At 34.9% G+C, this 112,500-nt stretch overlaps 1 protein-coding gene across 2 annotated transcripts; it reads right to left on the bottom strand.

Annotated features, from left to right (window-relative positions):
- Positions 1-10,435: 10,435 nt before the first annotated feature.
- On the bottom strand, positions 10,436-71,319 carry LOC109056806 (fidgetin). Of its 2 annotated transcripts, XM_042764323.1 has the most exons (3): positions 71,136-71,319; positions 70,326-70,476; positions 10,436-14,044 (listed from the first exon to the last, which is right to left on the bottom strand). In XM_042764323.1, the coding sequence occupies exons 2-3, from the start codon at positions 70,348-70,350 to the stop codon at positions 11,823-11,825; spliced, it is 2,247 nt and encodes a 748-aa protein (XP_042620257.1). In that variant the 5' UTR covers positions 70,351-70,476; positions 71,136-71,319; the 3' UTR covers positions 10,436-11,822. The 2 variants fall into 2 exon arrangements, with proteins under 2 accessions (XP_042620257.1, XP_042620258.1); XM_042764324.1 differs by lacking the exon at positions 70,326-70,476.
- Between the last annotated feature and the right edge of the window lie 41,181 nt (positions 71,320-112,500).

Raw genomic sequence — 112,500 nt, 5'->3', positions numbered from 1 at the left:
ACCAGAAGCAACAATATCTGCAGAGAAGGGTTGGCCATTCTCCAAAAAAAAAAAAAATCAATTTTATTCCAATTTTCGTTTTTGTGTTTCAGAGGAAAAATCAGTGTTAAGGCATCTCTCCATTACAGACCGTTCTGAAAGAAGAATTTATGCAAACGCGTATAAAATGCTTTAAAAACTTTAACAGAGATGTCTAGGGGCTATTTAATAGGTCTGCCTCCCATGTAAGATTTTTCTAGTTACTAGTCGTTCATTTGTCATTATTATATTACATTTACATATATAATCCATAATGAGCCTTAATATATTTCTCGCTCAAGAACATGCATTAAGTTTGCCCCAAAGCACAGGCAGAAGTAGCCCAATAATTGTAAAAAAAGGAAACATTTTAATTATTTATTAATAAACAAATGTTTTTTTGTCATCTGCAAGATGAAATTCACAGTGCTGCCTCTCTCCACATGAACGCGCCTTTAAAGAGACATACAACCTTCACAGATTACACAATGCTTTCGTTCTGAATTGATTCGTTTAAAAGACATTTCAAGCTTTCTGTAGATATATTTCTCATGTATGTGAGACACCACAATTTTAAGTTAATTCATTATCAGGAAAAAATTCAAGTGATCTAGAGGGCGCCTCCCTGTCCTGCATGTGCATTAATAATTTTCGCACAAACACTTAAATATGAATAGTTATTCACATTTTGCATATGCATTACAACGTAAATTATTTTTTACATGCAATTATCCAAAATAAAACCAAACAAGATTTGTAGTGAAGATAAAACAAATAAGAATAAATGCTGCGCATGCACTCAGCATCACTTGCGCCGCGCAAATCTTGCATGCAGACATTTTACACACCTGCATTTAAATGCGGCTGCATTTTTTTTTTTTTTTTACTTAAATTCTATGTAAGCAAGTAACGGCGGCTCCCTTTAAAATCACTGAAGTTGTCTATTAATGAAGCTCTTTTTTTTTTTTACATCATTTGCAGTTTGGTGATTATAATGAGAGAACTTGAGTTTAATCGTGAGGACGTTTTATTAATTCAGTCCATTCTTTAGAATTTCAATGATTTAGCTAAATCCGTGCAGGTTTAATTTATTCGTTTCTTGTTTTAATCAGGCCTAAATAATGGGAACGAAATTATACAGTGCCTCACGTTTTACTAAAAGAAAATAATTTATAAAACAAGCAACAATTTCTTACAGACAAATATATTTTCCCAAGAAGTTAAGGACAGTTAATGAATAACAAAAATGCATGTTGTTTTATTAAAGGAATTTTAAAATATAAATTAAAATATAGGCCTAATATATGAGAATGTTGACATTTTGCATATAAATCCATGTAGCCTAGCTCACTAAAATAGGCTACCACTTTTAATGCTCTGATGCAAAGTAAACCACAGTTTCTTTTGAATAATATAACACATAATTCATATTATATAAATAATACTGCACACCTATTAAATGTGTCAAATCTAAAATATGGTGTAATACTGTGTAGCTTAAAGAAAATATAAGCACAGGCTCAGGCACAGGCTTGACATTTATCCTGCTTGAATTCGTTCTAAGAAATGCACATAACTTCATAATTACCAACTTTCATCTGTGAATATTAAATATTTTTAACTATAGTGTTTTTCTTTCATTTTTCCCTGACTGCAGCCGTCAAATATAACACATCAGAGAGGCAAAACTGACGTCTATTTGCGAAAATGTGCTTTGATGCGCTTGTTTGAAAACTTGTGATTAAAGCGCCACTCAGCGGTCAAAAGCTGCAAATGCACTTTGCAGACGCCGCGGCGGCGGTACGAGCGGCGGTAGAAGTGACGTTTTGGATGTCTACCTACTGTACATGTTAGTATAAGTTAATCTTTGATATTTACAAAATAGGTCCTAATTACTTGGTCTAATTTAACAAAACTTTATTTTTCCTTTTTTTATTCATTCATTCATTAATTATTATTATTATTATTATTAATTAATTAATTAATTAATTAATTAATTAATCAAACAATCAAACAATCAATCAATCAATCAATCAATCAATCAATCATTTGGTTGTGTCCAGAAATAAAGCCTACAGACTTTCTGCTTCATTTTCATTCGAATGCTAATGAAGACATTAATATTAGTAGTGGATGTTTGATATTTACAAATAAATAAATAAATAAATAAATAAAAAGGTCTTAATAACTGGAGTGTAATCTTTTTTACACAACTTTATTTTTATTTTTATAATCACCTTTTTAATTGATTTATTTATTTTTCAAATGTGTGTGTGTTTGGTCACTTTTTGTCCAAAATATATAGAGACTTTTTCCGTTTCACTTTCATCAAAATTAAGATGTTAGTATAAGTGGATTTCCAATAATTTACAGAAAATACTCTAGTAACTGGAGTAGAATTTGTTTTACATAACTTTGTTCTTCCTATTTTCTTATCACCACTTATTTTTTATGATGTTTTTATGTGTGTTTGGTCATTTGTTTTTGCACAGAAATAACGTCTTCACACTTATTTTCATCAGAATGCTAATGAAAAATGTTTTCTTACCACTCTTTGTGCATATGTGTGTGTATACTTTATTCTAATCAGGAAGCTGATATTGATATTCACAAAACAGGCCCTAATAATTGTGTAATTTTACACAACTTCAGAATTCTAGCGGACCTTTACAAACTAGACCCTAATAACTGAAGGGAAATTATGCACAAAAACTTACTGTTTTCTTGTTGTTGATTATTTTATTTATTTATTTATTTTAAATAAGGCAGAATATTAAGTGCACACATACATATATGCACATGATATTCTACAGGCTCACTTACCAACAACACACCAGACGATCAATATGAGGAAGGAAGAGTTTCATATCCGGCTCTGTTTGTTTGAAACTGAGAAACAAAGGAAAGTGAATATCTCATTCATCATACTAAAACTGATGACAGCAAACCAAGGACTGCCAGTGCTTCATGGATTTAAAGCATGCTGTATTGTACAAAAACCATTGTGTTCTAATAATGCTGCAAAATTTAAATTATCTTATTACTTACTAAATATTGTGCAGTGTGTATGTATCTATCTATCTGTCAACAATATTCACTGCACAATATTCGGCTTATTAATAGTTTTTTTTATAAATAGGCAAACACATGACCTTTTGAGTGCATTTGAGTGATGCTGTGTATGGATGTATGTTTGTGTGTGTGTGTGTGTGTGTGTGTGTATATATATATTATTTTTTTTTTTTTTTTAAATTTGATGTTGCTTCTTATCTAACTTTGGATCAAGGACGGTTGTGTTAAAGTTGTGCTCTATAAATAAAGTTTGACTTTCCTTGACCTCCTCATGTTTTATTAAGCAAGTGTAACTTCTAAGCCAATTTCGTGAATGATATAATTTCAAGCAAATATGTACTTTTTCACCTTGAAATATTAGTTTAAAGTGAGCAGGTAGGAAATTCTGCGAAAAATGTGCAAGACTTCTGGTTCATTAGCCGCTGAAGGGAAATAAGGAGAAGAATAACAAGTGCAGTAAACGGCAAAACTGTTTGCAGTACAAACCAGTGTGTTCATAATTAAGATAATACATTAAAATAATATAAGACACAACAGTTTTCAGTATCAAAGAAATAATTAAATGGCTAAAAATAGCTTAAAGCAAATGACACCGGAAGCACTACAAATGGCCGCGCAGGCTCTTACAGGAAAAATAAGGTGGAGAGAAATTAATGATAATGTGCCATGAAACTGAATCCTACCTGCTGCAAAATTATCCGTGACTCTTTTTATTAAACAGGATTTTTTTTTTTCAGTGTAAAGTCTAAAAATAGATTCATTCAAAACAAATATTTAATGGCAAACGTGCAAAAGATTGTCAATTCATTAAATGCCGTTTTCCCATAAAAGCAGTTTATTCAGTGTAGTGAAGCCTGTCTTCTATTGATATCCATTCAAAAATAGCTTCTGGTTTCCTTACCTGTACAGGAGACTTGCCTTAATAAAGAGGTGTGTGTGTGTATCGAACTTATATATGTATATAAGTTGGTCCCCTGCAATGTTCAAGACATGGTTACTGCCTTGGTGTACAGTACATCTGTTACTAATAGTAGTAGTAGTATGACAATATGCTATTTAAAACAACAACAACAAAAACAAACAGTATTAATTTCAAAAGACAAAAAGTAATCGATAAAATCCTGTAGTGTTACAGGCTACTTACCAAAAAAATTTAGATGCAAAGCTTTAAAAAATAAGTAATAAAAAAGAAGGTCATTACCTTGAAGTCTGTTTAATATTTTAAAGCAAGACTCTATGCTATACTGTACCATTGTTTTTTTCTTGCACTGTTAAATTTTTAGACTATGAATTATTTGTCTTTTCATAACATGTTGTTTCAGACCAGTGGACAGAAAACATCTAAGTGTTTATTTTAATGCATTTGATCTATTTGCCTGTAGATTTAAATTGACACATTTCTTTCTCAAAATTAGTTTCTCTCATTTTAATTAGCTCATACTGAACATACAGCAAAGTTTTCAGTTTTATTCCAATATTCTGAATATTTTTATAGCAGTGTTTGTTTATGCAAAATTGGACTGATTTTATTCTTTCTTTTTTTTTCTTCCTGACATTTGAGAGTATTTTCTGATTTATGGAGCAAATCCAGATCTACTTAAAAAAAATAAATACAAATTAGTATGCTTACAAAGAGAAGCAAGAATTTTGAACTTCGCTTTAAATTTCTGCTCTGGAAAATCATGCATATTTATTTTAAGAAAACTTGTAATACAAAAAAAAAAAAAAAAAAAAAAAAAAAATTAGTAGTTTTAACCTGTTCACCTGTGGTGTCTTGCCTTGTATGTATGAATTCATTTCTATTGGACATGTTCATTAGCCTAATCATATGAATAAATAAAATATAAAGCACTAAAAGTAATGCAGTGCTGAGCAAAACAAATGTGTGATACCTGAGGTGTGACATTAAGGACGAGTTTAAGGAAATAAAAAGTGACCAGAGACTTTTGATGATGCTAAAGCCTCCTGATTAGAAGCCAACATCAGTCGATGCATGACTCAGCAATACTAGCCGGCATTGGCTGCCACGCTGTGACCTATATCGAAGTAAAGGAGACTTGCAGACACCATGCTCTCAACAGCAGAGTTGCAGAATTAATTGCATTTTAATGAACACTGAGGCAACCTTCCAGGTATTTGAAATAAAATGGAAATGTACAGTCAGAAGAGAAAGAAATTACAATGTTTCTCCCATTAGTGTCCGATTCTGAAGGCGTTTGCGTTCATTTATCTTCCCACGAAGAGGCCATAAGCACAAACTGCATGTGACGTTCACCTTCTTTCTGTATTTAAGACATAAATTACAAATTTGATCACCTCAATAAAAAATACTTCTCATCCCCTCGTTGCGAGCGTTTGTGTGGAGGACCCTGTTGAATTGCATCCATTAGGAGAGAGTATTTTACATGTACAGCCATGGAAATGACACACAGCTCTTTACAAATGAAACATCCATGGGCACCAAATGCACCAACTTCCCAATGTTAATTGTACTGCAGCTTCCCACGCATAGACCATCCAACTACATAATTATGCCATCAAAAAAAAAAATGGGGGGGGGGGGGGGGGGGGATCCAGGGCATTAATGGAATGTCTTATTCGAAATGAAGAATAATGAAATATCACAAACAATGGAAACTGTATTTAAGAAATGCAGCAAATGGTTTTGGAAACAGATGCTAATGGTCATCTTTCAGAAGCGTAATTACTGGGTAGCATCAGGACGACTCATTTTTTTGAGTGGTTGATTATTATACTGGTGGTGTTGTTTTTTAAAAGCTTCAGTTTTTGTTTAATGCAAAAGTGTGCAGCCTTGGCTGAGTTGTAAAAACTGCTTATGGTATTTAGCAACATTGCACAGTTAAAGGTTGGGATGATTTTTAAGTTTCAGTGTCGTAAAAATCATTTCCATGAATCAGTTCAAACTGTCTTTTACAATAAATTAATTCAAAATAAATTTTTCAAAGGCTCCATCCCAAATAGTGCACTAACAGACTTCTAAGAGATCTTAAGATACGACGCAAACTGTTGTTATTTTATCATACCACATATAACAATTCAGAGCACATATATAAATATCAAAATTTGTATTGAACGTTACAAACAGGATGGAAAAAAAAGAATAATAAAACATATAGTGCTTTTCACAATACATAGTTTCAAAGCAGCTTTACAGAAAAACATCCTAAATTAATCATTAATAATTCAAGCTGTATTTGCAGCTGCTTGAGAAATATTACGGTATTCTAACATTTGAGGGAGTTAATAGTTTTGTACAGACATTAGATTTGATTTTATTGGCTGGCTCCTGAAAAAAATCCATTAGCTTTTTAAATTTGTACATTCATGCATGATAATTACTGTGCATTTCCAAACAAAATGAAAGACAAACATAAATGAATGTAAAAATTGTCATTACTGGATGTCTATGCTGGTGCCCAGTTATGATTTGATTTTTATTTTATTTTTTTACAAAGTTCACACACACACACACACACACACACACACACACACACACACACACACACACACACACACACACACACACACACACACACACACACACACACACACACACACACACACACACACACACACAAGTTTGATATATTGTGCAGTGTATAGGTCTCTCTCAAATACATCTTTCAAATTTACCATGTAATTTAATTTCAATACAGAAAAGCAAAAACACTGATATCCATAGTGATTTTAACTTAAATTGTGATGCATCTGGAATGCAACAGAAAGAAAAATAAAACACGACGTTTCAAAAGCATTTGAATGATCTTTTATTGTCCTTTGTCCCTATGCATACATGAAAATACATTTACGTTGAATTATGGCAATATTGTAAATACACACACGCATGTGGTGCGTTTCAAAATGTTATTAGTATAACAAATGTACATTAAGTACACAAATGTGCAAGTGTATCTAATGTACAAATATGGTATATGAAATGTACCTACATTTCATAGAATTTTCATATATAAAAATGCACACTTACACACTTCATAATAAGTGCACACACATCCACATCCACATGCACACTACAGTTCACAAGGTGTGGGGAGTGATTTACTTGAATTGAAAAATGAAAGGAAAAAATTGCATGTAGAGACCTTGGAGAAGACCTATACAGTCCACAATATCCCAGATCGCGGCGGCATAACGAATCGTCGAGTTCACATGGTCAGTGTGCATCGTCTCTGCCTAATGTGTCTTTTCTGTATGTGCAGCTACTCCACTGCTCAGTGTATGGACACACAGTCTTTCTGAGGTAGACTGCTCAAATTAAAGAACAAGCCTTTTTTGATTTTTTTTGTTCTTTTAAATTGTTTTTATACGTTTTTCTTCTTTTTTATTTTCTTTCATACAAATGTGTGACATTCAAAAAAGACAGAACATAGGTACTACATGTCAATATGTAGCAATGAGGTAGAAATGGTCATAAAGAATAATGGTTGATAAACAAACACTGGTGACACTTGAAAGAAACAACCATCAACCATAGCGCTGAAGCAAATTAATACAGAAAAAACTAAATCAAGTGATCTTTTTGTATTTATATCTATACAGGCAATGTGCTTTAAAATGTTGTACTTTTTGGATGTTCCTACATTTCCTTTGCCATCAATTAAAGGAATGTTCCAGTTCAATACAAATTAAGCTCTACTGACAGCATAATATTGATTAGATTTGGACTAATCCCTCAGTTTTTTAAAAAACAAATCAAAATTCATAGTTACAGTAACACTTACAATGGAAGTAAACAGATCAAGAGTGCTGGAGGGTTTAAAAGCATTTTTGTTAAAGCACTTACATTATGCAGCACAAAGCTGTAAATTTGTTTAAATTGACCTTTCTGAAGTGGGAATACTTTTCTAGTGGATGAATGCCTGAATATTATGATAATTCCTGTGAGTTATCGGCTTTACTGTGCATTGTCATGACACTGAGGTTGAAAGATTGCATACAGCTTTAACAAAGTAAATTAGTCAAACTAGTCTTATGTCAACAAGTAAATGCTATAACATTGGCTATAATTTTGAAACAAAAATAACTGGCCTTGTGTTCTTGTAAATGACTGTAAATATTACAGTGACCATGGTTTGTGTTAAGTGACATGCCCAAAAATATTTTCTGTCCTAATTGATATTATGCTGCCAAGAACATTCCTTTAACCAATTACAAAGAGCTTTCAAAAATACAATTTTGTAATCCATTTTGTTCAAGGGCATTTAGGCTACAAATATTAGCATATAGATCACCAGCCCTAAAAAAACAACACCAGCGGTAACACTTAAAGATCATTTTTCTTTCCTGGGTCACTGTGGGATTTGCTCATCAGTGCTATTTGGCTTTAAAATCCAAAGTGTGATCATTGTCAACAAAACTGAGAGCTTTACTTTGTGGATATCACAGGGTTAATCAATGTGAAGTCCCATATAAATTTCCCTAAAAGTGTGGATGCATTCAAATCTTCAGAGATACGGATAAGCTTTTGATCTTAAATAGCTTTGGTTTTGAGGGAGGACAATTAAGTGGGATAGGCTTAAACACAAAACATAAAAAGTGCATTTGACAAATTGCACAATAGTAAATTTTCTTCAAAACAACAAAACAAAAACAAGAAAGCAGAATGAAAATACCATTTCAGAAAAAAAAAGTTTCCACTTTAGACGACAAAACAAGGCTAGAAATCATAGTCCTTTGGGTGTACATATCACTTTACGAACATTGTGAAGTAAGTGGTGTCTCACAGCTACTGAAAAGACTATCTGGATGTCTGCCAAAAAAGCAGATATTTCTTCAAGGATGTCATATATATATACACATGTATTGGATGAATGATGCCTCCAACTGCTAAATAAGCACCTTAAAATTGAGTCAAATTACACTACAGTGGACCAAAAAAAATTTAGAAGTTGAAAACAGAGTGTGCATCCTCTTCAACATTTGAGACACATGATATAAAGGCAGAGAAAAAGAGTGAGACTGACTGAGGGACACGTCGCTTCACCAACTCTCTAGTGCTAGACAAAAAAAAGCTGACTCAAATGATCAGAGAAATTAAACATAGCAAGAAACAAACAAAAAATACATTCAAACATAAGGTTTCCTCTTACGCTTACCAACATCCTGTGCTACCTTGGGCTAGAAACATACTGTATGCAAGTACACAAATTCAAAAGCTTAGTTAAAATACTACAAGAGCATGTCGTACGTACTTGCAATATTGTGGAAGTAACATACCTCCATACTCAAAGGCCATAGAGTTTCCTTCAAATGTCTTCACCAGGAAACTGGGTGTACAAACAAAAAAATATAAAGTTTCACTAACTTGCTCAGCAAGATTCTCTAAATAAACTGCCATTATAGTAGTTGTCTTGATGCTGCATCTTAATTTGCCACCTTATACTAAGCCCTAAAAGTATGTTCTCTTTGGGACACACAACATCATAATTGCGTCTTTAACAGACCACTCTGTTGCTTGGTTATGTGTGTCCCATCACCGTTTAAACTGCCCTGTCAATCATCTTATCACAGTTAACATCCTCCACATTGCAATTAAATTAATTCCCTACCATAGTGAAGAGAAATGAAGCAGCATGTTGATCTGCCAATCTGTTTGCATGATGATGCATTTAAAAGTTAATGACCAAACACTTTACAAAAGTTTACAATGTTATGTAATAATGTGGATAACACTATATATATATATTAGTATATATATATATATATATATATATATATATATATATATATATATATATATATATATAGTATATATATATTTATATATATATATATATATCTCAGATTAGATACTGATTAACAATCACTCAAACCGTCGGTCTCGCATACACACTTTTTATTTGTGTTTGTAGTTCTAATTGATGGGTTGAATTGTGGGCAATATTAACCGTTAAAGTGTGCATGGAATCAAACGGGTACCTTTGGAATACTAATTTCAACGATTTGGGACACAGTAATTCTAATTTCGAACACTATTTAGGACAGATAGTATGCAAACTGGGATGCAGCATGAATGTAGAAAGAGTTTATAGCCTTACGTTCTGAATTGCAGTCTGATGCATTTTGGAAAGCAACAACACTAGCAATCTTCTAACCTGCGTTGCTTTAAGCACTTGCATACTTGCGTAGAGTACATTTCTGGCTTTCGGCAACATTGCCCCAGTAAGTAGCCCCAAAGAGACCCCATCAATAATATGTGTGTGTGTTTAAACAAAGGGGTGTTTAGAGTCATCTGGGTACTCAAAGCAAAATAATTGCACAGGTAGTGTGAGACAAACGTTTGTTGTTTCTTTCTTTCTTTTTTTTGGAAAAAAGGCAGCTTGTTCTTTATGGAGGCTTCAGAGCAGAGCAAACCTAAAGAGGTTGAAGACACCAAGCTCTCATCTTTCTGTTCTAGTTGCAGAGAAAATAGTGCGAAACTGAGGTAGAACAGAATGCAGGGTACATGTGATCCTTCAGATATCTTTACACCAACACCACACAGCAGCAGGACAGAGTTCAAAAACAAAAACGAACCATACGTAAATGTGTTATGAAGAATGTGAAAATATTTCCACTTCAAGAATCTGGTAGCCTCTTTGTAAAGTTGTGGTTCACCTCAACTCTATTCTGCAGAGAGGAGACAAACACGCAAAAATCCACTGCATACTCTGGCACAGTCCTGGTTTCAGACGAACCTAATCTACACAACAGATAGTGCCCATCTCTGACTCGAGCGTTCGTTGTAGAGTCTGAACTGTGCTATGCAGGGAGGAACAGGAGCTGTAGTCACTACTGGCACACAATTCTGCTTTTGAAACTTAAAAGCAATGTCCACAATGGAATTTAAACATAATTTAGAAAGAACAATTAGAATAAAAAGAAACTCCCCAAATCTTTCTTCCAAACAACCCAGAAATGTTCTGGTTACATTCATAGTCATATCCTTTTCATTTTTTAATTGGTTGAGGTAAACCTAGAGTTTTATAAGAAGCAAATTAGAAACCAAACCCAATGTAGTCAGCAGTATGTAGTGCTATCGCATAATCTTTTTTGAGGTACTGTACAAATCACAATCACTTTCCTGAGTTTTTGAAGAAAATTAAACACAAATGAATTTCATAAATTAGGATCCGGATTCAAAGTACATCATGGACCTTCTCCTGCCCTTCCTGGGGTCTACAGGTCAGATGTGGTTGAGGAACACTGTTGTTCTTTTGAGAGAAGTGTCAAAAACAAGGAAAGGAATGAAAAGCAGAACATGTCTGGTTTAGTTTCATGTTAAAGCTCTCTATATTAGCACATGCCACCAATGTAGATGGTGAGGCAAACAAATCCAAATCCAAATCAATAAAGCACCACTTCAGGCACTTCATAGCAACAAAATCTCAAAACCAGCACAATGATATTTACACACAAAGAAGTTTGTCCTCACTTACAGAGTTCCTCGGTAAGTGGAGCTCTGCGTCTGCAGTACTGAGCCCAGAAAACAGTATTTCTCTGTCTGGATTATGTGCAAAGGGCCAGACCTTGACTTAAGTACAGCCATGCATCATTCAACTGTATGTGACTGTCCTTCAGGTTCTTCTTTAGGGGTCATCTACATTTGTAATAACCACACTATTTAACTGCATGTGTCACACAAAGAATTCTGAATTGTATCCCCTCTTAGAGTAAAGGAGGTCAACCCTCAGATTTCATTACGCCCTCGCTCTTTACTGACTACAACCAAACATCTTATTCCATTCAGTGTATGTATCGAGTTCTTTCTGTGATATGCTGGGCTGGATTTTGCAAAACACACTTTCAAAGTCTTGGTATGACACCGGTCTCATCTGACCTGGCATCATTCCGGAAAGGTCTGCGCTGGACATGCCATGGAGAGGACCAACCATGGCCTCCTGGCAAAGTCGGACCACATCCAACCCAGAGAATCCGTCTGTCCGCTGAACAAGCAGCGCAACCTCTTTGTCGCTGAGGCAGTAGTTGTGCTGTGAGAGCAGCTGGCTGAATATCTGGTGTCGTGCGGCGGCATCCGGCAAGGGGACGAGTAACCGCTTTACAAAGTACCTTCGTAGAGACTCATCAATCTCTTCAGGTTTGCTGGTGGAACATACTACTAGAACATGTTCCTCTGGTGAGCTCAGAACTCCATCGAGCTGGAGGAGGAGTTCACTCTTGATTCGGTTCACTGGACTTTCTTCACTCAACTGGGCAGACAACAGCAGATCTACATCGCTGATGAAAACCACTGCAGGCTGCCGGCAACGAGCAACAAGGAATGAGGCCTGGACGATCTTCTCGCCCTCTCCAAGCCATTTTGTGACCAGAGCAGAGCCACTAAGGAGTAGGAAAGCTGAGCCAAGCTGACTGGCCATACACCGGCCGAGCAGAGTCCGGCCCGTGCCCTGAGGTCCAAAGAGAAGGATGCTGCGAGGTAATGTGGCCATACCGCTGAACATGTCTGGCCTCAGAATAGGCCACAGGACCTCATCCTTGATGGTGGCTTTTGCCATCTCCAGTCCAGCAATGTCACTCCAGTCAACAGGGGGCATCTGCTGCAGAATCTCAGTGGTGACTATCTCTACCAAACTAGCATCGCTATTTTTTAACTGCTCCTCAGCGGGGTGGCTGGATGAAGTGGCCGTGCCAATGGAATGGGGGTGATGCTGTCTGCTGTCGTCACCATGGTCACTCAAAACAGGGGAGCCAAACTTTCCAAATGACTGGCCTGAGCGCAGGGATCCCAAGGAACCTTTGGAGGATCCATAAGAAGGAGGGGTTAGTGCCCTGCCAGACTGGCTGGCGAATTTCCGCTGCTGATCCGGTGGCATTGACTGCTTTGTGGGCTTAAATGCCAAAGATGATGTGTCAGCATTCCTGTCAAATCCATTCCCTCTGGTTGAGTCAACAAGATTGTTGTCTGGCATTCTGTACATGGGGCTTTGAGCAGAACGCTGCTGGCTGTAGTTAAAATTTCCATAACTGGAGTCCATATCTCCCTGGCCCGTCATGTAAAATGCTTTTCTTTTCAGTGTGTTGGCCGAGCTGCCATTCAAAGGTGTTGGTGCAATTGGTGCGTGGTTGTGGGACTGGTAGGAGTAACCGGGAAGGGTGGAAGGGGGTAGAGGAGTGGGGGCAGCAATGCCTGAGGGCAAGTAAGCTGAGGGAGGGGGTGCTCCTCCTGGGCTGTAGCCTGGGGCAACAGCAGTCTGTGGGGGATAACCTGCTGGAGGGTAATTGTAACTGGAGAGATTGGGGGAACTTGCATTATAGCTGGGCACTAGGGTAGGAGGTGGCGGGGGTGGAGGCTGAAGGAGCCCAGCGCTGTGCAAAGGTGAGGGATGTGGGGACGGGAGAGCTGGTGTGCCTTGCCCACCGCTGTAAGTGGAATGCAAATACGAACCATTGTAACTGCTAGCAAATTCCTGAGAGGGGATCCCCGAGTGCAGTGCAGTAGATGCATGATTCCCGCAATTACTACTGGAATAGCTGGGCTCACTCAAGCTACCTGCCACCCCCGAGGAGCTGCCAACACTTGCCGTCACATCTGGAGGAGGCAGGGCGGGTGCCATGCCAGTCTTACTTACAGAAACCACATCTGCAGCACAGCTCATTGGGTAGATCCCCTCCTGCCATGCTTCGCTCTCTGACTTGCGTCCATTTAAGAGTCCTGGGACGCTTTCAGAGTACGAGCACAGGAGCGCCCGCTCACTGGGACCCTCCAGGATACCAGAATACTTCTCTGCATATTTCTTCAGAAGGTTGGAGGCCGTCAGTGCTGATATATCGTCATTTGCCCAGGCATACTGGTAGGTCCTCTGCAGGTGACTACGGTATGCCTCTGCTTTATGTGCAGGGGAACGTGTTGTGGATGAGATGTCGAAATGTTGCTCAGCCCACTGCACATGCTCTGGGGTCCACTGCATCTTTAAGCCTAAACAATCAACAAACAAAAACAAGCAGGTGTGAGAAACTTGGACTCATGAATAGAGACTGACATGCTGATTCATCTGAAACGGCTGAAATTAAGCTAATAACTGTGACTCTAACCGAAGTGGTCATGTGGCTTAGTGTTGATTTGTAGTACAATTTTTTTTGTACATTTTGAGCCAGTGCTTTTTTTTTTAAGTTTAAAATTTTAAAAGTTATGGCTTGCAAATGTTAATTACATAATGTCTAAAGATATTTTTAATGCATATAATTTTATAAAAAATTATTTTAAAATAATTTTAGAGAACTGTGATTAAATATTGTGAAAAATCTGTGTTATACAGAAATCAGTGCTTGTCATTAAAAACACATTGGTCGTCCACTGGGGTTTTCAGGGTTTTCTTTTTTTGACACGTCGGAATCAATGATCCAATAAGCAACTGCTTTTAAAAAGAAACAACAGTAAAATATTGTTTCCATTTTCCCCCATTAAACTCTCATAGAGCCCTGGCTTCATATCGCAGGCACTGCTTACAGTTGGTATCGCAGGAACAGTGCAGATTTGGGCCTCCAACACCTGGTTAGCACAGTATAATGCACCCTGCACACAGCCGAGTGACACAGACATCGCAGGTCACTCTATAATCCAACTCTCATCTAAAGCAGTCCCAGACAGTTTCAAATCTGCTTGGAGGAGTGCAGCAAAGCAATCTCCCAGGCAGCGCTCTACTGCTTTCATCACACAAACTCACAGCACGGCATGAATTACAACAGCTTTCTGTCTGCCGCCCGCGTCCCGGAGCACAGGGAACTGGAAAGGAAAAAAAAAACATCCCTGCCTCCCTCTCGTTCGCTCTAATGCTCCCCTTTCTCTCTCTTCCTTTTACTCTGACGCTCTGGGTTCTGCCTCTCTCTTTCTCGCTGTCTTTTCTCTCCGCAGGCTCTGTCTTTTATTGGCTCCGGGGCTCAAAAGCCACCATCAAGTTTAATCCCAAACTCCATCTGCAAACACAAGCAGTTACATACGCTGTCATCTTAGACACAGCATGGGATTATCAAAGGGACATTTACTCAAGAGCCGACGGGATGACGGGGGTGGTCGCACGCACACTCTAGCCGTCTGTAGATGGACTTCTGATGACAACAGCAGTGTCCAGCAGGCGTGTTATTGTGCTCACGCCTCCCGCTTATCTGAGCTTACTGGGCCTAAGCACTCACAAACTCAATCCACGGCACAAAGAAGAAAGAAGATGTCACAGAAAAAGACATTGTTCATAAGCTTTTAGCCATGTGCCCATTTACAAAGCCTGTCAAATTACCTAAAGACTGCAACTGTTCCTGTATTCAATGGCAATTGGGTATTTAAAACTTAACATACCTCTCAAAACATGATATAAACAGATGATTACTCCTTGTAGCATGTGATCATAAACAATATATATGACGATATACATTCAGCTAATTAATAATATTTGTAAATGCAAGAAGCAAAATATGCATATATTTTTAATAGAACATTTTAATATATGAAAAGCGCAGCGCAGGACACAAAGGATTGTGAAACTAGTCTAATTACACAGTCTTTCAGTCACTTAATGAGCAAATTAAAAGTGCACTGAAATCACTGCATTGCAATATTACTTAATTTTGCATCGGCAGCAAAATATAACAAATATATAACATTATATCACCTAGCCCTACTTGTATTTGCAGAGTCTGTGATGTCTACTCACTACGTCTCTATAAATAAATCCCCTTTGTTACCCCATCAGTGTATTGTTGCAGTATCAGTGCACTTTCTCTACAATAGAAGATGGGCATGTGGTTTTCCTTCGCCTGAATCCCCCAGCAGCCTGGCCAGACACCACACACACACACACACCACACCACACACACACACACACACACACACACACACACACACACACACACACACACACACACACACACACACACACACACACAGAGAGCTAATTAGCAGGATGATGCTGAGCTAATTGTGTTAATTTACAAGGTTTTAGTCAAAGGGATCGCTGCTTTGGCTGGCAAGGCTGTCAGGCCCACAAGTTAATGACTAAGAAAAGCTGAAGACAAAGAAAGCTGGCAAGAACATGGCAGACATGCCAGCAAGCCCATTAATAAAGCCCAAATCTAGACAGATGTCACTTCTAGTACGATTATCAACTGATAAGCAATGCAATGCCTATGTAAGACTTGCTAGCAATAAATACATTTCATTATCAGAGCCAGACTTTCCCTTAATCATTTTAAAAAAGCAGGTCTCCAGAGTGAGCATTTGTAAGTGCAAAATTGCTGCATGCAAATGTGGAAAATAAAATTATTTGATGCAATTATGTCGGTGCAAGTGACATCTGACCTCCAAATAATTTTTTTTTTTTTTTTTCAACAGATCCTCATGCATTTAACTGTGCAGACAAATTATACTTCACACACTGCGGTTAGCTGTTTTTATTTTTGTTGCTTTGCATTTAAGAAAACAAAGGGGAAAAAAAGTGCACTGTAAAACGTGATTTTTCTGGATTACTTTTTACAAGAAAATACTACTTCAGTTTTTCTACTTCAAAATTTGACGTCTAATTCAATGCGTTGCAGTGTTATTTGCAGTATCATTGAGACTATAATAGTTTTTAGTAATATTTTGAATTTTTATTTTTTCTATTTTCATTTCAATTTTAGTAACTTGGGGTGTTTTTTTTATATATATACACATCTATGAATTGTTATTAATTTATTTTGGTTTTAGTTGTATTAGTACATAAATTTAAACTGAATTAAAATGACAAATTTTGCCCTGGCAACTTGCTAATGCTGATTTTTTTTTTTCTTCAGTTAATGTTTTTTATTATTTCAACTCACAAAAAGTTTTTTTTTTTTTTTTAATGGTTTTGGTTTTAGTTAATTATAATAGTTTAGTTTTAGAATAACCCTGGCCACTTGTCATTTCTTTGTAATTATTTGTAAAATTTACTAGCAACCTCTGAGTAAAAATTGTAAAATCCTACATCCTTTTTTTTTCAAGTGTGTTAACTCCTGTATAGGACAAATGTCAGGTTAAATTAAAAATATGAAACAGTCACTGAGATGAATTTTGACTGTGTACAAATAAAATATAACTGCAATAAGGATTTTGATATCAGATTATAGTATTTTTAATACAAATATCTGCTTGCAAATATTGATTGTTCTCCTTTAATAACCTATTAAACATTGGATGCTTATTTGCCATCATCCAAGGACAAGCTTTTCATTTTTTTATCGTGAAAAAAGCGTGCGGCTGCTGTGCCGGTGAATATTACCTTGGGAATTCAGCGGTTCGACTATCTCCCTGCCTCTGTACATCCACTTGTTAATGCATTTATTACTCTGCTTTCATGTTCCACTTTGGAATATATATATTTATATATGGCTCCTCTCACAGGCAGGTCTTTGTGAGGAATGTGGGTGTTAACTTGCTCTACAACAAAGTAAGACATTTCAAGAGGTTGAAATCCTCTGCTGCGCACACAGACACATTTCAAACAATGAACTCGTCTTGTAGTATGATGGGTTTTATGAAACGTACTATGCTCAAACAAAAGAACAAATTCATTTCCCGTCACTATTACAGAGCAATTACAAAAAAAAAAAAAAAACCTTTCTCAACAAGATTAAAGCAGTTGGAAATGAGGCATCAATGATGTATTTTTCAGGGGAACAGCGAGTTGCTCTGGACACTTTGAATTCGAGTACTCACCTCATGTATGTGTCAGTGTTTGTAAATTGCTTCTTTTCTATTTTTATTCAATATGCGTACTTTGACCCTTCAGACAGCTTGTATAAACCTAAACCGGGAGCTTTGTGCAATGGCACCATTTGGGAAAGATTTAAGGATTATAACTGAATGATAGAGGAGGAAAACGAGAGGCAGAGAGAGAGAAGCAGAAAATGAATCATGTCTGAATTTATACTTCACTAAATCATCAGCTTCTTTCCAGTCCACACTGTGCTCAAGTTTCAGTTAGCGCTGTGACACAAACATAAATAACACAAAAAGCACATCCTTATCGCTACTAGAGGTATAAAAGTGTCACTCAGACCTTTCTAATCTGTCATCAGTGAGCTTGCTAACTTCTTAGGGAACATGCCGACTAGCAATCTGATCAACAGTGTGCTTCCTATGAGCAAAGCATACAGTAGTATACCATATAGTTTATAAGGCCTTAATGATCAACTGATTTATTGGCCAGACATAAATCAAATAAAATTAACACCTTACAACAAGGTGCTATTAGTTAACAATAATTAATGCAACAAACAGCAAGACATTTTCTACAGTATTTATTCATCTTTGTTAATAAAAAGAACAGATCACTGATAGTTCAAATCAGCTCGGGTCAGTTGAATAATATTAACAGATACAACTTTTGATCTTAATAATCTATTAGTAAATGTTCAAATGAACATTAACTAAGATTAATAAATGCTTTAGAAGTATTTTTTTTAAGTCTTCTTTTAAGTAGTTTACTCATGTTAACAAAAGCAACCACCAAATTATAAAGTGCTACCAAAATATAATATTAAATTAATTAATTAATTAATTAATTAATAAATAAATACAAACAGATATTTAAATAAGGTTTTATTTGTTAACATAACTACATTAGATAACATGAACTAAAAATTTATTCTACTTTACTGCATTTATTAAACAATGTTGATTTCATCATTTACGAACTATTTTTATTTAGATTAATTTATGAGTGTTATTTTAGTATTATTTATATACTGTTAAAGTTTTTATTAATATTTTGAATTAGCCTTTTTATATTTTCAGTTTTAGTTTTAGTTTATTTTTTACTTTTTATTTTAATTTTTATTAGAGTTTGTTATTTTACAAATTTACTATTTAATTATTTATTTATTTATTTTAGTTTTTATTCATTTCCTGTTAGTAATTCTGGTGCTTCAACTTAAAATTATTTGAGGTAGTTGCTAAGGCAACATTTCTTTTAATTTAACTTTTATATCTTATATTTTGCTCTATTTAAGCTTTATTTCAATTAACAAAAATAATTTTCATAATCTTAGTAAAGAATAATAACATTGGTAAGCTTTAATGCACTGTAAATTCGCATGAACAAACGATAAAGAGCTAACAAATAATGCATTTACTAATGATAATAAATGAATATGTATATACACAAGTAATGATTTTTATTTTTGTATAAAAAAAATTGATAACACTTTACGATAAGGTCTCATTTTAAAAAAAAAAGCTTAAAAATTGTATTAATGCATAGAGTTGCCTATGTAGGGTACACCAAATCATTGACTTGTGAGGTTCCAGTTAGTTGCTATCTTAGAAGACAGCATGGCAGCTCAGCAGATTTAGGAACAGAGCAAACATCAGTCCTATGAAGCAGTAATTCTTCTCTATGTAATCTGAAGAGTCATATAATTACTTGTATTTGTATTAAAGGGATGTTTGGAGCCAGCCTCAGGCGCCAAAGCTCAATGTCCACTGATTGACTTCTCACAAAACCCCCTTTTGTTTAATTCACCACTGTCTGCTGGTCTACTTTACGCCTGGAAAATCTTAGATTACGCTGACCATTGTCACTCATTTGGGTGAGATGCCAAACAAAAGCCGGCAAGACTGATTGATCGCAAACTGGACTTCATTAGACGAGATATTCTTAAGGTGCGTTGAGTGTTTTGCTCATGGTCTAGTGCTGGTGGGTCGCAGGTCTTTTCTGAATGTCACAGATAGCAAGGAAAACCAATGTTAAATGCATAGAATAAAATACAAAATGCACAGTTATGAGAAGAAAATGAAATCAAATGTAGTAGTGTGGAGAAAACACTTCACATAACATTTGTTAATGCCAACAGACCACATCTAACTTTTGTGGAAATTAATTTGGAACTCAGCCTGATTATAACAGTAAACTAAAACTGAAAACTAAAATTTAAACTTAAAAAAAATAAAAATAACTAAAAAAAATAAAAAATCTCGAAAAGATTTTTTTGACAAAATAAATGCTAAAATAATTTAAAAAAAAAAAAAATTAAACTTTTTTGTTTTTTGTTTTATTTGTTTTGTTTTAAGTTGAGGTTTCATTTTTTATTTTAGTTTGAAATTGACAATAACTAAAACTGAAATAAAAACTATACAGACGTTTAAAGAAAAAAATAGTAAAAATGACAAAAACAGCAAAATTACTAACATTTTAACGACAATGAAAATGGAAAAAAATAAAAATAAAATCTGATTTCTGATTTGAATTATGTATATAATATTTTATTTTATTTTGTAGTTTATAAATTGGCACTCAGTAGAAGCTTGTCAAACATAGACATCCTCAAAATGATGAACAAAATTACACCAAGTCAAAGAAAATATGACCCAAAATACAATAAATATGGGTTCATTTAAAATAAAATGAAATAAGGTTTGTGTTGACAACAATGTGGAGTGCAATCAATTATTGTCCATTCAGACATAATATTATGGCCATTAAATTCAAAACTAGAAAGCATAATTTGACTTTTATTCTACTCCGTCTGTGTTATGTTTTTTTGTCCATGTTTGATTTGAAAGAAATCTTGGTTTAATTTTTTAGGATAAAAATATGACTTTTTGGCTCAGTTTTGTACAAATTCCACTGTCACACAAACCCAACGACAAAAACGAGGTAAGTTTCAAAAAGATAATAGTCAACTTTCTCTTCTGAACATCTAACCATTAGTTGATCTGAATGATTAAAGATCCGCATACTTCCTCACCTATTACAAGCTGAAACCTGACAGTAATTACTGATCATCTGTGCTCGTCTAATGGCTCTGTTAGTTCTGCCACTGATCAACACACTGAGTTTGGATGGCGAGGGGAAGCGAACGCACAGCGATACACTGCAGTGTGTAATTTCAGACACTGTGATCATGGCCAATGAGACAGAGAAGCTGACCTTTTTCGGATCTATTAATCTGGCTAGCCTCGGCCGATTTTAAGCAAACAGCGGCGAGCTCGTGCTCTGTCTGTCCAATTTCCCAGCGTGTAAATTGGACAGCCGCTCGCACCATTCTCAATTCATTACTGTGCTGCTGAAAGGAAGCTATGAGGTGGTGGAGAGATGTGTGTCCCGGTGTGTGTGTGTGTGTGTGTGTATTGACTAGAGATTTGCAGTTTGGTCATTTTGACTGCTCGAACACTCGTAGATAAATCAGACGAGCACCTCAGTTCCATCTGAACTGCATTTAAATTGTTAATTCATGTACATATCCATTAAACTGACGATATCTGTCAGTTGTTTTTGTCTTGTTTTCATGTTAAAAATATCTGAACATCCATAAAACACCACAAAATCAATTGCACACAATATTATTTTAATAAATATATCTTTGAGCGATTTTGTTTTTCTGGTATTAGATTGGCAAATAGATTTATAGTAGGCTTAATACAAAAATAAAGACAACTGGACAATGGGCTAGTGAAAATAAACATTGTTTGATACAACTCTGTAAGATAAAGTTCTAGAAGCAAATAAATCTTGTTTTAAGGATGTTTAGATATTTGGACTGCATGGAAAACAAGGGGGGAAAACACTACAGAGGACCAGAAAAATAAAATCAAAATTGAGAGAATTTAAATGGTATTATTATTTTGAAATTAATTATGATGCAACAGTGATGAAAAAGTTTTTTGCATCAGCTTTGATGTACTTGTTGGTAAAGAAATAAATAAATAAAAAATAAGTACTCTCAGGGAGTTATGCACTAAGGACCATTTCGCCTACAAATTTGTGAGATTTCCTAACGATACAGTTGCACTGACTGTCTTCAGAAAAATGTTGACAGTATTTTCCTACATCTTGCATCTGTAAATGCATATTAAAGTAGAGTTCTTGTTTGTTTACAGCGGTAACCAAGGAAATGCTGTATTTCTGCTGTTCCGTAAGCGCCACCTGCTGTCAGAGAGGGAATCTGCGTCTCATTCAGTCCATCTGCTGATTGTTTTGTCCAGATGTTTTATGTTGTATAGTTTCACAAAACCAGTCAGACCATTCTGTTTTGCTTCAAATTTCGAAATTACACTGTAATTAGTTTAATTTAGATTATACTTTAGATAAAAAATAATAATATTAATGTTAATATTGTTATCAGATTTTTAATATGCATCAGATTGCATGATGCCTTGTTGTTGTTTTTTTCCAGCATCTAACACCACTGAGATGCTGTGTCAAGTTAAAAATACTGTTAATTCATCCTTAATTAAATACTGTTTATTCATAAATGCTGTCCCAATTTTAGCCAGTCAGACTCCAAGGTACTGCCCAAAATGTCACTATAACCAACCACAATTTTCATAAAACTTTTGAAAATAAACCAATAATGAATAAATAAACCATTATAGTGTCATTACAAAGTCACTAAATGGATATTTTCTAGCGTTTTCATTGCGTTCGTTTTGTGATGGTTTCTTTGGGAGTTATGTGCTGTTTTCGCCGGTTCTCACTCTGGTGTTTGGTGCAGGTGGATGGATGCGGTTGCCTTAGGAGGAAGCTGTCATAATTGAAACGTGGCCTAATCAGACTCATTACCATTTTGGGCAATTTGCACCACCAAAGATGCTTATTAGGTAACTGTGTTTAATAAAGCGCACTTTAGAAAGCTAACAGTAATGAGCTCTTTAAAGTCAGCTCGGAGTGTGATTATGCCAGTGGAAGTGTTTAGCCTGCCGCGCGCAGACTGCTACATTTAGTCTTGTGCAATGTCATAATTAAGCAATGCAACCTGCTTTCACTGCCTCACAATGGATGCGGATGCGGCCTGTAAAACCCGGGAAAATATTTATAATTACTGATCATTACAGCCCAGGGATTTTTATCTGCGGATGTAAACACAATTATGAGAGCCTCTTGCTTTCATGTGCCTCGAACAGAGGACTCCATATGACAAGCGTGCAAATAGTGTGGACACACATTAATTACATTTCTAAATAAAAACAAGCTCGTGTTTTTGTTTCAGCGCTCCACTGATCTCTCTCGCGCGCACACCTTTTCCCTTTCTCCTCTTTAGGAGCGAGTCTGAGATGTGCTTCTAATTCAATCGCTACTAGAAATCATTATGGCAATTCATCTTACATATCAACTTAAAAGGTAATTTGAAAATCCATGTCGTCCTCGTTCAAACACTGCCGGAGACTAGAGGTCATCGTTTAGCCCCTAATTTACTCAAGAAATTTAGTCAAGGCCCTCTAACTGCCGTGGAGCGCATGATTTTCCTGACCACGGTGGAGGACGACACTGATGGAAGTTGAAGAATTTTTTTTTAATGGTTGCATTTCCAGTTGGGCTGGACGACATAATGAGCATTTCTTTATGATATTAGCAAAGATTCTGACAAAACTAAATTAAGCAAAATTGTGTGTAAGAATACTTTCATAAAACAAACTGTCCAAATATAGATTGATAGACAGATGTTCTATATATAATGATTGATAGAATAATTAAAATGAAGGATAAACAGAATGATAGACAGACAAAAAGATAAACAGATAAAAAGTGACACGACATACAGCCAAGTATGGTGCCCATACTCAGAATTCGTGCTCTGCATTTAACCCATCCAAAGTGCACACACACACTGTGAAGACACACACACCGTGAACACACACTCGGAGCAGTGGGCAGCCATTTATGCTGCGGCACCCGGAGAGCAGTTTGGGGTTCGGTGCCTTGCTCAAGTGCACCTCAGTCATGGTATTGCTGCCCCGAGACTCAAACCCACAGCCTCAGGGTTAGGAGTCACACTCTCTAACCACTAGGCCATGACTTCCCTAAAATAAATAAATAGATAGATAGATAGATAGATAGATAGATAGATAGATAGATAGACAGGTAGGTAGAGATAGATAGATAGATAGATAGATAGATAGATAGATAGATAGATAGATAGATAGATAGATAGATAGATCTCTAACACATTTTAGTTTCCACACACAGTCTTTGCTAATCAGTTAATGAGGAACATCATCAAATGAAGTAACACCTGCAGACTCACACTACCTTCTGGGTGCTCTAATTTAATCAAGCCGTCTAAACACAATTAATCAATTAATTATTCCTAAATGCATGTCAGACACTGAAGTCCATCATTTAGTGATTTGGTTAATTGTAGGAGTGAGAGCAGAGACATGACAGGGAAATAACTGGGTCAATGACAAACAGCCATGTCTGAGACAATGACAACCACAGAAAAAAAATAAATAAATAAAAACATAAATAAAAATAAAAATATATAATCATAATAATTAAAAAAATAAAACATTCTAAAAGCATTTGTGCAAAGTTCTTGGAAATAAAATTTTTGCATTCATGTCAATTAAAAGCATTTATACCAAATATTTGACTTAACAACTCTAAAAATGTCAGGTGGCAAATCCATCATTTTTTTACAAATATCCCCAAGCTTTCTTGAGTTATATCCTTAGAAAACATTACATTTACCTTGCCTTGAAATAAATCAAATATAAAAAGGCTTCCCACATTTTGGTTATACCATATAAAATCTAAATAAATAAATAAATATTTCTTTCTTTCTTTATTACAACATCCAGAATTACAGACAAACAAATAGGTTCACTTGAGTTATTTGCTTTGAAAACATGACATTTACCTTGCTTTGTCACAAAAGTAGGTTTTTTAAATAAATGTTTTTTAAATAAATAAATGTCTTGAGACTTCCTGCATTTTGGTTATATTATATAAACTAACATAACGTGACATAAAATATCTCTCTCTCTCTCTTTTTTTTTTTTTTTACTACAATTAACATTTTTAAGTCCACAAAAATATATATATTAAAAAATATTATATATTACAAATAAAAAATAATAAATAAATGTTATTTAATAAATAATCTGCATTGTTGATGAATTTTTGAAGGAATTAATTAATGGACTTAAGAGGGTAATATCACGTCACACTGACTGCTGTATTGTAGTGTTCACTGTGCAGGCGTCTCTTCTATGAGAACCAGACTGCTGACGACTAAGTGTGTGTTAATGCTGAAAGCATTTCGCCTCAATCAAGCTGCTTTAGAGAGGACACTGTCACGCTGATCTGGTGCTGGGACTGAATAGCTAAAGCACAAAACTCTTTTTTTGTCTTTCAGCAGTGCGGCTGAATTCTCATTCCCAATGACACTCAGGCCTTCAGGCTTTTTCCAGCATGTCTGTTTAAATTTTCAGACTGACCTCTCTTCTGCAGATCTCCGTAGATCTGTGTATCTGACTCCAAACTCCTAGAGCTGAAAACAGCAATAGTCCTCTTACTCAACGATACGAGAAAAATGAGAACAATGTCAGTACGATCACCTGTAAACATTCAACATCAACAGCATCTGAAATCAGAAAATAGATATAGATATATTCGATGAGCATTCATGTGACGCGCTCACTTCAAAAGATGCACAATTTCAGACTGAAATATCCACTAAACATCAAAATCTCTAAAAGATGTCATTACTATCACCAGCATCACTAAATGGAAATGCAAAATTGGTCTGCCATTCACAACAATTCGTCGGCCAAACACAAAGTCCTGCCCCCCAAATCAGGCTATTGGTTTGAGCAAGGGTCGTCAAGTTGCCACTGGTCGGGATGCTCAAAAAAAAAAAAGAAAGAAAAAATAAATAAAAAAAAAATTTTAAAAAATAATAGGAAATGATAAATAAATACTTAATTTATGGGAAAATAAACCCATAAAAAAAAACATTAATTTATTTAGAATGTATACACACAGAATGTATTTTAAAGGATTATATATTTTAAAGGATGGAAATAAAAAATTAACAGAAATTAGAAAGTGGACTATTGAATTAATATTTGTAGGTTTGAAATTATAAGAAATCATTTTATATAAGTAAAATATACTCAAACACAAATTATATAATTGTTATTATTAGTTTTTTTAATTTTAAATATATATTATATATATATATATATACAAAAATACTTATTACAAATAAATAATATATATATATATATATACAAATGGACATAATGACTGTCATAATATAATATATGATATACAATATATATTTTAGATAGAATCAATAATATATATTCTAAATATATAATATATATATATATATATATATATATATATATATATATATATTATATATATATATATATATATATATATATATATATATATATATATATATATAATACCTATATTCTATATATACATACATACATATATATATATATTTAATAAAAACTACTATTATTGATATTTAAATAAAATATTCTCAGACAAAAAATACAACATTACTATAATTATTCATTATTATTATTATTATTTAGATAAATAAAATATATACTCTTATTTATACAATAATAATAATAACAATAATAAATAATTATAGTAATGTTGTATTTTTTGTTGAAGCATATTTTATTTAAATAACAATAATAGCAGTTTTACTATACTTACTATTGTTATTATTATTATTAATATAAATAAAATATATACTCATACAATAAATTTTAAATGATAGCAAAGGAGATTTACAAATGAATATTTTGAATAAATTGAATAAAGAAATTATGTTTCGGGAACACATGGCAAAGTGGACATGAATACTGGTTAATATATTAATATGTGTGGAATATAATGTATTTTTAACATTAATAAAACAATTTCTTTATATATAAATAATGTACTATATATCACACATATACTCATATATACTCAGATACACAAAATACATTTCAAATGACAGCAAATGAGATGTAAAAATTGAAATCACTCGACTACAGAAACTGTTTAGGTAACGAATCTGCCAAATGAACAGTTACTGAACGATGCGATAACCTAAAACTGCCCGAAAATCAGCCGATATATCGCTGACAACACAACTCTGCCTTCCTGTAACCTTCTCCGAAGGAGTCTTTCACACAGGAACAGTTGGTGCGGTTGACCACACTAACACACCAACAACCTGAAGTGGTCAATCCGTCAATATGTTTGCGAGTCTTGCATATGCACGGCGGCGAAAAGAAGCCGTACTGAAGAAACTGGAGGCGGATAATGTGATAATTTCTGTCTAATGTACCATCTGCTATTGTATCAATGTCAGCGTTAGCATGAAGCAGCTTTACTTTCCGTCTGTAGCCTGATGCTCTCAGAGGCTTTCAGAGGCGACTGCCAAACACTTAGAAAAGCCACCAGACAACACCGCCTGCCGCCTGTTTCCTTACAGACAAACTGCTGGGAAACCAAAGGCCCAATCCAAGCCTACCTGCCAGAGCTGCGGAGAAATGTACACTGTGTACTTATCTTTAATGTACTTGGCCTGTCAGTCAAGCAGTCAATTTCCACAGACAAGGCCACTCTTTGTAAATCAGCGTAATATTCACGCTTCTATTCTGAGAGAAGGCGAAGCGCCGACGGCGTGGACTGTGACAGAGCTGTAATCATTTCAATCTGGTAAACAGCGATTATGCCTCTCAAAGCGTCTGGCTGTTCAACTGATACGGTAGACTCGTCTCTTCTCTCGCACGCTCCAGGAAACGAGACACGCGGCCTGGGTTTCAGCGCAGATGCCAATCAATCGGGGAAGTTCCACGTCGTTCATCATGTGGGAAATTCATCCTGCATGGTTTCTGATACAATTTATAGGTGAGAATTAGTGAATGAATTCACAAAGATGAAGTCAAAACAATCATTTTATCATCCGAGGGCTCCAGGCTGTGACTAAAACTATAGTTTAATGCTTAACTTCCATGAAAATTGTCAAACAAAGCAATGAAATTCATGCATAAAATGCAATAAAACTGCTTTTAGAGTTATACTGTAAATAAAAATAAATAAATAAATCAAACAAAGATAGTCAGTCTTTTTTTAAGGACTTCAGAATGCAATTGAAATGCCAGTTTAATGCTTAATTTTCAGGCAAATCATCAAATAATGCAATGCAATATCAAAATGCATCAATAAATCTGAACTTTTAGAGCGATACTGTAAATAAAATCCAAATAATAAAAAGATCATATAAAATCAAAAAGAAAAAAAAATAAATGAATCCAAAAAGATAGTCAGATCAATCACTTTATCATTCAAAGGCTCTAGACTGCAACAAAAACAAGTTTAATGCTTACTTTCCAAGCAAAATTCAACCATAAAACTGTGCTTCTGTTAGTGATACTGTAAATAAAACAAAACAAGCTCCACTATAGTCATTTTTTTCTTACACAGCCACACATCCTTCTCTAAAACCCTTAATGCCAACCAACCTGATGTTAGTGATGCTTAACACTGAAAATGATTGACAGTCAGAGAGTGCTCAAGCGATTACTAGAGACTAGAAAGTACAAACACATTCATATAAACTTCAAAAAGAGTTCCAAAAATTAAGATGGGACTAGATGTTATCCTTAAGGAATTGATTGGATGGTAAACAAAGGCAGAGTTTTTGCTACAAATTCCCCATAAAAAAGCTCGGCACATTGAACGTCAACTTCTCACCAGCTGTAGTGTATGATATAAACATTTTCAGCTCGGTTTGCCTGTTCTTACACTGACGTCAAAGGGGAGCAGATTCATCTCATCTGCTTGGGTCTCATCCAGTGAGCTAATTATTTAGCCCATAACCCAGACGCGATGCACATTACATCGGCTGAAAGATAAATCATTACACACGCTAGGCTTTCTGATATTAAGTGGCTTGTAAGTACAGTGGATGCAACATATTTCAAGAGCAGACAATATACACAGACGTGACGGCAGCCAGAGTAATGGCCAGCCATTATCTTATATTGCTTGCAATAATAATTTTCAAGAGACTCGTTTGGTGAAGGGTGGTCCATCAGATGTTTGGGACGAAGACTTTCCTACGTAATCCAAAAATCGCTTTTTAAAGGTCGTTAAATGAAGACATGGATAAAACCCTAGGGAGGTTATTTTTACATCTAAATCACCAATGATCACAGCACATCATGTGCAGTTTATAAATATAACACCATCTTCAATAAGATTACAAAACAAAGGATAACTGCTGTATCTGTTGCAGTAATAGACCAAAAAGACAATATTTTTATATAATTATTTTTTTGGTAATACATTAAGGGGGGGAAAAATGGAAAAGATGCACTGATTACATTTAAATAAAATGTAAAAATAATAATAATAATAATAATATTTACTAAAGCAAACAATAATCTTTTATACATTGCTTTAGTATTATCTTTTATACACTTCTGAAAATATTATTCAAAAACTAATAACTAGTATTTGTTGCAGAAATAGATGAAAAGGACAAAATCAAATATTCATAGTAAATATGGAAAACATGCAATGACTATTTTTAGCTAAAAATAAGATATTTGATAAAACCAAACAAAATAATCTTTTGCTTTGACAATATTATTAAAAATAACTGCTGTCTGACTAAAAGAACAATAAAATATTTGACATTCTATATATAGAATTCTATACATTCTATATTATTATACATTCCATTACACTTATATATATACACACACACACACACACACACACACACACACACTATGATATGTATTAAAAGAATCTTAGAAATTTTTTGATAATATTATTAAAACAAATGATAAATGCTATGTCTGAAGCAGGAATAGACTACAAATATTTGTCAAATATCTTTTCTTTCGGGCAAAACATTAAGTGTAAAAAAAATGGAAATTGATTATTTATAGGCTAACTAAAATACACGTACTAAAAACAAAAACTATTTAATAAATAAATATGTATATTAAATATGATAAAAAGGGTTAGAAATATTTGTTATTATTATTGTAGCTATATAGCTCTAATAAAATATATGCATAATTCTGACATGTGCCAAGATCATAAACACATATGCACTGATAACAGCATTCATTTGTTCATCACTATATTAACTAAACTAGAACAGACACTTGTCGAGACAGCAAGCTAATGCTTTGAAGGTTGTCATCTTAAACACTCCAGACAATCATTTTTTTTAAATTATTATTAAGAATAATATATAAGATGTTGTATTATAGAAGGGGAATATATATACAATTCATACCAAAGTGAAAACTTGCACATAAAAAAAAAAAAACTTAAACCCACAAAAGAGATTTGCTGAATGGTTCAGGTCAGATGAAGAGACTTGTGAAGAGTGTCATGCCCTTGCAAAAGCTTCATCACAAAGCGTCTTTTTGTAACTTCAGAAAAACAAAATTAAATGGCTATAGAAAAATGTTTCTTTTTCAGTACTATGAAACGTTTGAAAATTCTGGATGAGTTTAGCACTTTTATAACATAACTCCCTCAAACTTTGTTCATTTAATTTAGCATCGAGATGTCAAATGGAAGAATGCAGCCCAAGGACGGTGGATGGGGCAACGCTGCTCAGAAGAAGAGGATGTTAATACTTGGACTTTTATGGAGTGGTGGGATAATTTTGATAGAATCAAATTCAATTAAAATATTTCAATAAAATTGACATATGAATAACAACATTCTACAATAACATAATGACTGATTAATCAAGAATTCTTTCATTTAGTTCAGAAATCCAAATGTAATTAGTGTGAAGAGGTTTTAGATGTTGATTTATCCTTCATAAATCTCTAAACCATTTAAACAATCCACTTCAGCTTTGCATGATTAACAGGAAAACTAAAATGTCAAGAACAAAATCAATAACTAACTCATTTACTGGTCATGATTGCCTTAAAGCAGCAACTAAAAATACACTTGTGGCATTATGTATTACTTGTGGCATTATTACTGACTCCAACGTCATTCCAAACATGCATGCTATATTATAAGCTATATATTAAGGAATCTTTTCTGAGATATAGCAACATAAATGTAGCTGATACAACATACACTATATTTCATTTGTCCTCAAGTTATAGAACAGGGTGAAATAAAACTGACATTTAATTTTTTAAGCACTATTCTTTTAAATATTGTTTAATTTACTTTCTTATTAACTATAAAGTATAAACTAAAAAAAAAACACTTATAAGAGAGCAAGTGTTGTAGGAAGTAACATTTGAAAATTAATTAAAAATTAAATTAAATTAGAGAGATGTTTTACTACACTAAACTGTGGTCAAATTGCATCTCTCTTTTTTTTTCTTCAACATTGGAACATAAATAGGCATTAGCTTCAGGCCAAACACAGAGAAATACTGGAAACTGCAAAAATAAATTCATAAAAATAAATTTAAAATGACATAAAATGACATAAAATAAAATAAATTACAATTTGAATTTTCAAACATTAATAGATGTCAGCTTCAGGCTAAACACTGAGAGAAATATTGGACACTGCAAAAATAAAATAAAATAAACTAAAGTAAAATAAAATAAGATCAAGCAAGACATTTCAAACATTCAAAAATTAATATAGCTTCAGGCCAAACACATAGAGAAATATTAGATACTGCAAAAATAAAATAAAATAATAAAATAAAATCGATCAGAATAAAATAAAATAAGCAAGACAAATCAGAGAGATGTTTAATTATACTACTGTGTAGTTAAACTATTCGCTATTTGCAGCAAGTCTGTATAGGTCCAGAGAGTAGGTGTCTGCATTAGTCTTTAGTTCTGAACGCTACGTTAGAGTTTGACAGCCATGAATAACCTCTGTAGAAACACCTCTGCTGAACCACTGATGCATTACAGAAATCATCCACATTATGCAGATAACCATCGCATTACGCCACTCATGCTTCAGCACCACACTACAGAAGAGCTGCTCTCATTTAGTCGAAAACTTGCTTCCATGAGACTGTTTCACTTAACAACTTTAACTCAAATGGTGCTTTGGAGATATGCATTAACATTTTTGCTAAATGCATAAATCTGAAACAGTATTAGTTATCTATAAAAAGTTTGTTTCTTCATGGGAACATATTTGGAGAAATGTAGCATTACATCACTTGCTCACCAATGGATCCTCTGCAGTGAATGGGTGCCGTCAGAATGAGAGTCCAAACAGCTGATACAAACATCACAATAATCCACAATAATCCACACCACTCCCGTCCATCAGTTTATGTCTTGAGAAGCCAAAAGCTTCATGTTTGTAAGAAACAAATCCATCATCAAGACTTTTTAACTTCAAACCATCACGTCTGACTAAAATATGAGTCCTCTATCCATAATAAAGCTTCCTCCGGTGAAAAATTAGTCTCGTCTGAATCAGGAGAGAAATCTGCACAGATCAAGCACGGTTTACAAGTGAAAAGACTAAAACAGTTCTAATATGTTGGTGGATTTTGATGTGAGATTTTGATGTGGGGATGGAATTTTTATGGACTTTTTCACTGGAGGAAGTGTTATTACGAATTATGGACTGGCGTGGTGTGGATTACTTGTGGATTATTGCAAAGACTACAGAATACTCAAGACGTGTTACTTATATAGATTTGAATGGGGAAAAGTGCCATTTTCAATATGGCTGCTCTATCAAAGGAAGTCCCGCCTTCTGAATAAAAGAGCCAATCGCTAATCGGTAAAGTCATTGCATCAATGCAGTTCCGGTTGCTATAGAAACAGTCAGCGTTCAGAGACATGCGGTTAGGACTGCGTGTGCGCACTGGCTGCTCGGGCCTGAAAAATAAGCATTTTAAAAGCTATTTGAGCAAAAGAAACAATATTTATGAGACCGTTTTTGTCAAGATTTTATTGGTTATGAATTTATGAAAATATTAAATTTAATCGTAAAAAAACTGGGTGATGCAGTTTTTTTTGTTTTGTTTGTTTTTTGATTATTAGAGGAGGGAGGTGCTGTTGTTTCATTGATGGGAGTTTTATTGATGGCCGCAGAGTGACATGACTTGTCTTAAAGGGGCTTTGATTATTGTGATGTTTTTATCAGCTGTTTGGACTCTCATTCTGACGGCACCCATTCACTGCAGAGGATCCACTGGTGAGCAAGTGATGGAATAATTTCGCCAATTCTTTTCTGATGAAGAAACAAACTCAACTACATCTCGGATGACCTGAGTGAGTAAAATTTCAGCCAATTTTCATTTTTGAGTGAACTATACCTTTAACTGAGAACTACAAACCCGATTCCAAAAGGGTTGGGACACTGTACAAATTGTGAGTAAAAAAAGGAATGGAATAATTTACAAATCTCATAAACTTTTATTTTATTCACAATAGAATATAGATAACATATCAAATGTTGAAAGTGAGACATTTTGAAAGGTCATGCCAAATATTGGCTAATTTTGGATTTCATGAGAGCTACACATTCCAAAAAAGTTGGGACAGGTAGCAATAAGAGGCCGGGAAAGTGAAATGTACAATAAGGAACAGCTGGAGGACCAATTTGCAACTTATTAGGTCAACTGGCAACAATGATTGGGTTATAAAAACAGCCTCTCAGAGTGGCAGTGTATCTCAGAAGTCAAGATGGGCAGAGGATCACCAATTCCCCCAATGCTGCGGTGTTTTGAAAAAATAGTGGAGCAATATCAGAAAGGAGTTTCTCAGAGAAAAATTGCAAAGAGTTTGAAGTTATCATCATCTACAGTGCATAATATCATCCAAAGATTCAGAGAGGGTCAAGGCCGGAAAACCATACTGGATGCCCGTGATCTTCGGCACTTAGACGGCAATGCTAAAATCACATACAGGAATGCTACTGTAATGGAATCACAAAATGGGCTCAGGTATACTTCCAGGAAAACATTGTCGGTGAACACAATCCACCGTGCCATTCTCCGTTGCCAGCTAAAACTCTGTAGGTCAAAAAGAAGCCATATCTTAAAACATGGATCCAGAAGCACCAGGCGTTTTCTCTGGGCCAAGGCTCATTTAAAATGTAGACTGTGGGCAAAGTGGGAAAACTGTTCTGTGGTCATACGAATCAAAATTTGAAGTCCTTTTTGGAACGTGGGACCAAAACTGAGTTCTTTTTGGAAAACTGGGACACCATGTCATCCGGACTAAAGAGGACAAGGACAACCCAAGTTTATCAGCGCTCAGTAGTGGTGGGAGAAAAGCTCGATGCATCGATGCATCGCGATTCGTTATCTAACGATCCAGAATCGATTCTCAAAAATTTGAATCGATTCTGTGTTCAATTTTCAAATGCGAGCGCTGTCAAGACTCACGTGACCAAACAAAAAAGACGTTGATGGCACGACCGTTCATATGCTGGGTGAATTAGCTTCGTTTTAAAATAAAATGGACAAACTACGACCTGCACCATCTCATTTAAAATCGGATGTGTGGCAACATTTGGATTTTCTGAAGACACCGAACAGGTGTCGTTGATAAAAGCCCATACTGTGTGCAAAGTCTGTAGCGCCAAATTCAAATATTTCGGCAACACGACTAACATGAAGAAACATATTACGCGGTTCCACTCAGAGCTGGAGTGAGAAACAGCATTCTCTTTCCAATCACGAACACTCCCGGTTACATTCAAAGGACCCTGGATCAAGTAGCAAAGCTTCCACCGAATTCTGAAAAGGCAAAACGAGATACCCGATCAGTGGCGGGTTTTTATTGCCAAAGATCTGCGCCCGTACTCCGTTGTGGAAAAAAAAGGATTTCGCACGATGTTACAGGTACTTGAGCCACGATACACTTTGCCCTCGCGTCGTTATTTTAGTGAGACGGCTGTCCCCGCACTCTACAGTGAGTGTAAAGATCACATCTTAGAATCCTAAGTAATACGGACAGAGTGGCAAATAACATGCGATGCATGGACATCAATTACAACAGAATCGTATGTCACTATTACGGCACACTACATTACAGATGAGTGGAAGCTTGCAGCTTGTGTTCTGCAAAACGCGTGCTATGAGCGAAAGTCACACAGGTAATAATTAATTAAGAATCGTTTTGGGAATCGGATCGTTCCTCCCAGAATCGGAATCGGATCGAATCGTTAAGTGCCTTAAGATTCCCACCTCTAGCGCTCAGTTCAGAAGCCTGCATCTCTGATGGTATGGGGTTGCATGAGTGTGTGTGGCATGGGCAGCTTACAACATCTGGAAAGACACCATCAATGCTGAAAGGTATATCCAAGTTCTAGAACAACATATGCTCCCATCCAGACGTCGTCTCTTTCAGGGAAGACCTTGCATTTTCCAACATTACAATGCCAGACCACATCAGTGTTAATTTTCGTTAACGAAGACGACGACGAAAAATATTCGTTAACGAACATTTTTTCTGTGACGAAGACGAGACGTTGACGAGCTAAAAATAATATCTGATGACGAAATTATGACGAAATTTATGCCGCGTTTTCGTTAACTAGACGACACTGGACTATAATGTTATTTGAGGACTACCAGACATTCAAAATGCATCCTATAGGCTTTTGTCTTACAAAATGTGCGTCCCTGTCATTGGATTGCGATCGGATAAGGGGCGTTTGCATATCTAGTCAGTATAGCAGCCGCAGTGGATGGATAGACTACGATATTATAAAAACGCGAACTAGCGATCTGAAACAATGGCCTCAGCACCCGAAGGGGTATGGATAAGGTAACCAGACGACCCGTTTTTCCCCGGGAGTCACAATTCGTTGTCGATTAACTTAAAGTTAGTGAAGGCGGGATAGGCGAAATCACGCTGATAGAAGTGTTCTCTCTGTCGCGAGCGCGCACGCTCCACTTCCTCAGTTCTCATATACAGCGCGCGATCAGTTCTCTGCGCTCAAATACACACACAGCAGTCTAAATGTTTATCGTGTAGAGTATCTCACGTAAATACAGTAGGTTATGGATTAAGTGAACGTGAACAGGTGGGTGAAAACTGAACGTGTGTCAGTATTTCATGCATGCCTTCCGTCTTAAAAAGGACAGCATTCCAAATTAAATACCTATCTGTCATTAATGTTAACCAACAAAAGATGTTAAATAAATGTATACATCATGTTAAGTAAAACCTACAGTATCTGAAAAATGAGTTTAATTTGTATCTCTATTGTATTTGTCTTATTGTGCTTCTTTAAAATATAATATATATATATATATATAATATATATATATATACATACACTATTTTTATAAGTTGCTCCTTTTTCACTTAAAGAGAAAGTTCACCCAAAAATGAAAATTGTCATAATTTATTCAAGATTTTCCAAATTCAGTCCTTGATTCAAATTTCTCATAAGCTTAATTGATTTGGTCTAAAGAGAGAAGAATTAATGATTATTTTAATTTTAAAACTACATATAAAATCGCTACCAAAATAAATTCTGGTAACTACAGTTTGGCTAAAATTATTGACTAAAAGTAGTAACTAAAAGTTGACTAAAATGCAATGACTTTTCGTCGACTAAAACTAGACTAAAACTATGAAAGACTCAAATGACTAAAATGTGACTAAGACTATTAAGCATTTTCGTCTCAAGACTAAGACTAAGACTAAATCAAAAACGCCTGCCAAAAGTAACACTGGACCACATACTGCATCAATTACAACATCATGGCTGCGTAGAAGAAGGATCCGGGTACTGAAATGGCCAGCCTGCAGTCCAGATCTTTCACCCATAGAAAACAATTGGCGCATCATAAAGAGGAAGATGCGACAAAGAAGACCTAAGACAGTTGAGCAACTAGAAGCCTGTATTAGACAAGAATGGGACAACATTCCTATTCCTAAACTTGAGCAACTTGTCTCCTCAGTCCCCCAGACGTTTGCAGACTGTTATAAAAGAAGAGGGGATTCCACACTGTGGTAAACATGGCCTGTCCCAACTTTTTTGAGATGTGTTGATGCCATGAAATTTAAAATCAACTTATTTTTCCCTTAAAATGATACATTTTATCAGTTTAAACATTCGATATGTCATCTATGTTGTATTCTGAATAAAATATTGGAATTTGAAACTTCCACATCATTGCATTCTGTTTTTATTCACAATTTGTACAGTGTCCCAACTTTTTTGGAATCAGGTTTGTACTTGAAAGCTACATGCCAGTTTGTTAACTTTTAAATACTGTGCACTGTTTAGCTGGATCACTGACAATCAGCAGCTTCAACTGGTTCAGTGAATTTAACACAAGAGTCTAGCTCATAGCCAATATTCACAACCCATGTTTTCTGTAGATCACTTTCCGATGGGAATTCAGTGCGTTACTTGTAGTTCCTTTTGAAATTTGCAAGCAATTTCTGAGTGAAAATCATCTCAAAGTAGACCCTACACTATGTTATTCAGTGCGTACTGGCTGTGTGTGTTTGTAAGTCTTGCTGGAGCTGAACCTGTCGTGGCTAGCAAGGCGTTTCAGTAGCCACCTGGATTTCTGTCCTCAGCTCAGAGCAGTCAGATCGTGTTCAGCTGGTGAATGTGGAAGTAAGATGGCCCTGACTCAAACTCTGAGCAGTCCATGCGTTGAATAATGCATCCCGCATGTCACAGGAGGCCCTCTGCGGCAATTTCTAAGCCAGATTTAAATGTTCACACTCAATTGAGTCCAGCTAAGATACATAGACTTGCTTCAACACACACATCATCATCTACGACCCACCTGAACATGGTTTTATGATACTCTCACTGGGATTGAATATAGATCAGAAACAAACACAGATGTAAGACAAGTTAAACAAAGAACACTTAAAACACCCGAGGGCTGTTTTTCACAAGATGTCTGAGTTTGGGCTGTGATTACTGATGTCTACAGCCAAAAAACAAAATGCCATGTGCTGGACTAAAATTACATTTATGATTATAGTCTTCGCAGATGCTTTCTTGCCAAAGATTACAACATTTACAAGTCTTGAGACAATAAAACTAAAAACACACTCTACACGCAATTTCACACCTCTTCAACTAGTGAAAAACAAACGTTGGCACCTTAACAATGCTTTCCTGACAGAAGAAGAAGAAAAATGACTCGTGCAGAATGATACTACTTTTTAATTGCATGTATGACTGCTTTGCTCTGCAGCAAACACTAGTGCTGCACGAGTAATCGTGATATGGCTGGATTTTGATATGGCTTGATATTGTGTGTTTATCAAATTTAAATATAGGTGCTGCGTGTATCTGTCTCAGAGCAGCTTTTTTTCCACCAAAATACAAGAGTGATGGGTTAACATTTGAAAATTAAGAAATGAAGACTTAAGTAATAGTAATCTTAAAGTTGTTTTTTTTAGTTGTCTTTTTATTTTTACAGTCATATATTATAATAGCAATATTTCTTAATTTTATTTAGTCATTTTTATATTTAATAATAATAATAATAATTATAATAATAAAAATAAATAATATTTTATAACCGTATTGATATATAAATCTCAAAATGCAGAATTCTAAAAAAAAATATTATTATTATTATCTTATTTTTTTTATTTTACAGTCAGATATTATATTATTATTTAGTGATAATAATAATTATTATTATTTTCTTAAATATTGCATTTTATTTTACAGTGAAATATTACATATAATATTTATTTTGTTGTTTATTAAGTGATATTTAGTGATAATTATAACAACAATAATAGCATTATTATTATTATCATTATTATTATTTAATAACCATTTAATTTATAAATCTATCTAAAATGACATTATATATATATATATATATACCATCATTTTGGCCAAACTGTATTTTGTTTTTAAAATAGCATTTCAGATTACATTTTTCCCCAAATTCTGCAGCTCTATGTTCAAGTCGAAATCAAAATTTGTCCTCTCCTCTGGCTTGCAACCTAATCTAGATGTCTAGAAAAACCTGGAAATGATATACTATGAATATTGTTGAATGCTCTTTGACAAATTACTTTTGTTTCTCTTTTGTAAGTCACTTTGGATAAAATCCTGTTAAATGCATGAATGTAAATATAAAATGCATTAATATTTCAATAACCAGGCAGTGTTTAGGCCTTGCAGTCATACAGAAGTGCTATTCATCTTTAATTAAACCAACACACATGTACCATTTTATCTAAAATCTGAGCTAAACAATTAGTTCACATCGGGTAAAACATTCAAATGGTTCACTAAACACGAACAGCAAACAGATCCGCGGGAGAAAACCCCTCAGGCGAGGTGTTAAGTGAGCAAGCGAAACAATCCATAACACATCTCTGGTGAAATTCATCATGGCATGCTTAAAACGTACTCACACGTCATCTTTCAAATGCAAATTTAAATGCTCCAACCTTTCCACATAATCACAGATGATTTTATAGCTGACGAGTTGTGTGCTGTTGACGGCGCATATGCGCGGCCTAATAGCTCATGATGGCGTTCTGCCTGACTAGCGCTTCGCCGTGAAAAGAGACAACTGTTTCACATTTGGCATTTTCTTATGCAAAGCAATAATTGACGGGGTCCTGCACATACGTGGGGCGTCACTATTCTGTCCAAGCGACGCTCATTAAGACACGCCACCGGAGGTCAAAAGAGCCGAGCCCATCACTTTACTCGAAAGAACACGCGAGCAGCGGGCCAGAGATGCTTCAACAGCCAAATACTGTCATCTGCAAAACACATCAATGCATCACATCAGTGCAGCCTACGGGGAAGTTGCAGAACTCACCGAGAGAAATTATGCATCAACTATGACTGCGTGCTATGACAATATGTACTGTGCAAAGATATAAAGTCAGTATTTTGCTCTGCAGTTTTTACCAAAAAAAAAAAGGAAAAAGCATTGCATTATGGGCCCCAAACTATGCAAGATGAGGAAGAACTGAAATTAATTCACCCAAAAATTAACATTTTGTCATTTACTCACCCTCAAGTTGTTCCAAACCTGTAGGAATTTCTTGCTTATGTTCAACACAATGCTGCATTCCTTTACGGTCCACACAAGAAAGAAATTCACACTACTTCAGGATTGAGTAAATGAGGACAGAATTTTAATTTTTGGGTGAACTATCCCTTTAAGAAGTTTCAGAGTTTAGTTGTGTACAACTGCAGAATGTTGCAAAGTTGTTGAATTAAAACAAAACTAATATTGGAATAAAAAATAAATAAAAAAATAAAACTTTTAAAATGCGTTCCAACATATGACATTCATTCATGCATTGATTCATTCTCGGTATTTTATTATTACTATAGTTATTAAAACTGCATTTCAATTAAAAATATGAAAAATATTAAACGCATAACAATTCTATGATTTCCAACAATTTTTAAAATAAACATTTAAATTATATATTGAATATTTTTATTTTATAATTACCTTTACTAAAAAGGCTTTTTAATAAAAACATCAATTAAAAAACAATATTTAAATTTATACACACATATGCAACTCTTTAAAATAATACAACTAATTATTTTTATATAAAATTATAAAAAATATTTAAATTATTTTTATTATTTTAAACACTTAACATGTTTAAATATATATATTTATTTAAAATATGTGTTTTTTATGTGTTGTAATGTTTTGATTGTTTAATTATATCTTTTTTTATGTTGAAAATAAAATTGTTTTTAATCTTAATATACCAAACTATATATAAAAATTACTTCAGTGAGAATATACATGTCCAATCATACAGTAGCCTACATTTAGGCTTTATGCATTTTTTATTTTTATTCAAATGTGATATATGTTCACATGTATTATCGATGAATGCTTTTCTTCAAATCTGACGTATTTTAATGGATTTACTTGAATTTCTTGATGTACATGGAATGAAATATACCATATACCATATATATATATATATATATCAACTTTTTTTAACATTTAAAAAACTTTTTTTTTGTAAATATATTACAAATATTTTATATTATATATTTTAAGTTCAGTTTTGTTTTTGGGAATACAAAATATTTTTTACTTTATGCTTTGGTTTGAAAATAAGAAGAAAAAAAGTTCTTAACTCTCAGTGAACTCAAATCCAGGACCAATAGATCAATTTAAATTTGACTGTACATTGTGCTACAAACACAACTGATATTGATATAGCTATTAACAGCAATGCAACAAAACTAAAATCCATATTTCCTCCTGAAACCACTGCGTGAAAACACTAGCGTATTCGCAGAGATGCAGCTGTGAAGATATAAAGCAGACAGACTGTCTTAGAGGTCTGGATCATTTGTCTCTCTTCTGAGATTACTTACACACTTCAAAGACGAGCTTCCCAAGCCTGGGACCTTGCTACATGAAGCCTCATTGACCAAAATCCACTTCCCCTAAACACGCACATCCTCAGAGCTCGCCGTAATCTCCATGAGGATGTTCACACGCAGCTGCCAGCGCAAGAAGCAGGAAGTCGGGCAGGAAGGAAGAGCAGATCTCGTATTCTAGCTGCTGTTTGGATGCTTAGCGCTTCTCTTCAGCAAATTTAATAGCAGCAGTGGGCCGTTATTGGAATTAGAAGCCAATAGGCCCGGCCCGCCGCAAATGAACAGATTACCTTGTTCAGTGGTCCGACACAAGATTGTGATTACCTCACACTCTCCCCTCATTACACACACAGGAATAAAAAGCCACAGCGAACGGAAAAAAGCCTGATCAGAATAATCGGATTGCTGTTAACACGCCGCTGATGGAATTAATAAACATCTGTGTCTGCTGATGTTCACTCAGCTTCTGTTTACAGCAGCGCAACTAAACCTTTTAGACGGCGTGGGAAAATATCTGTTATGATAAATGCTACAGTTTCCCCTAAAAACACCAGTTACTTCAGTTATTGTTAAAGCTTTGGGTAATGTCATATGATTTTCAAGTAATATAGGACTGAAAAGTATAAAATGCTTTCAGGATTGGTCTTTTTAAAGTGTCTGATGACGGTTGTGGCTAATACCAAATTCTCAAGTTTTACTGTAATAGTAACTGTTGAAACTTTGATTTTGGTGTAAACTATTAATTGGGAAAGGGTAAAATAAAACATTAGAATTAATTAAATATATTAAATATATATATATATATATATATTATATATATATATATATATATATATATATATATATATATATAATATATATATATTATATATATAAATAAATTTTAAATATATATTAAAAAAATCTGGAATATGAGTGTGATTGGCCTACTGTATTTTATCTATCAAAAAATATATTTTTTTATTTTATTATTGTTAAGTACAGTAGTTATGATTATGATTATTATTGAATAATGATAGCAATTATAATATTCATCAATAACTGCCTTTTCACTTTCATAAAATATTTGTATTTATGTTTTTATAATAACATTAAAAAAAATTAATTAAATAGGTCTTCAATATTTTTATTAACATTATTATTATTAGTAGTAGTAGTAGTAGTATTATAACACCAAACCATTTAAAATATTATTTATACGTTATGTTAAATATAAGTTATGTTTAATGTTAAAATATTATTAATAGTGCTAAACATTTATTTTTAAGTATTGTATTATTAATAATAACATTTAACAATGTTTTCATGCGAGTGAGAAAGTACAGTCATTAATCTTTAAATATAAACATAAAAGAAATTCCTATAAGCTAAAAATAAAGTACGGAGTAAGGAGAAGATTATGCTTTGCTACATGACTGTTGGGTTGGAATGATGGTTCCTTTTGTCAAAACACTGATCCATGTCTGAGCAAATACATATATCAAGATATATGGAATATTGTCAAAAGGCTGCAAAATAGCATCTGCACTACAGTAGTAGTGTGTGTTTCAGTGTTGAGTTGCAGGTTCCACGATCATCTCACATGCAGGAGTGAAACTCAATCTGTGGTCAGTGGCCTCTCTCTCTCTCTCTCTCTCTCTCTCTCTCTCTCTCTCTCTCTCTCTCTCTCTTCAACACCCTCCTCTGAAACACTACACTTCTCTCTCTCACGCTCTGTGTCCTGGGCCACTGAAGGAGATCTTAATGCCAGTCTAAATTTAGCCGAGAGAAACCCTCTGTTCTGAGCAGGGCAGGTAAACGGGACAGTCTCTGCAGGACCACATGAAGACTGGATTACCTGCTCCTGCAACAAAGAATAAAGTCCAGACATCGATCCGCACAGACATTATTAACATTAATAAAAACAATTATGAAGGCAAAAAGTAGCAGCAAAAATGACATTTGTTTACAAAAAATTATATATACATACATATATATATATATATATATATATATATATATATATATGTATGTATATATAATTTTTTGTAAACAAATGTCATATATAAATAAATGTACGTACATATACATGTGTAAAGAACAAAAGCTAACACTTTAGTTTATATATTAAAATGAAATTGAAATATGAAATTAAATAGAATATTAAATATTGTTATCTGACAGTGATTTAATGGTGTTTAATAAAAAACAAAAAATATATTTTTTTATGTATTTTATACATTTCATATATTAATCATTTAATAAGACTGTTGAATATGCACACACACACACAACAATATTCAACAGTCTTATTAAATGAACAATTTCATAAAAAAATATATATAATATATATAACATCTAAAAAGCACTTATATATGATGTAGATGAAAAGCAATATTAATAATGACTATAATTACATTCATTTTTCAAAGGTGCAAGCATAAAAAATTATAAAAAAAAAAAAATAATAAATAATAATAATAAATTGAAGATTTAATTAAAATAATGAGATTTTTAAAACTATAATAACCCTGATTGGCTCCATAAAGAATCGCGGTCTGTCTGTGACGTGCCTCGTCTTTCATAAATATGTATTTCTATAAAGCCTCTCCACAGTCCTTCTGTTTGATTGCTTAACATTTGGTTTCTTGCTCTTAGAGACTAATAAAAATTGAAGCATGTGGTGGCTAAAGCGTCTCGGGCTTATGAAATATGTACAGCCAAGTGGCTACTGGATATCTGAATGGAATTGAAATAGCCTCAGCGCCACAGCGGAGCTCCAAAACATCACGCGGCCCTCAGCCAGCAGAGATCGATAGCCCTTAAAACCGCCTGCGAGAAGGACGAGACACAGACTATCAGTCTGGATGAAATTCATTTTTAAAATCCTTCCTGTATTTCAGACGACACACCTCGCACTGTCAAATCAAACTTACACTGCATTGCCATATACTGCAGATATCCATATTTTGCTTTATAATTTGAGTTTTATGATAGAGATCGTGAATGACTGATATACAGTAATACTAATGTTTAGGCTACACTAGTCACAAATTACACACATATCTGCTCATTACTTGTTATTACTTTTAAATATTAAGAATAATAGCAATAGCATCAAATCAAAAGATTAATTGGTAACAATTTACAAAAAGATTTCATTTGTTAATATTGGTTAACAAGAATTAAAGAAAAGTACTAAAGCATTTATTAAGGCCAATTCATTTTAACATTTACTAACATATTAAAATCAAAAGTTGTAGATATTAATTAATTGATACAAACTAACATCAAACAGTTAACAGATTAATAAATACTGCAGCATATGTATTGCTTGTTGTCAATGCAATAACATTTAAATAACGGGACCTTTTTGTAAAGTTTTTCTTTAATTTAAAAAAAAAAAAAAAGTTTTCTTAAGAAATTCGTGTGCAGGCACATTGTGTATGTGTCTACAAAACCAGTATCAATTAGGTTTTAGATTCAATCAGATCACAAGCAAATTTAGCAAAAAAAAAAAAAATTGTGATGTTAACATTTTTATAAAGTGATTCCAAAAACATTATTTACATTATTCATGAGCGGGAACACCCTCCAATTCATTTTCATCCAATCCCTGTGCAGCTTGAAACAGAGTGCATAAATCACTCAGAAAGATAATAGTACACAAGCAAACTTTTTTTTTCAAACGTTTTACACAATATTTACTCTAAAAATACTTGAACATAAACAATCGGACGCCATTTAGTTTCACTGTATAGAGCTGAAATGACAACAAAGCTATCCTGACTCTGATTAGCTATTAAAAATACCATGTAAAATATTATTTGATTGAAACTACCAATTGTATTAATCAGCCAAACTGCATTATTTCAAAAAATGACTAAATGTTAATCACGATGTAAAAAACGATGTTTCGAAGTTCAACAAGAAAACACTATTTAATTTTTTTCTGCTTCAAATTTTGGTTTCATTCAATTTTTGTAATTGTGAATTTTATTAGCAATGTCCAAATGAGAATTGTTTCTACTCTTTTTTTTTTTTTTCTTTCTTCAGGGCAGTTCAAGCTGAGCAATCAGTCTATTGCTAATAGTAACTATTAATGGCCAATGGCTTGATATACAGTAAGAATATAACAACTCTTCTAGCATTTTACAGTAGTCCTGCTTACAGTAGAAAAACAATCAGAGCATGTCTGCTACAAAACGTCCATTGAGTGACCCGAGGGTCTCCGGCATCGAGGAGAACGTGATGTTGAAGTAGCAGACATCTTTAAAAACGAATTCATGTAGGTCAGACAGAGCGGAGTGAGACTCAAGAAAGAAAAGAAACAGAGCGCAGCTTATAAGAAAAGAAATAAACACAAAAATCAAAGGGGTCTCTATCACTGCAGACCGAATAAACAGCAATTAAGAATCTCAATAATGCTTTAATTAAGAAAAGAGCCGTGGAGGAAGAGAAACAAAGCCCAGACGCTTGCGGTCCCTGCTGTAAATTGCAGCGTTGTATCCGGGGCCCGCAGCAGTCGCAGTCACTATTGACTGCAGCCACTAAGAAAGGTCAGCCGCAGAATACAGGCCGCACAAAAGGTTGAATGAGGCAACTGAAGCAATCTTTGGTCAGTATGAAATAGAAATCTCAGGGCTACACTCGGTTACAAAGTTACTGAAGTGAGGTAGCCTTGCTGTACAGCAAACTTTCACAAATGAAAGGAGCCTGCTGGGGAAACTGTGCCTCACTCATCCAGATATCTATAAAACACAACACCATCAGCACTCATTACAGTTCATGCATTAGCCATCCAGATTTAATATCTGAGTATTTGCAAGGCGGCACTCTGCTTAGAATTTATAACATTACATATTAAAAGCAATAATTTTCCATATTTGGACATTATTGTTAAGATTATGTGTATATAACATACAACTCAATTCTCTCTTCACCTGGAATAACAATGCATACAAACAAAACAAATAAATGAATAAAGGTTATTTTAGAATATACAATATTTAATATTGCATATTAATAAATTATTAGAGAATTTACAATACAAAATACTAAATGATCAAAATAGTTGATCTGACCTTAGCTTTGTAAAATTATGCTACATAAAACATATCTGTACGAAACAGAAACAGCAGACGGCTGAATGAGACGCAAATTCACTCTCTGACAGCAGGTGGTGCTTATGGAAAAGCAGCAATATGACGTTTCATTGGTTACCGCTGTAAACTAAGCTGCACTATGCTTATAAATACTACATAAATATGCATTTTATTGAGGTAAGATGAAAAGAAAATACCATCTAAACTTTTCTGAAGACAGTCAGTTCCCCAATAAACTGTTCTGGATTTTGTTAGTTTTTTTTGTGAATAGTTTAATGTGAACTCGCTCTGCCTGCTACAGTATTTTGTACTCTTTGCTTTCATCTCTGGCCTCTGGCAATGGTTGTTTACAGTTGCTTTATTTGCACAGTTAAAGAATAAGTTGGGTGTTATTAATAGTTCTCTAACCTTTAGTCAGAAGTGCATGCAGTTAACAGGGATTTCCTCTCAATTCATGACGCAGTCTACTATGTTGCTTTGCCACTTGTATGAAATTTATAAAAATAAAAAATAAATAAAAATATCATACCATGCGCGTAATTCAAACAGGTTTACCGTTTGAACCGGTATATCACCCAGCACTATATACTGTAAGCTATATTTGAAATTATTTTATTATTGAATTTATTTTTTATTTAATTTCTCTATATTTATTTATTATATATACATTATTGACTTTATTATAATTTATATTAATTTTTTTAATATTATTTGAGGTTTTTGAGAAAATAAAAAACAAAAACCAAAAATGATAATTTAACCAAAGATATGATAACTATATAAAATAGTATAAAATAGTAAATAATGTACATTTATAAAAAAATGTATATGTACTGAATACACACACACACACACACACACACACATACATATACTGTATATGTATAAGCCTTTTAATTTAGTTATTTAATTTAGCAATACTTTACATATATACACTTATTATATAAACTTTATTATATTTATTTAATATAATTTATATTATTTTCAATTTCAATATTATTTGAGTTAAATTTAAATTCCAAAAAGTAAAAATCTAAATATACAGTAGACTTCTGTGTCAAAATATGATTATTCCAAAGCACTACACATTTTACACATTTAGGAATAATATTAAAATGATAAAAACTCTGAAATAACAAATGGAAGTCTGGAAATGATGCAGTGACCAAAACATGCGACAAAAATCAAAACTCAAATAAGTCTCTTTGTCCTTTATCAACCAACTTAATGAGATGCATTCTGGGAACATGCACTTGATGATCATGTTTACTGAAATTTCAAGCATAAGCCAAAAGATCAAACGGTTTTAGCATCACAAGAAACATCAGTTCAATTCAGAGCATCCAAACTCTCGACTGCTAGCTGGTGTATTTATAGGAATATCAGAGTAACACGTTTTGACAAGGAAGTCTGCTACGCTTGCGAGCGGTTTGGATTTTCCTGCCCACATATCATGTTGATTCTGAATGTTGATTTGTCCTGCGAGGTCTAAGACTAGACTGCAGTTCTGACAGAATAAAGTTAGAGGAGATGCACTCGCTACACTTTTTGGCAGGTTAAACAAAACCAAATCTCCCCGTCTCCATCAGTCTAGAGTTTCCCACCTCGCGCTGTGTTCCCAGCAGCCTCGGCGCTCTGCCGGGGCCCTGACACAGACAGATCTGTCTCACTCTGTGAGAGCGATACCTCACGGCCGGGGTTCTCCTGTCATCCACGTATTGATTTGACAAGAGAGACAAAAGGTATAACTCAGAGCTAATGCAATTGTGAAGACAAATGCTCAGCTGAGCAAAAAAGAAAAAAAAGAGAGAAAGAGAGAAAGAAGAAAGAAAGAGGGAGAGGAGATGGGATGAGAAGGGTTGCCAGCCGACAAACTCCGATAAACAGCGGGAGGAAGCCCCGACGGCTCTGGTTCGGGTCGGAAAAGATCACATGAATTTTTCCAGTGTATTACAGTCAGGGTGTGTAAAAACACCTTCACGTTTTTATGTGTTTTCACGACAGACAACCAGCCTCAGTAGTCAGATGATAATTCAAACTAACTTAAGAATACATAAAGAATCAGACTAATTGGTTATATAAAGCAACAAATAATTAGAATTTGACACTTGTTTGACAAAAATAAATATAGAAAAATATATTTCAAATTCTGACAATTTTTTGCTTGCTTAAGTCACTAAATTTTGTTAACTTGTTACATTAAAACAAAAAACTAAGTAGGGTATGAAAATTCGTTTATAGAGTAAAAATAATAATTCATATAGGTCTTGCAGTAATTTCGCTTTACAAATTGATGTTTTATGAAAAATATATTGTATTTTGTTGGATTTTCATTTGCAAAAAACATATAAAGTGAATATTTTTTCAGTTAATGTGTTTGTTTGTATTTATTTTTCATTTGCACAAAAAAAAAAAAAAAAAAAATCTAAAAGGAGTTATTCCACTGTGAAGGCATTTCTGCATGAAAAAGTGCATTTACAGGCACAGGAAACTATGCTATGCTACACACTCAAAAGTTGTAAATAAAGCAAGCAATTAAATTTGTAAAAAATACAAGCTGAACACAAGCAGATTTCACTTCCGAAACAGTTCATTTATATGTGTAATTTTGCTTTTTAAATAAACATTTCTTACACTTAACATCAACATTTTTTTTACTGATGTTTTTGTTCTATATGTACTACAAATGTAATAAACTAATCAAAATGGAGTCAATTCACTTTGAAATCCAAACAAAAGTGTCACATATGCATGAAAGACTGCATTTAAACTGGTTTTAGCTCACTGGAAACTATGCAACATGCTCTAAAGTTTGTTTACTTTCGTGCACCGCAAATAAAACACTAAGATGCAAGCCAGACAGTAAGATCTAGTGCTCTATACACATTAAGAAAATGATTTAGAAAATATATTGCATTTTTAAGTTACGGTTTGTATTTTTCATGTGCTCTATGTAATTAGTCCACTGTGTAGTCAAAACAAAACTGGCATATATGCTTTAAAAGCTGGGCTTTTTAGGTCACAAGCAATGCATCACACACCTAAAAGTTTGTTTCATGCATCACGAATTAAAGCACTAAGTTGAAAATAAGAGAATAAGCTGATCGTCAGCAATTCTAAAAGTTTACTTCACTTCTAAATGTTCATCTACAAGTCCTCCATAATTGTACTTTTTAAATAAATGTTTCTTGTTTTACTAGATAAACAAAAACAAAAAACTAAACTAAATTAGTTAAATGTATTGCATTTTTTAATGGCTGTAGCAGATTTGTTTTTTGTGTGTGTGTGAGAGAGAGTGTGTGTGCACTTTATAAATCTAAAAGTAGTCATCCCAGTGTAAAAGCAATACAAAAGTTGCATATATGCATGAAAACTCGCATTTACACAGGATTTTAGGTCAATGCATTGCACTCACTTCTACTGCAGTTTTGTTGGATTTACATGATTTTTTTTATATTCTTATTGATGTTTTTGTTTTTTATTTTTCCATGTGCACTACAAACGCAAAAAATAAGTATTTGCACTTTGAAGGACCAACAAAAGTGGCATATATGCATGAAAAGGTGCAATGTATTGTACATTTAAAAGTTTGTTTATCTTTGCGCACAGCAAATAAAACACTAAGTTGAAAGCAAGGTTTAATGCTCTATTCACACAGACAGTGGCTGATTTCACTTCAACTGGTAGTTGCCATTAAAATAAAACCAGTTCTGAATAAAAAATGCTCAAGATGTGCTGAATGTGCATCAAACGTGGAAACTGGATTTTGTGCAACATCCATGAAAGTTCCCTGACTTTTCAGTTCCACGGGCCGGTGTGACAGGACAAGAATCAATGCCTGTAACCTTCAGTGTCATGGATGTGAAGACCATCAACACACGATTAATCAAACAGCCGAACACAACACGTTGAGAGGCTGCTTTTAACCTTATGCATCAGTGTTAATAAATATTAATAGCTTTCATTTGCACACCACTTTTAACTCTATTTAAGAGCTATAAAGGCAGCGTCGGTGCGCATTTGGCACTGCACTCAGATCATGGCTGCCAGCTGTAAAAGCCGTTTGACAGGAATACTGAGGATCTAAGTGGCGGAATATTGAATTGACATTTCCAGAAAGCCTCTGATCAACCACAGTTTTCCTTTACAAGTCTGCGAAGGATTGCAAATAGAAAGCCTCGTTACAGTTGTTCTTTCCATCCAAATAACCCGTTAACCACAGCCATGCAGATTAACAAGAGGATGACTCGTCATCTTAATGGTAGTAAATTTAAAAGCAGGTAACACTGATTTGAAGTACAGGATGGGATACAAGACTAAAATATGCCAATGAATATTATTTATATAATAATAATCAAGTTTATTAAACCCAGTACAAGGAATGTATGCAGCATTTGTATACAACAATTGTTTGCCAAAAAAAGACAAAAACATTAAATTCAAATTGTTTTTTTTTTTTAATTACATTTTAAAAAACTAATCAAATTGTTAAAGTTTTATACATTCATTTGATTACCACTGTTTTTGATAAATGTTGTTATACTATTAAAGTTTTATGAACTCAATTGACTAAACATCCTTTTTGATTATTAAAATGTAGCCTAATCAAACTATTAAAAAGGAATCCAGAAAAAAATAAAAAAATAAAACTGAAAACAGAATTTGGGGAACCTGGGAATAATTAAAATGTATTTTATAGCGCTCTATGCTTGGCATCTTCTATTTCACACAAAAAAGCTTCCTGATACTTCTATCAGTCAGCATAATCCACAAAATACTAGTAATAAAATTATACATTGGCCAATATTTGCTTTAAAATGAAATTTCTGGCTGCAAAATAGAGCATTACTTTTGCAAACCCTTGCATTTCCCCTCCACTTCCCTTGTGGTGTGCCATTCTCACTGAAATCAACAGCTACAAGTATGAACTCTAGTGTACACGTTCACTTAATTCTCAGACAATAGCAAGTCCTTGACATGAGCGAGAGTGTTTCTGGCATAGTGAAGTGAAAGAACTGCTCTGATCACCAGTCACACCAGACAACAATCCTTTAAGAGCCGCCACCTTCCATCAAACGCAAATGAATGTACAATTATTCATGCACTTAAGTAACGATTGTATCTGAATGTGCTATTTACATGTTTTGTATTCTTCCAATTTAAAGCTAATTAATTAGACAATTCTAATAAAGAACAAATCCCATTCTTCAATATACACAACCTGAGGGCAGCCAGTGCTGAAATGTGAATAGCTTTTCTTTTTTTTGCATGGTGTGAATCTAAATATAGTATGTGTTCTTGACACTGGAACATATAACAATCTCAGAGCAGGAACTTGGAGATCATGAATAAGATACACTCTGAAGTAAGGACAGAGCAATCTATTCACAGAAATAACTCTCATGAAAGAGTAAAACATGAGCTACAGATGTGTGTGTGTGTGTGTGTATATATACACACACACACACACACACACACACACACATACATTGATATTATACTTTGAGAATTCAAAATTACTTATTGATTTCAATGAGATTTGCACACTACAAGGGAAGTAGAGGGGAAAGAAAGGGCTTGCTGCAGATTCTTCTCTCAATTAAAAATTAAGTTTTGATGTAAATATTGGCCAATATATATCTTCATCAGTAGTATTCTGGTTTCCTTTTTTTTGGGAGGGTGTGGGGGGGGGTTCCATTTTAATGGTTTAATTACATTTTAATAATCAAAAAGGATGTCTAATCAACTAAATGTATTAACATTTAACAATTTTATAGGTTATAATTTTTTTTCCAGAAAAAAATATCATTACCTTTACATTTAGTCATTTAGCAGATTGAAAATACCAGTCAAATTATAAGCAAAACGGTTTAAGGAAAAACTAAAAAAAAGTAACTATATACAAACATGTAAAAAGTATTAAGTGCAAAATTAAATAAAAAGGTTAATAGCTTAGAATGTCAATAAAAATGTCAAAGTTAAAAAGTAAATAATTTATAAAAAACGGTTTGCTAATCTGTTGTTTATACTTTTATGATATCCTATATCTTTTTACTTACTTTGTCAAGTTAACCTGTAAAAATGAAATGCAAAAGTGTTTAGAATAGATTATAAACATTGGAAAAGACCAACAACAAACATAAAGTATACAATAACTATAATATTATCAAAACCACTGTTCAATTATACAACAATAATAATAGCATACTGTATGTGTTGATGTAACATTGCCTTTTTATCTAGGATTATATGACTGCAGTAAAACAACACGTTTGTTATTAATCTGTTGTTGCTGTGCCAGCTTCAGACACCGCAGCCTGAGAAAGTGCCGTTTGGTGAAATGCTTTATAAACAACTCAACGACAGACAAACAATTTATCTCAAAACTACTTCCAGCATGTGGGCGCTGATCTAAAATATGGCTACATTGTTTCTGGCTGCGAGTTGTTAGAGTAACAAAATGCTCCGGGTCAGTGTGCTACTACAACACGAGAAGGAAAACTCCGCTTTCTTTCCAAACGGCATCTTTAATCAGTCGACGAGTGCTAGCTGCAGTCGAGAGCTGGTTGACAGCACAGCCTCTTCTCTCTGTTTTGAGCAGATGTGACTGTGAGCTTCCTTTATGAATGTTAAAGAGGAAATTGAAGCATTCCAAAATGATACAATCGTGTAATATCACAACACAGCTGGCTCTTTCAGACACCTCTTTGCACAAGCACAATACTATCGCCTCAAGAGTCTCTTTCCCCATCTGTGAAAGGCGTGAAATTACGACAGCTGAGTGCATTCCCAGCTTTCCTAAACGCTCAGGTTAAAGACTTGAGCTGAAGATTACGGCTGGAATCCGTTGCCGCATGACGCTGCAGGTTCGATTTCCATAGAGACGGGGTTGCAGTGAGGCTGCGGTGTGTAACACTGACCTGAGCGACCTCTGACCTAGTAAAGCTGCCCAAGGCTCCTGGCCGGCAAATCCTCATTCGCTTGCAATTACCGCCCGTGCCCTTTCCTGACGGGTGCACTACCTAAACCTTCAACAGTGGGAACAGGGATGGAAAGTGTAAGGAATGTAACGATTCTGGATGCTTTTAATGAATCCATTAATGAGAGCACCGCCCCAAAAAAAGCACATCTGCAATAACTTCCTATAAATAAAAAGAAAATCTATTTTGAACTTGACGCTGTGGTACTGCAATTATTGTTGGCTCTTGTACTATGAATTGCTTGTGATGCTGCAAATATTAGTCTTTTTGCATAAACGTATGTTAAATGACTAATGCTAATGTAACGTATGGAAAAATATTGTAAATAAACCTACTATTTATGGTAACAATTATTTATTTTTATTATAAAATTACATCTAAATCCTTATAATTGTCATTCCTGTAAAGCCTGACATATACATACACACACATACACACATATATATATATATATACACACACACACATACATGTATATATAACATTTTATTTATTTAATGGAACAGTTTATAGAACCTTTAGACAAAATCTTTACAAAAAAAAAAAAAAAATCAAGAAAATGTGTATGTGTTGTATGTTTTATGTGTATTTAGGATTTTTTGGGTTATTTTTTATGATGAAGGAAAAAATGAAAAAAAAAAAAAATGCTAAATTTTCTTCAGATGCCCAAACTGAGCAAAACATGCAATTTGGTGCAGATGCTGATATTTATATGGCCACAAGGTGAGATTAAATTCTGATTCTGACATCTTTATAACAGTTTAGCAGATACATACATAAAATGCATATAAATCTCAGTCTCCACTCCACACCTCCCAATAATATGTCTTAGTGAGATGATATTTAAAAGCTTAGTTTTATTATCAAATCATAATGAAATGCAATACAATGATGATTGAGAGTAGGGCTGCATGGGCGATAAAAAGATAATTATTGCCATATAATTTTCCTTGATAAAACAATGGCAAGAGTTCGATATATGTTCAATATAATGTTTATTTGAACTACTCATTTGAACTGCACCACACAGAGCATTTATTATATTTATTACATTTATTATATAGCCCTAATTGAGAGAAGAACAAATAAATGCTCCTCAAAAGCTTGATGATGATATTACTCACATCTGAACATGATTTTTATAAAATATTATGTATGGATAATTAAGTAAAGCCAAGTTGTTTCAGTCAAGTAAGTGTGAAACATTAATAACAATATCCAATTTATAACCTTCACTTTATATAAATCAGTAATAAATTTGCAAGAAAAAAAGACAAGTGAACCACAACCTGTGGAGGGATGTTTTTGCAATTATACTAAAAGGCCTTTTGCTTGTTAAAACAGTATAAACTACCAGTCATGCTATATCAACACAAGGCATGTTGTAGATTGTGTGCAACAGGTTTTCAGCAATGTCTGATCATGTTATTAACATAGAGGACTTTTGTCAATCAAATGAGATACAGTAGAGTCTGTAGGGTTAAATGTGAAAAGAAATGGTACCAAATAAATACTGTTACCAAAATCTAAACGCCATAAAATCCTATTTAAAACAAAAAATGGACAGCTTCTCAATTCCCAACTCTAGCTTTGGCAACATTTAGCTCTGAAGAAACCTGCAAAATAAACAAAATCTCTTTTATTAGGGTGTCACGCTGTAGACAAACATAAGGGTGTCTCGCAAACCCAAAGGCTCTGTTGTTTTGTTTTATTCATCGGTGTCTGAGCTGTGAAGGAGAGATGAAAGGAAAATCAGTTTTTCTCTCTCTCTCTCTGTGACTGGTCTCTCTAGTCTGCATGTCTCCAGTCATCTGTCACTGGTTTACATACATACAGTGACACCTCCAGTCTCCGTGGGAAGGCAGTGTCACCGCGCGCCCCAGCTAAAGGCTGACTGGGGGGGTACGGCTCTCCTCCAGGTACCCCTCGGGAGAGACATTAGGCCTTGGTGACAGCATGACAGGCCCACACACACACACACACAAATTTGTTCTCTGTTTCTCTCCCTTCACAACACACACACAAAGCCTGCGATGCTCGGGCCTCCTACACAACCCCAAGGTTGCATAAAGCATAGTTTTTGCATAAAGCGCTGACTTAGCTCCACATAAATTTTGTCAGACCCAAAATTATTTTTCAGCCCCCCTCCCGGCCTCCAAATGCAGAACTTTTTTGGAATGAATAATGGAAACAAAGAGGCGAAAGGCTTTGGGGAGCATTAAAACGTGGAAGAAATTCCGTCAGGGTATGGAATGAAAAAAAAAAAACAATGCCTTTACGAGCCAGACAGACTGGAATTTTAAAAAAAAAAAAAAAAAGACTTCGACAAATGCTAAATAGAACTTGAGGCAATTCTCTAGATATTGCTGTGAAATATAACTTATACACCGATATAAATATTGCATCGTTAACAAAAGCAAAAGATGTAATGCATCTAATCAAAAGAACTACACAGAGCTTGTTCTTGAGTGGACTCAGATATTTGACAGATAAATCAACAGATTGCACAGCTTTATATGTAATATAGATGTACATTTTTAGAGATTTACATAATAGATTTTCATTAGGGGTGCACGATAAATATCGGCCGATAATTAATGCACATCTCGTCAGTAAAGCCGGTTCTCTAATCAGCAGTAAATTCTATCAGGTGCGTGATTTCACAGAGCAGCTGTTACTACACAGAGCCGTTGTTAACTGACAAGCTGCGCAAATCCAGGTTCATTCTCAGCGTAGATTTGCACAGCTTGTCAGTTAACTACTGTTCTGTGTTCTAACAGCTGCTCTATGTGAAATCACATTTTATATTTAATATGTAAATCAAATCACATATGTGAATACATTCATATAAACTCCTACTCTAATCGTATTGCGATTTGTTTGGCATCTCAACCGATTTTAATCATCACCTATTTGAACTGAATTTCGACCGGCTCGCGCTTAATCGTTACATCCCTATTCCCTACTACTAATCAAATATCAATAAGACAAACTGATTACATTATTAACAACAATCAATTAGACATTTATATCCAGCTTTATCCACATATATAGAGTACACTCATGTAAAGCAATATAAACTATATATCAAATTCAACTGCAGGATTTTTTATATCAATCATAAAATCTAAACTATATCATCACCCAGCTCTAATCAGATGAATGTGACTATAAAGACTTCTAGACTTCTAGATCCTAGACTTCTGGGGGCCCTATGCAAAACTGTGTTGTGAGGTGGTTTGGGGTATGAGTGGTTATAATCGAATGAATGAAACGCTTTTGTCTGTGTTTCAGTCCATCTCAAATCGCACTCGCGGAAAGCGCTTGAGAAACAATGTCTCTTCCGCGGCTCGGTATGCTTTCAACTCGTTTTTTTAGTCTCAAGCAAACATTCACATTACATGATTTGACTGATTTTTACGTAGAAAGAGCGACGGCGCAATGAATTCAAAGAAATGATCGTTCATGTTTTCATAACCACTGGCCAAATTCAAAAACAAAATTTTTACCCAAAATAGGAAGGATTGGCCATTATGGAGCACTATAAACATGTAATGTCCGTTTCGTTTCATACTGATAGCCAGAGGGCGCACTCATGCAGAAAATCCACAGATGCATCACAGAAGTAATAGAACTGATGACGTTCCGGGAAATCCCTAATATGGACAAAGGCATCACTATTGCTGTGACTGAATAAAAAGATTCTCACTTGAGACAATAGTTTTCCTGTGTTCTTCAAGCCATCTCGGCTATTTTCATAATGATAAAGTATATTTGTAATCCACTGCTAATCAACATAGCGTTTTTTACAGAATAGAACATATTTTGTGCCACATTCTGTGATAAGAAGCCAGATGAGATGGCAAAAGGAAGTTATTTCAAACACTCGACTGAAGTTATTACAGCGGAAGATGTTTGGCCTGTTTCAAATGCACGTTATAAGCAGGGAGGCATTTCCTCATCTCAGCACATAAGACTCACAGGCACACACAAACAGAGGCAATTCTGAGGGAAATAAAACACAGAAAATATGTCAATGCAAAACCAAAAAACTGCAATTCACAAGCGCATATTGAAGTGTGGATGTCGCACCGAACAGTTCGATATCATATTGAGAATTGTGTCATCCCTAAATCATACCCATAAAACAAATCAAGCAATGCAATCAATGATTTCATAATCGATCACCGCTGCTATTTCCAAGAACTCAAGTACTTGTACAAAGCCTAGTGACCAGTGCTCAACCACTGCTATTTCCTCAGTAAAGAGCAGCGCTGCTGTCTATGGTCTCACACAAGAGTGTTACACAGCACATTAGCAGCTATTCTGGATGGTGAAAAGTAAAAGTCAACATTCCTCCCTGAGGTGATTTCACGATAATGAACACAAAAGAGGTGCCAGCCCTCATAAAGCTCACGGATGATGCTGAACTCTATATGAGCTCTTTCTCTTTTAAATTAACACAATTCCATGTGGACATTTAAAGGCATCGTCAAATAGGCCAGATCCTAAACATGCTTTACATAGCAACCTGTCTCTTAAAGGGGACGCCTCACCTAGATTTGGCATCTTTGTGCATATAAAAAAAAATAAAAATAATTGATAAATAATTTTGTAGTGATGATGACTTAAATGGCTTTGCAGAGGTACATAAGGAAATTTATGTTTTCAAAACGAATTTCAACAAATCTCAAATTAACAATATCGGCTAGATTTGGCAAAAAAAGTATGCAAATAAATAAATAATAAAAATCACACACACACACACACACACACATACATAATTCAAACTGAATTATCTTTCTATGCAGAGTTATAAAAAATATTTAACTGCTACCAATCTTACCTATCGCTTTGAATTATGATTTTACATGTTAAATCTAAATCATGTAAAAATCAAGGTTTTAAATTTCACTGTAAACTTTGCCAAACTTTACCAAATTTAAGGCAAAAGCAAAATATATACACAAAATATACAAAAGTCATACAAAAAATATTTTCTACTGCACATAAAAAGTCTTAACGTCCTAAAGCACCATCAAGAATGGAAATTTCACGTGAGTACTTTTTAAACAATGGAAAAAACAATATAGATTTACAATATTGAACATCATATTGGTCATCGGTCAAAATAATTCATATGTGTAGAACAATCAAAACTTGTAGATCAATTAATCCCTAGCATAAATCAAACAAAAAGCACACGAGACAAAAAATCTGTAAAAGAGACAACCAAACTTATTACCAACCCCCCCCCCCAAAAAAAATAACTCAATAGGGGAGCTGTGAACATCAGCTTTCCACAAACAAATGCCATAGAGATGATCTGCAAAACTCTCAGTGGAAATGTGGAGGTTCATATGGGAATCTCATTAAGAGAAACCTTCAGGCTCATTCCAAACCAAATTGGTTCTACTTAGGAGTGAGGAAACAGGGTCACCCTTAACGCCTGCTGAACGGGGTGAAAAAGGAAGGATGGGGGGGTGCAGAAGATGGGGGAGGGGTTTGTTCAGACATCCTAAAAAAATCAAACCGAGCCTAAGCCCAAGGGAATGATCATTATAATCCACTCCTGCTAGGCCTCTAAACACTAAACGTTCCACATATTAATCAACTAAAGCACAGAAGGGAAGTCTTTTGTTTAGTAGCAATTACACCACTGAATATACAATTAAAAACATCTACAGTTTGATCTTGTTCTGCTTATAATATGCTTGATTTGATCTTCACGCTCATGTTGAGAGTGCTCACTTAAAAACTTGGATTCTTTAACGTGCGTGTCTTAGCTCAGTATTAACATACACATTAGCATACAATACAATTTCTACAATTAAATTCATAAAATTTACATCTATTCCAAAATTATCTATATTGAAGGGCATGAATGAAGGGCACTTCACACAATCCATGCCACCAACAGATTCAGTTATGCCCTTTTATGCTAATTTGCAGTTTTATGGGCGCCATAATTTTGCGGTTATGTGTACGTAATACCACAAAATGACTGAAATTATCAATAAACATCAATACTTTGGGAAAGTTGTGAGTGATAGCACAACAATCAATTATATATACATATATATGATTACATTTACATTAATGCATTTGGCAGAGGCTTTTATCCATTGCATTCAAGGTACACATTTACATTTTCAGTTCTGATTATATTATAATGGAAACAAAGATATTTAAATGTTAAAAGCTAAAGACTACACAGAATAAAATAATATAAATGAACTACAGCATGTTATATAAAAGTGTGGGATACTACGAGTGGCTGTGCTCAATCCATTTTGCTTTTGTAATCCCACACATTTCAGAGTGAAAACAGGATATTCAATTAGAAATTTCCAAAAATTTCATAAGCACCAATGTATGACATTGATGAAATATAACAAAGAATATTATTTGGAGCGTGTGAGCCCATACATCATGCAGGCATGTCCATTAAGAAAGTAAAAAGGTCAATTTAGATCTCTTGTTGACTTTAACAAGAAGATGCACACAGGTTTTGGAGCCAAAAATCAACAAATGGCGAGGCTGACAGCCCTTCAGGGCACTAAATGCAGGGTAATGGCTATGAGAGAGAGGTAGGCCGTGAAAGGCTGGGGTGAGTCGGGGTCAGCGGTGAGCTGGTGAGCGCGACAGCTGAAAAGCGCAGCTCTGCAGACTGCTGGGATGAGCTAATTACATTAGCACCCATCATTAGCACAGCCAGCCTGCCACCTCAGCAGCCAGCACTCGTACAGCCGCGCATTCTGGTGGCTTTACTACCTGAAACCCACTCCTAATGGAGATCCCGGACATGATGGACCTCTCCAGGCAGCTGTCCAGTTCGTTTAAGCGATCCAACATTGTGCCATAGAAATAAACAGCTCATTAAGTCGGTTTGTAGGCCATTGTTTTGTGAATGGCTGCTAGCATTCCTAACTTACAAACACCAAACTTGGTCACACTTTAGTTCAGCACAAATTCACAACTATTAACTACAACTTTTGCCTCAAACTCATAATTTGTTGCTTAGTAATAGTTAGTAAGGTAACTGTTAAGTTTAGGTATTGGGTATGGTAAAAGGATCCAGAATACGGCATTAATATGTGCTTCATAAGCACTAATAAACCAATATGCTAGTAATTTGCATGCTAATAAGCAGCTACTTAATAGTGAGAATTCGTCCCTAAACTAAAGTGTTACCCATGATTTCTACAGGTTCAGCAGCTCTTTTTATCACTCCATAAATCAGACAATACTATAAACAGCTAGAAAAAACAAAACATGTTTTCACAAAAAAAAATAATAAATAATAATAATAATCTTCCCACTAATCTGAAAGAATGGCTCATGTGCATATTTAAACACATGCTAATTTCCAGAATAGAAATATGAACATTGGATAAAGCCAAGTATGTTTGTTTTTGTTCATTCATTTATTTTTATTTATTTATTTTATTATTATTATTGTATTTAATTTTTTTAAATATTAGAGTTAAAATGTTTGGATTTCTCTTTTTATCACTCCATAAATCAGACAATACTATAAAAGGCTAGAAAACAAACAAACAAGATTTCACAAAGAAAAAAAAAATCTTTCCACTAATCTGAAAGAAGTCAAGTTATGGAAGCAACTTAAAATCAAAAAATTGATCAATGCATGAAAGAAATGGTTTCGCTTGTAATGTCTTGCCTTAAGTACACACTTGACACTTAAAAAACAAATATATATATATATATATATATATATATATATATATATATATATATATATATATATACACACACACACATATACATATACACACATATTATATATATACATACATACACATATACATATACATATATATATATACATACACATATACATATACATATATATATATATATATATACATACACATATACATATATATATATATATATATATATATATACATACACATATATATATATACACACATACATATACATACACACATACATTTGTAAAGCACTGGATTATCCTAAAACAGGCATTCATTTATAAATAATTTGTGTTGCATTTCCTGCAAAAACTGTTACGGGGACATTAAATGAATGGCATCATATCAGATTTTGTTCATACCGCCCACCCTAAATCTTAGCCAGCATGAACCGGTACAAATGCAATGCAAAATCTAGTGTCCTTCCTAAGGCCTGACGGCTCAAACCTCCACAGCACTCTTCCCATCTGCGTTCGCTCCTGCCGGCAGGCCTCACACGGCTCCTCTCCGCCACACTCAAGGTTTCTCCTATCAATCCTTGGCACGCCGCCAACCTGTCAGCCAGCCGCGCTCCGCCGAGGACAAATAGAGCGCCGGGAAGTTTTAGCACGATAGCTCACGTCTCCCCATGATCATCAGCCTAATTAAGATCTGACTGCTTTTATGTGATCTTTAGTAGTACATCAAAATATCAATTTGAGACAATTAGCTGCTGAACGTGATAACTCAATTCATCATTCCTGAAGGATTTTTTTCATTCTTCCTTTCACAGGCACAGAAGACAGGCGGAGAAAAAAAAACGGCCAAAATATTGGCTCTCACATTCAAATCACTGAATGTTTTCTGCCATGCATATCAATGGACACGTTCATTTTTTTTTTTTTTTATAGGATGATTTTTTGAAGATTTTTTTTAATTTTTTGTTTTCTTTTTATGTTATATTTTTCTCTCTAAGTGTAGGTTCTTATAATGACTGTGATCTCCACTCTCCATGTTTTCCCCAGTTTAGGGTAATTCACATGAATTTAAATGTCACGAAACATCAAATAAATGAATTAAAGAAAGAGAATTTAGCACCCTACAATAAAAGAAAGTTATGCTTATGAGAATGAACCAGGGTGGCTTTCCCATCAAGGCTGTAATAGTAGGGACGGACCGGACCGTTTTTGTGCTTTACATCAGTTGAAAACCTCTGAAAATCTAGAGCAAGCAAATTCAAGTATATTATATATAACTTTTATAAAAGACACTAAAAAAGTGATGCAATGTGGGTCGGCTAAAGCCTTGGAGTCTTGAGCATGCAGTCAACAGTGAACTTTTTGCATATTCAGCGTTTAACAGAAAAAAAAAAAAAAAAAAAACTTTCGTCCTAAACTCTACAAGAGCTTCTTTTTGCTTCAATTCAATGACAGTTTCTTAGTCACATTCATTCCTCTAATGTTTCTAATCTTTATGCATTTACAGACACTTCACCTCTCTGAACACACAACAGAATGTCTGTTCAGTGGGACTGAAATTGCTCGTCTCATTTCTCAAGGTTGTTCAACGATAAAGGACCTATTTCTCGGTCGGAAGAAAGGTGTGGACAATTCTTGTGTGCCCCTGCTATACTAAGCCCAGGTGACATCAGTGATTAACAGTTATTTAAATTTACATTTTAGACCGATCACAGCAACATAAATGCATCTAAGGATTTCGAAAACCAAGCATCGGAGAAAATAAAGGGCCCTTTCTTTAAAACGGCCAAGCTTTTATTGCCAAAGCATCTCTTGGCACAGAATCCCCCAACCAGCCGCCAATTCAGACCAAAACAAGATGTCGCAGGTACATGCAACTCACAATACTTGTGATGCATCAAAAGTAGGCTGCGCTTCAAAACCAGACAGTCTTGCATCAAAGGTCGGAGCAGAAATAATTATTGTGGCACGTTAAATATTCAGAAAAGTGCAGATTGTCTTTCATGGCGAGGTGCAAGGTTCGCTCTCAGCACGTCTCCTTCCACTAAAGAAGAGAACGTGTCTTGTTCTGCAAAGCCCATTAAAAATCAAAAAGTTTAGTATGTCTAATTAAAATGTAAACAGAGTAATGAAGACATCAGTGATTTAAGGCGATGTCTCTCTCCTTGCCACTGGGGGTATGATAATTACTCAAGCAAATGTGGGAACGCAGGAGAATCTGCGCGCTGCCTAGATTAACAGTTCTGCTGCTAAAACTGGTTTTTCCCACCAGGGGATTGAGTGTTCGCAACCAATCCCCAGCAGGCAGTGCGCTGCCACTTCGCTTTATGTATCCAGACAGCTTTAGTGACCAGGGACAGTGAAACAAAAGCTCCGACTCATTGTTTGAAATGGCAGAAAAAAGAAAGGATGAGAGTGTCGCTTATGTTCCGTTCGAATAATTCACATCGTTTGTTTGAAACGTGGGCGCTGCATTAAAAGAGCTTTTGCTTTTTCCTCAGCGCTGTGGTGGGTTAAACAAAATAATAGAGCCCATTTGCATGTTTTCTTCTGAAATATATCTGAATGATGTGGATTAATATCTACAGTGATTTTAATATAGTTTAATTGCTTGTCTCGGTTTTAAACAGCATTAGAGCTGTTTGTTTGCTTCAGTTCAGTGAATCAGTTCAAACTTTGTTTCAGTGAACTGATTCAAACTCTGATTCAACAATTAGCCTAACTATAATCCTTCATAGTGTTCATTCAGTAAAAACAGTAAGGAAAACACTGGTTATTTTTAACTAGGTCTTTACTGTATTTTACCTCTGGCATAAATCATTGTAAATAATTTCAGTGAATCGGTTAAAACTGTCAGTTTCAATGAACTGATTCAAAGTCTGATTCAACTATTTACTTGCAATGTCACTTATTGTTTACAGAAGTGTTTTTCATGCATTAAAATATTTACTAAAAAACAGATTTAATAAGTAAACTGCTTTTTCTGATTATGGAATGTTATAAATGCATATAAATGGAAATAACTCTCATCCTTCATAGTGTTCAATCAGTAAAAACAGTAAGGAAAACACTGGTTATTTTAACTAGATCTTTACTGTATTTCACTTCAGACATAAAACATTAAATCATTTCACTGAATCAGTTCAAACTGACCGTTTTAAAGAATTGATTAAAAATCTGATTCAACAATTTATTTGTGACGACACTTAATTTACAAAAGTCTTGTGGCATTTTTAATATTAAAATGTTTTGATTTTCTGTGGAAAATCTTGATAACCTAGATCTTTATTGCATGCAACTTATTATAAACTCTTATTAAATAAATCACACTCATAAGTCATTTCAGGGCAAATGCATAAATATTAAAATATCAAATATGTGACCCTGGACCACAAAACCAGCCTTAAGTGTCAATTTTTAAAAATTGAGATTTATACATCATATGAAAGCTGAAAAAATAGGCTTTCCATTGATGTATGGTATTTGTTAGGATATGACAATATTTGGCTGAGAGACAACTATTAGAAAATCTGGAATCTGGGGGTGCAAAAAAAAAAAATCTAAATATTGAGAAAATTGCCTTTAAAGTTGTCCAAATGAAGACCTTAGCAATGCATATTACTAATAATCAAAAATGAATTTTTGATACATTTACGGTAGTATATTTGTATGCATTTTTGGCTATTGCTACAAATATACTGATGCAACTTAAGACTGGTTTTGTGGTCCAGGGTCACATATCATAAAAAGGGTAATATTTTCAGATATTTTTCACTAAATAACAGTCTAACCTGAACTCTACAAACAGAGAAATCACTCATGCAATCATGCATTTCTCCCCCAAATCAATTGCTCCTCTGAACAAAAGCAAGGAGATTCTATCAGTTATCATCCATCCTTACAGAATGAAACCTTTTAAAACAGAGCTAACTGTCAACAGAATGGGATTTTGTTTTGTTTTGGTCGTTATTATGTCGAGAGAGAGAGAGAGAGAGTGAGAGATTGTGTGTGTGTGTGTGTGTGTGTGTGTGTGTGTGTGTGTGTGTGTGTGTGTGTGTGTGTGTGTGCACGTGTGCGTGCACGTGTGCGTGTGTGAGAGAGAGAGAGAGAGAGAGAGATGGCTGCCGACGTATCATAATAAACAGGAGTCCGCTGGCGTCCTCACTGCTGACTGTCAATCACGGTTACACAGCGGCACTACCTTGATCAGATCACATCGCCGGCTAAGTACAGATCAAACCATCCTGACAAATGTTAAAAACACCAAATTTACATGGAGCCAGTCAGCGTGACCTCGACGAAAGAGGAAAGACATTGAGACAAACACCTTTCAGTGTCTTTTCTTACAAGATTATCGACTAAAAATAACCCACGGTGCTCTAAATGAATCAAATCAAGCATTCTGCAAATCAATATGTGTGGTGCGTTCAAGTCCTCATTTGTAGATTCGCCTCATGGAGAGGCGGATAAACTCGTGAGAGATGAGGGCACTTCACCACCATTCAGGTTTATGATGAAACGCCACATCTTTTACATCATCTGACAGTCTTTTTGTCCAGTATCTCAACATTTACCGGCTTGAAATTTTTGATTTATGCTACGGTACTGGAGGATAATCTCAAGAGCAAATTCGCTGTGCTTTTTAAAAAACATACATCCCGTATTCTGTCAGTCACCGACCGAGAAGTAGAGAGAGGCCGACAGACAGAAAGTGTCTAAATGAGCCGGTGGAGAAGAGCGGGAGGGGGATGTCAAGGATTCATGGTCCTTCATCTTTGCAGTAGTGCAAACACATCTCTCAGTATAGCAACAGACAGCTGCAAATGCACTCTAACTTAGATCAGTGAAAGAATTGTCAGCGCACAGCGAATCATACAAAGATAACACAGCCAGCTGCCACGAGAGAGAGCGAGGGAGAGATAGATCCCTGTGTGGAAATGAAATTTGTTGCGTTTTGCGTGCGTCCATCTCCCTTGGGGTCCTCCTCTGCGTTCGGATGAAAAGCACGCGAGATGACGCTTAACATATTTGCTTAAAGATGACAAGCCGCTACTGATTTCATTTGAGCCGGGCTTTTGTCTGAGACGGAGACAGGGGGTACCGAATAAGATTTGTTTCACAGACTGACAAATGTATCCGTCAGTACGGATGAGTGTTTCATCAATTTGAAACGGCCCCCGAGATCCCCCAAGGTGCTCATCCGCCAGCGAGCCGAGTTAGTCTGAAGGTTTCCTTTAATTGTCACCATTAGATTGAGATAAAACCTGTCATTCTCATTTATACAAACAATCCCAGGAGGCCCGGGCCACTTACACGTCTAACACACCGACGGCATCACTTTCTACAAACGATGGGCTTCGAAATCTCATGATAGAGACTTTGCTATATCCTAGTGTATATATGGACTACTGTACATTATTTACATGAAGAAAAATTGCAATGCGAAAATATACAATGAGCTCTTTCCCATTTACTGATGTGCGCCACAGGTTTGTGTACATTATAAAAAGTGAGTTTTCAAGCCAAAACAAAGCTTAAACATTTTTACAAGAAAATACAATTTCACATTTTTTGTTTGTTTGTTTTTAACTCGAGTGTGACATGCGTTTTTGCACTACAGCCAAATTTACAGACATTAGATTTTGTGTCCATGAACTTCTAAATAAAAAGTTCTGTTTGTAAGTTTTGTTTCATTTAATAGATTATCCAAACATATTACCACATGGCTATTTCATATATAATATATATTTTTTTGCATTTCAAGCAAAAATAGCTATAGTGTGATATATACTAAAATTGCTCATACCATAATATAAGCTTTTGGCCATGTACCGCCCACCCCTAACCTGTACATAACTTGCTAAAGATTCAAATACAGGTTAAAATTTCTTTCTTGCACTCTTCATCCAATGTTATAACTAGGGTCCTTTTAGGAACATTTCATGGTGAGCACAAGATATATATATTCTCCATATCATGCCATGATGAGTAATAGCTCACAATCCTAGTCTGATGCATTTGCTTCGAAAGCCTCAGCATGTCAAATACAGATCAATAGAACAACTCAATGTGAATACACGCAACTCACTCATTTGCTTTTTTAAAAATTCATTTTGCTAGTATAACCAGCTTGATTTAGGCTTATTAAATAATATAGAGTAACTGACCTGAAAAAATCCAGATCAAATGTTTTAGCTTATTTGTTAAATCTTTTTCACAGTGTACATGACTGACTACACATACCCTCCATACATTAATGGCCACACATGAATATGTAAAAGAGCATTTGTAACCCCAGCTGAACAGAAGGAAATTGAAATCTGCATATTGAAAAATATTATACAACAGATACGACTGGTCATGTCATATTTGAGAATTCAACCGCTGTTTACTGTTGCCAACATTAATACATCAGACCAACAAGCAAGCCAAAACTGAATGCAAGTTTGATTCATGTGTATTAAAGCTATTGTATATTACAAAACATATAAACAGGCCTTTGTTTTTGGATGCATATATCTTTTATATGCAGTTAATGTAATGCTGCAAAAATATTTGACTTCACTAAAACAAATTAATTTTAAAGCACAAAAAAAATAATGAGATGATTAAAAAAAAATGCATATAAATTAATCACAGAACAATTGGAAAAACCACTGAACAATTTTTAGATGCATTTTCATTGCAGGCCACTTAATGCACAATAAATTATTTTTTCTAATAAAAAGCTTAATTTGATCTATCTATCTATCTATCTATCTATCTATCTATCTATCTATCTATCTAGTGTGAACGTTTACATGAATTTACATCTTAGATGATGCAGTGTACAATGCTGCAAAATATTTGCCTTTACCAATGCAATTTTTTTTTTCCCAAATACACAAACTCAAATAATAAGGTTATTTATAAATGCATGTAAAATAATCACAGAACATTTGCACAAAAAAGCTTTATTGACATGATTTTGGATGCATTTTCATTGCATAAAACTGTTGAAACTGCACAATATATTTATTTTTCTAACAGAAAAGCTGTCTAATTCAAAATATGTTTATACTGCATGAAACACATTTGTGCAAAAATTGCCAAAAAATAATGTGTTAAAGCCAATTAACTGCATGATGCATGCAGCTAAATACAAATAATAGTTCATTCAAATGTTACAAGAATACAAACTAATGAACATTAAAGCTAACGCTAAAACTAAATGTTTGCATCTTGTCAAAATGTTGCCAACCTAAGCCTTAATCTAACTGCACGCACACATCTGCTAATTGCCGCATCAGCCGTGCGATTCTGAGCCTCTTCCATAGGTCTGTGTATATAGCGATCCGCCTGTAGTCCTGTGCTAGAATGTCAACACCAGATACATCAAGCAAAGAGGGTGCTGAAAAGGGGAGGGGTCAGCATCTGTCATCACGCACACCACAAAACTCAACATGAGGTTTCATGTCAACCCTGCGGACTCACACGCGCAGCTACACATACACACACGCGAGCTCACGCCAGCTGACGTGCCATGCAATCAGGAGTGTGTGAAGCTGTCGTGTCATTTAACATGCTCATAAAGCCCAGCCTGGGGTTAAAACGGGACCGAATTAATGATAACAGCACTTCCACACGTAAACCGCTTGCTGCGCCCACAAGGCATCACTCCGATCACATCACTTTGTCAAAATAGTATCATATTAAAAGCTTAAAGTAATACTTATTAATAACATTTACACCTCAAACTCATATCTGCAAAGCTAACTCGGGTCACCGATGCCTCTGCTAACTGTAGTGCATTACACGTCTAATGGTTTAATAAACCTCAAAAACACATGCCCAATGTCCACTTTGATTAAAACACATCACAAAAAACTCTACAGTAATGAAATCACTCAACATGTAGTGCATTTTTCTATTGATAGAGTTGAAGAGGCTTGGAAAACACACTTCAGTCTTCACCAGGCAATTTTGATTGTGTTTTTAAATAACAAAATGCAAATGCAAGGGGTTTTCTGAAAATAACATTATAAATGAAAAATGGATGAGAGATGTTTTTTTTTTCTTTTTTGAGTTAGTTGGTTGAGAGTGAGAACCAAAAGTTTGAATATGAAAATGCAATACATTTCAAACAAATCAACATGCAATTGCCTTAAAAAAAAACAAAAAAAACAAGCACTACAAGTTGGCGATGACGATGGCATAACGTTCAGCACATCAATTCCTGACCTCAAGTTTCAAGTCTGACAGCATCCACAGAACTATAAGAGTCGGTGCTAAAGGAGGACAGAAAAATCCACAAGTATGCAGAAGAAAGAACGTGTATAGAAAAATAGCAAAATGTGCATAATGCTGGGCACACATCAAAAATTCATGCAAATATGTGCTCAAGAACTACATAAAATGTAGTAATATACAACCCCAACTGATGGATGAAGTCCTATATTAAGGCTGAAAAATGTATGCGGCCACATAGTCATTCCTTCTGGTAACGTCTTTATGCCCCCTTAGTATTTGATACTAAAAAGTGAATATGTACACGGAGCTAATCTTGCCCTTAAAATGACTTTAAACTGAGTGTATTCAGATTGATTTAGTCTATTAAATAGCATAATTGACTTGAAAAAAAACAAACAAACTTGTTTTGTATAAGTTACTACATAAAGTACATTTTTCAAGCTGTTTGAAAAAGATTTTGGGTGTACTGAAAACAGAGATTTTGAATAATGTGAATGTAAATCACTGCAGACTGAAGTTATGCAAATACAATTATGCAAATATGCAACTCCATAAACTGCTAATAAACTCAAATCTAAAGGATTTTTATCTAAATATAATTACGTTTAGATACAAATGCAAGCCAAAACAACTATATCCTAGAAAAAAAGTTATATTTTTATCATATAAAGTATTTGTTATATTAATATATAAATAATTAATTTTGGTCTGTATAGGGGTTTGTATATTTAATTTTGGTATGTATATGGGATCGTATATGACAACATTAAATGATGCTTTTTCATCTTTAAATACATTAATTATAATACACATTTAAAGTCCTCGCTTTTAACTGAAGAGTAAGTTCAGTTCGAGTCGCTATCATCATTGTGACATTGTGTCATTTAGTTCTGACAGACATCGGCGACTGAGGAAAACACATCGGACACATAATTAGCGTGTCAATATGCCAATTTACGAAACTTTTATTCAAAAACGTAAAATCAGGTTATATACATTAGGAGTGCTTTATGCGAGTGAAATTGCATAATATTTCATTATTATTAACATAGAATCTAACAACAGGTTACATGATTACTGCCCCTGTTCAAAGTCTAGCACGCATCGCATGACTAAAACAAAGCACATCATGCACGTACAAGCACACTTTGTAAGCGTGTATGGAAAAATATAAACAATAAATCAACGTACCATGTACACTGGAGCTAGTGATCATCTTCTCAAAGGCGAAAACAGGAGAAAGGAAACCGTGAATTCCAAAGGTTGCTTACAGCCACTTTTTCCTCTCAGCTATCGAATTACGCTGAAAACCAGGGGCCTTTTCGTCAGGTACTCACTTAACCTACATGCATACAATTAAGAAGGTAAAACCAACAAAAGCTCTTGGACAACATGTGAGAGGAGGAGAGAGAGGAGGAGAGAAAGGGAGCGATGGGAATGGGGGAAAACACATGACCACGACAGCGAGCTCATGTCACTTTTCCTCCCAGGCTGAGGAAAACCTCCCTGGGTTTCAAAGAAACAAGATTCTCCACATGGAGACATGCATCGCATGCCTATTTACTTCAAAAACACATTTCCAATGCTGAAGAGTCAAGTAGGCTATTCAAAAAATGCATGACACGCGAAAAAGAAAAGCTGCAAAAACTTCCCCAGATGATAATCGTGTATAATGCGGTTCCTGTGCTGCGGAAAGTTACTTTGTAAAGATTTCAACCCCACCCACTCTCACTTTCCAATGCAAAATCTAACACTGACATAATTAATCATATTCAGCTATATCTGACCAACTTCATCCGCCCGAGCTTTAACATCCCGCTGCACGCGCGATCACATCCCGCATTAAAAACATTCTGTATATTTATATACAGACAGCGCGAGCGCTTCATTTCAGCGCGGTGATGCATGGACTGGACATGCGTTGCGATAAAGCCAGGCGCTCCTCTCCTGTAGTCCAGTTAAATTCCTAACCTCGGTGGAAATAGCCGGGTTAACTCTTACCTGTTAGTATGACAGGATAACCTCTCGGGTTAGAGCGGCATCGATCCGACGGGCTCGCTGGTGAATGCTCGTGCGGGTTAAGCGACTTGAAACCATTCCAAGTTAGTGTGGGGAAGACTGACCACTGCCTCTGCCATGTTGGAATTTCAAACCCCAAACAGCTGCTCTAGAGAAGCCCAGCGTGCCGCAGATTGCGCATGCGCGCTGTTGTAGAGCCAAATTCAAAGCAGCGCAGCGCGCTCGGTTGGATTTGCTTAAACACAGGGTGTCTTGTCACACTTACACTACTGACAGGACTTATTCATTTACGGAATGTTTTTGTCTCTATACACGATTTCCAAATAACACACGAGGTAAAATAACATGCAATATTATTGATATACTGTAAAATACACGACATAGTAAGCGAGAAACATTTCAGTATGCACAGCGGCCATATGACGGTAATTAATTTTAACTGAATTTCAATAAAGTAGGGCCACAACAGACAGTACAAAGTCAAAGTGCATTTAGAACTACATTAATATAAATAAAAGAAACAAAAATATTATAGAAAAAATATCTGCATATCGCGACTGTAGCGATGGCTACTTCTGTTGATTTTGTCACATGCTCGAAAATCATTTCCAATAAACACTGCAATATTAAAATATAAATTTTCATGTTATGATGACCTTATCATCTCTGTCTGTAGTTTCCTTTTTAGACAAACATAAAAATGTCACTCCCGACATACTAAGTTGTAAATACTGAATATAGCACAGCCTCTTATACTTCATTGCCTAAATATATAATAAAATGAAGAAATTAAGAATTAAGTGCTGTTACTATTACTCATCCTTAAGTTTGTGGATTTTTCAAAACCACAGTTACACCCACAAAGCACTGTGGCTTTGTCTCTTGCACAAGCAATCACGAATCACAGTTTCTTCAGAACATATAAAATTTCACTTAACGGGACGATTTCAGTATGAATTTTCCTTTAGTGAAGAAAAAGCAATATAGTGTGTTTTAGTACTTAAATGGTACCATTATGATTATGATATATAGATAGATTAGATAGACAATGAATAATATGTGGAGTTTAATTATAAATCAACCATCAAAACAATGAAATCAAATTATTATTTTATCTTATTTATCTTTCTTTTATCTTATTAGCTGGAATGACTGTAGATATTATACCTTTATAGTGTATGGGTCTTTTTGAAACCTGTCTGTTTTTTGTTTTTTTTTGTTTTTTTGATGAAGGGCAAATCTTGATGTGTCTTCTTAGCGGAATCACAACTGACTTTGATATCCTGTCGTATATCACACCATGCCAAAACCACTCCACACCTCTTCTCTGTCGTGTCCCAGTGCTCTTTTGACAATCCGGAGGGACCTGGCTGAGGACCTGGAGTTTAGACACATGATGTGTACTGTGGAGCCCACAGTCCCAGCATGGCCTCTCGGATTCGTGCGCTGGGGCCTTGGGTTGATGCATCGATCTGGCCCTGAGCATTCCCCGATGAGTTTGCAGGCCATTTCCAGTACAGCCCCCAAAGCCTTTGGAGGATTTCTGCCCGTCGGCAGTCTGCGCCACTCCATTCAGCCTTTCTAACAAACGACTGCTTGCCGCACTCCAAGGTAATAATTACTGTACTACTTCAGACTCTGATCGGTGGAGACCAATTGAGTCTCTCTTTCTTTTGTTGCATCTCAAATTCTGATTTGATTGAGTCCCACCACACCTTGCAGCCCTCATTATGTCTGAACAATATGTATGTGATGAGGGTAGAGGAAGCGTGCAGTTTAGGAGGGGGGAAAGGGCATCTGATTAAATGCTGCAGACGTAAACGGTAAACTGGACCAGACAAGAAAGAACAAAGAAAGAGAGAGAAATAAAATGGCTCTGTATTTTAACTGTAGTAGAACCTCATAAGTGACTCATTTAGAGCATGTAAACTCACATTCATAATATTTTTGCAACTTGTAAACACATGAGATTTACAATCTGTGTAACTTATGTTGAAGAACAATTATGTTTATCTAAAAAGGAAACTACAGACAGAGATGATAAGGTCATCATAACATGAAAATTAATATTTAATAGTGCAGTGTTTATTAGAAACGATTTTCGTGCATGTGACAAAATCAAGTCCCTCCATACATGTTTTCTTATTCAAGAATCCATTTCACTTGGGTATACGTCACAATAAGGAACAAAATTGCAAATGTTTTCACAAAATTCAAACAAGCAAACCTCTCATGCCTACTTTAACATGTTGCTAAGCCAACAATGTTACACTCCGATATGCATAAAATGCATAATATACAAATATTGGGAAAACAGAACATTTTTTATGTATGATACTTTTTTTATACTTTTTTTATTCTTTTTATACTTCGATATTAAATGATATACATGTATACTCGTCCACAGCTCTTTTTTTTTCGTTTTTGGTGCTTTTTTAAGATTGATTTATTTGGTGCATTGCATTTAGGGCATCTTTATTTAATATAATGCCTCCTCCTCTTAGAAAAATCTTCAAGTCAGAAGTGTCTTTGCGTTGCTCTAAATTGGTGCCTACTATCTAGGCAGCTCACTAGGTTTTGTAACAATATGTTTGAGTAAGAGACTGAGAGACAGTAAGCTCTGTCAGTACTGTAGATGCAATCAGGATGGTTATTAATCTCCAGGTTGACAGTGTAAGAAACAGCAGAAGAAAATCCACCCTTTAGTATTGGTGTTTCTCTAACTGTGCACCGCACAGGCACGATGCAGGAGTAATGCAGGAGAGCCTGGCTGTCTGCTGCCTTCCACCATCACTCTAAGGACGAGAGGTCAGAGAGAAAACAACCGCTGTGTAGACTCCAGCCGGAGCGGCCGCCATTGTCTCCTAGCCGCATATGAGAAAGTTCTCTCTGCGCCTTTTGTCCTTGTGTCAGCAGGCAGGACATTCTAAATTATTTTGCTCAGCTGCCTCCCTGAACTCTTGCTACGGCACGTCAACACACACATCATCCAGACACACACACATACACACACACACACACACACACACACACACACATCGGAGACGTGAATGTGTGCCTGCACTGCCCTAACATCCAGCATAAACCCTCAAAAACACTAATACACACACAAACATAACATAACATTGGCTAAGGATGGAGCATGGCTCCAGTTACTTGTTAGTGTATTGATTAGTCATTTAATTGGTAATTACTGTTCAAGTGCACACCGTTCCCTTGTTGTAGGGACATTTTGATAACATATTTAGTCATTTGAGCTTGTTAAATCAAAATATTCTGATGAGATACAACAATGCACATTGACATAATTGGCTGTACGTTGTTACACCAATAAGCCACTCACAGTGATTTTACAATGGGATGTTTTTAAAACCCTTAAAGTGATTAAATACTCAGAGGTTGCTACTCGACTGCAGTATCAATTTCTATCAGGTGGTGGATCGCTCTCTGTGCTCTGATTGGTTGTTTAGACATTGCATCACTACTTATTTGCAAATAGTATAGTTGAACTCGCCAACATCGATGAAAATGAATGACATCCAGTATGTTTCTGCAAATTGCTGTAAGCGTGAACAATCCTTTTGTAAAATCAATTGCTGTATTGCTTTTACACAATAGTGGCAAAAATGTTTAATAAATAAAAGAGCTGCAAAATTTATTGTTCTAAGACTGTGATCTCAAATCAAACACCCATGCGATCTAATTCCTAAATAACAACTCTGCTACAGTATGTCTAATCAAATGATGAAAAATAAATATTTTATAATAATATAAAATAAATGTTTTATGCAAATTAACTATTTTTTTACATAAATATTTACATAGTTTCTACTTTTTGTTTATTGTATTTATTTGTTTTTTAAATAGACTGAAGGAAGAACATTTTTGTATAGTAGCCTAATATTCAGGTTTGGTAAATCCCTGAAACAAACATTTTCCATCAAAACAGTGAGAGCATCATGATCTCTATTCTAAGCAAGCAAGCAAGCAATCATCACAATATTGTGCCCGTAAATGCATTGCATTTCATTTTATTCTGCTTGTCTGAAACATGCACGTTCAAACAGAAACATGCAAATCTGCCATTCCCCTTCTCACTGTCCATGAAAAATCATTATGCTTTATTATCATGTGTGTAGACCATCACTGTAATGGTTAATTCTTCACCCGGTGAAGTTTGTCTCAAGTGTGAGCTATATAAGTACTCATTAAAGAGGGTGATGAAATAGTCCTTAAACGCATGACATTACACCTTAAATGTGTTTTCCTCACTTCAGCCACTCATCCCAGCTGTGGTTAACAACAGCCATTTATCTAAATGGATTTCAACTGATTAACCATTTAAGTAATAATGATCGGGGCAGTGTAGACTCTGCATTAGCCGCTAATTTGATAGCAATGTGTTTCTAAGGTTGTTTACTTAGACACGCATTCAGAGTGAGATTGTCTGGTTCCTCAGGACTGGGGTTAGGGGTTTGTCCAGTCACGTGACGTGCTGTTTTTTAACCTTCTGCCTGCAGACTTCGCTGTCAGCTTCCATCATTTCAACTGAGCTTGGCAGAGATTTCATGAGATTTTTTTTTTCTTCCATTCTTTCTTTCTCGATGAAAATGCGTGCTTTGGAGAAAAAGCCAAACAATGCTGGCTCTGAAAGCACAGTTCATGAAGTGATGTGTTAAATCTAATACACTTGATGTGGTCTGTAATGCTTTCAATCACAGCAACATCATTGAAAATATCTTCATTTGCTAGTTGTACTTTCTCCTTGAACCTAACACCAGTACATAATTGTGTAACAGGTCTGGTTCTGCTCACGCTCAGATGAAACAGAAACAAAGAATAAGAATCTATAATATAAAAAGCAGTTTTTCTTATTTTCTTTTGGTTTAACTGTGGAGCAACTCATTTCCGCAAATCTGGCTACACATGAGTACATCTCATTTTCCACTATTGTTTTTGCTATTATATTCTCTTGATTTAATTGTCATTGTGAATGTGAAGATGAGGGCTTCCCACATTACTAATCTCAGACATCAAATATAAACTATTAATATCATGAGAACTTACATTTATGTCTTTGTAGACATAATTGTATTGTTGCAACATGGATTTAATCCTCCTGTATCCAAGAAAACAGCTATACTGAATGTTTTACATATTAGCAAACAGCCAGAATCCTATGATTAAAAATGTTGTCATTATTACCTCATGTTCTTTCAGACCCGATTGCTGCTGTTTTCAATAACTTACATGAGAAAAAAAGAATTTAAAACGCCTTTCATGTCAACTTTAGCTTAAAAATCTTATTTTTTTTACATTTAACTAAATAGCCTAAATTTCAGTTCGCTTCCACCAAGATTATTATAGATAACTAAAACTAAAACCACTTTTAAAAATGTATTAATTAAAATAAAATGAATATTTATTGAAGCAAAATAAAATTTTAAAAACGTAAATGTATTTCAGCTAGTTGCCAAGGCAACATTTCTCATTTTCATTTATTTTAACTTGAAGTAAAATAACTAAAACTAATTTGAATTAATTAATTAATTAAAATGACAAAAACACGCAATGAAATTACAAAATTTAACAGGATAAAAAGTAAAAACAGGATATATAACAAAATCTTATAATTAATTGATTTAATGGAAGGATTTTTTTTTTTTTTGTCTTTTTTAACTGAAATAAAATAAATGTTAACTGAAATAAAAATAAAATAGAAATAACATAAACTTATTTTATTTTAGCTAGTTGCCAAGGCAACATTTCTTATTTTCATTTAGTTTAACTATAAGTACTAAAATAACTAGAACTATAATAAATAAATAAATTATTAAAATGACAAAAACACACAACAAAATGACTAAAAATGTAACTAAAATTAAAATGAAAACAGAAAATATAACCATCAAATATAATTAAAAATATAATTTTTTTGGGAAAAAAGTTTTTATGGTGATTTTTTTTAAAAATCTTTTTAGGAGCAGTCACTGTTTGACAAACATTATATGGAAGAGAGCTACATTTTCACTTCTTTATGAAGGAACAGAATTAAGGTGAGTAAATAATAATAAAAAAAAAATTTCAAATGAACTCCTCCTTTAATAGAAAATGGCAACGAGACTGCAAGAGTCTCTAACCAGTCAGAGGTTGTGATTTCCACAGGACGGGCTTAAAGAGGGAATAACGGGCTAAGACGAGAGCGGGTGAACGAAAGCGAGAGAAGTGAAAGGTTTGGTTTCACATTATATGATGATGTGTAGCCAAGTCCCTTTATGGTCTCGGGCTAACATCCTAATGGGTACAAGCTCGCAGTGGATGAAGCCCACAGAGGATAAGATACTAAATCTCGCAATAAAAGCAATGTGATTTACAGTAAATTCCAGCAGGCTGACAGCGCCACAGCTGAGGGCATAAACACGCTCCTTTCAGCAGAGCTCCTTCTCTCGCTGAGAAGTACAATTGCGCAGCCAGGCGTTCTGGCTCACCAGCAATGACTTTGATGAATAACCAGGAAGTCCCACTGTTGGCTTAAAACTAGAATTTGTTCAGATGCAATTCTGCATTTGTCCTCCTTTAATGGGTATGGAAGTGGCTTTAGCCGTAATCTGGCATTGATTGATTAGGTCTCAGTATGGCTCCCACCCCACCTCCTCCCTGGAAAAAGACGGCTGGCCGCAGCTGCGCGGGCTCTTACCGAGCGATGGCTGTATTAGGGCCCTACACGCCTTATTTACCTGCAACACAAACACAGTTAATTCCACTTGGGTGGACGGACGGAGGGTGGACTCCAGGAAAACAACAAACGAGATGTGACATGTTTTCGTTTGCGCTCGAGATGTCTAGTGAAGAGGAAAACAAGCATGGATTCATAGAGCTGTAGCTGGCAGCTGCTAAAGAGACAGAATGGATGCGGTTTACTGCGAATGAAATGAAGTTTCTCAAGTCCATTAAAACAATAGCCACCAGTGAGGGCTGTTTCTTGGCATTAACATAGCATAAAAGATACCACTGTTCAATAAAAAAACAACATTAATTCTTTTTTTTTTGTTATTTTAATAATTGTGTTACATTGTTTAAATTTCTGCATTATATATATATATATATATATATATATATATATATATTACCATGATATATATATATGTTCATAATCGTAAGCATGACGCTATACAATATAGACACAATATTTAATAAATGGTTACATTTGTTCATCAGAATAAACTATTTATATGCCATGTAATATAGTTTATTAGCTAAACTTTAGACCATTTTACAGTTGCAACTTAGCAAATTAAAGGGATACTCCATCCCAAAATGAAAATTTTGTCATTAACCACTTACCCCCATGTCGTTCCGAACCCGTAAAAGCTTTGTTCGTCTTCAGAAAACAATTTAAGATATTTTGGATGAAAACCGGGAGGCTTGTGAATGTCCCATTGCCAAATAAATAACAGTGTCAAGGTCCAGAAAAGTATGAAAAGCATTGTCAGAATACTCCATCTGCCATCAGTGATTCAACCATAATGTTATGAAGCGACGAGAATATTTTTTGTACACAAAGAAAACAAAAATAACGACTTTATTCAACAATTCATCTCTTCTGTGCCATTTTGGCAATTCTGAGCAGTATGCAGATGGCTTACGATCTTCTTTATCGGCCACACCACAAGAATAAGTTTTTTAAATTGTTTTTACGCTTTGGTTTGAAAGACAACAGCGCATCAGCTGTTTTCTTTGTTTACAAAAAGTATTCTCGTCACTTCATAACGTTACGGTTGAATCACTGATGGCAGATGGACTATTCTGACGATGCTTTTCATACTTTCCTGGACCTTGACACTGTTATTTACTTGGCAGTCTATTGTAATCAACTAAATAGAAACAATATAGATGCAAAATTTAATCAATAGGTTGTTAGCTAAACTTTAGGCCATTTTACAGTTGCATCTTGGCACATTAATTTAAAATATGCATCACGTGTGTTTATTTTAGCATTTTACAGCAACTTTGAGTGTGGCAGAATTCAATTTCTAATCAGAAACAATCAGTTTTATAATAGTCATCAGTGCTTCAGCTGTAGTTTTTATATTGAGCGACAGTTTAGTGAAAGCAGACCAACATGCAACATACACTGAAGTAGGGCTGGGCCGATAAACGATATCACATCGAATCGCGATAAAATTTAAATCGATAACGATGATAAGCTCCGGACATTTTCACTCGATATGGATTGATCCAAGAACCAATCACACAGCAGAAATATGCGATAGCAGCGTGCACGTGCACGTCAGTACACAGTCCTACCGCACTTTGCAAGCGAACTCGAAACGACGACAAAAGACCCCAAAAATGAGTGGAAGTAGCGACGAAAGTGAAACTAACCTCGGGTTATCATCAACAAATGACGAAATTGTCGACAAAAAGGGTAGCATGAATTCCGTTATATGGAAGTGGTTTGGCTATCTGAAAAGTGACGAGGCGCAGATTAAAACGATCTGTAAAATATGTTGTCAGTTTGTGAAAACCAAGACTGGCAACACAACCAATCTATTCCATCACCTAAAGCAGTATCACCCAAACGACCACACTGAGAGCATGAAAATGCGGGCCGATGCTACTCCGTCCAACAAGCAGGGCTAGCAGTGGGGCTGTACCGAAGCAAAAATCGATCGTGTCGTCTTTCGTGGCTATTACCCCCTATGAGAAGAGTTCCAAAAGGAGCAAGGACATAACCAGGGCCGTTTCTTACTTTTTTAGCAAAAGAAATGATGCCCCTAAGCACAGTGGAACAAGGACGGGTTTAGGAAATTAGTTAAAGTGCTTGACTCACGTTACGAACTCCCTGGCAGAAAATACTTTTCCAAAACCGCACTGCCTCAGCTATATGAAGAGTGCCGCGAAAAACTGGAAAATAATCTAAGGAACGTGAAATATTTTGCCACTACCTCCGACCTATGGTCGAGCAGAACATCCGAGCCATATATGAGCCTCACCATTCATTACATTGACGAGGAGTGGTGTCTGCAATCAAGATGCTTGCAAACTGCATATTTTCCGGATGACCATACTGCGGAAATACTTTCTGCGGGTCTGGAGGATGCACTCGCATCTTGGGGCCTTAGCGAGGACCGCCAGGTGTGCATCACAACAGACAACGGCGCAAACATCGTCAAGGCTGTCTCGCTTAAAAACTGGACTCGTCTGCAATGTTTTGGTCACCGGCTACATCTAGCCATTGGTAAGTTAACCATCTAAAAAATTTAAAGTTTTCAGTGCTAAACAGCATATGAGGATTTATAAAATATCCTAATTGATTTCACAGCATTTAAAGCTATATCACCTTTTGACTGCATAATTTAGAATATGCTGTCGTATTCACACTGTCCTAACAAACACCAACTTGCGTGTGGTTGTGTGCTGTAAAGGCAGTGATAAATAAATAAATGGTCGTGTAGCCCTTGCTTTACGCTATTTGATAAATATGCATATATATTAAGTATGTTAAATGCCGTTAATGTTTTAAAATGTAAGTAATGCATCTATTCCACAATAATAATGTGATAATTTCTCATAATTAATTCCGTTTTGATTCAGTTACATTTCTGTTGACATTAAAGTTGTCATGGCATGCTTAAGCTTAAGTTTATTGTTGCAGTAACTAGCCTTTATTTAACTCAGATTTGTAGGATAAAAGACAGCCCTAGTGTGTAAGGTCTAAATGTAGTTTCTCGCTGATTGAAAATCTCATAACATTGTAATTTATCATCACAAAATAATTTATCATCACAAAATAATTTTTATCATCACAAATAAGTAATTTTTACAATCGTCTTTGCCTTTTAAAGATTCTAAACATGTACCTATATTGTTTTCTTTATCATCAGAGGGGAGTATGAGAGACCAGAGAATCCAAAGAGCCATGGGTGTGTGCAAAAAAGTTGTCAGTGCTTTTTTCCTTCTCTTGGAAAAAGAAACGAGAACTAGCGGTCACTCAAGAGGAGCTCAAGCTGCCAAGGCACAAGTTGATCACAGAATCACCCACCAGGTGGGGGTCCCGCCATGCCATGATAGCACGAGTGCTAGAGCAAGAGAAGGCCATTGCAAAAGTTTTATCAGCTGATAAAAAAACAAGGCACTTGGCTCCCTCATGGCAGGACATCGATGTTCTGGAGTCTGTGTGTAAAGGCTCTAAACCCACTTGGTGATTTCACTGATGCCCTTTCTGGTGAAAAATATGTGAGTGTGTCGTACCTGAAACCTGTACTGCATCTTTTCAGTGAGGAGGTCTTGAAACCTGTAGCTGATGACTCGGAGCTCACCAAGACCATCAAGGCTTTTGTCCTCACCTATCTGAATGAGAAATATGACAACGCTGCACACTGATGATCTTCTGAGCATAGCATCCCTTGTTGATCCTCGTTTTAAGACACGCTACATCAAAGATGACAAGGTTGAGGCTGTGAAATCCAGAGCTGTAGCTCAGATGCTGGATGAATGTCAGAGCACATCGCAAGCTGCTCCTGCAGTCCCATCCATTTCACTGGGAGGAGGCAAAGGTGACGGTGCTGCTGCTACCACCAGCCAAATTGCAGAAGATGACACTGGGCAGCTTTTTCAAGAAGTCCTACACCAAGTCTACTGCAACATCTGATCTCACAGAACAGCAGGCTATTGAAGCTGAACTAAAATGGCTACCTGCAAGCTCCTGATGCAGACAGCGAGACCAACCCCCTGGAATGGTGGTGGAAGATCAATTCAGCAATATACCCCAGAGTGAGCCTCCTGGCAAAACGTTACCTGTGTATTCCTGCCACCAGCTCACCCTCAGAGCGTGCTTTTAGCACAGGTGGTAATATAGTGTCCTGCCACAGGGCAGCTTTAAAGCCAGACACTGTGGACAGACTAGTGTTTCTGGCAAAAAACCTGTAAAAGTTTACAAATTGTGTGCACTAGCTAAAAGTTGAATATTTTTGTTTACATTTTGCAAAGTTTTATCTACCTCTTAAAGCCAGACACAGTGGACAGACTAGTGTTTCTGGCAAAAAAACCTGTAAAAGTTTTACAAATTGTGTGCACTAGCTAGTTGTTGTATATTTTTCATGTTTACGTTTTGCACATTTAAAATACCTTTTAAATCGAGACACTTTTTACACAGACCAGTCTTCCTGGCAAAAAAAAGAAAAAAAATACAACTGAAAGTTTTACAAATTTGTGTGCACTAGCTAAAAGTTGAATATTTTTGTTTACATTTTGCAAATTTAATCTACCTCTTAAAGCCAGACACAGTGGACAGACCAGTCTTCCTGGCCAAAAAAAAAAAAGAAAAAAAAATACAACTGAAAGTTTTACAAATTGTGTGCACTTGCTAGAAGTTGTATATTTTTATGTTTATATTTTGCACATTTAATGTACCTCTTAACGCCAGACACTGTTTACAGTTAGTCTTCTGGTGGGAAAAAAACTGTAATGTTTACAAATTATGTTTACAATAGTATTATGTTTACTTTTTGGAAATGTGTAATTTTTTTTTTAATAAACTATACTTTTAAAGTGTAATTTAATGAACCCATCTCATTTTTGTGGCTTCAGTCATTCAGGCATACTATTTTTAAGCTGGAAGCATTAACAACTTGTATCGAATATCGAAAATCGTTATCGTTCAATATGGATATTTTATTTCGAGATCACATTTTTGCCATATCGCCCAGCCCTACACTGAAGTTCAAAATCAATCTATATATCTGTGCAATAATGGCCTCAAGGGTTTATTGAGTGAATCTGATATATACATGACTAAAAATCAACCTCATGCATATATTGAACCGAAACAGCACCAAGAATTGACCATGAACAAACAGGGTTTGTGGACGATGTTTGGCGTAATGTAAAGCAATGTTTGTTTTGAATGAGGCACGGGATGTTGAAAGTGTAATTTCGACAGAGAGCCGGATATTGATTGTGTTTTACCAGCAGCAGATCCATTTGAATTAAATATTAAATACGAATGCAGGACACAAGAGCTACAAGTTGTTTTCAGCTGATCATTGAGCATCTTCTAAGAAATCACAATCTGTGCCGATGGCCCTATTCTTTAATCAAGTATTTAAATCAGGGCTGGGCTGAAACGCAATTCATTTCACATTCAAAGAATACTTTAGTTATTTTTAACAGGAGGTCTTCGTGTATGAATTTTAATGGAGACACTTAAATGGTAATTATTCTACTCAGACTCAAACGCAGGTAACAAATGGAATTCAATCAGTGGCTATGCATAATGACCATCATTAGGAGACAGAAAATAATAATGACATCCTCTCCGCATTAGAGACACGCGCTCGGCGAACTAAACCCGTAGCCATTATTGATCGCCATGGAGATAAGCAATTGTCACTTTCCCGCATCATTGTGTGTGAATGTTAAATACAGCGGAACGATTCTCACCCCCCACACACCTTTTGTCTGCTGCTTTTTTAAACTCCCATTTTACTGAGTGACAGAATGCGGTTTGTGTAAAATACTAACGCGCGTCCGGCATAAACTGCACTTTTGGTTATTGTGCAAAGGTCACGTGACCCTCTTCATGCAGCTTTTGTGCTAATGTGAAAGGTGCGCTGACATCACTTTAAACGAGATACAGAAAATGCAAATGACACCATGGAAGTGCACTACTGTAGGTAGTGCTGCACCTTCAGTAACAGGTGCACAATAGCATACATTTTATGAGTGCTGTACTCATAAAGTCAGTGCTGGACAAGAGGGATGTTTGCAGATATAGTGAAGTTGAGCAATAAGCATGACTATTTTCAGAAAAGTGCATAATATGAGATAATTTGGTAACCTAGAGACAGCACCAATATGTATTGTATCAGATTTCATACATACATGTCTAAAGCAATGAGGGGCCAAAGAGGAAGTACATGAAATCTCATAAATAGATATAAACAGACAGACAGACAGACAGACAAAAAAAGTTTCTATCTTTCCATATTGTGAATATATAAATAAAAAATATACTTATACTTGTACTGCACCATTCATATACAGTATGAGTTAATAATATATTCAAACTCATTATATAATGGTTGAATTTTTTTATTAAAACATGACATTAGGAGCATAAAGTTACAAGTATAGAAATTAATTATGTTTAAAATACTTTATTTTAAAAAGTTTTTCAAATACTTTATTTTAATTATTTAATTGAAATATTAAATACAAATAATAATTCACAAGAAAACAATAAAATCTCTGCTTGAATGTCTTCATATAATGCACTGTGTGTGTGTGTGTGTGTGTGTGTGTGTGTGTGTGTGTGTGTGTGTGTGTGTGTGTGTGTGTGTGTGTGTGTGTGTGTGTGTGTGTGTGTGTGTGTGCCATTATTGTTTATTATATATATAATGTGCATTAAATTATAGATAATCATGCTTCGCATTTAATTCAATGTGTTATTTGGCATTTATTAGTAATTAATTGTGGAACTACTATTATTAGCAATTTCTGAGTGAAAAAAACAATTCTTACTGTCTATATTAAATAATAATATAAATACAGGCAAATGCAAAAAAGTTATATGCAATATATATATATATATATATATATATATATATATATATATATATATATATATATATATATATATATATATTATTAGAATTTTTTTTTTATTTTGAATAAATGCAGTTCTTTTTAACATTTTATTCATCAAATATATTTGACAGCAGAACTGTTTCCAACACTCATAATAAATCAGAATATTAGAATGATTTCTAAATGATCATGTGATAGACTGGATGTTACATGTGACACTGAAGGCTGGAGTCATGATGCTGAAAATTCAGCTTTGCATCACAGGAATACATTTTTTTAATTTATATTCAAATAGAAAACTATTATTTTAAGTTGTAATAATATTTCACAATATTACTGTTTTTTCTGTATTTTTGATCAAATAAATGCAGGCTTGATGAGCAGAAGAGACTTCTTTCAAAAACATTAAAAATAGTAATGTTTCCAAACTTTTGACCTGTACTGTATATATATATATTGTAATATATATATATATATATATATATATATATATATATATATATATATATATATACACACACACACACACACACACACACACACAAACACACATTTATTTGTATTACTAATATCATTTATTTGATTAAACATTTAGAATTTTGATTAAAATCCTTCTTTAAAAAGATTTGAAAGCTGCAAATAGTCAATACTGATGTTCAGGCCAAATATCTGTTGATTAATATGCCTGGCCAATATATCAGTCTATTACTACCTAGAATAGAACTTTATGAAATACATCAAATGTAAGAATTCAGTGTCGACACTGAATGCAAGCAGAAAGTGAAGAGTGTAAAGTTAGTAATGGGTAAATACAGAAGCGTGTAAGACACTGGTTATGAGTGAAGATTGAAGAGTGTAAAGTTATTGTAATTGCATGTCAGGCGGATGCTGTGGAAGGTGAAGGACAATGGTGTTCAGTCTGGCTCTGAGCCAGTGGGCAACATGCGCTCTCTCACTCGCTCCATCCGTCCGTCCGTCCTGCAGCTTTTTTTCTCTCGCCATCTCTGTCTTTCTGTTACACATGCACATATTCACAGGTCATTTTCCCTTACACACCTAAACGCTGTCTCTCTCTTTCTCTCTCCATCCGTTGGCGGCACGCGGTGCGCTGCGTTGCAGTGCCGGGGTCTGAGCCCACCCCAGGTGAGACAAGCTCCGCTGCTTTGATGGATCTGCCATTTCAGCCCTGCTCTGTCCGACAGCAGGAGCCCAGGCCTTCACCCTCTCCCTCTTTCCCCCGCCCGCTCATCTCTTAATCTGAGAGAGAAAATATATATCCTATATCTCACAGATACATCCCCCTGAGCCGGCTGGAACAGCACTCATCTGGAATACAGACCAACATGCTATTATTTATTTAATGCACTGACAGAGAGAAGGAGGAAGAAACAAATGGCAGAATGCAGACATAAGATGTAGGCAGTGAGTGAAACGCATGAGAGTTTGAGCAAATTAGTCAAAACACTCACGAACCTGTGTACGTTTAACGTGGAATGGATTTAAACATGGGGAAATATACTGAGGTTCGCATTGTTCTTTACATTCATACATTGAAAATACTGGTGCAAAAACTGTTTCCATTCAGAAATTGCTAGTAAAATTCACACATAATAACAAATATTTAAATTAAAAGTGGAATTTTGAAGTAGAAAGACTGAAATAACATTTTCTTGTAAAACATACTCCAATAATCTTTTTTTCAGTGTAATGTTGCATATTTCTGAGTCATACTCTAATAATCTTTATTGACAGATTCAAAAAATGATTTTTTTACACTGTAATGTTGCATATTTCTGTGTCAAACTGGATATTCAATGACAAATGTGTGAGATAATTGAATGAAACATGACATTTTGAACTAGAAAGATTACAATTTTCGAGTAAAACATACTCCAATAATCTTTGTTTACACCTTTGGAAAAAAAAAACATTTTTTACAATGTGATATTGCATATTTCTAAGTCAAACTGGATATTTAATGAGAAATAAGTAGGATGGCTGAATTAAATGTGAAATTCTGAAGTAGAAAGACTGAAATTGTATTCTCTTGTAAAACACTCTAATAATCTTTATTTACCATTTCTATTTTTTTTTTTTTTTTACAATGTAAAGTTGCATATTTCTAAGTCAAACTGGAAGTTTTTTTTTTTTTTTTTTTTTTTTTTTTTTTTACAGTGTAATGTTTCCAATTTTTGAATCAACGCATAATATTCAATGAGAAATAAGGAGGATTGGACCATTGTTGCCAAGTCTGTGGTTTTCCTGCAGAATTGGGCTACTTTAACACTGTTGCCGCGGGTTGTTTTTCATGTCCTCTGGTTGAAGCGACCACAATTCCTTGATATTTAACCGTTGGAATGTGAATTTTACCAGGGGAATCCTACCAAAAAGGTGTGTTTTGCATGTATTTTACCCCCCAGAACGCGATTGTGCTAGTTTTGAGTAGCAATTGGGTGGGTTTGGTTGTGAAAACCTGGCAACCCTGGATTGGACTTTTTTTTATCAGAATTAATTGGATTGTGAAAAATGGATGTTATGTAAAAGAATGGATTGCGATGGTTGATTGCAAAGGGTTAAAATACAAGTGGGTGTTCACAAATACATGATTGTATTACAGGTTGCCAAGTTGCTTTAGTTGTTGTTGGCATTTCTACTTCTGGATGCTATGCTAATGCTAATGTTTTGCACAATTAGATGCAGCTGATGTGTCAATCTGATCAGAAATGACAAACGTGATGTGCAGTCATAAAAAAAAAAAAAAAAATGATTTCTATGATCTCTGGAAGAGAAGAAGCCTGATGTTTGTCGCTGATATTGGTACATTTTCATAACCTGAATAATTTTGGTTGCTTTGTCACTGCATAACACATCAGATGCTAAAGCCAATGTTTTGCACAATCAGACAGCTGAACTGCAAATGTGATCACAAAGGGAAAAGAAATGCATTAACACAGTAAACAGGGTAAATTTGCTTGTGAAATCCAGCAAAAATATTAGATATGCAAACACTCAAGAGGTCGATGGTGTACGATACAAACACATCATAAACAGACTAAACAAATGCCCTTTTGAGGCTTGTCAAAAGGAAAATGTCTTGGGATAATGGATATCAACCGGCAGATGTGTTTTTGTCTCCCTGAAGGACTGTCTTTGTGTAAATTAAACTTATTGTGTCATCTCTCACTTAGTATGTTCCTTATAACCATGTTTCTTTGCAACATTCACATATGATGATCACTGGGGCCTATTATATTTAAAAGCCTCATTGAGGTTTCCTGAAGAAGGTCACAACTGTTAACCATAAAAAGTCATTTTCAGCAACAATGGTCAGTGTTCAGGGAGACATGGTCAAAGCACATGGTTTTAAAATACCCACTAAAACACAATTTTTCCTTCCTCTCTCTGCATTCGATGTTGAAGTGGAACTCCTGAAAAACCCACCCATGCCAAGGTCGTTCAATTAACGCCTCTCCCTTTCATGACCGCCAGGAGTGTGATTGAGAGAGAGAGAGAGTTAGATTTTCTGTCTATCGCGCTAAAGTGCTGTGCCTGTAGCCGCGGTGGCCCAACATCCTTTTCACAGCTGGAATATTCCGGGAAATGCCTGATATGCTGTGAAAGGGTCTAACAATCGGTAGTGAATAGCAGGGCTTGAAATGTATCAAAATTAATAAATCAGAATGCAAGAAGAGATTCTTGTTCAAATATTAAGAGATGTATTACTTAATCTGTAGCAAGGTCATTCACATACTTAAATTCACTCCAAAAAAACTTGCGAATATTAAATAATTATGACAATCAAACTGTAGTGATTTTGCTTTACTGCTCAGGTTGATTAAATCACAATACGATATGCTTTTTTGTTAAACACTCTCAATGTATAGTAGCAAAAACCTTACATTATTACAATACTTTAATATACTTAAACTATTTCAATTTCTTCAGAGACATCACAAAATAAACTGTGCGCAAAAAAAAAAAAAAAAAATCTAAATATTAGTCTATTGTACCTTTAAAAATGACATGAAATCATAACTGACCCGGTTCTAAATATTCTAAAAAATACAAATATTTGCAATCTTTTAGAAAAATGCAATAACTATCTCCATTCCGGTTTGTAATTCAGTACTAGTCCTATTTATCTGGCACAATGAGGATCTTACAGTAAAGAGGCTAATATAATTAAAGGGGTTGTATGACGTTGCTAAAAAGAACATTATTTTGTGTTTTTGGTGTAATGCAATGTGTTTATGCGGTTTAAGAATCAAAAAACACATTATTTTCCATATAATGTAAATATTGTAAATATTATAATGTAAGTATTGTTTCTCCCTGCCTTTCTGAAACGCGTCGATTTTTACAAAGCTCATCATTCTAAAAAAGCGAGGTGTGCTCTGATTGGCCAGCTATCCAGTGTGTTGTGATTGGCCGAATGCCTTAAGCGTGTGACAGAAATGTTACGCCCCTGTCTCCCAGCACGATGAGACTCAGTCCAGCTGCTCTGCTCGGGCACATACCATCATCGGTTCTCTTTTAGCAGTTCAGTCAGTGTACTGTTAGGAGTAACTGAATAACTTGGGATATTGGTTTATTTCGCATCAGAGGGAGTGTAAGGCACATTTATAAACCGAAAAACTTAAGTAATTTGTGGATTAGTGGGTACTGGAGACGCAAACCATTTCAAACGATTCAGTTCGATTTGGTGAACTGGTTCAAGCGGTTAACTAAGAAGATCCAGTTAAATAGAACGATTCGTTTGTGATCCGGACATCACTAGACGAGACAAAACAAATAAAACCCATTACAAATGAGGCATTTGTTGCATCCAGTGGGGACATACTTACTGATTATAATGACTTACTGTCTTTTTACACGTTGCGTTGCGTTGCGTATCGCACTGCGTAAACATGTCTGCATGTGTGATCAGAGAAACAACAAACAAAAAGTGCTACTCTACTGCTCAAAACTCATGTTTGAATCATCATTGGCAAATTATTTAAATATAAAAAAACGTACTTACAGGTTGTGAGTCAGAAGCGCCAAACTGTCCTTGCAAAGTTGAAATTGCCCCCACTTTATAGAAACCGCCGTTGTGCCACAGACGCATTGTAGGCTACTCTCACAGGAAACAGTCCTCATCCTCCATAAAATGTGTTGCACACATCTGAATATTTGGGTTGAGTTGTTCTGGAACAGTGTTGAAAACAATAAATGCAACTAATAAATGCACAATAAATGCAACTAATAAAACTAAAAATGCATGAATTTATTTAAAACAAAGTAATGAGCATTACATAAATAATCATTATATAAGTTATATAGCATTATATAAATAATAAAATATCTCCAAAAAAGAACAACAAAGACATGCTGTGATTCATTATTTGAACCAGTTTATTTACACGAATGAACTGATTCACTAAAACGAATCATTGTTACAAATGAGAGAGTAAACTATGTACTGTATTGATGGCAAATAAAACTAAAACCACACTAATGTACAGTACATAAAATGAAAGCATAAGCTAATTGTTCACTGCATTGATGACAACTAACACAATAAAAACACACTAATTTATATAAAACAAAGCAATGAACAGAAGCATTTAATAAAATATTTCCCAACAAAGACATTTGCTGCACAAGGACTTCTATGCTGTGACTCAAATGAATCAGTGAGTTGTTATTTATGCCAGCTCATTTACATGAACGTTTGAATGAACTGATTCACTAAAAGAATTCATTGTTACATATGAGAGAGTAAACTAATTATTTACTGCATTGATGACTACTAATAAAAAATTAAACACACTTATTTACATAAAACAAATCATTGAAAAGCAGCATTTAATAAAATATAGACATGCTGTGACTTGTTATTTGAACCATTAATTAACATGAACCATCTGAATGAACTGATTCACTAAAATGAATCACTGTTACACATGAGAGAGTGAACTAATTGTTTTCTGCAGTGATGACTACTAATGATCTGAATGAACCATCTGAATGAACTGATTCACTAAAATGAAGTGAGAATAAACACATTTTCATTGTAATTTTATTTTAGAATTTGGCACTGCTTTAACTTTATTTTGCCTATAAATCACATTAAATGTAATATAAGAGGATTTTTTATGACTTTGTCAGTGAAGTTGTGCATGCAATGTAGCATTTTATCACAATGCACCACTAACTGGAAAAAATAACTTGACTCTAGACAAGCTGCACCGTATAGAAACCAGCTAAGCTACTGTTATGCTACTTATAAGTTAGTCATTGCTTTCAGTTAGTTGCTACCCAACACTGATTGTCTGTTAGTGTCACTATGTAAATCTGTGTCAATCTGTCATTTGGTTTCTGTGTCTAATTAAATAACTTAATTCCCAGCATAAAGATCAGTCACTAGTCCGTCAATTAAAACCATTAGCATATGCCAATAGAGGCGTTTGATACTGGCTGAATGATGTCAGAGCTTCACTTCACCTCTGATTTTATCTGAAAGAACTCCAACCTTATGAAGAGACAGAAGGAGAAAGAGAGAGATTTATAAAGAGCCTTCTCATTATATAGTAGCAAAATTAGCTATTAATATGTAAACAAACAACACTCTGTTTGATAAAAGAATCACTGCTATCAAAAAAGAGATGCAATCTTAATAGGAAATATATTTATAATTATAAATATGGTCTTTATATTAAACTGACACCACAGTTCCAACTTTACATATTATCTGCTCAGTTGGCCTGGCAGTCTGTCACTAACTATTTATTGAACATTGATAACTGCCATCATATTACCGAGTGATTTCACTACAGTTTTAGGGGGGTTTAGCCATTGCAGCAACAGAACTATGATAACAGACACCAATGCCCTTTTTAGTTCACCAAAATCACCTGTAAATGTGTCCCATTATAGTGCAGTTGGAACCAGCAGAGAATTATAAATGTGTTTCTTAGACTGTATTCCCTACATTTCTTCAGCAAGTATTTACTACACCACTGATCAGTGTACATATTAATTCAAATAAACAGCTATAAATAGAGGCTACATCTCACCTACAGCAGCCTCCGCTAATACCTCCATTACACATATATACACTTGCTCAATATATCGACTGCAGCAGTGGGGGCGAGCTGATAGAAAACGCATGTTTTCAATGTCAAAACAACAAAGCAGGCCTGACTCCTGCTGCAGATATTTTGCATTATAGATCTGAACAGCCGAGAGAAAGATTTGGAAGCATGTGCGAGGCTTACAAATCACCTGCTTATTTTGAAAAATAAAGGAAAGTAGCAAGGCAGAACAAGAATTGTGTTAAAGTTTCATGCAACTTTAAGTTTGGCTTCCTAAACAGTTAAATTTTGCATTAGTTTAATACTCCTCTTGCAAGTGGAATGCATTTTTTGGAGTCTATCTGCTCTGCTTTTCGGTTGCTTTCCTTTATGAATGTGTGAATGTGTTGCCCTCACTGACCATTTGGTCTGGAGAGTCTCAAATCATTATAGAAGTGTGTAAGTGGTTACATTAAATCAATAATTCACCCAAAAATGGAAATTTGCTGACATTCAATTTTAGGCAATCCAAGATGTGTTTGAGTTTGTTCCTTCTTTGGAACAGATTTGGAGAAATGTAGCATTGCATCACTTACTCAGCAATGGATCCTCTGCAGTGAATGGGTGCCGTCAGAATGAGAGTCCAAACAGCTGATAAAAATATTTAGTTTTTATTAAGTTTTGGTCTTCAGTTTTAGCTTATTTAACCCTCATCTTGTTTTCTGATCATTTTGACTCAGAGAGGATTTTCTTTTTCCTGAAATTGCTAGTTAACTGTGTATACATTTGGGTGGCATTATGCGGATATTTCCACTTACATGGAAATATGACATAGATAAGTAATGACATAGATATGTAAGGGAGAATCTGATTGAGGTGTTTTCTGTACAGTAGGTCTCAATCAGCACTCTTTTATATAGAAAAAAAAAAAACATTTTGTGGGAGATACTGAGCTTTGTAACTTTGCAGATCTACACAAACAGCTACAAAACACACTAAAAAAAAAGGAAAACATGAAAATGCATCATACGTATGACCCTTTTAACAAAAAAAAAAAAAACATAATAGTATATCAATGATACTAAAATAACACAGATTTTGACTCTGTGTATGGCTGGGTTGCATTATTGTAAAAGCTCAAGAATAAGATATTATTGTCTATAAAGTGTGATACACTCATGTAGTGGTTTGTGTGTATTTTCACAATTTACAATTAACCCAAATTTCTGAGAAATATCAATATTGCAAACCCTGTAAAATATTTTCAACCGAGCATTTTAGACAGATGGGCAGATAGTTAGAGGCTAAAAGATCTATCTGCGGCAAAAAAAGCTTCTGTTTTATGCCACATTGAGTTTCCACACACAGCCGAAGTACGTCCTGATGTTTGTAGTCTTTGCCTCCCCTACCACCACCACACACACACACACACACACATAAGTCATGGTGAGCGATGGACTCCTCAGTGTTTACTCACTCCAAACCAAATGATCTCTCTGCAGCTCTGCCACTTCAGATGTGAAATGGAATTTGCCGGCCTGTTCTATTCCGAGTCCATTTCTCTCACCGTGCGCTTTACCAATTCCCAAATAGAGTTCACTCGCTCACAGATAATGTTTGTGAGGATTGAGCTCGACTCCTCGGCCGTTCAGCAGGCCCTGGGGAGGGACCTCCGGAGAGCCTCGCAAGTGGATTGGAAAGCGCAAAATGCTCAATTTCATTTTGTATTTGCCAAATTGTGTTTGTTCATTTGAAGACGGTTGGATATCTACATTTAGTTGTGCGAGCAGGAATTGCACTGATGGCCACCGTTCGGTTGTTTTTTGTTTGTTTGTTTTTTGGGCCTGAGCATCACAGTACAAGAGACCATGGTGGAAATGTCACCTGAAATTAACTAGTGTGACAATCAATCCCCAATCTGACTTTTCTTACGCAATGCTGCAGTGACATTTGTGGTGTACCACACAAATATTTGAGCTTGTTGGCTGTTTACTTTTGCTTGGCTGCATTATATGCATGAGGTGCTGGATAACCCATTTCATTCATTCGTAGGTAGACGTACACATATACGTACACATAAGTTTTTGAATGTTGAGGTTTAAGCTGAATTGTAAAATAGCAACGCATTGACAGCATCGAACATGTACTGTATATAAAGTTCATACTTGTACAGAATTGCATACCACAATGTTTATAATGATGGAGAAATTGTCAGAGAAAGACTATTTTAAATGCAAATTCATTTACAGATGAAATCCAGATGCTAATTAAATCATATATATATATATATATATATATATATATATATATATATATATATATATATATATATATATATATATATATATACTTTATGTATATATATATATATATATATATATATATATATATATATATATATATGATTTAATCTGTAATTATTAGAAAAATTTACTAGCAGTTTCTAAGTGAAAATTGATTCAAAGAAATGGCAAGTAATCCACTGAATTATCATGACATTTTTTTCGAAAGTCCAGTATTTTCTTGTAAAATGTGCTCCAATAATAATGAAATATCACTGAAAAAATCATTCTTTACAGTGTAAAACTTAAAACTAAAACCATAAAAACACTCAAATCAACTGAAATAAAATATTTAAAAAAAAATCTTATTGCCAAGGCAACATTTCCCTCTTTTTTATTTAGTTCATTTCTTTTTCATGAAGTACTAAAATAACTAAAACTAAAAACAAACGTAATAAAAACGGTATTGAAATATTTTCAAGAAATAATACACATGGAAAAAAACCACAACTAAATTACTAACAAAAAATTTCAATGTAAATAGAAAATATGACAATAAAATATATATATGAAAAAAATGGAATCAATTTAACTAAAATACCACTGATTTGGACTGAAATTTGGACTGATTTGGCCCCTCTCTCTCACCTTTTTGGACTCAGCACTCACAGGACTTATCTTATTTGTTGAGTATTGATATATGTTTGACTTTGCGCCATTTTTTCAGGAATGATTTTTTGGACTTCACCTTGTCCGTCCAACAAAGATGTTTATTGTTAGTTGCTCTCACAGTGGCGAAAAAAACAACAACTTTGGAATCCTCTTTACACAATGGACAGACGTGCATGGACTGTGTATCTGTTGGACATTGTATCGACGGAACTCTTAACTTCTCGTAAACATGGATCTAATGTAAAAACTGTAAATTTATAGCATTTTTTTATTTTTATTTTTTAGATCTACATTGTATTTTATTTATTAAGTCTATAAGGGGTGGGTTCTAGATTTGCACAGTTGCTTTTTGTTTTATATTATTGTTTCTACTCAGCCTTAAAAAAGAAAAAAAAGAAACAACAGTTGTTAACAAAACATATAAACCACACAAAAGAGAAAGAAACCATAATAATATCAAATTAGCTCAATGCAAATTAAATTAAGTGAAGTGTAACATATTCCATCTCATTTATTAGAAATACAATTACAAGCTATGGATTCCATAAATTCAATATTCTGTATGAACCTCAAAAGATTGACTGACATTAGTACGTCTAAAAAGGTATAGGTTTTTATGTTACGGTTTAATGTCAATATTGACATGACATATGAATAGCTATGAATATTAATGAGATCATGTTGGAAGATTTGTCACTGGGGAACCCATAAGTAATCATCTCAAAATATTATTATTATTGCCTTGTTTATGTTAGGATTATCAAACACTTCCATCTCCTACAATGATTTTTAAGAAAAAATGCAGTAACATTTTATAACAAGGTTCTATATTAGTTAACTATATTAGTTAAAATGAACTAACAGGGAAAAATACTTCTATTAATCATAGTTAGGGTTAAATTCAACATTTACTAATACATTATTAAAATCAGAATTTGTAGCTGCATGTTAACAATGAACAATGGACTAACAACAGATGTATTTTTATGAACTAATGTAAATAAAGATTAATAAATACTATAGGAAATGTATTGCTCGTTGTTAGTTAATGTTAGTTAACTAAGCAAGTTAACTAATGGAACCTTATTGTATATTTTTACCAAAAAGGCTATTAAAAATCATAGTTTTAAAGGATAGATTATATTAGCTTTACACATTTTATGTTTAGTCTTTTTAAAGTATTTTTCTGAATTTTTAAGAGTCTAGAAATATTTCTCTCTTTTCATCTTGTCTTTATTTTAAGCACACAGTTATAATAACATTATAATGCTATTCATAGTTTCATATTTAGAAAGTACAATGCATTAAAATACATGACAAACATACCTTCAGATATTATAATGCCTTTGAACTTTGCTTACAATTATTTATGAAAAGATATTATGTATTACAACCTACATCATGAATACCTTTATATTTCATGATGCATAAAGGCTTTAAGTTATGTGTTACAGACTTTTTTTTTCTTTTCTGGTAAACAAGAAAAAGGCTATTAAAATCATTCAAGTTTTAAAGAATAGATTATAATAGCTTTAACTTTTTAATGAGTCTCTTTAATAAAATCTCTTTAATTTTTAAGAATGTAGAAATATTTGTCTCTTTTTTTGGTCTTGTTCTTTAATTAGCCAAATAAAAGGTAAACTAAACATGATTCATGATTTTGCTTCTCAGGTGAATGCATCTTATTCAAAAGATGTTATTTTTGTTTGTTTGTTTGTTTGTTTTCCCAAAAGACAATAATATTGATTTAGAGCATGAGTTTGTGTAGCACATGTTTCAGCTTTACTAACTACACCGAAATGCTTCAGGCTAATTAAAAACAAACAGTCCAAACATGAATCTCCCTGATCGGTCCTGGCAGAACCATGATCATCTATTAGATTTCCATTGTGCTGCAGCTCCAGCGGTCCTTCTGTGAGGACTAAACCTGGGTTTTGTCTGTTAATTGGAGAGCAGAGGGGATGGAGCACCATTGATAGGTTCTTCTCTCAATCAGTGCATCAAGCTGTGGAGAAAGAGAGGTCAGAGGCTGGATCGGCCCGTCTCCCTGTGGACATCCTGCTGTGGCCCGACCAACACAGCAAACAATTAAACACACACCTCTTCTGGCCCAAGTGGCTGGAGCGGTCGAGCCAGGAGAAGCTGCAGCCCAGCAGGTTGTTGTTAGTCACTCCTTAGAACAATAAACTAGTGGCCTGAGCAATCAATACGGCCACAGCCGCCACTGCTTCCATTATCGGCCGGCGAGCCAAGCCAAGCCGCATGCATCCCTGAGCACCTGTGTCTACGTCTATCACTTTCAACATTTCTCCATCTCAGTCTCTATCTAGGGTAATCTCACAGACTCCAGCTGTCTCACACAGGGACTTAACATGCACCATTGACTTTGAGAAAACATTTACTGCATCGCAACAGGTAATTCAGATGCATCAGACGGTTGTGTAAGCCTTAAATGGCACACTATCCGCCTGTTAACAAACTTTAAGATACATACAGGGTAAAAAAAAACAGCAATTGTGGAAAATGGTAACTCCAATTAGATTGCATTAATCACTTAAATTGGAATGAAATAAAATTAAAGTTGCATTTACAAGGTACCATGTGGATTAAATAAGGACTTCTGAGGAAGAAGGTATCACTGGGTTTGCTAAGTTAGTGGCATAAAATGTTTAACACTAATATAATATAATATAATAATATAATATAATATAATATAATATAATATAATATAATATAATATAATATAATATAATATAATATAATATAATATAATATAATATAATATAATAATTCTTATGAACCAATAAAAAAATATTATTATTATTTTTTGTTACATTTGAAATGTTATTACTGTCTTTTTGTAACAATTTAATTTTTTGTGGGTTATTAAAAGAATTGTTATTTAAAATTATGCTTCTCAGGTAAATGCATTTTATATTAATGACATTTAGATATTTTTAACAAAATAATATTGATTAAAAACATGATTCTGTGAAAAATACTAATTATATTATTATATTTTATTTTTTTTTTTTTATTATTTATTTTTTATTTTTTTTTTTTCGTTGGTTGTTTTGAAATTTTTTTTTTCTTGTTTTATAGCATAAAGCTAAAAAATGTGTCATGAAATTAAAAAACCCTAATAATATGATTTAATATGATTTTTTTTTTTTTTTTTTTTTTAGGAAAGCATACAACTGCTGAGATATTATGTTTAGTGATTGTGATATTTTAGATTCTGTGGTTGCTTTTTAGATTTTTTTATTCTATTGTAGCACTTTGAGATTCTGTGAATGAAAAGTGCATTACAAATAAAAATCTATTATTTTTATGTATTATTATTATTATTTTCATTTATTATTATTAGCAAAAATCCTAATAAGTTTTTTTTTTTTTATCTTGTTTTCCAGAAAATAATATCTAAACATCCTATTAAAACTATATATTAAATTTACATTTATTTTTCTGGCAAATAACCTTTTCTTGTTTTAAGTGTAAAGTTAAAAATGATAATGTGGTTTACTTGACTAAAACATAAATAGAAAAAAACAAAATAGAAATATTTCCATAAAATTTAACATTAAAATGTAACTAACAAAGTTATTGCTGAAACTAACTAAAACCAAACAAATGAAACTACGCAATGACATGCCCTGAGTGCACCTGCGCCGTGCGCTTTACACTTTGCATTTAGATCGTTAAAATAGGGCCCCCTATGTTGAGGGAACAACATCCATTTCTCGTGGTCATGACTTATGTTGAGGGAAAGACAGTGCTTGAAGCGGGCTGGTAAGCAGTACTTATATAGAAGCGGGCAAAGCGTCAGTGATTAGAAATGAAATTATACTATATAAAGCACACTACCAGGAGGGGTCACCTCTCATCTCAACAATTCATGTGAATGAATGCAAGCGGAGTCAGTCTACTGCAGGGGGTTTTAAGGTGTGGGGCGAGAGAGCATGTGCCTTAAAAAATACCTTAAAAATAAAAAGAAGTAGGTTTTTTTTCAAACAGTAAGTTCAAAACAGCACTAATGCAGAGAAAACAAGGCCAATTTGATCAGAGATTGAGGAGAGAATAGTGAATTACGACCAGATGTCAGTAAATTATTATTTTCAGCACGTATTTGGCTTAAAAGCAAGAGTGTTTTATACTGGATGCTGGCTGAAGGTGTTTTAGATTATGCACTGGTCAGAGGTTTAGTGATTCTGAATGGATCCATATAGTTACAGTCAGGTCAAGGCAGTAGCTTAGGTGGTCTTTGGCGTCTCCCTGTGGTCCTGTTTGGTATCGCAGCTTGACTTGTATTGAAAACGTTTATTTAATTATTGATTGTTGATTGATTGCGGCACTATACATACACTGTGCATTATGAAAATTAAAAAGTACTTATTTATTTATTTAATAAATAGTTTTCTTGTGGCTACAAGTTTAATGCGTAAACAAACCTGCATGACCATAGAAACCTGCAATTATCAAACAGGGATAAAAAATGTTTTATCCATCCCACATTCTTGTAAATCCATTAACTGATCGTGTCTTTTTGTTTTTTATTATTATTATTATTATTATATAAACTGTAGGCTAATATAATAGCATTATTAGGCTATATTAACTGGTTAAGGCTATATTTTTATAGCCTATTAATTGTTATGCTTAATTTCCCCTTTCAATTTGTGTGAGTTAGTGACGTGACATACAGCCAAGTATGGTGACCCATACTAAGAATTCGTGCTCTGCATTTAACCCATCCAAACTGCGCACACACAGCAGTGAACACACACACACCGTGAACACACACCCGGAGCAGTGGGCAGCCATTTATGCTGCGGCGCCCGGGGAGCAGTTGGGGGTTCAGTGCCTTGCTCAAGGACACCTCAGTCGTGGTATTGCCGGCCCTAGACTCGAACCCACAACCTTAGGGTTAACCGCTAGGCCAAGACTTCCTGTAGCGCTTTACCTAATTAATGTTCTGTATAATATGCTAGTATTATTAATATTCTACCATATTTTGCAAATACTGTAAACACCTGACAATTATGCCAATAAAGTTGACTTTTTGATTGTATTTATGCCTGTGTGTGACGATACATGAGTGTTTTTCATTAACAAATGAAACTACGCAAATGATTCATTCCTCAGCAAAATACTATATTTATAATAGTCTATTAATTAAATGAAACAAAATGAAATATATAGTTACACTTAAATTCAATACAGTCCGGTAGCCTAAGCCTATGGTTAATATAATAATTTAATAATGTAATATTCTTTATAATAATTAATAGAATAATAATATATAAATAGAATAAATAAAATAATATAATAAATAAAATATAAATTACCTTGTGGCCACAACATAAGGATGTCGTTACTACTACAAAATCTCGTGGCCACTACATATTAGCATATTCCCACGAGTTAATATGTAGTGGCCATGATAAAACTAAGTTAACCGAACATGTCCCCTCCTGGTCACCGTAGTAATTGGCCAAAATGCTACATTTGACTTTTCGGAGATCAGCTACTCTTCCCTGTGGATGATCTCTGACCTACTTTCTGTGCGATCTGAATTTCTGCGTTTTGAATTTTAGAATATTGAATTAGAATGTTCTGAATTTCTTCTTCATCTTGAAAACTTGAAGTTGTAAAAAAAAAAAATCAGCTGTTTGAAAATACGTCTATAAAAATCAGCCGTAAAAAACAATGCATTTCAAATTTTCAATATTCATGTAAAAAAAAAAAAAAAAAAAAAAAATCTAATTCAAATATGTTTTATGTGACATTTTATTTTGTTTTTTTTTATGTGACTTTTGTATATTTTTAATTTTTACAATTCAAATTCAAATAGTTTTGTTATATTTTAAGCTCCATATAAAAGTAAATAAAAACACATTTGAAAATGCAAAAATAAAAAATCAATGACAAACTTAAGACACTGAATCCAGCACATGCGCTCCACCTTTTCTGTCTTTTCCACCTTTTCTGTCTTTTCCTATGGAAATGAATGGAAAGATGCACAAAACACGCACAATTCAGGGGATTCAGATCCTAGTGTATTCACAAACAGAGAGCAAGTGTTGCTTTTCTTCTCTGGAAATGGGCAACTGCCAACACTGTAAAAGAAGCACTATTGTAGCACAGAAAGAACATGACAATGAGTGTGTGTGAGTGTAGATGGATCTGGCCTGTACCTGCTCAGAAACACCGGCGTCTTGCCTGAGGCAGAAGCTAACAGACCCGCTATCAAAGCCCGCACACACACACACACTCCACTGTGATAAAGAACACAAATAAAGAAAGGCAAAAGGAACATATCTGTATTCACAGACACAAAGCAGAGAAAAGAAATGAACGGAGAGCGCGAGGGATGAATGAAGTCAAACCACGTTCCGTTGTTATTGACTTTGTAGTTCCACTTTGTGCTGCCATTGTTTGACTGCTTGATAAAAGAAAGCATTTGTAAAGCGAGACCAGACTAATGTGATCATTACACGGCCCTCATCAACCCCAGAATACACAGAAACAACACATCATACACATTACAAGGCAGAAATCAGTGTTTTGTGGACATACTGGACTTGACAAGTGAATAACGTCTCTCCTATTACCTCACTAAAGCTTTCACACTGAAGTCAACATGATACAAACAACCATTTGAATTCTGTAATCTGACATATTTCACAGTGAAACAGATGATTTAACCCTATTAAACCTGAAATAGGAAATAATAGTCCTTTTTTAATGGAACGGTTCATTGAACTTTTAGACAATATAAAACAAATTTAGTAAAGTATGTTTATTTTGTTTTTGTTTTTTGAATATCGTATTTGATAGGCTTGATCAGACTTTATGGCTCATACAGTATAGTATGAAGAAAAAGAATATTTAGGGGGAAAAAAACACTTCAGTGTTATATAGAGGCCCAAACTGTGCAAAATAACAATTTGGTGCAGATGCTGATATTTATATGCCCAAAACGTTACATGAAATTCTGTAATGTACATCAATGACATCTTTGTAACAGTATAGCAGATGCTTACATAAAATTATATAAATATCATTCATTCACTCTACATCTCCAATACTATGTCTTAGTAAGATGATATTTAAATGTTTAGTTTTATGATCAAAACATATAATGCATTGGAATACAATGATGATTGAGAGATGAACAAATAAGCATTCCTCAAAATCCTGATGATCATATTTGATACATTTGAACAAGATGTTTAAAAAAATGTTTGAATAATCAAGTAAACCGAAGCTGCTTCAAACCAGTAAGGGTTCATCTTGAAAGTTGAAAGTCTAAAAGTTCAGTAAAGATTCCACAGTAAAAAGACATGTGAAGCACAAGCTGACGGTGGACATTTGTATGATTAAACTAAAAGGCCTTTTACTTGCTAAAACAGTCTAAACTATGAGTCAGATGACAGAAGGCATGTAGTAGGTTGTGTGCAACAGGTTTTTCAGCAAAGTGTGAACACTTTACAAAAAGATTTTATTTGTTAACTACTGTATACCCAAAGCACATCAACTGGTCACTGGGGTTCCTCAGGGATCAGTTCTTGGACCCCTCATCTTCTCCATATACACTACATCACTGGGTCCCATCATACAGACACATGGCTTCTCCTACCATTGCTATGCTAATGACACACAGCTCTATCTCTTATTTTAACCAGATGGGGTAAAGCTAACCCCCCAATGTTTGTCAAAAAGTATCGCTATAGAGTGCCTGCTTCACACCCTTTTCTGATATTTTGCCAGTGTCTTACTATCATTAATACCGATGTGTGTCGAGTTTCATGAAATTCTAAGCATGTTAAGTGCCTCAAAAATACTGGAAACGAATGTTAAAGTTTGATACATTGCCATGGCAACAGTATTAAAGCTATCAAGAATAAATTCACAGTTTTACATCTGCCATGTTTTGACAATATTCTGATGAAGTCTGAAGTAAATTCCCAATTCCACAGCATGCGTTTTTTACAAAACCCAGAATAGCTGACTGCCTATTCTCGGTGCTCAGGCCCTAATGATACTTAGAAAAACAATAGGGCCCTGCTGCTCTAGTGGCTTGGGCCCTACAAATGTGGCATGCTGCATTTTTCATTTGTGAAGTATTTACTGGATTATTAAAAAAATATAATAATAATAATAATAATAATCTTACTAAATAATGCATTTTTAAAATAACTTTATTGTAAACATACAATTGTTGTAAAAAAAAATTAGTTCATATCATATCATCATATCATCAACCCATACTGTAAACTAAACACGACTTTATGCCTATAGTCAAAGTACTACAACTCACACACTGACTGTGTCAACAGCATTCTGCTTTTCCCTAGAAACTGTTTGCAACACACACACACACACACACACACACACACACACACACACACACACACGCACACACACTCACACACACACACACACACACACTGTCCATCCAAACACACACTTGGTGCATTAAAAACTGCACTTGGCTCTTCTCCAACAAGTCACCCTCCGGGGAGACACAACGCTACAGTGGTTCCATAATTAAGCCATTGGCAAACAAAGAAATAGTCAGCTAAATGCTTCCTGGATATGAATCATAACAGATCTGCTGGGATTTATGAGACGTGAGGTTTTTTGTCTTCTTTTTTTTTTTCACAGCTCAACAGACTAATTGGTTCCCCTGCTCATTGTTTGTCATGCACAGTAATATGAAGGCACCTTAACTCAGATCCCCTCAACCAAAACCAAACTCAATTCACACGTGCTCCTTCACTTCCCTTTCTCTCAGTCACTCACCAATTAAAAAAGACTGATATGTTTGATTTGAAGCAAACACCTGTCCGCTGGCAGTGATGGAAAACGGGACAGATACTTAAATTACAATTACTCAGTGTCCATTTTTTACATGCACACCATATTCAGATTATTGCAATCAACATATTCAGAATGCACTAAAACATGCATATATATATATAATGACTGTAATATATATAATATTAATATAATATATATATATATACAATCTTATGATTTGCTTGTAAAAAAATTTATTATATTTGCTTGCCAAAACTAATTTTAGCTCATATTTGTCATATTCACATAACAGTACATGATTCTCTGGAACAATTGATTATGATTAGTGTTATCATTGACATACTATTATAAAATATATAATATTTTTATTTTTCTATTTTCTATTTTCATTTAAATTTAAGTTTGTTTTAGTATTATTGTTGTGTGTTTTAGTTGTTGTTTTTTTGTCATTTATTATTATTATTATTATTATTATTATTATTATTATTATTATTATTATTATTATTATATGGGCACATAGTTTTTATTCATTTATATTTCAGTTTTAGTTTTAGTACATCAAGTTAATTTCAGTTAGTTGCCAAAGCAACATTTCAAATTTTCATTTAGTTTAAATAAGTTACATTTTTATTTTATTTCAGTTAATGTTTATTTTAATTATTTTATTTATGGTTTTAGTTTAAGTTAACTTTAACAGTGATTGATTCTGTGAATATTTTGTGTACTGATATTATCCATTAATCCAAGCAACTTATTTCATACTTTCCTTAATTCATATTATTTCATAACATTTTCTCAAATTTCTTGTGTCACTCCATACTGTATTTGTTCTCACTTAATAATGATTGTTCAAAGCATTTGATGTCCGTTTACTATTTGTTGCGTTGCGTTGTAATAAGTATAATGTACAGTCAGACGTTCATTACACAAAATAAAGCTCTTGAGGATGATACAGATCACCCAGCCGGGGTTTATTTTGTGATAATGAGCGTCTGACTGTACATTATCTGTGACTGGTTGACTGGATGAGGTGAGCGATTCCTCAGCGCAGAGTTTGGTGCTTTCTGTGGGCTCCAGTGGAGTGTCTACAGAGAGCAACACTTCAACATTATGTAAGCGACTGTTTCTGTAGTACGCTTCTTCTCCAACAGGCCCTTAGCAAATTGAGCTACTTTGGCGCATGAAGGGAGGTTAAAAGAACAGCACTTCACAGCTAGAGACTCATCTTCAAATCTGTGACTGGAAGACAAGAGTTGGAAAATGGGCTCTATTTTGGCAAATTGATGTCCATTTTCTCTCCAGTAAATACATCCTCAAAATATACTTCTGTAGAGATGTGCTAAACAGTACCTGAATATTCATTTCTGGCAAATCGCAAACTGCTGTTCTGAATGCAAATGTGGCGGCATCTATTACTGACGGCGAGAACGTGTTTGTCCACTCTGTGGTTAAGAGATAATGTAAATATTTCACAAAAAACATCCATCTAATGGAAAATGTGTCATTTACTGACATGATCTGACAAGTACTCATACATAAAGTGCTTATACATACTAAAAATACTTTTTCATGCATTTTGATGTACAAAATGTACAATATCAACCTATGACCATCAATCCATTTACATTGCACATTGAATTCATAAGATTTTGTCATAATATAAATGAGATGAAATAAAAACATTTAAGACATCTTATTATAAAATGTCCTGAACTAATTATAATGATTCTATGTGCAATTTCTCCCTTTAACAGCACATGCACACACAAAATTAAATGAGTATAACCAGCATTTCATTTCATACTTGAGTTATTTAATTTATCTATACAAAGAATGCACATACTCATTTTAGTAGTCTTGGGCCTTTAATAATTAATTCTTTATCATTTAATCATTACTTTTCTATCATTAAATAATTGGACATTAAAAGGTGCTTGCATGCACAATATTTTCTCCATCAGTTTCTGTAAATGAATGTGCAAAAGTCAAAACAATTTCAGAAGATTTTTTTTTTTAAACTGTACATATGTAAAAATTTTGACATTTTAAATGCTGTCTACACGTTAACCATGTCGTTTGTATAATTATATTAAAAAGCTTTTTACTTGTTAAAAAAATGTATAAACAACATTTACATTTAGTCATTTAGCAGACACTTTTATCCAAAGCGTCTTACAAATGAGGACAATGGAAGCAATCAAAATCAACAAAAGAGCAATGATATACAAGTGTTATAACACGTCTATTTTGGATTATGGAAGTAATCGTAGTAAGGGAATTTTGAATAATTTTATATGTAAAAAGAAAACAGATAGAATAGAAAAAGAATAGAGCAAGCTAGTTAGTTTTTTTTTTAATAAAACAAGCAGCAAATTAATAGAGTGCAGGTCTAAAAGGGACAAGTGTTTTTTTTTTTATAATAATCTTTTTTGCTTTTGTTAATTGCATAATAAATGAAAAGAAAACAGATAAAATACAAAAAGATTAGAAAGCTAGTTAGTTTTTTTATATAAAACAAGCAGCAAATTAATAGAGTGCAGGTCTAAAAGGGACAAGTTTTTTTTTTTTTTATAATAATCTATAAAAATAAATTATCAATCAAAAGACAGAAGGCATGTAGTAGATTGTGTGCAACAGGTTTTTCAGCAAAGTTTAATAATTTAGAAGCCTTTTGAAGAATTTAATGACATTAGGCTTTCTATGAAAAAAATAATAATAATAATAATAATAATAATAATAAGGAGATGTACAAATACCTATGAATGTGAATGATCTCACCGCAAAACTACTGCTTTTCTCTAACAGACTCCAATAAAGCTGGATCCTCAGCACAGATTTGTGAATGAAGGGCTGATTTTGCAGTTGAACTTGTTTTCTGAGAACTCATGAAATGCTGAATGCATGAAGAGTCATCCTGCAGAAACACACTCTCTGACTGGCAGACGAGCAGAATCGCAACCGAGTGAAGCACTCAGAGATCTCAATGTACTTTCAGACCACATGAAAACCGGTATTGTGCAGAAGCCTGTGGTTTTGTTGTATTTTAGAGAGCAGAGACCTCCGTGTTTTTGATGTTGTCAAATACTAAAATGTCAGTAGTCAACACCAATGAACCAACTACTCTCAAAAGTAAGCTAGTGCACATAAATTAAAATAAAGGCATGCGGCATGGAACTCTTCTCCACACATCACCAGATTTTTACCTCATTTCACCCTGTATATGGGGCTTTATATATAGGAAGATTTTTAAAGCTACAACCAATTTTGGTTAATTATCAGGTGACCCGGCCTCAGACCTGAACCAATTAGCTGATGGCTGCTGGAGGCTTTGGGTCAGAACTGTAATGCTGTTACCACTGAGCTCACTTCTGATGCAAGACAGACAGAAACCTGCATGTGAAGGAAAGAATGTTTTCCTTAGAGTATCTCACAAAATAACAAACCCAACAGCATCTATCATAAACAGCCCTTATAGGAATATTCAGAATTAAATACAATCTGAACTGATGGGAGAATCTTGCAAAAACACATTCAAGTCTCATTTCACCCTAAAATAAATAAAAAAAGGATATATATATATATATATATATATATATATAATATATATATATATATATATATATATATATATATATATATATATATATATATATTTTGCATGATTTGCAATAATATATAAACACTTCATATCCAAATACTCTAATGTATAAATACACAAGTATAAAATCAAAAATGCTAAATTAAAAAAGTAAAATTACTTGCATTACAGTAAAAAAGATTAGATTTAATTTTTTTAAATAGGCTATATAAATTTTATATGATAAAAAAAAATAAAGTCAGTGGAAAAACTCTTAAATCACCTTAAAAGACTATATAATGGTTGTTTATTTTAATTTTAGGGCAAAATATCTGTGGCAGAGAACACTTTTCGTCTCTCAGGTTTTGTTTTTGTTTCACGAGTTCACCTGCCCATTCAGCCCTGCCAGGAAATGTTAAACGAACTTGGCTTGTTGTCCGCGAAGGAGGCTCGAAACCCGGGACTCTGCTCAAGCTCCGAGTAAGAACTCCCCCTGTGATGGTACAGTGTGAAGGAAAAAGAAAAGGAATTAGAGGAGGACAAGGTCATAATGATATTTAACAGGACTTAATGATTAGGCTCCTCCCCAACCTGCGTTGGGAACTTAATTTTGTTTTGTGTGTGTGTGTGCGTTTAACAGCTTGACAATACCAGTGCTATTTTAGTATCATATAGTAATATAGTTTTTCTTAATTTTTTTAATTTGTTTTTATTTTTATATTTCCTGTTTTCATTTTAATTTTAGTTAAAGTTTTGGTAATTTTGTTGAGCGTTTTTTTTTGTGATTTTTATAAATTTTTATATGTCTATAGTTTTTATTCATTTTTATTTCAGTTGAAATTTTAGTGAAATCTGAAATATTTATTTTATTTTATATTTTTATTATCAGAAAACAAGTTCAACTGCAAAATCAGCCCTTCATTTATTATATATATATATATATATATATCTGTGTGTGTGTGTGTGTGTGTGTGTGTGTGTGGTGTGTGTGTGTGTGTGTGTGTGTGTGTGTGTGTGTGTGTGTGTGTGTGGAAACGAGCTGCATGAAGATCCTTAAAAAAAAAATCTTGTTTTCAGACAAAAAAAAAAAAAAAAAATCAGTCTATGGGTTTGAAACATCATTTAAGGTGAATAAATAATGACAGAATTTTCATTTTTGGGTAAATTATTCTTTAAAATAAACAAGGACAACTATTATCATGGCTGGTTCTGTAGGAAACAGCAGTCAGTGAATGGTGTGCAAACATGAACATTTCTTCATCCATCTCTCTGTCTCTGTCTGTTTGCCTGCAGGGACTTTGCTTCACTCATTCTGCTCACAGAGGTCTTGCCTGCAGGCAACCAGAGAGCCAAAGCAGCAACAAAACAGCTTGCTACAGGCTTCTTCACAGTGCTCCTCTCAAACACACAGAGGCGCTAATCAAACCCTCTGATTTCACTAATGCACACAACACACACTCGAGGAAACTCAAAGAGACTTTGCTCACTGTTTGAGGCCTCTTATTCCCAGACCGTTTGATGCTTAATTCCTGGTGCAGATCAGCTGTTTGTGATATGAGATGAAGCCACTCACTGGCGTGCTGGATCACTAGTCACTTGGATTTGCCAAAAGGGGGTCAGGTTAGTGCATAAAATCTCTGACAGATATTCAGACTTCTGTTTTGAGGCACTTTGTAGCAAGTAAACTAGATATCCATATATATGATACACACAAAACTGCATATACTATTATTATGAGTGATACACACTGGATGTTATTTTGCCAATATACAAAAAAAGTGGTTGCCAAGGTGTTACTAAGGCATTCTGAATGTTTTACATCTTGCTGTGTGGTTGCTATGTTACTCTGGGTGGTTGCCAAAGTGTTACTAAGGCCTTCTGAGTGTTTCATAACTTGCTGTGCGGTTACTAGGTTATTCTGAGTGGTTGCCAATGTGTTGCTATGCAGTTGCTAAGGTATTCTGAGTGTTTAATCCTTTGTTTTGCAGTTACTAGGTTATTCTGGGTGGTTGCCAAGGTTTCACTGTGCAGTTTCTAAGGAACTCTGAGTGTCTTACAACTTGCTGTGCAGTTACTAGGTTATTCTGTGTGGTTGCCAAGGTGTTACTATGCAGTTGCTAAAGCATTCTGAGTGTTTTAACCCTTTGTTGTGTGGTTACTAGGTTATTCTGGGTGGTTGCCAAGGTGTTACTATGCATTTGCTAAGGCATTCTGAGTGTTTTAACCCTTTGTTGTGTGGTTACTAGGTTATTCTGGGTGGTTGCCAAGGTGTTACTATGCAGTTGCTAAGGAATCCTGAGTGTTTTACAACTTGCTGTGCAGTTACTAGGTTATTCTGGGTGGTTGCCAAGGTGTTACTATGCAGTTGCTAAGGAATCCTGAGTGTTTTACAACTTGCTGTGCAGTTACTAGGTTATTCTGGGTGGTTGCCAAGGTGTTACTATGCAGTTGCTAAGGCATTCTGAGTGTTTTAACCCTTGTTGTGTGGTTACTAGGTTATTCTAGGTGGTTGCCAAGGTTTTACTGTGCAGTTTCTAAGGAAATCTGAGAGTTTTACAACTTGCTGTGTGGTTACTAGGTTATTATTGGTGGTTGCCAAGTTGTTACTAAGGTATTTTGAGTGTTTTACAACTTGCTGTGCAGTTACTAGGTTATTCTGGGTGGTTGCCAAGGTGTTACTATGCAGTTGCTAAGGCATTCTGATTGTTTTAACCCTTTGTTGTGTGGTTACTAGGCTATTCTGGGTGGTTGCCAAGGTGTTATTATGCAGTTGCTAAAGCATTCTGAGTGTTTTAACCCTTGCTGTGCGGTTACTATGTTATTCTGGGTGATTGCCAAGGTGTTATTATGCAGTTGCTAAGGCATTCTGATTGTTTAACCCTTTGTTGTGTGGTTACTAGGCTATTCTGAGTGGTTGCCAAGGTGTTACTGTACAGTTGCTAAGGCATTCTGAGTGTTTTACAACTTGCTGTGCGGTTACTAGTTTATTATTGGTGGTTGCCAAGGTGTTACTATGCAGTTGCTAAGGCATTCTGAGTGTGTTTAACCCTTTGTTGTTGCAGTTGCTAACTAGGTACAAATTCTGTGGGTTATTATGGATTGCCAAGGTGTTTACTAGTTGCTGCAGTTTTGCTGTTGGCAGTTCTATGATTGGTTGTTGCCACCCTACTTGTTGTGTAAGGCATTTCTGGTACTGTGGGTTACTAGGCTAGCTGGGTGGTTGCCAAGGTGTTATTATGCAGTTGCTAAGGCATTCTGTTGTTTTAACCCTTTGTTGTGTGGTTACTAGGCTATGTCTGAGTGGTTGCCAAGGTGTTACTGTACAGTTGCTAAGGCATTCTGAGTGTTTGTTTTACAACTTGCTGTGCGGTTACTAGGTTATTATTGGTGGTTGCCAAGGTGTTACTATGCAGTTGCTAAGGCATTCTGAGTGTTTTAACCCTTTGTTGTGTGGTTACTAGGCTATTCTGAGTGGTTGCCAAGGTGTTACTGTACAGTTGCTAAGGCATTCTGAGTGTTTTACAACTTGCTGTGCGGTTACTAGGTTATTATTGGTGGTTGCCAAGGTGTTACTATGCAGTTGCTAAAGCATTCTGAGTGTTTTAACCCTTGCTGTGCGGTTACTATGTTATTCTGGGTGATTGCCAAGGTGTTATTATGCAGTTGCTAAGGCATTCTGATTGTTTTAACCCTTTGTTGTGTGGTTACTAGGCTATTCTGAGTGGTTGCCAAGGTGTTACTGTACAGTTGCTAAGGCATTCTGAGTGTTTTACAACTTGCTGTGCGGTTACTAGGTTATTATTGGTGGTTGCCAAGGTGTTACTATGCAGTTGCTAAGGCATTCTGAGTGTTTTAACCCTTTGTTGTGCAGTTACTATGTTATTCTGGGTGATTGCCAAGGTGTTACTATGCAGTTGCTAAGGCATTCTGATTGTTTTAACCCTTTGTTGTGTGGTTACTAGGCTATTCTGAGTGGTTGCCAAGGTGTTTCTGTACAGTTGCTAAGGCATTCTGAGTGTTTTACAACTTGCTGTGCGGTTACTAGGTTATTATTGGTGGTTGCCAAGGTGTTACTATGCAGTTGCTAAGGCATTCTGAGTGTTTTAACCCTTTGTTGTGCAGTTACTAGGTTTTTCTGGGTGGTTGTCAAGGTGTTACTAAGGCATTCTGAGTGTTTCACAACTTACTGTGCGTTTACTAGGTTATTCTGCATGCTAAGATGTGCTGAGTGTTCTATCTTTGTGGCTACTAGGCTGTCAACAAGCAACAGAAATGAGCGCAATTGACAATGGAAGGCGACAAACCTTACCTTGTAAGTTGATGAGCTGATTTATCCATATTTTAATATGACTCTAGTAATGCACAGTCTGGTCTTTTTAGCTGGATGCTGAGGATTTTTAGGTTGGGTAGAATCTGCGATCTCTGACCCAATTCATTTGCTGGTGCCCATAGCTGCAAAAAGCTGTGTTTTCCACCATCTGACAGCCCAAAGTTTTGAAATCCTATCGGGTAAAATTACAGTGGGTGGAATCACAGACAAAAAGAGACATTCTGACATGGAACTGCAGTGTTGCCAAGTCCTCGGTTTTCCAGCGTAGTTGGGCTAATTTTACTCTCCAGGTTGTTGTTTTTTTAGTCCACAGGTTAAAGCAATTTCGACAGAGTGAAAAAAACATGGAGAGAAACGCAACTGGGTTTTGATCAGCAATCTGGCTGGTTTTGTTTCACAGACCTGGCAACCCTGTAGAATGCACATTTCAAAGTAGAATAACTGGCTGTAGCCTTGTTTTTCATAGAAACAAGTATGTGAACTTAGCATGTTCCTGTACAGTCAAAACTACAAGCACCTTTAAGAAACACCACTATATACATAAAAACAGGGGAAGTCGTGGCCTAATGGTAAGAGAGTTTAACTCCTAACCCTATTGTTGTGGGTTCGAGTCTCAGACCGGCAATACCACGACTGAGGTGCCCTTGAGCAAAGCACCAAACCCCCAACTGCTCCCCGGGCGCCGCAGCATAAATGGCTGCCCACTGCTCCGAGTGTGTGTTCACGGTGTGTGTGTGTTCACGGTGTGTGTGTGCACTTTGGATGGGTTAAATGCAGAGCACGAATTCTGAGTATGGGTCACCATACTTGGCTGTATGTCATGTCACATCACGTAAAGTAAGGTCTTACTAAAGACTGACATTAAAGATGAACAACTTCTGCATGTCCATGAGGCGGACGGCAGCTCACACTGGCTCTCTGCCATTCCTGAAGGTGACAGCAATAGTGCCGACGTTTCATGACACGCTTGCACACACTCGCGCTGAGGGGTCCGTGAATCTCAATGTCAACTGTGTTA

Source organism: Cyprinus carpio, chromosome A9 (genome assembly GCF_018340385.1).
Source record: "Cyprinus carpio isolate SPL01 chromosome A9, ASM1834038v1, whole genome shotgun sequence".
Classification (NCBI taxonomy): Eukaryota; Metazoa; Chordata; class Actinopteri; order Cypriniformes; family Cyprinidae; genus Cyprinus; species Cyprinus carpio.
Note: the sequence above shows the minus strand (reverse complement) of the source record. Positions and strands in the feature narration are given on the sequence as shown.

Bases quoted from the DNA above. Each gene is read 5' to 3' on its own strand.
- LOC109056806 (XM_042764323.1), bottom strand. From the start codon at position 70,350: ATGATCACTAGCTCCAGTGTACATG. The intron at 14,045-70,325 runs GTACGTTGATTT...TTGATTGTTTAG, and splicing joins CACTAGCTCCAGTGTACATG to GCTTAAAGATGCAGTGGACC.